This window comes from Lampetra planeri, chromosome 21, assembly GCF_965212315.1.
Source record: "Lampetra planeri chromosome 21, kcLamPlan1.2.h2, whole genome shotgun sequence".
NCBI lineage: Eukaryota > Metazoa > Chordata > Hyperoartia > Petromyzontiformes > Petromyzontidae > Lampetra > Lampetra planeri.
In genome coordinates, this window is record NC_136127.1 from 5464521 (window position 1) to 5566492 (window position 101972).

A 101972-nucleotide genomic window follows, 5' to 3' on the forward strand; every position below is an offset into this window, starting at 1 on the left:
AGAACAGGAACCTATGGAGGCTAATTTCAACATAAAGTTGATTTTTCAAAGCAAGTAAACATTACAGTTCATGCTAAGATCAATTCCCATATTGTACCAGGTGTTCAACTGGCTTCATTGTTTCCCGCACCTCCGATGAGCAGTTGGCTACATACGGTGCAAAAATTCAACCTATATGAGAAATTTAAATGTTGCAACAGGATTCCCACATGTCCTCTTCCTATGGTCGTTGTGAATACTAGTCACTAAAATACATATAAAATTACAATTAACCTCAAAGATAAAGAAAACATTAATTTATTATTAAAACATTTGTATTCATTGGAGGCAATTGTCAATTTCTGATTTTAAAAAATAGGGCACCACAACTTATACCACCATCAACTCCACATAAATAGCACCACAAATATGGAATTTACCTGAATTATTTACAAAGAACCTATTTATGCAACACAATTACTTCAGTTCACACAAATCAAAAAAATTTGGTGATATAAAATCATCTTAGCAATCGTGTAGATATACTGGATGTGTGACGGTGCAAATCAAATACATGACAAATTTACATCCATTTTCAGTCTTGCTACATGAATCTGGGCTGTGAACTATGCAAGGCAGCACCATACTTGATAGCCTTGATTGGCACACTTGCAGATTGATGGTAAAAATATTGAGACACGTGCCCATGAATAACCCTTTTTACAGGGAGATTTTGAAATATCACAGGATTGCAAAGAGTTATGACGGCAACAAAGTGATGTGGTCTACATAACTACTATTAACATTGCTCTGCATTATATTCGGTTATCAAACAAACCAGGTTGAAAATGCAGTCATTTAAACAAGTTAGGTGGCAAATTGGGTTCCCCGTATTTTACTTTTTTTTTACTGGCTTTGATCATTTTTGTGAAATTTTATGCAATTCTAGTTTTAATACCAATCGACTATCTCTTGTAGAACTAACACATATACCGCAAACATGTTATTTAGTCATGGTGACAACCGACAACATTAACTCTGCATATAGAGCATTGCAGTGAAAGATGTTTGGCCTTTGAGTGTAAGCATAGGGGTCATATTACTCCAACAGCCAGGTGGCCCCAGGACACAGTACCATTAATGCAATGCAGTATCAACAGCAGATAGAGTGCTCGATATTTCATGCTCCAGCTATAGGGAAGGAACTGCCTGCCAGATTGACCTCATCGTTTGAATTAACCCACACCACTACAGCCATTGCAAAGCGTTAGGCGTGGTGACAACCCAACCCAGGAGAGAGGCTAAAGAGGCTTAAAAGTAGAATGCAGTGCCCAGGGTAAAACAATGAACACCTTGCCTATTGGTATGTTTTAGCTCTCACCTTCACAATTATCCATGTATAATGCATTATGTTCTTATTCTTCCTAAAACCACACATTTTATGATGAGGAGCCAATGTTATTTGCCTGTCATTTGATAGGGTATCTGAATACACGACACATATGGGTATGTTTTTGTGTGCTTAGGAAAGGTAAATCTCATGTGCAGCTTTTGATAAGCTTTTTTGCAAAGCTGCCATGAATCCTTTGGTAAAACCCCATCCATTTAAACAATTTTCTCCACGTGGCATTCAATATGACCGTCTTCATTCGGCCTTGCTGTTTTTAGTCTCGGCTACCAGTCAAGGGATTGGAGGACAACTTTGTAAAAGTAGGTCAAGATGTGGCACGTGGTACAAACACCAAGGGATGGTAGGAGTAGAAGTGCACCATCCAGGGAGCTCATCTGCGCAGGACAGGCAGGCCATAGAGGATGGGAGCTGCCCCGATGAGGAACTTGAGGCGTGGCGCCTGGCGTGCATGGACCATGTGCTCGCTGATGGAAGCTCCAGGTGGTGCACTCAGCCACGTGCGCAGCAGTGCCTCCATGTAGCGGTCAATATCGCGGTCCGTGACATCCCACAGGTTCCCCAGAATGCAAGGACTGCACACAGACGAAGGGGTATGAGGTGGCATGCAAGGTATGTTTTTAAAACTGTTTACATTAACAGCATGGCTGCTTAAGCAGGTGATTGGTTATCACTCGTGCTAATGGTAACCTTCAACAAGTCATGGAAATTCCAGATTCCTATCGTGGAGGTGAGCCTCTCCATAATACAACTTGACTTCCCACGAACTGGCACTTAATATATCGACCTCTGATAAATAACACTATTTTATGTTGCTCCATAAAATGCAAGTGTGCACAGTGGCACAGTCATTAGTGCACTGAGCTACAATCTTGGCCATCTGGGCTTGATTCCCAGTTGTGAACATCAGTGGAAATTAGTGTGTGAACCTGTACTAGGCCTGCCATAGTTAAAGTCAGCCCTATATTGGCACCGAGTACAGTGTCAGCATCAGCACTGGGGACACAAATTTGTCTGGGCAAGTTGCTGGCCACTGCCACCGCCATCACGTGCTTGTTGCCCTTATTAGATGCGTATTATTATGAACACCTGCTCCAATAGTCTGTAAGGCTACAGGGAAGAGTATATTTTCCATGTCACGTGCCCTCACCAGCCAGCCATGATGTAGTTGAGGGCAATGCCCGAGGCCTCTAGGGTGCCCCGCATCGCCAGAGCTCCGCTGCTGCAACCGAAGAGTAGTGACACAGCACGGCAGTCGAGCCGCGGAATCGCGTGTGGCTTGAAGATCTGGGCTCCCGCCCCATGTCCTGCGTAACTGCACACGTGGAACGAGATGCACATTTGTAATGTGGTATTGTGATGTGGCCTGTCAATCTTACAGCTACACTCTGCTGTACTTCTGAACTTCGCACAAGGAAGGTGTGTTCCCAAAAAACATTCAATTGAAGTCAAATGGAAAGAAAAAAAACCTTCAACTTCATACTCATTACAAAGGCCTTATGCTCACTACCATAAATTCACTTCAACTAAATATTGCACTTACCATGCAATGCTGTTTCTAAAGAATCACCTCTTGACTGAATTTTACTAAAGTTTCAGGGCAAAGTTTCAATTTCAAATATAATCCAGCCCTACCTCATACTGAATGACCCCGACATGTTTGAGCATTTAAGCACTGCATTGTGGGCATATTTTGGGGGGAAATGATTTGGTTTGATCATAATCCGAGAAACAAAACAGTCTCGCAAAGTATCCTGCTGCTGAATGCACAAACACATGTACATTACACTGTCACGCATTTCATTACAAAGTGTCAGTGTATTGTGTGCAGTGTAGCATTGCAAGTTATTATACAAGGCTTTGGATACTTCTTACATGTACAGGTCCTTCTTGGTAAGAACTTCCTGGAACTTCTCTGCTGTTGGAACCTTTCCTATCACACCCTCCCAGTCCTTTTCACTGCAGACCCATGAAATCCAAGTTTCGAGGGAGACAACGGGACAAGCAACAAATCATCATCAATATCATGACTGGTTACAGACAATGGCAACACACAAGTTAAAAAGTTATAAAAGCCTAATACAATACAGAAAGCATACGTGTAATTTCTCATCACATTAAACACTATAATGAAAAAGTAAAGAAAGATTTTATTTTAAAAGTGACAGCTTAAAAATATGCACTAAACTAAACTCAAATTAACAACGAACCTTTCAAACCAGTCCCGGAAAGTGCTCTCTGTGCTGGACAAATTGGCTTGTGGATTGAGCAAGTAGAATGTGTTCCGCACGTCCACTTTGGCATTAAAAACATTACTCTTCACGTACTGGGATAAAGACACAAAAACAAAATATATGTTAACACATTGGAGTTTGTAAGCTGCTATATTGATTACGTTTATTAATGTACAAATAGTGATATCAGCGCTCGGGGGGGAGGGGGGGCATGTGACACCTTGGTGGTGAGCGCGGAAGCGAGGAGGAAGGCCAAAGAGGGCATGCGTGTGACGCTGCTCGCACGCAGTAGGGGAATGTTCTCCCAAGGCAGCTTCTGCAGGTTCTGTGGACATATGTGCGTGCGTACATATAAGCTTATGCACCACAAACACACAACACTCAGACATTTATGCATGCGTAAAACACACAAATATATTAAATTGTGCACCATAATGCACATGTTCTGTGCTCATTATTGCAGCTGTTATTAGAAAGCATAGTAGTTTTTCCTGCACTGAAATTGAAAAAACCTTCGCAATTTTTTTTAAATAAATACCATTTTGTTTTTTTCTGTATTCTATTTTTGTTAATATTGGACAGACAATTATTTTCCTAACTGTATCCAAATATCACTGCAAGAGACAAGCTGAGACACTGACTGTGCTACCTGGATCTCAAGATGACCCACCCACACCGAACACAGGGTGGGGGGTAAGGTTACTGGAGAACGTGAAGCACACCAATTATGCGTGGTTTCGTATGTACACCAACTCACACCAGTCAGGATCATTGGAGGCTGGTAGTACTGTACTACAGGATAGCAAGTGGTAATTTGATACATGCAATAACATTTTAATTGTTAATTTAACAAGATCTGGCTATTAGTGTCATGGGGTTAAAGCCGCATTATTGAATTTACAAAGGTTGCTGTGACACCACGGGGAGGAAACAAATTTAGTTGTTTCCTCAACCTCAAATGGGCACTGGAGTGCTCATCTCTGTTAAAGGTGCCCAAGATAGTGATGGACATTTTATATTCATTTGGTAAGTGCCAGTCACTCCAAAAGACAATAATGCTTAACATCGCTCATTTTGTCTGCCTCGAATTAATAAAGGTTGAAAGTTGTCCATGAATGTGAAATAAGCACTATTGTCACCTAGGTTATCTAGAATCCACAGGAATATACAACTTAAGGTTTTCTACCTTTCGGGAAATTATAAATCGGTCACCTATGTTATTGTGGAGGTGATTACTTGTGCTTTGTTAAGCGTAATAATACTATTAATTTTCATGTGTTCTTGATAAATTCAGTCGGCAGTACCGAGATGAGAATGTTCAACTCACGATTGGAAGGTTACAAATTCAAACCTGAGTTGGGGGTCAACTCGGATAAATATTTATGCGGACAAGAGTGGCTATATTCAGTGAGACCGGACTCCAACATGGGAATGTGACATTTCCAACACTGGCTGATAGCCAACTTTGGGGAGCATTGCATATTTTGCGCTCGAAGTACTATTATTTTCAAAAAAATAAAAGCACTACAGTCTACCTGCATCTCTCAAGCCCATATCCATTAGATGACCCAGAAACGTAGATGACAAACTACTGATGTTGAGATTCAACACCGATTAAAATGGTCTGCGATGTCCTGTATAAGGCAGTCAACTACGAGCAGCAGTTTAATCCCTGTCCGCTGCATCAGTGACAAAACCAGCATGAGTGCGATGCGCAAGGCTGAGTTTCAGTGGCCACACAGCCACCTTGTCCAGGATGAGGACGGTGGAGCCTGGATGCTGGGTGGTGCTAGTAGTGGCGGCGGCAGCAGCAATGCGGGTACTGCGGATGCGGGCAACAGCCTCCTGCAGCCTCGGCAGGAAGTCCTCATGGGGACACAGAGCATCGGCAAGTGAACGCAGCTTCTTCTTGCTCAAGCTGTCAGCCCCGGACAAGACCACCTGCACTCACGTGCGCAGTCACACGACCAAGCAATGCAGAAAAGTCATGTCACGATTTGTGCGTTGGCATTAAAAGGTCACTTTTTTTACTATTAATTGTTGGACAATGAGATGTCATTAACTATTTGTATTTTTAAATGCTTTGGAAATGCTACTTTAACATCAATATTATTGAATGCACTTATTTTGCTGGGCACCAAGATGTTGGAAATTTCAGGGTGCTATAAAAGAGATAAAACCAATCAAGTGTCCATTTCAGAAAATGCATGTACTTAAGAAAATATCTCTACTCGGACAAAAATTTACGAAGGATATATTTGAAAAAAAAAAGTTTTTTTTTGTAAACCATAACCTCTTTAAGAAAGTATCTGCAGTATCAACTGCTTGAAGAATACAAATCAAATATCTACAAAGTATTGTTGTCATTAAAGTTGAAGGTATTGCTGCCACAGAAAAAGCCAAATACCAAAATGGCATCAGGTAAGTGGGGCTTAACACGACCTTGGAAACACATTTCATAAATACTATGGGAACCTCATTTGCAAGTAAAAATATAATTGGTTTTTTACCCTTCTATCTGGCAACAAAACGGACACCTTTTTACAAGGAGTCATGTTAGCATAGACCGCAATACCTGCAGTCATAATACAAACAAAAGAACATAACTCTGATAATGTGCACTGTCCTTGAAGTTGATTGGTCCACACCCGAGACAGCTGGACCAATCAACTTCAAGGACAGTGCACATTATCAGAGTTATGTTCTTTTGTTTGTATTATGACTGCAGGTATTGCGGTCTATGCAAACATGACTCCTTGTAAAAAGGTGTCAGTTTTGTTGCCAGATAGAAGGGTAAAAAAACAATTATCACATTTCATCAATGACTCGTCTCAAATCGACCAACCTGCAGAAGCTCATAGCTGACGGGTGGGGGGCTTTTGTCTGACAGAAGCTGCTTCAGAGCTTCCGCCTCCTCGTGCAGCACCTCCGCCAGCTGGGAACTGCGCATCACTGGTGGCAGCAGCAGCCCTTTCCAGCAGCCGAGCACCTGCTCCTCCAGTGCCGTCAACAGCCGCTGTGCGCGCACACACAGCAATCCTCACTCATGGTGTCTACCAGATTTATTTTAAAGTTAAATTGTAAGATCTTAGGGTACCAACCCTGTTCGCATACTCTTCTGCTTCTAGACACCTTATGTTTGCCCTTTTTAACCTTGTTTTATAACTCGGGTCAGTTTGTTGTATTCAACCCGTACATTTTGTTTTCCTTTTATATCCAACTAGTTCATGAAGCCTGTTTTCACCAGGCAAAGTTTTCAATAAAGATAACTTATATTTATTGACGACTTGATTCAACTTATATTTCAAGAGGTACCCCATCGGAAACCGCTCACTGTAAATATTCCGTTCTTATTGTTCTTAGAAAGAACAATAATGAATGAACGTATCGTGAGTTCAACTGAGTCGCAGACGCACTTCTTGGAGGCAACACATTTATTAAACCAACACACGGGGCACTACCCCTTAACACATTAAGAACCTATGGTGCTGGACCACCAGGCTATCTACACTAATTACACGGAATTAGCTACGAAGGACCGGACCCTGGCGTGGGTCCGGGTCCACGTGTTTTTATCCTGTGCCGCGGCTGGCTCCGCCTTTAGCCACGACCACCTTCTGGAATCCTCTAGCAGGTTCCCGGCCCTGATACGTGACCACCCCGAGCCCCCACCTGGGGGCCTTGTGTCGACTTTACCGGTCACGTGTCCTTCGGGGTCAACCAGTGCCATGGCCCTGAGTAACCCTATTCCCATGGCCAACACTCTCACACCCTATCCTGTAGGGGTCGGCCCTGCACGCAGAGCGTGGTGCCATCCAGCACTGCCAGTCAGTGCTCAGAGCCCCTCTGGAGCTGGTACTGCACCCATATACACGTGGTGCCCGCGATGTCAATACATCGCACGCCGTGCCTCTCCCGGGCCGGCATTACACAGTGACATCCGCGATGTCACTACAAACGTAATACTCTATGAGGGGAAACTCCTATCTTTTACCATTTTCGAATGATTAAGATTTAAACATCGTAAAATTCGTATTTTTTTCACTCATAACCGCTTTAATCCGAAATCTCAAAACAATAAAAGATAAAACAATGGTTCTCGCTTGAATTGTATTAGCCGTTTAGCGCTCTATTAAACTATACAAAATGGAAAGAATATATTTTGAATGGTTTTTGAATGACACAAACATGTTCATGTGGCACTTAAAATTGAGATTTGGGGGTCTTAAAATGAAAAAAACCCCCTCAGATTTTCATATTTATCCTGTTGTTTATGTCCTAAAAGCTACCTATGGACAAAATTTCAGCTTTCTACCTTGTTGGGAAGTTTTTGAGACACAGATTAAGGTCTATATTATTGTTCAGCTGCTCTTGTCATACCAATTTATAAACGGTTCCATGTCTTTTTGCACAATCGTTATAACAAATCTCTCCTCTTTCATCTGCCCATTGCTCAACCCCAAGAAGTCCAATCCGATCTTAGTTTCACTTTGAAATCTCCCATCACTAACAAATGGTATTTTCTTGAGACTTTTTGTATGGCTCGCTGCATAGCACTGCAAAACTTATATCTCTTCATTGGAAGTTGCTGCCGATGGTACTATCGTACTATCGTTTTTGCACCATATTTGCTCCTGATCCTTGTCTTCAGCATACATGGAGATTTTTGGTTAAAGGCTACGAAGGCCTGACTTGCTTTGGGCTGCAACACTAATGCGACTATCTCGGTGCCTATATTCTTGGGTCTTTCAGTAAAATCGCGTAGATAGGATCGAAACGTCTTGGTTTTTTGTTACTTTTTGTTATTTTCCTTGAACCTATCTACGTGACTTTACAGAAAGACCCAAGAATATAAATTCCTGCAGTCACGAAAACTTTAAGTCAATATTTATCTCGGTGCGTACCAACTTCTCTGCCTGAGGCTAGTACCCTATGATCATCATAAAACACTCCCTTGGCTTCCCATCTAGTTTCACAGAAACCAATAATTTCCAAAATGATATCTTCTCAAGTACGTGCATCATTCCATGTTTATAATGCCATCTTATCCTTCGAACTCGCTAGATTCTCATTTGGTTTCACTAGTCTTTTTATTCCCTTCAACACAATCCCCTATACATGTGTAGTGCCGTAGATGGGCCACACTTACCGGCAGTGGTGGACAGGGCCCATCTGCAGGTACCTCAGACCCCCAGGGGAGGGGCCACTGTGTCAGCCCAAGAGGGGGGGGGGGGCTGCTGGGGGCTCTAGGATCCTAGGCAGCTAAGCCCCTCGGTGCCGGGCCTTAGAATCCCAGACAACCCAGACAGGTAAGCCCCTTGGCGCTACCAACGGGGGGCTGTGGGGTATCTGGAATCCCACACAACCCCACCCCTCGATGGGCAAGAGAGATAAAAGGGCCGTTCCCTAGCCGATCGGGGCCAGTCGCAGCTCAAGACCCAAGACCAGCCAGCTTAGGACCCTGGACCCCCTCGTTCTGCTTGTCCTTGTAAGGGCTGGGACGCTGTGCGGGCCAGTGGTGGGACTCTGGGACTCCCGGCTCTACGTCCTTGTAAGGGCGAGTTCCGAGGAAGCCAGAGTCTAGACCCGCACCTTGGCTGGGTCGGGTCAGGTAGCCTCCCCTAGGGTAATTGTAGCCGGAGGACCCCAGAGCGTAGCCAGAGTCAGGCACGCTAGGAGGAGGCTGTGTCCCTAGGCTGTAACAGAGTATCAGGACTGTTGGAGTGTTGTATCGTAATAAAGAAGTTACCTCCACAAGTGTCTCTGGAACCCATTACACATGCGATTTAATTTTACACCAGGTAAGTACCACTTCATTGCCCCCATTTCCCTCGATAGGACAAACCTGCATGCGTTCATCCAGCTCATTGCGGTGCTGCCACCACAGCTTTTTCTCCGTCATGTTGCTCACCACTGTCTGCTGCTTCAGAATAGAGTCAAACTCTGCCAGCACCCAGTCCAGCCCTACCTGAAAAGGAGACAGATTGAAGCACCGTAGCAGAAGTATGCCAAGTATGGGAGGGTGATGTATTGAGGGAAACGTTGTGATGTGAACACCAACATTAAAATTAACCAAAAAATAATTAGGCTTACTGAAGCACCACGAGTGTTGATAAACGAAGGATTGGGGCCAATGAGGGAGCAAGAACGAGCAACTGATTGACTAGTAGGTGAGGGTTGATGTGGAGGTGGTTCATGTGCCACGACCACAAACTGCTCTCCCTATCAACATTAGCACTTTTAAGCTTCTTTCGTCAATTTTCATTTCAGGGACAAGATTCCCATCTTGATAAAATGGCCAAACCAAATTCCCATAATTTGCCTCAATATTGGTAATGAAGACAGACATTGGCACATATTTCCAATGTGATCTCTGATTAAAGTGAGCCTTTATGAGGATGATTAATATGAACTCTCCTATTTACAGAACCACTTCACCCCTTACTTGGTCTTTTCCAGGGTGCAAGCGCACGGTGATGGGTCTGGCCCCACGCTCCAGCCGAGTGAGCAGCACCAACTCCCCAACATCACGAATCTTGCGTAGGTCCCAGGGGAAAAGGTTGACGATTGAAAGCGTGCAGACTGCCACTCCTGCACAGAACGAGCATCCACAGTGAGCATTAAGTAGGGCAGACCAGAGCCTACTCGATATTCAATACAGGAAATATCAATTGAGGGTGCTACGCTGCCCAGCTGCCTGTCTGTGCTGGTTGTCGACCAGATACAGTTAATCAGCACTGGCACTTGTAAGATATTTTCAATGTCCGCCCTCTAATGCTGTATGAGATGCATATTTCATGAGCTAAGCAGTGATGTAAGTTAATGTCAAAATAAAAAAATCCTACTTATAATGGAATCTTTCAAATGTATTACTTGAATATTAGATTTCAGAAGCTTTTAACAGCCATTACGCCTAATAAGCGAAATGCTCCCGAGTCAAAATAAAGTAATCCCAGACTCAATACGCATTGTGTCGATGTACTTTGAAGTATCTACATTTTGTAATTACTCAGATTTTTTTTTATATATATATTGAATTATAAATCATGGCAGCAAAACAAACACTTGTGTAAACTATGCGCATTTGAGTGGGACATTAAACACTGTGTACTGCCCACGGGACATTATATCAACAATTTCTACACCTCAGCCTGCTTATTTTTTATTCTATTGAAGTAGAAATTTAGACGATCAATAACGTTGGCATGAAGTTGGTATTTTAGGCACTTTCTGTGCAATTAACAGCACAATTATTTCGATATTTTTGCTGGGAAAGACAATGGCGGAGCCAGGATTTTCGGTAGAGGGGGGTAACCCCTCCAGCAATTAAAAATGATAGGAATTGTTACTAAGGACTTGTTTTTTATTCGACGCGTGTGCGGCGATGGCGCAGCCATCGATCGAGGGTCGAATTCGAACCATGTGTGATCGGCATCGCGCTCGCTGAAGGTGAATGCCTTCAGGGAAGTCGTGTACTGTATACGCAACTGCGCACAATTCTGTGAGTCACTTATAACTGCATTGCCGTTACTTATTGCCAATTATGGACACAGACTATTGTCCTATCACCTCAGAGTCCCTGGCACGTAATAATATGCTACACAGTGGCAGTGGGGGGGTCGCAAAATGCCAATTTATTACGAACTAGCGGGAAGTACCCGGCGTTGCCCGGGAGAAAAAGATATTTAAAAACTTCTCAACTTAAAAACATAACATATACAAATGAAAATAAAACTTTGATCATTACCTCATTAATTAAAATAAAACCCAACGCGCGGTGGAAAAAAAACTTACGCTCGCGCTAAGGAATCGAAGATTGTAGATTTCTTTAGAATCGACCTATTCCCGTTTAATCGATGCCACAAACGCTCATCTAAAAATATAGATTCTCACCAGTCCTGTATGCGGGTGGACGCCACATACTTCATGGTCATTCCCCCCCCACCCCCCCCAACATACAAGGTTCTTTTTATACGTTTTACATTGTGTACAGTATGGGAGCTAGCCACATGGCAAATTAAAAGTTTGTAACCTATTTCCCCCCCCCAGCCGCGCATTTGTGCGGGATACACGGACTACGCGGAGGGTTGGGGGGGGGGGGATGCGTGACGTCAGCAGGCATACTGCGTAACGCAACCGCATGTGGGTGACATGACAGATGTGACGTCACCGCTCACTTACCGTGCAAAATTTATGCATTATTGCGCCCCCCCCCCCCCCCACAAAAAATTACAAAGTCTATTTTTTATAATTTTTGCATTGTGTAGTCTGGAAACTACCCACATGGCTAATTTAAAGCTTGTTGCATGTCGGGAAGTACGCTAAACATTTTGAACAGACACATTCACAAATTTCCCTTTTATATATATAGACTAGCCTTACTACCCGGCTTCGCCCGGGACTTGGATTCACCACGCCCGGACGCGATGTTGACACACCACACAGTTACTCGTTTGAGGCTGAGTTGACCTAGGGGAGGCCCAGGACTGGTTCAAATAATCGTCACCGGTGCTGGCCGTGAGCGGGAATGGAATTGGGGGGGGGGGGGGAGGGGGCACGTGCCACCCCGCCCTCCCCACTGGCTCTGCAAGTGGGAATAGACAGTTTTACTTGATAGCGCAGGCACTTTCAATGGCTAAAAAATATATAATTTCAGTTAAATGTAACTAGTGAATGGGCACATTCCCGTGCTTGAGCAGTACAGAACTGCGTCTCTAGCATGGACAGATGCATCGTTACCATCAGGAATAAGGTCAAACGCTTCTGCAAACTCCTGCGCCCGCTGGTGCATCCCTGCCGCAAACTGCGGTTGGAAGTTGAAGAGGGGCAAGATCTGCTGCAGGTGGCCATCCCTGGAGCCCGGGGTGCACTGCACTGCCTCTCCTTCACCCTTTCTGCAGTCAAATCACACACACACACACCACCAGTTAATTCAGAGCAAGCTGGACTTTTCGATTTAAAGCTTTCGTGACTGCAGGGATTCATCTTCTTGGTTCTTTCGGTAAAGTCACGTAGAAAAGAAATAATAAAAATAAAACATAATAAAATAATTCTCACGACGTTTCGGCCACAACGCAAGCAGCCGTCCTCAGGTGAAGAACAGGTCTGTTCTTCACCTGAGGACGTCGTGAGAATTATTTTATTATGTTTTATTTTTTATTACTTGTTGTTCTTTCCTTTGCAGCGTGGCATGGGTCAATACACAAGCAGTGGAGTCTGTAATCAAAGCCACGAGGCAGTGAGGGAGGTAATGCAATGTGCGACTGGTATGGTCACAACCTGGTATACAACAGGAGCGGAGGGAATGTTTTCTTGGTATGACCGAGTAGCTATTTATTGTGTTTCTATCAAGAAGTGTTGCAGATTATTTAAATCAAAATTGCTCTATATCTATGCAAAACGTGTTTTAACTTTACATAACAAAAAATGTTATTGTTTCTTCTTAACCCAATGGTGACAATGTACTGTCATTAATGCATTATTTTGACAAGACTTTCGTATTAGAGCAGTGGATAGAGGAGTTATTACAAGCGGATTTTTTCATTCTCGGTGTCCAAAATGCTTTTATTAAAAATAAGGGGAAGCATTTTTACCCTATTTTGGAACCTCTTTTGCACCATACATAACCAACCATGCTAATCTGAGGTGCTCTTAAAGCAATAGTTATTTTAAAACACAGCATGTGCATGGACAAAATATTGAATTGGTCATAATCTGCTATGAAGTGTAATATTATTAGAAGGTAAGGCAGAATCGTATGTAGAACAGATATTATAAATGTCCTAATAATATGAATGTTTGTGCATAATTGGAAGATTGCACATTCAAATAAAAGACTGGTGTCAGCTGCAGACATTAACAGTGGGCCTCAATACTTTAAATTTACAATTGGTCTCTCGGGCCTTTAGGAGTGCACAGTATGTTATTAGTTACCTGTTGAATAGTGTGCCAATAATATTACTAAATCAAGCACATTTTTTTTTCTTCATTTAGGCAAATTTACCATGTGCCAATTGGCAAGTTATGTCCCTTTGTCAAATGAGACAGAATATAAAGTTGACGGAACCTATTTCTTCTTATACATCTTTAATATTTCAAGAGTTTTGTTGATGCCATGTCAATAAATAACACTAATGTACATGACATGTTAACTGTTCAACTACGTTATATTTGATCCAATCGTATCATTAAACGATATGACTGTATTATTAGTTATTTTAAAATAAATACAATTCATGATGGTCATGAAGCTAATAATAGGGTTTTTCCCTTTTTCTGGCGACAAAACTGAAACCTTTTGCAATGAATCATGTTAACATTAACCACAATACTTGCAGTCAGAATGCAAAAAAAACCTGAATTTTTATGCATTGTCCTTGAAACTGATTGGTCCACACCAGATGACGCCTTTTGGCGACATCTGGTCGAATACCGTATGAGACTAGGCTCTAAGGAAAGCTGTCTCTGGTGTGGACCAATCAGTTTCAAGGACAATGCATAAATTATCAGTGTTGATTTTTGTTTGCATTCTGACTGCAAGTAGAGGTTAATGTAAACATGATTCCTTGAATAAGGTTTCAGTTTTGTCGCCAGAAAAAAAGGGGAAAAACCCTATTATTATATTTTGGTACTGGCAAAGGAGGCCTCATGATGGTGATGAAGCTATTATTACATTTAAATTCGAAGAAATTGTGGTTAAGGAAGCTGAAGCACATGCCAGACATGAGCCAGCTACCTGATCTTGCGAGTGACATTGGCGATCATTTGGTGGCGCAGGGTGACAGAAAGGCCCTCATTGTGCAGCCATGCGGTATCGAGGCCAGCGCCCTTCTCGCTGTGCCCGTCTCCCAGCTGGAGGCCATCGCCGGCGTGGAGAGCCAGTAGCTGGGCGAGCACACGGTAGGACGCGCCCGACGGGTTGTGTGATATGCACTCGAGCGCGGCCAGCAGCACGTCCTGTGCCGCCTCCAGGGACAGGCTGCCATCTGCATGTGCCCGTCACACACATACGTGCCCGTCAGATACACACACGCGCCCGTCACACACGTGCATCCAAGGTATTCGGAAATTTAACTTTCATTCAATTGCGTACTTGACACGCTTTAAATAAACTGTAGTCACAGAAACAGTAAAATGTGATAAATGTAACAAACATTTTACGTGTATATTATTGCCGAGAATTTGGCAAAAGGTTGCTTAACAATGTTGTCTCATACCGGCAGCAAAGGAAATAGGCGAATTTGAAAATTATCCACTGCTGATCAGTCACCAAGTTTTAGGCTTGCAACAATTAAAGTGTCATAATTCAGGGTCATGGTTTTATAAAAACTAAGTATTTGGCTATTGTGGTGAATGTGAAGTCCATAATGGCAACAGTGTCTCCATGAACCTTCAATGTTTCCATCATCTAATCGTTTACAAAATATTAATAAGAAATAGTAAATTACATTCCTGCTTTGATGGATAGTAAGAATGATTCTTGATCAATGAATCGCAACATGCTAACTGTACACTGATATGTGACTGGACATCACATGTTTATTTTCAGGATTCTGCTTCGAAAATTTGGCCAAGTCCTCATCAAGTCGGAGGACACAAACGTTCCAATAGAAAACTCAAACATACGAAAGAAATAACAATAAAATAAGCACAGGGAGGTTAAAAATCTGCGTTATATTCTGATTTAATTAGGAACCTCATGGATGTCTCATGCACATATTTATTCTCACCCCAACCTATTCAACCAACGTTTTCTCCAAGCCTCTGAAACAAATGCATGCATCGCTGGCGCACTCTGTCACTCGAGTTCGGAGACTCACCGTTGATGTTCAGCCTCGTGACATGCAGTGGGGCCGGCGCTTGCACCAACCGCTCTGGGGCGGTGTATTCGTCTGGCTCGGTGGGGATCTGTCGCCGCACCACCTCCATCTCCCTGTCCTGTGTCTTCCGTGCTCTGGAAACCTTTGCCACCTTACATTCTGCGACTGGAAATCATCGTAAATTTGTAAGCGAGGTAGTCGCCTGAATAGCGATTTAAAAATTCAACAGAAAAAAAAATGCATTGTTCTTCCTTGTGGATATGTACTTTGGATTATGTAAGATTTTCCAATGTGCTTTTGTAAATATTTAATTATATCAGTATGGAACTCTCCAGGTTATTGGCATAGAAATATATATATATCTATTAGCATATTTCAGATGGATAACTGTCAGAAGAATGATGGTTAGCTGCCAAAGCAAAATTAGATTAGCATATTTACAAATATTGTTTTTGCTTTGGCTTGTCACTCCAAGTTTTGGGCAATCCATTGATTAATTTGAATAGAACTTACATAACTACAAGAGATAGTTTTGTATTTTTCATTGCATATTCCCTTTATAATTTCCCCTGAATTCGACGACTACTGTAATACTGGACCAGTTTCATATGAGCGTTTGATCAATGACTTGCCTTGGTCTAATTTCACACTGCTTAGACCTGATAAGAATGTTCATTAATAAATTAATTAATTTCATCGTAGTTTTGTTCCGATACTTACTTTTAGATTTGACCTTGCGCATAACTCTTTTGTCATCAAGTGGTGAATCCTCATCCAGTGCCCTAATGACTTCTATGCTTTGATCCAGGTCCAACCAAACTTCGTCCGTGTCCCCTTGGCGCAATTCTTCCCGCTCTACATCGTGGCCCCTTCCGATGGTGGCCCTGCCTGCCTGCTTGGTCTTGTGGAGCACCTTCCTTTCAGCGTCATCCATAGGCTTATCTTGTTGGACAGCCGATGCCATCCGCCTTGAGCCTTTTGCCTTTGCCGTTGTCTCCACAGATTTCAGCTGTTTTTTGGGCTGGCTCTGTGTCGTCTGTCCTCTGCCAACCTTTTCCAGCTTCACCAACGTTGCACTGACGCCATGCGCAGAAGAGGCTGCTTTTGTCGGTTGGGCTCTCGCTGTTGGTTTTTCATCCTTTGCTGGTTTGACTTTGCAAGGTGGGACTTTAGTTGAAACTTTGGGCTTTGGCACAATCATGCTGAAAGGCTCCTTTACTTTAGCACTGCTGCTTCCTCTATCAGATGCAGCCACCTGCTGGTGTCTGGGCAGCTCAGAGTCTTCGTCACTGTCGCTAAACGTCACAATCCTCAAACGTGTCTGTACCTTCTTTTGAGCCTTAACGCAGGGGGGAACAGGAGAATTCGACGAATTCGAATCCTCTAATATAAAGAAGCCCTGGCTGGGTTTTATTGCCGATCTGGATGCTGTGCTGCGTGCCGGAGTCTTGAAGCCAAAATTAGGCGTCTGAGGAAACTCCCGTTTCTTTTTCTGCGCTGATGGGGGTGGCTTCACAATGCCAGTGGAAGCCACGGTAGTAGAGGTAGAAGTTTCCGTGTTATTGACCGATGGTAAATCGGGTTCCTCTTCACAGGGTGTGATCATGGTGTTCAGAGCCCAAGAGCTTTGAAAGAGCTCTGCCACACTACAGTCCTGCTTGAGGGAGAGCTGCAACAGCATCATGATGGCCTTGACAATCATCAAGTTGGCCTTGATGTCGTGGGCATCCGCCAGCCCCAGGTCAGTCGACTGGAACACCTGCAGGCCCTTCTGCACGTTATCGGCCACACCGACAAACGAGCCGACCTTCAGAGCCCTCAACGCCAATTCCAGTCGCGCCGTTGCTTCCACGGCGTGTGTCATCTGGAAAGCAGCGTTTTTCAGTAGCAGTGGCCAACCACCTGGTCTCCTCGCAAGGATCTCGTGCAGCATGGCAGCACCGCGCTGCTTGAGGGCAGCAGCCTGCTGGAGTGCAGCGAGCAGGAAGCGCCGGCTCACGGTGTCGTTCTGAAGTGCATCCTCCATGCGGCTCTGTGTCAGGAACCACTCGGCAGTGATGAGCGACAGCACCACGTCACGGCAGTTGGTACAGGCGCACTGAGCCTTGTGGACCTGTGGCAGGCGGCTCTTCTGCTTGGCCAGCCCGGGAGAGCTGCTTATCCCATCTGCCCCGGTGATGCTTTGCTCACGCCCATGCACCAGCGACAGAGGAATAGACTTGAGAAAACTTTGGTTTTCAGACTCCTTCTCCTGTTCTTCCTCTGCGACTGGGCTGCGTTTGCTTGCAGACTTGGCTGTGCCACGGAGCTTCTTCAACTTGAAATCAGCACCTGCTTTCTTGGTAGCCTCAAACTCTTAAGAGCAGAAAAACAGACATTCTGTATTGTAATTTTTAAATACACCTGGAAAAAATAATCACACCATAATCCATTGTCACCATAATCACACATTATAGAATATTTTTACAATGTGTGTTATTAAAGATTGCAATTTTCATCTACAGCCAGTTTCACTGAACATTCAATGGTTTACACCCTGTGGAACCATTTTAACTTCCTGCTTATAATGCATACGATTGATCTTGTAATATGTGAAAGTTTTAGGAGTGCTCCGTTTTAAAAAGTTACATTATCAAGCTGTCCGGGTTCTCCACTCTGGTTTAATAAAGTATCATTCTAGATTTGAAGTTTTCGTGACTGCAAGAATATTAATAAAGGATATCTCTAAATACTACATCTCTACTGTAGTATTTGCATTCGTAAATGAGCTCTTGGTTAGAGAAAAAAAACAAAAAACATGAGAACAACGAGCAATGGAAAGACTATTGGTTGATAAACAGATTATACTGGTAGGAACGAAGTGGACCAGACCACCAATAGATTATATCGTCCGTCCGTGTATCAACATCGCCCCCTACTGCAAACACTTGGCATGACCCTGTCCGACAAGATGGCCGCCCGCTCTCCCTGCAATCTGTGAATTAAACAAGATGGCCGTCGCTTCCGGCGCGTCACGGCGAAACTTTTTGATCGACTGACTATGGGCGAACTCATTTATTCTGGTGGGTGAACAGTGGCGGGGAGGGGTGGAGGAGGAATTGATGATAAAAACAAACTTGCACCATCGTTACAGCTGCCGCGACGAGAGATGTGGGAGGAGAAGCGGCGACCGCTGCCTTGCAGGTGAGAGGTGCGTGTGTGTGTGTGCGCGTGCATGTGTGTGTACGTGTGTGTGTGTGTGCGTGCGGTGTGTGTGCGTGTGTGTGTGTGTGCGTGTGTACGTGTATGTGCGTGTGTGCGCGTATGTGCGTGTGTGTGTGCGCGTGTGTGTGCGGTCGATATCCCTGTACCGGTATTAGTATTATTCCTACCAGCCCACCCTGTGTATCCTACAGTGTTTGCATTGTTTGTAACATTGTGCAATTGTTTATCTTTAGTGGTCTAATTTTTCTTAGTAAAGGAGTAAGTGTGGCTCACCTTGGGAGGATTCAAGCAGAAAAGATAGCTGCTTCAATTCATGTTTGCTCTCTTCCAGTTCACCCCTCTGCACTTCCAGGCTCGCCTTTACAATCAGCAGCTCCGCACACCTGCAATTCGCACAAAGACAATGATCCACCTCATAGCCGACGCAGGCGGCTGGGGCAAGTGCTGCTAGCGAGCACAGTGCGAGGGGCTCATGTGACCAGCAATCAGCCGCTGCTGACGTTAACACACGATAACAGATACAGTACTCGTTTAAGTCCGAGTCACCCTCGGAAAGACCCAGGAATGGTTCAGATATCACTCGACGCTGATTTCAGCTATGGTAGGTAGGGAATTGAACCCAAGTGTCAGGTATGTAGCAGAATGTGATAAGCACAATATCACCGCTCCACGCACATGCACACACAACCACCCACCCACCGTCAATAAAAATAAAACAAGGTCCCCTTTAAAACCTTGTTGGATACAATAGTTGTTAGGTGTGGTCAACACCATTCACATAGTGAGGTTTTCCTCCGCATTGCACGTGTTGGCACCAGAGCAGTTTTACTTTCAGCAACGTAAACGTGCAAGAGCTCAATAGAGGTACTCTTAGGTTTTTTCGGTAAAGTCACGTAGGTAAAAAATAAAATTAATAAAAGTAATAATAGAAATAAAATAATAAGAAATCACGACGTTTCGGAGGCAACACAAGTCTCCGTCATCAGGTGGGACCGTCACAGCTAGATTTGCTATATCAAGTGAGGCAGAGATTCCGAGATACAAGTTCTTAAATACAAGTTAAGGGGGAGGAGGGGGGGGGGGAGCTTATCAGAATGTGGTAGCCAATGAATGGAACGTATTGGGAGGGGGGGGGGCGGGGCTAAGAGAACAAGAGGTGTACGTGTTTGTGTACAAGCACCTGTTGGTGCACATGATAGAAGAGAACGAAAATGCTCAATACAGGTGTCCTATTTCACAGGTATCCCTTACAGCTTTAGCTCACCTGTGGAACAGAAGATAGTGCCCCCTGCTGAACATCTTTGCTACTTTGCAGCAACAACCAGATGTTCTCTGGGTCACGTTTTTTTTTAATACCACATTTGCATTGGTGCATAAGCAAAAATAACAAAAACTCGACACATTCATGCATAACGCTGCCCTAAAAGGTAAAATATTTATATTCATGGGCGCCATTGAGAAATGGAATTTTTTCATAGGATGTCAAAAAAGAAGGGTCATTGCCTGCTATATATATGTTTTTCCCTTCATGACAATGTTATTGGAACATTTGTCTAGTTTATTTTTCCTTGGTTAATATACAATTGGCAGTCAGTTGTGGCCTACGATGGCTCTTAGCATGGACTGATGAGCTATGGCCCGAGAATTTACGATACATAAGGGATAAGAGATGCAGTGGGATGAGAAGAGATATGAGAAGAGAAAAGAAAGATAGAGATGTATGGTGAATATGCATGTATTTAGACGACACGTGAGTTGACAGGAATGGATATGGGGGCATAGATAAGAGAAACATTTATACCAGATAGGCACGAGGTCCCTTGACAAGACAGCATAGAAGAGATGCATCAATAATCTAAGAGATTAAGGAGAGATGTATTCCAATAAAAATATACATCGGACAGTTCAGAGAGAGATGTAAACATAAACCCATAGGCTGTACTGCCAGGAAACTGCAAAATAGGAAGTAGCCATCCCAGCCAGATAGGGAGTCTCACAACTTATGATTTATCAACCCATGCCTTCAAAGTACTAGATTATAGGTATGCACCAGCATGACCACATAATCCATAATAAAGATTTGACCAGCTGTGTGATTGTGGCCTTGCACAGAGGCTGTCATCTGGTCACCAATGTCCCATGTGGCATTAGACACACAAAACAACAGCGCACACAACCTGCGTGTGAGCTGTAGCTTGGTGGTCAGCTTGAGCGCTTCAATGCAGAAGCTCTTGGCTTCCAGCACAATACCGCGTTTGGCCTGCAGTGACACTAGATGACGCGACACGTCCAGTAGCTCCGTGAGCACCGTCCACTTGAGTAGCACGTTATCCCCTGGTGAGAGACCGTGGAACGTGCACGCAACAGGGGAAATCTTTGAGTGACCACGATTCAAAAGAACGACTTCATTCACCAACTGAATTTCTCTAAAACCAGGTTAGGGCCCAATGAGACAATAAGGCATGAGAATTGGGCTAAGGAAACTAAGTAACAAGCAATGGCTCTCCCCATTAATAGGTAGGCATGTGGCAATTCACCCTCCCACTCACATGCAATTCAATGAATTGTCATGATCCAGGGTCCCAAAAACAATATTGTTTAATGCCTAATTTGCGGCATTCTTTGTAAATTATGCCTATTGTTGTATTGCTTATTCTTAAATATAACAACAGCAAGTAACTTGCATATTTGCAAGGTTTGTAAACTAAAGACTACTCTTACAGCCTGGTTGAAAGCATGTATCATGATTATAACAAACAATTTAAATCAAGGAAGCAATTAATCATTATGTGTCTCATAATAAGAGCCTTGAATCATACTATGTTACATGGGAACAAAACAGCTAGGAATAGATTTCGATTTAAAGCTTTCGTGACTGCAGGGATTCATCTTCTTGGTTCTTTCAGTAAAGTCACGTAGAAGGGAAATAATAAAATACTAAAAATAAAACATAATAAAATAATTATTATGTTTTATTTTTTTTTATTATTTCCCAGCTAGGAATAGCCTTTTTTCCCAGTGGTCATATTTCAACCATTGTAATTTGTATCAAAATAGTGCATCAATCAAATGGGGTTGGGCAGTTAATTATGTGAGGAAGGTGCAAACGTGTCACGGTGTTCCATAAAGGTGCCACACAATTAGCACACCACTGCTATCGACCACTCACCCTGGTCGATGAAGATGCTGGTGGTAGCAGTGCCACTGGGCTTGTCGGAGCCCTGGGTATTGTTGAAGGAGGGCCCCAGAATGGCTTGCATGAGGCCAGTGAGCAAACGGTGGGCAACGCTCACTGCTACCAGTGGGCTCCTTAGATCTGCAATGTGCAAGACACATTCCCAAGTCAAATAATGTGCATTTCTCAGAAGCAGCTACCTGCCCAACAATACCATGTTGCGCAGAATTGTATACATGATAGTGCAGCCGATCCAGACAGATAAAAGGATCACCATCAAAGAAAACACAACACTGGTATTAAGACTAAACCTGGCTGGATTTTTGCCCAACAGGAGCAGAAGAGTTGACATGTTAAAATTAATTGATTATAATGTATTCTTACACACTTGATACGCATATGAAATCATTCATGTAACATGTTTTTTTATTAAATGGCTGACATTGAAAACGACAAGCTGCAAGTAAAAATCAATACTATTGTATGTATGATAGATAAGAGGTAGGATTTATTCACCTTTGAAACTAAAGTTACCTTTAGGTTAATTAAACATATTAATATTTAGATTGAATTGAGACCCAATATTAATATCATTACTTTATTCAAAGGGGGAATGTGGAATCGTTATGTGAATGACAAGTAATTTTGTTATTGGTTATCTGCTTTGTTCACACAAGTACGATGCATCTCTGCTCACTTTGGCTAAACAGAAATGTGTCCCTTTGCAAAATCTAACACTAACAAATAAGAGAGCACGACACTATGATTTCTAGAGCTGATATAGGGCAATTTGTTCAGCAGAGGGATGCAAGTCTAGTTATGATTGCATCATCCATGACTTCTAGGAATAACATGATGCAATTCATATCATGTTATGATGCAATTCCAGGTTCAGATTGCATCATTCATTGTTTTGCTCAAGTACTGTCCAAACCCAGTCATAGATTTATTTGTAGTCACTTATATGGAGTCCCTATGATATTTAGCGCCAGCCACTGTGACAAGAGTGGAAATGTACGTCTTGAGTCTCTCTCTGGCACCAGAGTGGATATGGCATGGAAGCAGGCCCGAGGGGGCATAGTTCTGGTGAGGGTCGGAGAGAGAGCAAGTGAGGACGTGATACTCTGTGTGAACCCGAGAGGGCACGTGGCCGGGGCAGAGTGGCAAGGGGGACCAAAAGGGGGCTCGAGGGACACGTGATATGGGCCAGAGCCTTCAAGTAGGATCTAGAAGGGGGCGTGGCCGAGGGCGGAGGCAGGCCACGCTCAGGAACATAAAGGGGCAGTCCCAAGAGGGTTCTGGGCTCTGTTGGAATGGAACCCGTCGGTGCTACGTCACTTCGATCCTCGGTTCTCGCGCTTCGATGTTACGCTCGGCATCGTGGGTCGGGCAGTGTGTTACTGACTGACCCGGTTATGTAGTTACCCCGTTGTGGTCTAGTTAACTGTGTAGTTATCACCTAGATGTAGAACCAGTGTACGTTAATATAGTTAAATAAACGTATTGTCCCCAACTCCAGTGTGTGCCTCCATATATAACACACTACATATTCATAGATCCAGTCAAAGATGTATTTTCGTCATTTCTGGATTAAATTGAAATCCCTTCCCTTTATAACTCACTTATCCTCCACCATTCCCAAGTCAAGGGTCGTACATACTGACCCAGTAGCATATCTTGAAAACTGGAGCCAATCAACAATTTTAAGCATCATTTTCATTCTCAGGGACCCAAAATAAGAAGTTGGACTACATTTATTTCAGAAAATTTTGGCTGCAGACCAGTGTAATCAGCCATCGATTAAATGTTGAGAGCCAGTTGTTGTGCAACTTAACTACAGCAAGACCAGACTTCACGCGGTGTTAGGGGGTGAAGTATTTACCAAGCTGTGGCAGACGCTCCCTCTCAGATTGAGCAAGCTGGTTGCCAGGAAGGTTTGTGTAGAGGGAGGCCAGGGCATAGGTTCGTGATCTCAGAAGGTACCAGGTACGAGATGGTCTCCAGATGTTAGGATCCTCCAGGATCTCCAACAGCAGTAAGAATCCCATCTCTACCTGCACATTGACACACATAGGTATATACTGTTCAGCCTGGCAGTCTGCTGGGCAAGTGTTTTTAGAGAGAAACTATTATAGTGCTGTGTAAATGTAATACACCAGATATTAATTTTAGGCCAAGTCAATCTATGGCAAGCGAAAGCCAGATCCAATTACAAATTGCCACTGGTATGCATGGACACGCATTTTACCTGCGTTGCAAATACTTACGTGCAGTGAGCTCACGACATCCATATCAATCCACAAAATGCACACAAGGTAAAAACGCATGCAAGCAAGCACACTAATAAGTATACTTGAACGCATTAATGCAATAGAAGATATGCACTATTAGTGGATTTGCAATTTACTCAAAGTATTGAATATATTTTAGCAAGATATTTCCTTGGATCTTTGTATCTCATTCACGAGAACCCCAATGGAAGGCTCAATTATAATGTGGTTTATTTTTTGGCACCAACAAATACAATAATCAAGTCAAGACATGCTCCTCTTCAACACTACTTGCAAAGTCTACGCATTCTCTGCTGGCTAGCCTGATCATATGCACCAAGGCTTCATGTGAGATATAGTTCGTGTTCATCTCAGGAAGAACTCATGAACCTCACCAGTGAGGGAATTTTTATTTATTGAAAACATGTTTAAACGATGTATCATCATCATCATCAGCCACGATCAATCCCCCAAGCTACTGCCGTCTCAAATGTTTCTGAAATGTTAAAATCCATCTAGCACTTACAAATAAACATATTTAATTGCTCCACCTCGAAGATGTGATGTCATATTGGGTGTATTTCATCCTTTGGCTGCCACTCCATTACTATTTAAAGCTTTCGTGACTGCAGGGATTCATCTTCTTGGTTCTTTCGGTAAAGTCACGTAGAAGGGAAGTAATAAAGTAATAAAAAAACATAACAAAATAATTCTGCCTTCTCGACAGACCTGTTCTCCACCTGAAGACGGCTGCTTGCGTTGTGGCCGAAACGTCGTGAGAATTATTTTATGTTTTCTTTTTATTACTTTATTACTTCCCTTCTACGTGACTTTACCGAAAGAACCAAGAAGATGGACTCCATTACTAGTCGAGTACAGCCATCATCCCATCTAGCGGCACACCCTGCCCATGTCCACTTACTTTTTTAAGTCATGGCTCTAATTTCGATAGATTTCCTTGTGCATGTTTTCTCCCGATCTCACAATGCAAGTCCAAGCATGCATTTCTCCATGTTTATTTTGCAGTTTGTTTAATTTTCTTTCTCAATATCTATGTTTCTGATCATGTGTCATAGCTGTTAATATGCACCAATTGAAAACGTTCTTCCTTAGGTGCATTCATATGTTGTTTTCATTATTAAACTCAACTTTTCTAAAAAATTCCAACCCACTTTCATCCACCTCGAATTTATATTAATTTTGGTCTGACTTCATTAACGGTCCTACGTATGGATAATATATTGTTATAGTTGTCGCTCTCTAGACTTTTCTGACTGTTTAGCTAAATTGTTGTATAGGACTCATTTGTATAATTTATCTTGAGCCCAACTTTGCAGACCTCTTAATTGAGTAACAACTAAAATAATTTCAATCACAATGGTATAATATAAACATCAAATCCCATTGTGTTTAGCCTCTTCAAAAACATGAAATGGCATTACTCAGCTGAAATTTATCAACTTTGTCTATTGCCAAATATAAATCATTAACAGCATCCAATGACCTATTACATTATAAGAAATGTGGAAGTTATTTGCCTATGCAAATTTCCATTCATTTAACCCTATTCATTTGCATGTACGTCTGTATCCAGTGCTATAAATACAAAAAGTTAAGTTCCAATAGAATGGTCTCTTAAAAAAAAGATGTTTTCATTATATTAAGATAACTTTGCTCATTCAAAAAAGTCAAACTCAAGAGTTTCTCATATGACATGGTTCCTATGATCAGGATAAAGAGATCACTCTGTGAGTGTCCGAGTCACACAACATACCTGTCCCATGGCATAGTGGAACTGGCTCTTGGTTAATTTGACATTCTTCTCCAGTACAGACAATTTATCATCTGGTTTGGAAATTGATTCCATTCTCGACTCAACTTCATCCACAAACACCTGCAAATAAAAAAATAACATGTTTTGCTTTATATTAAACAATTTCATATTTTTGTTCAACAATCATTGTGTGGAAGAAGATATATAAAGGAGTGTTAATTTATCATTTGGATGATATGAAAATAAGCTCAAGTTTAATGACCCTTTAAAAGAGCACGTATAAATAAAAACTGTATAATATTGTGTATGTATTGTTGAAGTTCTTTCGCACCGTACGTAGCCAACCGTGATAATCCAAGGTGTGAAATGTAATGAATCAATCATATTATATGTTGATATTTTATTAACATTTTATTTCTCAATTTTTGCTAAAATAATAAATGACAAAGATAAAAAAAAAACCCGATTACTTTTCATTATACTTAACCAAAGAATATTTCACCGACTGAAATGTGTGGTTGCTTCATAAAAAATATAATTGACTTTTATAAATGATTGGCAGTTTGGAATAAACATCCATAAAAGCATGGATCATCAACATGTTGGCAAGGCGCTATACAAAATATAAGCACCTGAGCATGCTGTGGGCAGTCCAAGTTAAGAAGGAGGCGTGCAGCCAGACAACCGGCCATTATGTTCCCAGGACAATCTTCCAACCAGCCACTCAGTTGCTGTTGCAGCAGGCAGCTCTTGAGTGCTTGTAGTGGCTGTTAAGATGAGAGATCGGCCCACATGTAAACAGCAGTCAAATGTATTTGTGATTACCTTTGTATGAAGAGAACATCATTATTTGGCCTGCCAAACATTTTCTAGCAACTGCATTGCCAAAAATCCGATATTTTTCTTTGATTAATCTTAATTTTTTAATACGAGTAAGCCAACTGAGATTCACAGCCCCTTTTCCAAGGAAAATCTGTTATCGTTCATAGATACTATATGAATTGTGTCAAGTGGTACATACTACGTTACTTTCAAACAAAGAATATAGGCTACTGCTTTGAGACACGATGATATACTTGTGCAGACAGTGATGCTAAATGGCTTTTAACAAACCACTTTACAGCAGATTGGTGCAACTTAGTAACTCCCAGAAGAAATTACCATTTGTTTACAAGAATCGAAACATTGACTAAGCAAGCTAGCCTATTAGGCAAGTGTGAGGATAGTCTTTTGCTGGTAACCATGTCTTGGGATGAATGTGCGAAGGGTGGCGTGCGATACCTTGTCAATGAGGCGGTACAGCTCGGTCATCATGCGGATGTTAAGCAGGGTCTGTTGGCTGTTGTTAAGGGCTGGGAGGGTGGAGCCCCCCAGTAAGTTCTGCCACAGCTCTAAGGCCCGATCCAGTGGGGTACAAGCCTCTGGAGTTCGCACACAATCACAGGCGCACCCTCTTGTGAATCCGGTTAAACTGTAGAGAAAAGTGTCTCCATGCCCTCTCTTGCGATAGACTGTGCTCTACTCCAATTGCAGTTCCGAGCCAGTGTGAATAATTAACATTCCTAGAGTAGGAAACAAGCCACTTCTAAACATATTTACTGTTGTTTCCACTAAGTGGTGGTCATAAAATAGCACACATTTATAGACAAACAGATGCTCAGCCAAGTCAACTCACTAAAATTAGAATACACAATTTTAGAATCCAAAGCCCTCCCCTCAACCAGACTGCTAATCCAGAAACAACTCAGCAGAGTGGGGCTACAGCATGACAGTACTCACGCTTGTCAGAGGCGATGTTGAAGAGCATGTGGCAGTGTAGGCGTGAGTCCTCGCCCTGATTGTCTTCCACATCCAAGTCATTGACGCTCACCTCGAGCACCGGGTCAGCAACACGCGCGAGACGCTCTTCTCTCTCCGTGGCCTACACGACATATGGCTCAGGGTGAAGGCTCAATGCCGCAGCGCTGAATTTTACAGTATTTGTGATGGACAGTTCGCCAAAGATGCACTCATTCACAGGGATGTCCATCCACCACAAGTCAAGTAAAAGTACATAGTCAGTGTTTCCTTCCGAAGCAAGTATTTGTATTACTTAAGCACGCTTGTGACCTAGTGCCAGCGTTGGAAATTCAACATGTCCATGAAGTTGTATCTATGAGACCCTTTTGCCAGTACTCACTTTATTCCCATAAATATTTTAAACAAAGGGTGACCATTGCTCATTTTCCATAAATTAGTACTCATTCTATTGACGCCAGACAGATGATGGTCCAAGTCATTCCTAACGAGTTTTCACCTTTACAACAGTTAAATGTTGTAATCAGTGACACTTTGCCAAATATGAAATTGAGACTTTATTTTCATGTTCACCACTTCAAAATATTTTATATTGGATATATGGATCCCAACTCCCGCCACACAATGGCCTTGCTTTTGAATATCACATCTAAAAGCAAATTCCAAGATTAAATTATAACTTAACAATATACAATAATTATGTACGTTAAACGTCTTTCGCTCCATACGTAGCCAACCGTACTAATCAAAGGCAACATTAAAACACCATCGCATATGAATGAAACTAAAGATACATAGCCAGTTGTGAGCAAGTGACAAATTACTCATTTCTTGAAGGGTCGACAAGGTCTATAAAGCTGATATTTGGTATAGTTGAGTATATTATTTTCACTGAAAATCCGAAGGTTTTTTAATTCTATTTTGGGTACATAAAAAGGGAAGGCAATTACTTCCTATTTTCTAATTTTTAAACATAGGTCGAGACAAATATGTATATTGAGGATTATGAAAGGTGCTGAACCCCAATTTGCATATTTTCAAATGTGTAGTGACATCGCGGATGTCACTGTGTAATACCGGCCCTAGAGAGGCACGACGTGCGATGTATTGACATCGTGGGAACCACGTATATGTGGGTGCAGTACCGGCCCCAGAGGGGCTCGGTGCGCACTGACTTGCAGTGCTGGATGGCACCACGCTCTGCAGTGCCGACCGCTACAAGATAGGGTGTGAAAGTGGCGGCCATGGGAATGGGGTGACTAAGGGCCATGGCACTCTGGTTGACCCCGAAGGAAACGTGACCGGTAAAGTCTACACAGGGCCCCCAGGTGGGGGCTAGGGGTGGTCACATGTCAGGGCCAAGATCATGCTCGAGGGTTCTCGAAGGTGGTCGTGGCTAAGGACGGAGCCAGCCACACCAAGGAGGATATAAGCCGGGTTCCCCGAGAGGGACCGGCTGCTGTGGTTATCCTGAAGAATCTATGTTCCACGTTCTATGTCCAAGAAGAGTCACCAACGCATGGACCTGGACCCAAGCTGGGGTCCTGTGTGTTGTAGCTACTCCCAGTGTAATTAGTGTAGTTACCCTGGTGGTCTACCACCATAGGTTGTTATCTGGTGAAGGGGCAGTTACCCCTTGGTGTTGGAATCAATAAATGTGTTGCCTCCAAAGAGTACGTCAGCGACTCAGTTGCACTCACTACATATGTAAAATAAAGTGTTTGAATGGCCTCCCAAATATAACACACCCTCCCCCCCCCAAAAAAAAATATCTAAATTTCCACAAAGTCTATATTTGGCACAAATATAGCAGATCCTGTGCCGAGATCTGCTAAGATCCAAAACACAAATTTCTCAATTTGGGCTTCCCATAATTTAGGAGCAAAAATTATTAACGTTTACGCTTTTCATGTCGGCCTATGAATGGTTGAATATGGAGGTCCTGCAGGGTGCTGAATCAAAATATAACATGCTATGTTCAAAATCTCAATTTCTTAGATACATTTTTGTAATGATATTAAAGTCAATGGAAAGGGAGCAATGTCTGTTACCAGTTGCTAGTAGAATACACATATATAAAAGACAAAGATCCCCCGTTATTGCCTTAAATATACTGTTGGAGCAAGTGCCGTTAACGAGCTCCTAACAAAGGCCAGTACGGCATACGAGGAGATGGGTGGCCAACACTGGGTATTCATTTGAGATCGAGTCAACCTCGGGGGCCCAAGACGGGTTCAGATATTCATTATTAGTGTTGGTCATGAGCTGGAATTGAACTTGGGAAATCAGGTTTGTAGCCCCGTGCGCGGACCACCACACTACCACTCACCACTTTACAAAAAGACAAACATGCACACACCCCACCAAATACCAGTCAACACATTCTCTCCATATGCAGTTGGTTTTGAGTATGCACCTTCTTGGCAGTGGCCTCCAGCGTGCAGATGAAGAGCCACAGGTTAGCGGTGGCCTTAATGTCCGTGCAGCGTTCCCTCTCTGATGACGGCCACCACTCCACATTGATGGAGTCCAGCAGCCGCACTGCCTCCTGGGCGCAGTCCAGTGCCGAGCTGAGACAGGCACCCGTATTAGAGGTGGCATTCAACACCGGCCTTAACAGGCTGCGTTCTGCAAAACTTTCACAGCATTGTCACCTCAAGTTCTCTCGACCGGACTGAGCACATTCCCACTGAATAGGTGCAAAGAAAATGCATAGGTGTCATAATCATAAATGCATGTTGGAATGTATATTTAAGGAATATGCATACTTGGGCTGTTTCTTTAGTCTCACACAAGTGAGAAGATCCATCAATGAGGATGTTTTTTTAAATAGCGTTCAGGTACTCTATCATAGGGCTCCAATTACATAACCTCATTGACATATTTGCATTGCTACTGATATTCAATGCGAGTAGTCAACATGAAATTGAATCTGCACTTATCATGGGAGATCCACCCACTATATTCAGAAGATATTCAAAGAAACTGCAGCATACGATTGCAGATGCACTGACTAGAGCAGGCCTTCCATGAAAACTCAATGGAGCCAATGAAAATATCCACAACACATCAATTGAGATAATGTCCTTGCAAACTGATCTGGACAAACTTAAGTTGATATTCATCCAGTATACATGAGATACTGACATTAAATATACATAGGAGTGGCATCACAGAAACATCACATGATATCACAAGAGTTCCATAAGGAGTGTAAACAAGTTCAAGTATGTTTGTCATTCATGACAATGTGAAACGAAGAGCCCAAGGATGTAGCTACAAGCCAAGAGCTATATGTACTTTGAGTTGAGTCTTCCCTTTAATCGCAATGCCCATTCCCGCAATTTCACAGGCGAGAGCACAAGCAAACAATGGTACCCAAGTGTTCGAATGAAAAGGCCGACATTCGGATAATTAAGATGTGCCCACTTTACATTAAGACACTGAATGCGGTTGCGGTGCTCACCACTCTGCCTGCCCGATGGTGTCATTATAGCATAAGAACTCTGCAAGCCGAATTAGGTGCAAGCTCCTGTCCAAGCAGCGGTCGATTTCCTCCTCGGGACACAGCTCAAGCAGGTCGCAGATGACATTGTAGCGCTCCTGGGTTGCGTCCACATGCTGAGCCTTGTATTGCCGCAGTTCCTCGTCCAGCACAACGAGCAGCTCGTCCGTTCCGACCTCGTAATCTGAGAGAGCCTCCCGTAGAGTCCTGCCAAAGTGACGCGGCATTAGACCGTAGCCAACGCATGTAAGATAGTGAAACGATAATGGACTAAAATTATTCATTGTTGTAATCTAATGACAGGACATTACTACTCATTATACGCATAAAGGAAAATTGTTGGAGAATGAATTTTTGACACACTAGTTAAATTATTTCCAGAATATTCTTTGGGTCTTTCGGTAAAGTCACGTAGATAGGTTCAAAGAAAATAACAAAAAGTGGATATTTAAAGAAATCGCAACATACAAGTGGTCGTCATCAGGTCGTCATCAGGATGACGACCGCTTGTGTGTTGCGATCGAAACATCATAGTTTTTAATTTTCTTTGAACTTATCTATGTGACTTTACCGAAAGACCCAAAGAATATGAACTCCTGCAGTCACAAAAATCAAGATATTTCCAGAATGTTGTGATTTCCAACCGATCATACATACCACTGCTCATGTGAATGGTGTTTAAGGATTTTAACACCTATTTTGCAGCAAAAAGCACACTTTGGTAATTACAAGGCTGCTGCAGGAATCAAACCATCGACCCTTTACAATGTGTCCCACTCATGTGTTCTCACCATCAGCTTATTAATAGACCTGAACCATAATACGAAGCTACTAACAAAATGAAAACGAAGATAATTTCAAGCACAACGCAATGCAAAACAGTTTGTTAAGTTGCTTTCAAACTTGAAAATGTTATTTTGAAACGCTGACATCACATAACCATACAAAGTGCATATATTTGGTCACAATGGAGTTAGAACTAGATCGCCAGGTTTAAGTACTCACTTCACAGTGCTCAAAAAACATGTTCCTTGCTTGGTCCAGAGCCAGTTTTAAAGTGCATTACATGATAAATCCTTTATCTTAGCTGTAACGCCTTAATTCATATTTTAAGCAACGCATCGCTACATGCCAAATTATTATTTCTGTACAATGTCGCATATCAGTTTTGATGGGGACCGAGGCATAAGCGGACATGCAAAAAGGTTGGATATTTGATCTATAAAAAATGGCACATCACAAACCAATACTGCACCAAACGGTTAATTGGTCAAGGTGGATATGTAAAAGTTGGCATGGGACGTTGAACTTTATTACGTACCCGTCACTGATGACCACTCACCTCAATTTGATAGTCGCCTGGCCAGCACCCACAGCATCGGCCTTCACTTGCACCCAGAGGCTGACGAGAGCCGGCAGGCAGGCGTGCAGGTCACCCATGAGGAGCCAGCAGCTGCGAGCCACTGCTGCCATGGCATCCCCGAAACGTCCCGCCCTGCGGTACACCTCCACCAGTAGAGTTGCAAATGCAACAAACTGGATTGGCACACGGCATTCATATAAGCATCATCATTAGGAAACAACAGGTACATCATGATCATTATTATTTACTATTCTCAGTGCATTGTTGATGGTGACCTTCCATAATGCAATTGTACTTCTAATTGACGATATACAGTGGTACCTCGGTATACGACCGCTTCGGAATACGTCGAATTTGGTATACGTCGTGTTTTGACGAGAAAAACATTTCTTGGGATACAATGTCTTGCTTGGGATACAACGCGCTTGCTAGAACTTATATGGGTCGAGATGAGTCACCACGTACCCGCGTACAGTATACCCCGTTCACGACTGAAACAAAGCGCCGCTCCTCAGTCAACAAGCCGTAACAGTATTGTGTGGAATGACCAGACAATGTCACACTTCAGGAACATTCTTAGAAGAAGGCAAAAACAAACTTCAATGGACAGGTTTTTAGTAAAACTCAAACCTGGTGAGCCTCAACCAGGTCCAAGTCAAGAAAAAAGACAGAAAATAGAAAGAGAAAAAACCCCAGAATTTCAGCTTCCTGAAGCTAACGGAAGGGGACTCTTCTTCCAAAAAATAACATCTCCTCCTCCTCCCCTTCCTCACCACCATCCTCGTAGGCTATCAACTCCTCTCAGCAAGGTAAAGTGATGTTAAAATAATTTTTTATTTCAATTTATTTTAATTTATTTATGCATTTATTTTAATTTATGTATGCATTTTGGTAATAAGTAGTGTCTAAATTATTTTATACAACCCCATTAATGTATAATATGCCATGTAAAATATAATTTCTTATACTCTGGAACGGATTATTTCCTTTCCCTTTATTTCTTATGGGAAAAATTTGTTTGGTATACGTCATTTTCGGTATAAGTCCTACCTTCTGGAATAAATTAACGACGTATACCGAGGTACCACTGTATGCTCGAGTATTGTTTCCTCACCCACTCAAATAAAAACTCCATTCAGAGAAATACAGAAACAAAAAGCGCTTTCACAGAAGCAGGCACCTACCTTTCCAGTGAGAGTATTGGGCTGTGTGGACAAGTTGAGGGCCCTTTCCATGAGACGGTAGGCGGCCGTGGCCAGGGCCACAGTCTCGGAGGACAGGTCTTGCTTTAAGAACGTGCGGGATAGTTGATAGGCTCCCACCGCCGCACCTATAATACCATACCAGTTCTTGCACAATTACATTACTCACAAAAAGGTACGTCGATCTTCAAGTAGTCCATTTATGTGTATTGTTGATACGACTGTATTCATATGCTAGTTTGGGTACACGCAAATGTTCTTGGACGGTTGAATATTGGTGGTAATTAAGGAATTATTTCATTCACTGGTGTCAATATACATTCTAACATGATGTCCAAAATAATTATCAAACTTGCAAGGAGTTGAGACGTGCCATGCATGTGACATGTTAAATACAAAAAAAAGTATTCTGTTCATATATTTACTGGTATAGGAAGTTACATCTGTATATTATCCATCTAATAATTGTGTACTTATACGGAATTCTGAAGTTTTCTTTTCTGATCAACAAAGCTTTAAACTTCAGCTGGAAATGGGACAGACTAGTTAGTATCGTATCAACAAAATAAGTTTAGTTTTTTGGGGTTGCATTTAGATTTCAAATAATATATGTGCAATATGCACCTCCAATTAGTAAGGTTGGCTACGCACGGTGCAAAAGAGGTTCAACATACATGCTGAAGCAAAGGCAATATTTAATTTAGATGCTAAAATATACAGATTGCTTTGCATAAAACACCTGGCATAAAACAAGGTCTCACCAGTGGTGCATGAGGTATCTTGTCCAAGTGCCTCCAGCACAGAGAGGTTCATCTCAATCTTTTCCAGCGTAGCTTCCAACAAATTCACCAGCCTCTCCACACCATCACCTGCTGCATCCACCTGTCAGGGGGATATGGCAAGGTATATGTCACCCACATGCCACTAATGAGAATGTTGCTCATTCCATCGTTCCTATCCACTTTCTTTCAACCTCTTGAACCATTAATCGCTTTTAATTACAGTAATTACAACTATCTTCATCATGTAATTACTGGCGAAACGTAACTAAGTTTCTAAATGTTGTGACTTGGCTCTCCAACAGACCGATGTGCTGTACTAGTGACGAATTGGTATGTTCTGTTTACGTGCCAAACATGCTAGATGGCTGTGTCGTGGCGGGTTTTAACAACACATATTTACAAAAACCTCTATTATGGATGAAATTGGTCGCGAACGCCTATGTGTTAAACAAACTATGGCCGGGGTAAGTATATCCATAGGACAGTACTAAAGTTTGTCAATCCAATGCTGGATGAAAACCTTCTCAAATTGTATAGGTCATGGGAGTTATTTGACCAGTGTTCATTATGCTGGTAAGTGTGGGCTGGTGAAGGTGGGGAGGGGTAGCCAAGACAGGTTAAGATATTACTAATGTGAACTGTGGCCATGAATCAAACTTTGGGTACAAGGTTCATAGCAGTGAGCTGCTCCCCATAAATAGGATTACCAGAGTTTATATTCTGCAGGAGTACTAGTTTTAGTCCCCAAATAGGAACGCAAGGCCGAGTAAACATTGAACCGAGATTTAAATTTGCAACCTTCTAAATGCTAGCTGTGCAATCTAACCTTACTGCCATTTGGCCAACCAGCACATTCAATATAAGTACCTCGATAAAGTTAACACTCCCTTGGGTTCATGGAAAAAGCTCTTAAGGTCATGTGTTAATTTCACTTTGAGCATGTCAAAGTGAGCATAAAACATACCTCAATGGAGACCAAGTGGGGAAGCTGCTTTTCCACAAGTGTGATGAACAGCATAAGGGTGCTGTGCACCTTCTGCTGTAGTTTCTCCTGCTGCACGCCATCCTGCTTTAAAAGCTGTGGAAATCATATTATTTTCCCATTTAGACATTTTGTAACATTTGATGCAAAAAATTGTAACTTAAAATGTAGTATCTGTACAGTATACATTTCATGAAGCACATTTAGTGGTAAGTTATTGATGTAAGCCAGAGATAATATTCACATTTAAATCCCCATATCCTCATTATAATCAAGCATTTTATTAGGCAGTTAACAGTTAAATCAGATTAACATGATCTAGATATTGCAGTGGCACCTAATATAATTATAGCCGGATAGTAACATTTGACTGCAAGGAGTCTAACCTTACTCTCAGGCACATAGTCAGATTATAGAAATTACATGGACAAGATAATTACATGTATGATGCCTTCATATTACACTGCAAATGTGTGTAGTACTCACCCTTTTGTTTTGTACTTCAATCACTTTGACGAATGCCTCCATTAAGTCATGAAAGTGGAAAATGCCACTCCAATCAAACAACTTCCCAAATTCATTCCCTTCCTTGGTACAAATCACACTTTCCAAGGTGGTCATCACAACACCACAGCTATCCACAACCTCAGAAAATGCCTCTGCCGTCGAGGCAACACCCTGCAGTTGCCTGGCCAACTGGCCAAATACATCTGAAGTAACAAACCGAAAGTCAGGCATCAGAAATGACTTCCACATGTCAAGGGCCAATGAACAAAGCTTTGCAGGCAGACACCAAGTGTCTTGGCCAGAGGGCCCACTCGATATGAAGTGCTGTTTCAACATGCTCATTACTTCAGACGCTACACTGACATCCTCAGACGCAGTGATGCTGGAGACACAGAGCAGCTTGCACTGCTGCAGCAACAAATCAAACAGCAAGCGTTTGTACTGCTCTGTGTCCTGTGCAAACACATCAGTCAACAGGGACATCAGGGGTGAGTAATATTTGTCGCTTAGGAAGCGCAGGTCAAGCGCTGTCAGCTTGGCTCTGTCCCTCTTGTAGCGCAGGGCTGCATTCATGCTCTGACTGCAGAAGGCCGAGGGAGGCTCGCCCGAGCCGGCATTCTTCCTACCCAGCCCCTCAATGAAAACAAGAAACTTCACGGCTCTGAGCCGCATGAGCAGGACTTCCTGGCACTGGGACGGCTCTGCTTTGCTGGGGTCCTGCAGTGCAATCTGTGTTGCAACCCTTGCCAAGAAGTCATAGCTGTATCTGGCGATGAGGTCATAGTCCTTCAAGAGTGCACTGTCTTGCACACAGACCTCCCGCCACCTCATCAGGGAGCTGAATATGTGATCAGAGAAAAGCACAAGGCTTGAGTGCAGGCCACAGTCACGCAATTTCTTAAGAAGGTTCAGGAGGATTTTCTCCAAATATAGCGGCATGTCCTTCTTTTTACTTAGGACCTTGAAACCTTTAAAGGCTTGCTCAGCCACACAGGAAATCAAGGCAAGGTTTTTTTCAGAGTGGCTGCCATCGGCCAGATGATGGAGACATTCTCGCAGAACGGAGTCGCACACATCTCCTGTCTTGATAGCTGCACTCGCCGACATAGTGGTGCTGCTCTTCAAGGACGGACGCAGGCTTCCCTGGAGAATGAAACGAAATCAGAATATTCATTTATCCTGGAGGAATCAGATGAGTTATACAACTATTTTGAACGGATATCAAATTGGGCAGGTAAGAAGGTTACAACAAACAATACAAAAGCATAATAGGAGTGCAAAGTAGGGGAACAAAAACTATTCTCAAAGGAGAAAAAGATAAACAAATTAAACACATACAAATACAACTAAACCATCTCCATCCTCCCAGACAAAGCCCACGGAGGTAAAAACTTACTTTTCAAAAGCGACCTGGCCACAAATGATAGCTCAACAAGTGACTTGTCATTTTGACATTTATAGCAGCAAAATAATCTAAAGTCTAAACGTATGCTTCTTAACTTGGAGGTAAAAACCGGAGGACCCGGAGAAAAACAATCCAGGCGACCACGGGAAGAATATGAAAACTCAAAATATACAGGCGCCCATGGTCGGGCTCGAACCCCCGAACTTGATGATACCAGGCGAGGGAGATAAACATCTCAACCACCGTGGCGCTCCTTAAATAAAATCAAGTACACAAGTTAAAATTGCATCAATTCTCAAGCTTCGGAAAGGCGGTAAACAACAGCAAAAACAGTCCCAGATCTCACCAAGACAACACATAATCTCGGAATAAAAAAAATTACTCTCAATACATTGCTGTATCCAACACTAATCTTCTGCTTCAGAATATTGGTGATGAACAAAACTTTCACTGCAATATGTCTGTATCTTGTGTACGTTGCCTTTAAAATATAAATGGGTGAACCATATGCATTTGTATGAGAAATTATCCAACCAAATTCCAATCAACAAAATGTAACCAAATGTATTTTTCATCATTACGGTGGAGTGTAGATAATAAGTCTGTTCGGCGACATGAAAATAAAATATTGGCCTATCAAGCCCATGGGCCTTCTGTATCAATGTTTTCAAACAGTATTTGCTTAAGCAGACAAACTCCTAAACTTTGATAGGTGTCTTGTAAAAAAAATGGCACACTCTGCCAATGAGACACCAGAGCACAATATTTTTTCTGGAAAATGTACGTCTCTAAAGGCCCGGACCCAAAATTTTACACCTAAATAGAATCGTCACCGTGATCATTGTTTTTTTAACCCTTTTATCTGGCAACAAAACTGACACTTTTTTACAAGGAGTCATGTTTGCATTGACCACAATACCTGCGGTCAGAATGCAAACAAAAACTCTGATAAATGTATGTATGCACTGTCCTTGAAATTGATTGGTCCACACCCGAGACAGCTTTTCCTAGAGCCTAGTCCTACATGGTGTTGGACCAGATGACGCCAAAAGACTCCTTGTAAAAAAGGTGTCAGTTTTGTTGCCAGATAAAAGGATAAAAAAAACAATTATCATATTTTGCTACTGGCAAAGGAGGTTCCAATGGAGAATCGTCACCGCTCATGAAATCTGGTGGAACGGGGGAGCAGGTCGAGGTAGATAGTAAAAAAAACATTAACAAGTACAACAATCTCGACACATTCGCCAATGCTACTCCTACCCTGTGAGGGAACACTTAATAAGAGATATACGGCACTGTAGACTTGAGGACATTGGAGTAAATGTGGGTGGGCCCCTTTCCTCGTCGCATGCATCTCGACTGCACAAAGACGCAACCGCGAACCCACGCGGCGCATTCCGTGGGCTCTTGGATTTAGATTTGAAGTTTTCGTGACTGCAGGGATCCATAATACTCTTTGGTTCTTTCGGTAAAGTCACGTAGGTATAAAATAGTTTATTTTGTTTTATCTCGGATTGTTTTTGTTTTTTTTGGAACCGCGCTCACCAACCTCGAAGTTCTTGAGGAAAGCCCTGAGCTCCGCCTCGCTCCGCGCGCGTTTTAACTCGTCCACGATGCTCATTTTGTCCGGTAAAAGAGACCGTGGCAGAGGCGACGAATGGCCCCGGGGGTGGGGAGACCAAGAGACGACGACGAGAAGGACGAGGAGGTGGAGGACACCGCCACCGCCGAGAAAATTTTTGAATTATTCCGCCCGGTGCCACGTGACCAACGGCCGAGCGGCAGCGCGGTGACGTCACGCCGTCGTGGCGGTTGCCGTGCGCGATGACGTCACCCGAGGCGAATCGTTGATCCGCGCGGTGGCGTCACGCCGTGCGCGATGACGTCGCCCGAGGCGAATCGTAGCTCCGCTCGGTGACGTCACGCCTTGCGCGATGACGTCGCCCGAAGCGGAATCGTTGCTCCGCGCGGTGACGTCACGCCGTTCGCGATGACGTCACGCCGTCGCGGCGTGGCTCCTGTTTGTTGAAAGGCGGCGGGCGATGTTGTCCTCCTCCACCCCTTGGTGCTTGGTTGAGACAACAACAACAACAAAAGTGTGCGGGTTCGTCCTCCAGCAACAACGGAGGGCAAAGAGAAGCGTCCGCTCACAACAAGCGGAGCGCCGGGTCCGGATACAATGCAGCAAGTTGGCAATGGTAGAGGGGGGGTGGGGTAGAGTTGGTGGTGCATCTCCCAGTCATCTCAGTGAGGCCAAGGGCCATCCATTTAGGGGTTAACCTAAATGCGTAGCTTGCGTATGGGGGGGAAGTCTACTGACTGTGCGTACGCATAGGAAACGGGAGGGGGGGGTGAAGCCTCTATAATTTGTCTACATTTGGCTTAGTCCGGCGGTGGACTATCTGCTTAAACACGTTAATATTTCGATTTAAAGCTTTCGTGATAATTGTATTGTTTTGTATTATTTCCCTTCTACGTGACTTTACCGAAAGAACCAAGAACACGTTAATATTAATCATTGATCGTTTCTGCGTGGATTAAATATCGGCCGTTCTATAGGATTCGGGGTAGGGGGGGGTTGTAAAAAGTCCATGTGCGTACAGGGAGGGGTCAAGTTTTGACAGATTTTTGCGTACCCGCTAAATGGATGGCCCCCAACAACCCATGTGGGCACCTGCTGGGTCTGTTCCTGAGACCTCCTGCCAGCAGCAGCGAACCCCTTCGCCACTCCACGTTGGCCGCAAAGTGCACCTAGCCTGGCACAGGCACCGTGGTGACGCCACCCTCACTTCGTGGCCAATGGCTAGTGTTTGTATTTGTTAAGTTGTGCGGTTACTATACTCTTGGTTCTTTCGGTAAAGTCACGTAGGTAAAGAAAATAATTAATAAAATTTAAGATAAAAACTAAATAATATTTAATCACGACGTTTCGATTACAGCACAAGCAATCATCATCAGGTGTGAGCACCACAGCAAGAAATGTTATTCTAAAGTGGGAGAGATGCCAGGAGGCTGTATAAGTCAAAGAGGAGGGGGGTGGAGGGCGCCTCGTGGACGCCAGGAACTGGGAACGCGAAAATTGGCGGGTGGGGGGGGCAGAAGCTGAGTGAGCTAGAGATGCGATTCTTGCTATTTTTTCCGCTGCTGATGTTATGTAAGCAATAGGATAGGCTACCGGTTGGTTCCTCCACGTAACAAAATATGCAGGTACAGGAACTCCTACTTTTTGTTTTTTTCGGTAAGGTCACGTAGGTAAAAAAATATAAAAACAACGAAATTAAATCACGACGTTTCGGAGGCAACACAAGCTTCCGTCTTCAGGTGGAAACCGTCAGCAAAATTGCCGTATCTCCTCTACTTACGAACGAGTTAGGTTCCAGATGTCTGTCGATTCCAAACGCGTTGTACGGCATGCAGTGGCGGCTCGTGACATTGCCACTAGGTGGGGCTGTTGTGAGTGACCTCTGAAACGATGGTGTTCTAATTTTTAAAAACCTCGTCATGTTATTGGCCTTCCCGTGAAAGTGATATAACTGTCTTATCTACCAACAGTAGGCATTTATAAACAATACGAAACATAACAAGAAACCACTCATGCTGTCTCCATTACCCTCTAGTCCACACCACATAACCCCTTTGACACTGCCAAAAGCCGTGACCTGCTATATTTGCACAGTGCAACCTAGTGTTATGACATCGTCATTGCAACCATGGGCGCCTTTTTCACTGCCCTGAATGGGTCTCAATCGGCGTGGCTAAAATACGAAGCTAATCGCAATGACTGAAAGGATATCTCTCACTCGGACATCTTCACAGCTGCCCCGAGACCTCCCCGAGGCACAAATCAGACTGTGGTGTTGCAGCGGTTTCTAATATGAAATATGTTACATTGATTAGGCAATTCACGTTGAAAGAATCATTACAAAACGTTTTTTTTTTATAGAAAAGTATTTTTATTACAAAAATAATTTCTCATCTCAGGCTGCTTGGTGGGGCTGCGCCCCAACGGCCCTAGTGGACGAACCACGCCTGACGGCATGTACACTAAATACAGGAAATGGCTTTAAAAGTTGCATAATGTCTTGGAGATGTAGATGCCACCACCGCCATCTATTGCGCGGCGGTTGAACTTACGACTCTTATCTCTTACAGGCAACTGGACTTCGACAGATTTGTTTCTCTGAAAGTTAGTAAGTCGAGTGTTCCTAAGTAGAGGAATCCCTGTATATGGTTACACATCCCGTCAGCCACACAGCCTTTCTGGGAGTGCATAAATTCAGCAGCAATACAAGAAAACTGGACCGGTTTCAACATTCAGTCTCATCAGCCGTTAGGCAGGCTTGAACCAATGCTGGTGAACTGCCAGACGTGTTATAGGCAAGGGCCCTCGCTATTTACGATAATGGTCCGAGTTTGACGCTAAACTATACAAAACATAACACAAAATACTATAGCTTCCCTCCCATTTCCATACGGATAATATATTGCCTGGATTATAAAACGCTCCAAAAAATAAGATGCACCCCACTACTTGTGCCCAGTGTCAATAAAGTTATACAAATCTGTTCACACACCGGATTATAAAACGCACCCACAATTGTTTTTATTTCAAATACAGGAAGAAAATGTCATCTGGAGAATATGATCACATTTTGACAATGTAAAAAATCATTTCTGCATCTCAGTCATACACCACCTTGTAAGAGAACGACCGTAGAAGATAACCACAGGACTACATTATGGGACCTCCCTTAATAACAGGTTTTAAGATTTCGATTTAAAGCTTTCGTGACTGCAGGGATTCATCTTCTTGGTTCTTTCGGTAAAGTCACGTAGAATGTAAATAATAAAATAATAAAACAATTAAATAATTCTCACGACGTTTCGGCCACAACGCAAGCAGCCGTCCTCAGGTGAAGACCAGGTCTGTCGGGGAGACAGCGTCTGTCTTTTATTATGTGTTATTTTTATTATTTTCCTTCTACGTGACTTTACCGAAAGAACCAAGACGATGAATCCCTGCAGTCACGAACGCTTTAAATCGAAATTTAAGTCATGTCTGCATTAACCACATATACTTGTGGTGAACCTGCAAACAAAAAACATGTTCTGGTAGTATATGCATTGTCTTTAAAACTGATTGGTCCACACCAGAGACAGCTTTCTTTAGAGCCTAGTCTCAAACAGTGTTAGACCAGAGGACGCCAGAGGATGCTTCTGGTCTAACACTGTTTGAGACTAGGCTGCCTCTGATCTGTTTGATTTGGAATTCGCCCAATTAATTTACAACCCAGTATCCACTCCTGAAAGAAGGCCTCAACCATGTCATTGCTTACCCACCCACGGGCCTGTTATCACAAATCTTCACGTGAGCTGATCCCATTGCTCCATCACTGTAGTTGTTAGCATCTTATATCTCCTTAACGAGCCTTGATGGTAACTGGCTTGTTTTGACCTATAATAAGACATGTCCTCACTTGATACAGTAAATTTGGCTGTGACGGTCCCACCTGAAGACAGAGACTTGTGTTGCCTCCGAAACGTCGTGATTTAATAGATTTATTTTCATTTATTATTTTTTAATTTTTTACCTACGTGACTTTACCGAAAAAACCTAAGAGTAAGATATGTCCTCTCTTTGGCAATGTATAAGTGCAACATGCACCAGCCTGTGATAACTTCTTGTTTTGGATTTGCTATGTACAAAGATAGTTTTGACATTCTGGGGGTTGTACATGAAATAAAGTCAATTTGATTTCTAATGTCTCTATTTGGGCTCCATTTTTTTTAAGTGTTCATTATCTTTGCACCCCTTATGGCTATTGTTAATTTTTTCTTTGATCAAGATGAAGATGTCACCATGGCCAAATTCATTGATGCCACCACACCTTGCCAACATGTTCCTCCCACAGCTGTTGCACAGTAAACACCCTATCTCCAAGGCCTGTCCTCACAGTATCCTACCATCTACTCTAAGGTGTTCCCCTTGGTCACTAGGTCCATGAAGACCACTCCAATATCTACCTTGGCAATCGGCCCTCTCAACCTGCACACTTTCCACGAAATGCAATCAGTACAATAATTACCTGCCATGTTCTCTTTTGAACTGATGAATTGCTTATACTGGTAGGAACCTCCTGGTTACACCAGCCACAGGGGATTATTGTGTCCGTCATGCAGGGATGGGCTGGGTGGGAAGGGAAGGGTGGGGAGGGGCTGGGTGGGGAGGGTGGGGCTGGGTGGGGAGGGTGGGGCTGGGTGGGGAATGGGAGGGGTGGGGAGGGGCTGGTCACCCCGTGGTGCCCTTATAAAACTCAACGTTGAACCTACTCACGCCGGCTTGTGCCCGCCCTCACAGGCATATTTGCGGAATACACCACGCCGCCGTTGACCCTGGCCATTGACCGAGCAACCCAACGTTCCTACCAGCTCCCTCCGCAGGAATGTGTTCCTGTTCTGGCACAACATTCCTAGCAATTATCTCAGACACCTGTGCTCAAATCCAAACAACTTATCTTTGTTTTGTTGGTTCTTTCGGTAAAGTCACGTAGAAGGGAAATAATAAAATGATAAAAATAAAACATAATAAAATACAATTCTCACGACGTTTCGACTTTACCGAAAGAACCAAGAAGATGAATCCCTGCAGTCACGAAAGCTTTAAATCGAAATTTAACTTATTTTTGATTTGTTTAGCGTCCAGCACAAGACATCTTGAGGTAGATGGACAACCCCCAAATATCGTTGGACCTGGAAACCACTGTGAATAAAGTTTTACAGATACAGGTCACAATATGCTGCACTATTATAGTTGAATAAAAGGCACTGAAAATCCGACATTAGTTGTGCATCGTTAATTTTAAGTGCAACTTCACTTATGAGTATTTGAAGTAAGAATATTGTCCAATAGGATTGTAATCAGGGTTACCAATTTGTGACTATTCTGTTTACAGTGTTAGCAGGTACATTTCAGTTAATTAAAACTGAGATGAAATTTCAGTAACCTGATTCCATCCCTTGGGCAAATACATCAGAATGCTGTAGTACCAGCTATGAGACAAACAATCTACTGCACACATGATCCATTGGCATTTTTATTAAATCGTGCAATTTCAGGAATTAGTCCTGAGGAAAAACCCAGTGAAGTACAACGCAGGACATGTCATTCAAACAAATGAACCCAAAGTGTTTACAGACTTGATTCTATGACATTTGACAAAGAAATTGCTGCAGTGCACGCCACGACAGTGATAATTCATCAATAGAGGCATTACCACTGTTCATGTGAATTTGGTTCTGCTTCCATAAAATCCATTCTAGAAATGTTTCATCAGGTTTGATGCATATTGTATTGTATGTGGCAGTGGCTCAAACCCTTTTCTGGACCCGCAGACCACAGTGCACCAATAAAAAAAAATTATTCTAAAAGCACTATAAAATGTTCATGAATAAGCCATAAAAAACTACAAACTGGCTTTTTTATTGATTCATCAAAATTTATGTGCTTTGGGCAGTGAAAAAATGGTGTTTTGTATAAAATAAATCGTTTCTGCAAAAGTTCTGAGGACCATTTGCTACGGCCTTGCAAACCGTGGCCCACAGCCCACAAATTGCAAGCTACTGGTACAGTACAGTATATGGAACACATAAGCCTCGATTTGTGTTACAGTATTTAAAGCGGTATTGTCATGCAGAGACGTGCACAATGGTCTGGGAATTTAGGCGTGCAGAAATAGACAATCAAAGCCATGAAAATCTTGGCTATGCTTTGTCCACTCAGAGCCATTGGGCAAAAAATTATCACGTAAAATAGTGACAGCATACAATGATGTGCACTTAAAAATGTATAGAGCAGGTAGAGGTGTAATGGCACCAGTACTCTGTGCCAGACATACCCTTGCTTTGTGTATATCTGTTTGCATTTGGCTTATGGTGGTAAAAAAAATCCCTGAGGATCAGAAATGGTAGGTACACACTAATTTGCACATGCAGCATTTACTTTACATGTTGATATAATAAACCCAAAATCAATGCAACACAGTTTATGTTGTCATGTGACTAGTGGAGACAAATGGGGATATCACAATTGTCATGTATATGTTTTCATAGCTTTTTCATTTCCTACGTTTAAAAAACTTAACATGTCAGCAAACTGACTTTACCCACTGTGCAAACACATAACATAAAATTAAGTTTTTTTTACTTATTACCATTTACAAAGTCCCACAACAGTTCACATTGCATGGTTAAAATAAAACTAAAATAAGGCAGTAAAATTAAACGAAACAGTTATAAAATGAAACCAAAACATTCCAATCCTCAAATGAAAGTGACAATGTTACACAATCATATTCTAACATTAACCAACCCTGCCTATATACGCCCACATGCCTTATGCATGTTGAAACCTGCACACTGAAATCGCTTCATATACTTTACGTATTTTAATATCTTGCTCGCCAAGTGATTTTTGTGTTCAAGTAGCTCCTTTTTGGTGGACTTTGGTTTGGGTGCGGTGGTTGTGGGGCCATTTTCAGTGAGTTTGAGGAGCATTCGATAAAGTGGCCCACCTGTTTATTTTGTATCCAGTTCAACTCCATTCCGCGTTTCACCGTTCCATCACAGGACTACTGTGTAATCTAAACTTAAAACTTTTGCCCTCACTCCTATTAACGCGCACGTATACAATTCCATCAATGTGGAATAAATAATAAATGAAATCACACAAAACATGACAATTTTGTTGACCAATGTGAAGCCTTGGGTTTGAAAATCTTTGGTGTCAATAAGATAACCTACTTTGTGATTTTGAAAGAAAGTAAAAAAAAGTATTTTTTAGACATACTTTTGAGTGACTGATTGCTTAGGTCACAAAGGTGAAGGAAATGCGTCTTTCACATCCCATAGTTGTCTCTTTACAGCATTTACTGTCAATGACATACAGAAATTAAATTCTGTACTTGCCCGATCAAAAATTACAATTGTTCACACATCAAAATGCAACTTTTGACAATTTTTATTCACTATTGATAAGAAGTAGTTACACAATGTTTCTAAGTACACATAACAGCAATACAACAGACATTTAGTTGTGATATAAAAGTGGAATATCAACAAAACAATATTTGCCATGTAAAAATCATATGTAAAGATGATCGTTGTTGAGGGTTCATGTCGTGTCCACGTGTACGATCGTGTTTCTCTATTACGAAAATAAAATGTTTGACCCGCTTTCGTGTGTTGTAATACACACAATGAATATATTGACAATTCTTACTTGGTTCATATGCTTAACATCTAATTTTGCCTAACATCTGTTCGCTTTAGACGCATAACGGTCATTAGAAACAATTTATTTGCATCAACGGTTGTGACAAACACGAAGTATCCGAACGTGGCGCTGTTTACAAAACATCTTGGCACGGGCTCCGATTGAGAAATCTCTTAGACGTGACTCGTGTTTCCAAGTCGAGGGATCCCCCCCCCCTCCACCACGAGAAGTGTTTAATTGGGGAGGGTACAGCATATATAAACCACGAGTCGTATCTGGGAAGTGCTCACATATATCAAGCAAGGTTCCACTGTTTGCTAAGCCAGGCAGAGCGACGCAAACGGTGTTGAGTAAAAATTCCCACCACCAAAGAAATGTTGGGTTTTGTAAAGCCGACATAAAAGGTGGTTGTTGGCAACGCGCGTGGGTGTGTTAGCGATTCATCGGGTCCAAAGAGCAAGGCTCGTAGCAGCAGAAGCAGCGAAGTTTGGACTTTTCTCGGAGCTGTTCAAGTCCGTGACCAAAGCCTGTGCTGTGTCACAGATGAGTTATTAAACATGAAGCACTTTAATCTGTGCTGGATTTTTCTATGTTTGATCGTTCTTCCTCCAGTATCAGCGCAGTGGTGGAGTGTATTCAAGGGTCCCACAAAAGCACCTGCATTGCCAAAGACGGGGAAGGTGGAATCAAAGGAGGGTAAACAAACCACTGTCGCGCCTACAGATCCGTCGTTCAATGAAGAAGACGAATATGATCTTGAAGAAGAGTTGACCGACGAAAACCAGGAAAATTTGGACGAGGACGAGACAGTAAAAATAGATGAGGGACAGAACGAAGATGAAGATTACCTTGAGGAAGATTACGAAGATGTCGATTTTTTAGGGGAGGCTAAAGAGGAAAAAGAAGGGGAAGAGGACAACAAAGAGGAGAAATTGGAAGAAGAAGTGGAGGAAGAAGAAAATGAAGATGAGAACGGAAACACGAAGATTGGTGATGAAGACATAGATCATCTGGACCCAATCGAAGATGACGATGATGAAGACTATTCAGATGAAACGACAGACAGCGAACCGGTTAAAGGTGACGACGGAATCATAGCTGGTAGAGACGACGAGAATGAGAATGAAGGTATGCATTCGTTTATTTATTGTTTGAATCAATGAGTATGGACTGTACGTTTATAATTTACACACATATATGATCTGCTCCTACTTATGCTAATATACGGTATACACACCGTGTTGTCTTACAAAATAATTTCCATTGTGATTGTGTCGTTAAAGAGAGCAATTTTTTTGCAATGTGTGTGATTACGTCATCACAAGACAGGACTTGAGCTGGTAAACCTCAATTAGATTTAGAATTAGTGCAGTAGATGTCAACATAACAACCTAAGCTTTACCTACACTAATTCTGCGTGCTGAAGCTCTACGCAAAAGGTGCGTGCAGTACAACCTTTATGAGTTGAGTGGATAAGATCTCTAACATTTATATGAACTTGTATCACAACCAGCGTGAGCTGTCAAATTAGCCTGTATGTAGTAGCATGCAAAAAAGCAAGATATATACGGCCTGATAGAGTTACCACGCATAAAAGCCTTCTGTAACACAAACGTGTGGTGGGTTACGTATCCGTAAAAAAGCTGTTCAGAGTGTCAGCAGGATTAACACGTGTTCAATTCATGAACGGTGGCCTTCACTTCATTTTCATAAAAGCAATTAATTTAAAACTTTATTTCACGCTTTCGTGACTGCAGGAATTACTCTTTGGTTCTTTCGGTAAAGTCACGTCGTGGATAAGGTATATTTAACAAGAGGAATAATTTACAGCCCTCTAAGTCGACTGCCGGATGAAGGCTTCCCCATGCAGTATAGGTCATGGGGGAGCAGAGATTAACCACATTTCACCGTTAGGGGAGGAATGGTAAAGTTATGGGGGAAGGGGGAGACAGGTACAGATATCATTCGCCAAATGATGTTAGCCGTGGCCGGTTATCAAATTAATTTGACTGGGTTCATAGCAGTCTGATAGCCGCCGCAACACCCCTCCACCCCAAGTACGTACAATACAACAATGTAAACATGCACGTTGTTATATCTGTCTGCATTGTCTGGAAGTTAAGATCTAGTAATCAATGTTTGTGTTTTTATATAATATAACAACACAACTTTTGATTTAAAGCTTTCGTCACTGCAGGGATTCATATCCTTGGTTCTTTCGGTAAAGTCACGTAGAACAGAAATAATAAAATAATACAAGTATAAAACAATACAAATTCTCACGACGTTTCGACTGCAACACAAGCAATCATCATCTGGTGTAAAATCCACAGATCCACAGTCGAAACGTCGTGAGAATTTCTATTGTTTTATACTTGTATTATTTTATTATTTCTCTTCTACGTGACTTTACCGAAAGAACCAATAATATAACAACACAACGTTACTGTGCTATGCACAACGGTAAAATTTTGTGATTGATAAACTTGGAATTGTGTATTCACGTGAAACCCCACCTATGTATAGTTGTTATGGAGATGCAAGAAATATTTCAAATGTCAAGGTATCACAGTTCAAGCATTCAGTATATGCCTCGACACTGTTACATCAGGTAATTTATACTGGAAGAAATAACTAGAAAACTTACCTTTCATTATATAGTAAATGATGAATGGCATATGTACGCGTGCCAACGGAATGACAAGCCATCTGCAAAATGGTACGATTGCCTTATAGGAACCATGGTGGCAATAACCGCATCCTGGTGCTCCAAACCACTATGGCTCAACCATACGGCCCGTCCCTGCGTTACTGCGGTTAGAGAAGGACTCGTTTCAATCCGCCCTTGCAATATGGAATGCTCCGGCATCAACGGCGCTCGCCTAAGCCGCCGCACCCAGGGGCATTTGGGCACGCGCGTTTTTTTTTCATTTTGCGTGGGAGACGAGGAACGGTGGTGTGCCGTGAGTTGTGTTATAAAGGAGCGTGTGCCCGCAGGGTATACGCCTCGGCAGGCACCCGCGTGGTGCTAACGCGGGCTTTCAAAGGCTACGCCCGTTGAAACAGAACCATTTTTAAACACTATTAGACCGATGATGATTTGAAGGGTTAAGCGTTTGCATTGCAGGTAAAATAAATGTTTACTGATTTCAAATGGATATGTACTCGTGTTAAGGCTGCGGTTGAACTTGCCACCATCACTGTTCCAAAAAAAATGATTATGTACAGGTATTTACTGTGTGGTAAAAAAAAAAACCTTTGTGTCTCTTAAAATGGCCCTGCAAAGAGACAAAAGGCTTCATATTATTTTCCCATGCCTAGGCAGCAAACCACCCCATGACCACACATCTTCTTTTCTCAACCATTGACCTTAACGCCTCCAAAGTTGCTCACACGTGACTATTTACAAAGGCACCTTGACAAGGTGATGAATGGATCAGTGCATGGTATGTTCCTTGCCAGGATGACTGCTTTTGGGTCATAGAGCAGTTAATATCAGCCTTTTGTGGCTGTAAAAGCCATGCAATTGGCAGGTAAGGGGACATTCAAATAGTTTTTGAAATGAGGCCATGGGCCAGAGAATAAATTTGTACCACTTAAGGTAGCAATACTTTAGCTTCACCAAGTTATTTATATCGTGAATAAGAGTCCATCATTTGATAACCCACTAATTTCAAATGCTCATCACGTAATTCACTCTTGTTTTCCACACAAAAAAAATATAACCACTGAAGAAGTTATATCACCTGAGGTGGCCTGGGACTCTTGAAATAAATGGTTGGACTGTGGGGACTGGGAGCACACACAAAATGACATCGCTGTCACTTTATACATTTGTTTGTTTGTTTTATGAAACACATACAGCGGTGTATTATGGTGCATTTTATGTATATGGTGGTAAATGCACGTGCATTGTTGTTCAGAATCAGCTTATGTAAATATTGTTTCATCTCTCTACTGTGGGAATTAGTATCAGCTAAGGGTAAGATGACTCATTTGTGAAGGGATATTTTTTAAAAATCCCAATGAAATGCAGAGTACCAGTGTACTCGTGTCATGACCACATTAAGAATTGTGTCCATAAAGATTAAAATGCCAGATTGGGCAATCACGATTGCTCACCAAGGCTCAATGCCTGTGTGCTTAGTAAAGTCGCATTGAGAACACTGCAATTGGTTTAAGGCAATGCCTCATACATTTTGTTATTATTGGGTGTAAACAGTTTGGTTCCACCAAATTTCAAGAGTCTTTGTTGGTAACAAAAACTATGTGTAAAACCCACCAATGCAACACACAGACACTTTGCACAGTCAGATATTGATTTGTAATAGGTTTATTTTTTTATTCCTCATTTTTATCTTGTGACAATTTTAATAACGGATGAAACTGCTCAGGTCAACAAAGTGGATTCCTATCACAGTAGGAATAAAAAGGAAGGGACCATTTACTGTTCTTGTAGTTTGGTGTTTATGATAATTTCTTGAATAATATATAGGTCATGAGCCAAGTACAGACTTCTCATCTCTAGCAAATTATTGCCAACGACGATGATGACATACAATTCAAACACCTTACAGATTTGGAATCGAATTAGCCAATAACTTGCAATTTGCCACCCCAGTAGCAAGCGGGCCGACACGCAGGGCTACCTGTCCACATTTTTTCTATTCCTTTTTTTCCCTTTTGAAAACTGTGGACTGTCAAACCCACACATCACCTGACTGGGTTTGTGGTTAAGCTGCGTGCGTGTAAGGACACAGCAGCCCTGGATCGCTGTCGCCAAGAAGCAGCTGCTAGCAGCACACGTGAATAGCATAGCCCCATCACGAATCCGAAGAACTCACAAAGCTATAACGCAGCGCGGAGCCCTGTCTGAAAGAGGCTTGGCTTATTCATAAATTTTTTGTTGTCTCCAAGTGAGCCAAGTTCACTTTTGAGAGAAGTGTGTAAGAAAAGAGAACCTAAAGAATTTGGATGCATTCACACCCGCATCGCACAAAAGAACTCTGCTTGAAAGTTCAATGAGTTATTTTGCATTCACGTTGCATTTACAAACACATGCACGCCTCGGCCAAAATGACCCACAATGCACCCAATATTGCCAGATCTCAGAAGCTAAGCAGAACTGAGCCTGAACAGCGCTTGTATGGGTAACCACCATGCACACCAGGCTGTCACAGACATCTGGCGGACTAAGCTGGGCACAGCAGCGGGAAGGGCAGGAAAATCCATTGTTGGACTGTACTTCCGATGCCCCCACGTCTATGCCTCCTGCAGATAACTCCCCATGACCCACATGCCATAGAGAGGCCCTCACCCAGCAGCGGAATAACATATTATACACGACTGTTTTAGCATGATAAATATCATAACTATAATTATGTACATGCACAGCAAAGACAAATACCCCCCATGCTAGGATGGGTGTATTGCAGTAAATCTGAAACTTGCAAGCGAAATGCAGACCGCGACGTGATAGTCATTGCATCAATTCGTGTGCAATTTGTAAGGGCGCGGTGACGCGGACTTATTTCATTTAAAGGTTATAATCCCTTGTTCATCATGACGTCCTTTTTACTTTGATGTCTCTAGCGTTACGGAGACCGCGTGACTTGAGGGTTCTGCCTTTGTAGTGAGGGCTGTGAGTTGACGCCGAGGAGGGGGGAGGAGGCGCCTCGGCCCCCCATGTGGAGTGACGTCAGCCGCTAATTATTATGAATGGAGGGGGTGTCCATTTGGAGGACGTCATCTGTTCATGATTATTAATGAGGGGGGCTGGACATATATTATTGGCTCATTATAGCATTGACAGACTGTAGGGGCAAGTGCTGTTAGCGAGCGCCTATCAAGGTTGGCATGGCACACGAGGGGGTGGGTGCCCAGCACCATGCCTGGCCGCCTTTATCTTCCTAGTGGAGATGTTTACACACCCACCTCACCAGGTACTTATTTTAGGTTCAGCCGACTTAGGGGAGGCTCGGGAATGGTTCACAATCATTACTGGTGTTGGCCATAAGCGGGAATTGAACTCGACTCGCCGGGGTTCATAGCACAGAGTGTCATGGCCTTTAGTAACCCCATTTTTACGTCCAGCACTATCCTGTAGGGCTGGCACTGCACGCCAAGCGTGATGCCATCCAGCGCTATCAATCAGCGCTCACCGTGCCTCTCTCGGGCCGGTACTACACAGTGACATCCCGCGATGTCACTACACTACTATTGGTGCTCAAATTATAAGTGTAAAGACAAACACATCGTTATTGAGGGTGTTTAGAATGCCACTTTATATACAACTGGAGGGTTTCATCGTCATTTAATATTGTTATATAGAAATCTAATGTTTTTGAAGTGATCCCCTAAGACGTATATGGTCATGAAGGCCGCCGGCAGTCACAGACTATCCATAAGGGTAATGCTTGCGTGAGTCCTGTATTAATCAAAAAACCCCTTCCATGTTTCTAAGGGCCTTCAGGGGGCAAGTCGGAGGAGGAAGAGCTTCCCCCCATTAAGGGAGACTTTGAACCATCAAGCACGCCTTCAGCAACACAGGTGAGCACATGTAGAGGTGAGGGTGGATATGATGTTACTTTCTCACCAGCTGTTAACATCTCGCCACCGTAGTACCCTATGGTGGCGAGATGTTAACTACCTCGCCTGATATACAGGAGGTCGTGGGTTCAATCTTGCCGCCTGTATATTTGGAGTTTGCGTGTCTTTCTCCCTGTCGTGGCAGGGATTTTTCTCCAGATCCTCTGGTTTTTCTCTCCACATTTACAAACATGCGTTTAGAGTATGTGGCTGCTATACATTTCAACATGATACACCACTTTGTTGACCTATCATTTGTGGCCAGGTTGCTTCTGAAAAAGCGTTACATCGATCAGTGGGCCATACCTGGTAAAATAAAAAATTTAGTTTATAGTTTTTATAGTGTCATAGAAGGAATTTGAGTTAGTGCTGGAACACAACCAGGGCTTCATTTCTCACTCCATCACTAGGCTGGCTTGGAGTAGGAATTATTGGCGTAAGGCACTAGCACTAGAGCACTACCCATAATAACAATAATTATGTTGTTGGCGAGAAGGATGTGGCATGCGAAAACAATTCCCGGAACAGCGTTTCAGAGTGCTCTGGCTGAAATTAAGCACTGGGCATAAGTCATTACAAAATACCCCATTGAATTTGGTCACATTTGCTGAACAAAACCAACCATCCATGAATGTGAATGATGACCCCTCATGGGATTACACTCACCTGTAGACTATGCAATTGTTATTTTGTGATTCTTTTCAAATTTTCAAATCGTTACGGACACCGTGTGATCTAGCAGATGTAGACAGAAATGATAAAATTTTGTGCAAATTGACCAATACACGAATGACCAATCATTCACAATATAGCATGCAGTGTTTCCTTTGGATGACGGTGGGATGTGTTTAACACGCACAGGAAAAGAAAATAACGGTACTTCCTACAGTGAAAGTAGGCGATTCTATACCCAGCAAGCTTCAACCCAAAGGACAAATAACCAAGGAATTTCCTCTGATCAAGGGTGAACAAGTAAGTTAACTTTTTGACTGGGTTCTCCAACAAGAGAGAGTGCCTTGCAAGGTTTTTTGTGTTGGCTGGTAATTTAGGGGGCACTACGATGGCGTGGTGTTAACTACCTCGCCGGGTATACAGAAGGTCATGTGTTCGATCCCGACCCTGACGCCTGTATATTTGCAGTTTTCATGATCTCCCTGTGGTTGCGCGGATTTTTCTCCGGGTCTTCCGGTTTTTCCCTCCACATTTAAAATCATGTTTTCAGAGTATTTGGCTGCTATAAATTTACACGTGATATACCACTTTGTTGAGCTATCATTTGTGGCCAGGTTCGTTCTGAAAAAGACCTATATAGCTCAGTGGGCCTTACCTGATAAAATTAAAGTAAATGTACTTTACAGTCTTTATAGTATCTTAGAAGGAACTTCAGTCAGTGCTGAAAAACAACCAGGGCTTCATTACTCACTAAATTTCTACGCTGGCTTGGAGTAGGGATTATTGGTATAAGCACTAGAGCACTACCCATAATAATGATTATGTTTTTGACGAGATGGATGTAGTATTCCAAAACAATTAATGTAACCGCATTTCACACTGCTCTGGCTGAAATTAAGCACTGGACATAACTCGTGAAACAATACCACATTGAATTCAGTGACATTAGCTGAACAAAACCCACCATCCATTAATTTGAGCAATGACCCGTAATGGGATTATGCTTACCTGCAGATAACGTCATTCATATTGTGATTTCTTTTAAAATTTTCAAATCGTTACGTACACCGTGTGATCTAGCAGAAGTAGACAGTAATGATTCAATTTTGTGCAAATTGACCAAGACACGAATGACTAATCATTCACAATATAGCATGCAGTGTTTCCCCCGGGTGACGGTGGGATGTGTTTAACACGCACAGGAAAAGAAAATAACGGTACTTCCTACAGTGAAAGTAGGTGATTCTATACCCAGCAAGCTTCAACCCAAAGGACAAATAACCAAGGAATTTCCTCTGATCAAGGGTGAACAAGTAAGTTCACTTATTGACTGGGTTCTCCAACAAGAGAGAGTGCCTTGCAAGGTTTTTTGTGCTGGCTGGTAATTTAGGGGGGACCACGATGGCGTGGTGTTAACTACCTCGCCAGGTATACAGAAGGTCATGTGTTCGATCCCGACTCTGACGCCTGTATATTTGCAGTTTTCATGATCTCCCTGTGGTTGCGCGGATTTTTCTCCGGGTCTTCCGGTTTTTCCCTCCACATTTAAAATCATGTTTTCAGAGTATTTGGCTGCTATAAATTTCCACATGATAAGCCACTTTGTTGAGCTATCATTTGTGGCCAGATCCGTTCTGAAAAAGATCTATATAGCTCAGTGGGCCTTACCTGATAAAATTAAAGTAAATGTACTTTACAGTCTTTATAGTATCTTAGAAGGAACTTTAGTCAGTGCTGGAAAACAATCAGGGCTTCATTTCTCACTCAATTTCTACGCTGCCTTGGAGTAGGGATTATTGGTATAAGCACTAGAGCACTACCCATAATAACAATTATATGTTTTTGGCGAGATGGATGCAGTATTCCGAAACAATTAATGTAACCGTATTTCACACTGCTCTGGCTGAAATTAAGCACTGGACATAACTCGTGAAAAAATACCACATTGAATTCAGTGACATTAGCTGAACAAAACCCACCATCCATTAATTTGAGCAATGACCCGTAATGGGATTATGCTTACCTGCAGATAACGTCATTCATATTGTGATTTCTTTAAAAAATTTCAAATCGTTACGTACACCGTATGATCTAGCAGAAGTAGACAGTAATGATTCAATTTTGTGCAAATTGACCAAGACACAAGTGACCAATCATTCACAATATAGCATGCAGTGTTTCCCTCGGGTGACGGTGGGATGTGTTTAACACGCACAGGAAAAGAAAATAACGGTACTTCCTACAGTGAAAGTAGGCGATTCTATACCCAGCAAGCTTCAACCCAAAGGACAAATAACCAAGGAATTTCCTCTGATCAAGGGTGAACAAGTAAGTTCACTTATTGGCTGGGTTCTCCAACAAGAGAGAGTGCCTTGCAAGGTTTTTTGTGCTTGCTGGTAATTTAGGGGGCACCACGATGGCGTGGTGTTAATTACCTCGCCAGGTATACAGAAGGTCATGTGTTCGATCCCGACCCTGACGCCTGTATATTTGCAGTTTTCATGATCTCCCTGTGGTTGCGCGGATTTTTCTCCGGGTCTTCCGGTTTTTCCCTCCACATTTAAAATCATGTTTTCAGAGTATTTGGCTGCTATAAATTTCCACATGCTAAGCCACTTTGTTGAGCTATCATTTGTGGCCAGATTCCGTTCTGAAAAAGATCTATATAGCTCAGTGGGCCTTACCTGATAAAATTAAAGTAAATGTACTTTACAGTCTTTATAGTATCTTAGAAGGAACTTCAGTCAGTGCTGAAAAACAACCAGGGCTTCATTACTCACTAAATTTCTATGCTGGCTTGGAGTAGGGATTATTGGTATAAGCACTAGAGCACTACCCATAATAATGATTATGTTTTTGACGAGATGGATGTAGTATTCCGAAACAATTAATGTAACCGCATTTCACACAGCTCTGGCTGAAATTAAGCACTGGACATAACTCGTGAAAAAATACCACGTTGAATTCAGTGACATTAGCTGAACAAAACCCACCATCCATTAATTTGAGCAATGACCCGTAATGGGATTATGCTTACCTGCAGATAACGTCATTCATATTGTGATTTCTTTTAAAATTTTCAAATCGTTACGTACACCGTGTGATCTAGCAGAAGTAGACAGTAATGATTCAATTTTGTGCAAATTGACCAAGACACGAATGACTAATCATTCACAATGTAGCATGCAGTGTTTCCCCCGGGTGACGGTGGGATGTGTTTAACACGCACAGGAAAAGAAAATAACGGTACTTCCTACAGTGAAAGTAGGTGATTCTATACCCAGCAAGCTTCAACCCAAAGGACAAATAACCAAGGAATTTCCTCTGATCAAGGGTGAACAAGTAAGTTCACTTATTGACTGGGTTCTCCAACAAGAGAGAGTGCCTTGCAAGGTTTTTTGTGCTGGCTGGTAATTTAGGGGGCACCACGATGGCGTGGTGTTAACTACCTCGCCAGGTATACAGAAGGTCATGTGTTCGATCCCGACTCTGACGCCTGTATATTTGCAGTTTTCATGATCTCCCTGTGGTTGCGCGGATTTTTCTCCGGGTCTTCCGGTTTTTCCCTCCACATTTAAAATCATGTTTTCAGAGTATTTGGCTGCTATAAATTTCCACATGATAAGCCACTTTGTTGAGCTATCATTTGTGGCCAGATCCGTTCTGAAAAAGATCTATATAGCTCAGTGGGCCTTACCTGATAAAATTAAAGTAAATGTACTTTACAGTCTTTATAGTATCTTAGAAGGAACTTTAGTCAGTGCTGGAAAACAATCAGGGCTTAATTTCTCACTCAATTTCTACGCTGCCTTGGAGTAGGGATTATTGGTATAAGCACTAGAGCACTCCCCATAATAACAATTATATGTTTTTGGCGAGGTGGATGTAGTATTCCGAAACAATTAATGTAACTGCATTTCACACTGCTCTGGCTGAAATTAAGCACTGGACATAACTCGTGAAAAAATACCACATTGAATTCAGTGACATTAGCTGAATAAAACCCACCATCCATTAATTTGAGCAATGACCCCTAATGGGATTACACTTACCTGCAGATAACGTCATTCATATTGTGATTTCTTTTCAAATTTTCAAATAGTTACGTACACCGTGTGATCTAGCAGAAGTAGACAGTAATGATTCAATTTTGTGCAAATTGACCAAGACACGAATGACCAATCATTCACAATATAGCATGCAGTGTTTCCCCCGGGTGACGGCGGGATGTGTTTAACACGCACAGGAAAAGAAAATAACGGTACTTCCTACAGTGAAAGTAGGCGATTCTATACCCAGCAAGCTTCAACCCAAATGACAAATAACCAAGGAATTTCTTCTGATCAAGGGTGAACAAGTAAGTTCACTTTTTGACTGGGTTCTCCAACAAGACAGAGTGCCTGGTAATGTTTGCGCTGGCTGGAAATGTATGGGGTGCCACGGTGGCGAGATGTTAACTACCTGGCCTGGTATGCAGAAGGCCGTGGGTTTGATCCCGACCCTGACCGCTGCATATTTGAAGTTTGTATGTTTTGCCCGTGGTCGCGTGGATTTTACTCCGGGTTCTCCGGTTTTTTTCCTCTACATTTAGAACCATACTTTTAGAGTATTTGGCTGCTTTAAATTTCCACGTGATAAGCCACTTCGTTGAGCTATTATTTGTGGCCAGATCCATTCTGACAAAATACCTATTTAGCTCAGTGGGTCTTACCTGGTAAAATAAAATAAAAAAAAATATATAGTAGTTTAGGCTGTACTACATAGCGATAGGGATACTGCCATGTGTAATCCTTCGCACACTGGACAGTTCAGAGGATTTTCGGATCAGTTCCTTCTCCCAGCCTGGTATGATGGATTATTTTTTTCAATCCCCCCCCCCCCACCAGAAGTTGATTATCAGGTCGCATATGGTGGAGTATAGTGTGTGTACGCCTATCTCTTCTTCAAACACATCTCGCCAGCGTGGAAAAGTAGGCCAATTCATTCTAGAGGGACTCTGTAGAACTTCCTCGAGTGGAGCCCTTCCACCAGCAGTGGCATGAGGCAGCCATTAAAAAATTTAATAAAAATCCTGAGCACACTTTCCACCACCATCTATCAACTCAAACCATCTGCAGAGTGGTTACAGAGTAGTTATAGCTTCAAAGTTCAAGCCTGAACCTTATTTTATTGTCAACTTGTGTTCACAAAAACTAGGAGACGCCTCCTGGGAAAACACAGCTTAATGGCAGCAAGCAGTCCCGCGGGAGTAGACTCACAAATTACGTGGAGAATTTCACGGCAGAGTCGATGCATGCCCACACATGCTTGAGCATTTTGACAGAGGCACAGGTTCATCCACCCGTGTGGTGCAGTGTCACACGGCTGTGCAGTCGATCGGTTATAAATGGTGAATGTACACTTAACTCGCTTTATTTTTCAGTTGTGTACGATTGCATTTTGGACTTTAACGACGATAACACGTACAGTACATATCTCATGTGAGCGAGAGCAGGTTGGAGTGCTTCTGGAAATCTGCACTTGATAATAAAAATCAACGTACCAAAGTACCTAAAGAGAGTTTTCAATCAGTGCATATTGCCTGTCATGACATTAGATCGGAAACATGAAGACAAAATCTGAAAAGTGTGCAAAGAAGCATGGGGAGGTGCATGCTTGGAACTACACTGAGAAACAGGAAGAGGAACTCATGAATCAGAGAACAAATGCAAAAAGTAATCTTATTGAATAGTTATAGCAAAGTACGTAGGCTTACACGGACCGGAGAGGATGACCACTGCAGAGATGGAGCAATGATATCAGCTTGTGCAGCAGCTAGATGGATTGATGCATTGTGAGACTATGAATGATGGTGACCTTACTAGGCCCTCTCTAACATAAATTTTCCCAACAATCTATATGGCTAAATGGAATATCATTCTATGGTATATATGTGAAAGATCCCACTCATAGCCTTAACATACTTTTTGGGGCAAGTGCTGTTAGCGAACACCTATGAAGGATGGCACAGTACACGAGGGGGTGGGTGTAAAGCACTACACCTGACCGCCTTTTTCTCCCCATTGGTGACATTTGCACACTGCACCAGGTACTCATTTCAGGCTGAATCGACCTAGGGGAGGCTCAGTACTGGTTCAGATAATCGTCACTGACGTTGGCCGTTAGCGGGAATCAAACTTGGATCGCCGGGTTCGTAGCGCAGCGCACTAACCACTACACTACCACTCCCCATGGTACAGTATATATAGTATAGCTTCAACATACACGTGTAGTGGCACCACTGTCAGCCCTGCACTGGGGCCGGCTGAGATGACCTGTCAGGGATGGATGGCACTGCACTCCACGTGCAGTGCCAGCCCCCAGAGGTTAGGGGGCGAGAGTGTCGTGCACGGTGCGGGGTTCACAAGGGGCCATGGCACTCTGAGTGTCCCCGCGGCACACGTGACTGGAGGTACCGACTGGGGGGGGGCCTCCAAATAGAGGGCTGGGGGACCACAGGTCCTATCGAGATCCTTCTGGGAGCTTCCAGAAGGTGGGCGTGGCTAGGGGCGGAACGAGCCCCCCACCGAGAATATAAGCCGAGCCCTGAACAGGGCTGGCTGCTGTTGTATGAATGAAGACATGAAGTCGTCACCTGGAAGAAAATCCTCGAAGACAAGACCCGGACCCGAGTCGGGATCCGGTCTAATATAGCCTCCCCAGTGTGTGTTCGGGTTTGGTTAGCCCAGAGAGACGACCTCCCTAGGTTATCTGTGGAATGGGAGATACCCCTTTGTGTTTAGGGCTGAATTGCTAAATCAACGTGTTGCCTCCAAAGAAACCTTCGTCTCCCTTTGTGTGAACCACTACACATGCATAAGCGGTTTAGCTGCTGTGAATCTGGCAACCCAAGTTCGATTCTTGGCCACGGCTAACATCAGTGACAAGTATTTTTCTGAAGTAGTCATGGGCACCCCTTCACTTCGCCAACCTTGCACTGGCATGGGGAGACCTTCATCGACCAGTTAATTGACAAAGCACTGTTCATTTAATTATTATTTAGAAGTATATATTTTACAGATGGGTGCATATTACCCTTAATCCAAAACTTGTCTTTCAGAATGAGAGAAATAATTGCGTACCAAGCTTCTCACTTAGTTTAAAATGCCTCTAGCAGTGAGATAGGAGCATGTACCGATTATAAATCAGGACTACCCATCTCTGCCATCCACACCGTGGCTTTGGTTTCTTACAGGCTCACACATGCACCACCATGCACAGCGGCTGGGTATGTCGTGCAAAGGTCACAAAAAGCAGCGTGATGAATGCATGAGTTGCAGTAGCTCAATCAGACATCTACAACTTCAATGGAGTTGATCTACACGAATAGGGAATATTCTAAGGCAGTGGTTCCCAATATGTGGATCACAGAAGAAAGGTGCGCCACAAGGCCTTGAGGAGTAGTCCCCGGTCTTGTTGCCATTAGAATTATCTTCACAAGACACCATATTTTTTTTTATTGTATGGTGAGGGTTGACAGCGATCCAAAAAGGCTGGAAGCCACTGCTCTAAAGTTTGTTTGCATAAATATTGAGATTCTGTATTGTTTCGTATTTCAAGAAATTTTCGTTAAAACGCGCTCTTGTGAAATGCAAATCAAAATACCTGACAGGGCTGTTGCACTGATAGCATGTGGTTGTAATATCTTTATGACAGTTATACGTTTCCTATCGCAGTTGGGCACTGATGTTACCACCTACCCAGACGTTACAAACAACTCATGATGTCATCATCACCTTTGGCCATCGACATGTGTAATGTTTAAAAACAACATGAGTCAGCTGTGAAACCGTGTGTTGGTGTTAAAATTGGAAAATGTCAGTGTTGTATTCTGTGGCATTGTTAAGTTTATACTGCAACCTGCAAAAATGTTGTGGTTTATTCACCACCATTTATAGCGAGTAACCCAACGCCCTCGGAACATCAGATAAAACCTTTTGGAAATAGCACCTAGAAATGAAGTTGCTAGAGACCAGTGGAATGGATCTTAGGCTGCTTTTTGTGAACCTAATATATTATTGTGACATCAACAGGAGAACTGAGGTTCAACCAAATATGGCTTGATGATCTAACAATGCAACTATCCTGCAACGTGTCTATAAATTGATTTGAACAAATAGACTTTTAAATTATTCTAAAAAATAAGCTCAATATGTTAACATGCAGGAAGCATAGTGTATTATGTTTTTATTTTAACAATAAGCTAAGAAGATTCCACACTGACACAGATAGTTTGTGCATTGTTGGCAAAAAAAGTTAGCCTACCTCTCTTTTGGGCAATAATTGTTTCACAAATTCAACTGCAAACAACAAACATCCCAGAACACATTTTACGAGCATTAGTCAAAGTGTGCTCTGCGTCTTATGCCTACTATCTGTCAGCTGTAAAAAGTCACATATTCTGTGAGAAATCGGCCTTCCATAAAAGTTATAACAGCTGCTATTGCAACAGTTTAAAGCTATCAAAAAAAGTAGACCTCTTAATAAAAAAAACGTAGCAGCTTAATTGAATGTATTGCGCAGTTATAGAAACAGCTATAGCAGAGTGCAAAGCTAGGCTTGTCTTGCAGATCCTTAAAACTAACTCCCACTGGCCATAGCTAATGTGTTTAATAACTCTAAGAGTTGGGGTTGGTAATTGTGTACTAAGACGAATCAATGTGCTAAGGAATTGTTTTGTGGCATGCCTGATGTTTGGGAAAGCAAACTCTTTGGAAAGGTCTTCTTGGTTATTTCGGTAAAGTCACGTAGAAGGACGGCTGCTTGCGTTGTGGCCGAAACGTCGTGAGAATTATTTTATTATGTTTTATTTGTATTATTTTATTACTTCCCTTCTACGTGACTTTACCGAAAGAACCAAGAAGATGAATCCCTGCAGTCACGAAAGCTTTAAATCGAAATCTTTGGAAACGGATAGATACTACATTTGCAAGGGGCAAAGGTCTTTATTTTTCAGTGTGGGCAATTGCCAAACTGATCCCATTTTATTATTATTGTCTTATATTCGTACCCTACTCAAGCCGTGTTTGTTTGCTTTCTATGTTTTTCAGGGGATCAGGGGGCCACCAGGGATACCAGGAAAGCAAGGATTAAAGGGTGCTGAGGTGAGCATCCCAACCCCTTTGGCATAGCCAACAAAACCTTCATAAAGTATCTTTAAAGAAGGTGTTTGCTCAGCTGCGCATGCTACCATCGCACCAGTGAGGAGCATGGACAGCCTGCGCTTGTCATACTTTCTTAATAGTGAGTTAAATAATACATTTCCATACTTGACCCTACTCATTTAAATGGTAGGCTGCTGGTTTTTTAAACCCTTCTACCACATATGTATTTCAAAAGCAATAATTGCTACAATTATATTTTTAAAATACATTTTAGAAATCAATCAGATTGCTGGGTGGCTAAGAGGTCAGGGTACTGATCTAGCACTGCTGTGGTCCTGGATTCATATCCAGACATCCGCCTGTAATTAAACGAGGTCCCCAAGTGTACCGAGTTGATTTTCTCAGATCAGTCATCAATGGCCGCACACAAAAAAATCCATCTTATTAATGTTAGTAATGCGCTTAATTTGGCTAAATTCCAGATCTGATCATTCAAATATTGGTTTGACTGTCATGCAATGAACCCTGCTCATCTTATCCTACATTAATATAGCGCCTTTATATAAGGCCCTTTACAAGGGTTATGAGTGGTACAATGAGGGTAGATAAAAGTGATATGGTCAATAGAGATGGGGTGTGGGGAGGGAGGTTAGTGGGTATGGGAATTACGGGGGTACCTCGGGATGGAGGGAAGGATGGACCATGGAGAAGAGGTGAGGCTTGCGGGATGAGTGAAAACTAGACAGGGAGGGGTGCTCTCTTAACGTGAAGGGGAAGTTTATTCCATTACAAACGGGCAAGTAAGAAAACAGGATTGTGCACAAGGAGAAGGGGGGAATGGTTAGGAGTAGGAGAGATTGAGACCAGAGCGGGTGGGGGGGAAAACAAACGAGACGAGAGAAGTGAGGTCAGGTGGGGCAAGGCCATGAAGAGATGTATATACTAGCGTAAGGAGCTTGAACAGACAGCAGTAGTAAATGGGGAGCCAGGTGCATTTCTATAAGAGGGGCGGAGGTGCCGGAGCAGTGTGGTAGGTTGTAAATGAAACGTGCAGACGCATTTTGGATCTGTTGTAGTAGAATGAATGCACATCCATGTGTAGTTACACAATGCAAAGGTCGACAGACAATATTTACAAAGTAATGGACATTTATTAATCAGCCAAGCAAGCAGTGCTATTATGCAAACCTTGCCACTGCATACCAAAAAAATAATACCTATTTGTTAATTTACTCCAAAGTGGCAGCCAGAGTGAAATGAAAAGATTAATGAATGTCAACCGACTTACAAATGCTTCCATGAAAGAGAGATCATAGAGCCATTCATATAATACTGTACAGACAATGTCAAGGAATTAATTGAACAGTTTTTGTTCTCATCAAGATCTATATGGCTGTTTATCCATGTAGGCACAGCATTCCTTACAAAATGTATTTGGCATTGTGCTTATGCATTTGACTGTGTCTCTTATATGATGGGGAAACGCACTTATATTTGATGTACCTAATGATCTCTTTCAGGGGCCAAAGGGAAGCAAAGGTTCACCCGGAGTTCAGGTGTGTACTAAATTAATGACACAACCTACATCACGTAATTTAATGAGTACAAGAGGCTCACAGCATTTGTTCTGGATCGTGATGCACCAATCTCCTTAAGCTAGCAATGTATGCATTTGGCACCACTTGAGCATCTTCCATTCCATGCAAGCTGTATTCTGTTAATACCCAACTGGATTGAAGGCGTATCGGGCCTCTGATTAATTTGTGTGTTGCAACCAACAAATGTTCTCTCCATTAGCTGGGTGCCAGGCATACTTGCCTATCAGTCAATTAATTCAGCAACAATGCATTATTCAGTCAAGTACATTGTGAACGATACAGGTGTCGCCCTGCAATTGCTTGCTCACATCACTGCTTGGCAAAATAACTTCCTCCACTTGCAGAAGCTCTGGAATTACCCTCTCGAGGGTATTTTGCCCTACTTTTTCACGCTGGCCAAACAGCTTGGAAAGAGGTGAAAGTACTCAGAGTTCAACGCACCATCGATTGTGGTGAAGAAATGCATCATGCTAGGTGGACAGAGGCAGAGGTGGAACACCTCCCTGGACAAGGGGGAAGAAGTCTTGCCATAGCTCGGGACATCAAAGGAACCTTTAACAAAGTGTGGCACAACGGCCTATATGCCAAACTCCGCTCCATGACATGGCTGCAGAGCTACCTCTCCAACAGATCCATCAGAGTTGTATTGTCCGGCCAGGCATCATAACCTTCTCCCACCAATGCCTCTGTACCACAAGGATACGTAATTCTCGATACACTTCTCTTCTACATCTTCATTGACGACCTGGTCGATGCCTGCGAGTACTCAGCTGTACCTCTACGCTGACGACTCAACCCTCTATGCTCCAATAGGAGCACCTGCAATGCAGTGCCAACTAGCCTGAACAGGGATCTTAATAAAATGAACATCGGGGCAGACAAATGGAAGATCACTTTCGAACCATCAATGTGCCAGACCAAGATACTATCTCGGAAGAGAATTCCATCCAAGCTGGATCCCTATTTTGGTGACTGTCAGCTAGCATCAACCAACAAGCTTTAGATCCTCGGTGTTACCATTGACAGCAAGGTCACATGGTCAACCCTGCCAAGCCATGCCCTTGCCCCCCAGTTGCCAGAACATTGCTCCCTGGACAGAAGCTCCCTTCACTCTGCTGTCCAGATAGGGAACTGCCTCCCTGAAAACATTGTCGGTGAAATCACCGATTCTGGTCTTCAGGCCTTCAAATTTCGAGTGCATGGACATCTCCTAACTTCACCACACACCTTGTAGAACTTATTATTTGAGCTGCAGTTAACCAATGATGATGCCGATTAGATGTACTAATACCTGATATGGTTATTGTTCATTATTGCACCGACTGAAAAAAAGAACATGACACTATTCTAGCGGTTGGCAACCAAAATAATAATAAAAGCCAATGTTTTCGAATTGGATTTAAAAAACTAAATATTTCAAGAGCTGCAAGGCATGTGAATACGAGATAGTGGTCCTTAATAAATAGCGTCACAAAGCAGTCCTTAAAGAGCCACATGCGGCTCCGGAGCCGGAGGTTGCCAAACCCTGCCATGTACCATTATTGTAAAGCTAACTAGTGGCATTTGTATTTCAGGGCCCACTTGGTTTGAAAGGCCTTCCCGGGCCTCCTGGACCTCCCGGAAGTGTCGTGGAGGTACCGGTAAGTTGTTTACCCTCTTCTGTATGACCTATATCTGTGACTTTAATCTCCATGTGGGTGGCTGGATTGCACAAATGCCTACATGGCACTTTAGGCCAAGGTGGAGTCTTATGTTTGAGAATTGTCAGGACATCAATCTGAGATCTTGTAATCTTGTACAATGTTTAGAGTGATTGTAACAAGTCGTCAACTTCATTTCAAAATACTCTTCGAGAAACTGTTTTATGTATATTTGATGCAATATTTTATTGGGCCATACCATGACTGTCTAATAATATTATAATGTACTGTAGTTAATGCAGTTATTAGCTAATGCCTGCCACTATTGTATGAATCCTGGGTTTCCACATGACTTGGAAAAAGGTCGTTTCACTTACTCCTTTATGCCGAGCAAGATCGTTGCCAAACCTACTCCTACGGTGCCATTGTGTGGCATTTTATAGAGGACTTTTGCAAACTTTTCTTGGTATAACCATGCCCAATACGGTTATAAACTGTTTAGTCATTCTCCCTTTATCTACAGGGGGCATAGAGTTGTTGTGAGCAATCTATGGGTTTTTGCAGGTTTTTGGTATTGACATTACAGTTGATTTATAATTCACTATTTAATTACTCTTTAGTTCTTTCGGTAAAGTCACCTAGAAAGAAAATAAATTAAATCATAGAATACGACGTTTTTCACTATTTAATTATTACGTTATAACCCATTTCAAAATACAACCATGAACAGACAAACATACATACCCTGTGTTATATATTAACTCTCATTCGTTATCTTTTTTTTAAAGAATGCTTCATCAAAATCAAGACCAAAATAAGCATTTTTTCTCCAGTATAAATATCTTAAATAGGAGTGTCGGTTTAGAAAATGCAACAAGGTACTACGACTGTATATATAATCATTCAGATGTATTTTTGTACGTATGTAATAACACGCATTTGCATCAGAACAAAGATTGTAAACATTTTCTTTAATTAAAATTTATTTCAGATCTCAAGTTCAGTTGGGGCTAAACCAAGCACATCGATTAAGGTTAGTGTCTTGGCCTCGCTGTGCGCTGCATTGCACCACTATCCGAGTAGTTAACCTCGCATTCAATAAACTTTCAGATCCAGGGTGAACATCCGACTCCGATGCATATAATGAATAGAACAAGGTAAAACTGATGAAAAAACACAGCACAAAATACAGCATCTATTAATACTTGCAATATCAATACAATGAATGAATACTGGAGCACCATAACATTGTCTTAGATAACATGATTCTCAACAATAGGTACAACAAGAGAATAAGCTACTGTGTTAAATAAGGTCACTTTGTGTAATCACCATACTGCAGCCTAAATGTATCATGCTGCATATAACACTGACCTGTGGATGAGATACTTCTTCATATATGCTCTCAAGATCGCATTAAAGTTACATGGGCACAAGTCTGGCTCGACTTATCCAACTACAAGTAACTTCACAATAATGCAAGTGTCAGGCTTCGTTGTTAACTAGGCCTCATATCTATCATAACAATTTAACAGAATTATAAAGGCATTTACAGCATTATGACTGCAATACTATCATTATAACAGCATTCCCAGTATTATAAGAAAATAATCGATCTTCCAGACAATGCTTCTTAAAGTCCCACAATTTGTGTCTCCATTTTGTACTCTGTGTAATGGCTGACACAACTGCCTCGTGGCTTAGAGCAGGGGTCCCCAACCCCCGGGCCGCGGACCGGTATCGGTCCGTGGCCTGTTAGGGACCGGGCCGCACAGCAGGAGGTGAGCGGTGAGTCCGCGCGTGGCCCGCCCATGATTTTATTTACCACTTCTGTCCGCACCTCTTTCCCGCACTGCGCACTTGTCTCAGTCACAGTTTTGGTAAGCCCACAAGCTGCTAACCCCTAGCCACAATGAGTAAAAAACAAACGTCGCTGGAGAGCTTCTTTAAAAAGGGGGAAAGACCCAATGATGAACCCCCCCCCCCCCCGGTCTGTGAAAAAAATTGTCTTCCACGAAACCGGTCCCTGGTGCCAAAAAGGTTGGGGACCAATGGCTTAGAGAATCTTAAATCGTAACTTCCTGGTCACGTGACCAAACTCAACACCATATCAGGAAGTTCCTGTGTAAACACACCCCCATATCTGCGGTGGGGCAGAACAGTTAGCAATAATTATATTTTTATTTAAAGCTTTCGTGACTGCAGGGATTCATATTCTTGGTTCTTTCGGTAAAGTCACGTAGAAGGGAAATAATAAAATAATAAAAATATAAAACAATACAAATTCTCACGACGTTTCGACTGCAACACAAGCAATCATCATCAGGTGTGAAATCCGCCACTTTTTTCAAATTTTCTTGCTGTGGATTTCACACCGGATGATGATTGCTTGTGTTGCAGTCAAAACGTCGTGAGAATTTTTATTGTTTTATGTTTGTATTATTTTATTATTTCCCTTCTACGTGACCTTACCGAAAGAACCAAGAATAATAATTATATTATTGTGTAAAGTTATAATTGTGTATTTATATACAGTAGTTGTGTCATAACACTCCCATAATGATCACTGAAATGCAGCACCTCTTGACAAGCATGATAATATATGTTCTACTTATTCTTGTCGTTTATTGTATATTTACTGTCTATAGAAATAATAGTTATATCACAATGTATATTGCTGTCATGCTTTTGATATAATGTGTCGAGGACATCTTTAATCATCCTCTGATAATAATTATTAAGGCTAGTTATAACGGTAAGAAATATTTGTTTTACCCTTTTCTTAATTGTAATAATAAAATAATCATATGCAGCCATTGGCAATTATTATCAGATGGTGAAAGACTGAAGACAATTTACTATAAGTTCGTGAAAGACCCAGGACTGGTTTTAATATCACTGACCACTCATGTTAGCCATGGCTTGGAATGAAATTCAGGATGACAGGTTCATAGTGGCATGCGTGTAGCCTAAATTTCCTTCAGAAATTTCCATCGTAAAATATAGATATCTTGCAACAATGGGCTGTCATGTGTTTACGAATAAATATGCATAAGGAATATTGTGCAGTGTTTCACCTCCTATAACATGCTTGCTGTAGGGATTGCCTGGGCCTGTTGGGCCTGTTGGGCCTGCTGGGCCTGTTGGGCCCAAGGGAGAGCGAGGACTGCCAGGTATCAGCGGGCCCTCTGTAAGTATCAACCAAACTGGGTGGATTGACACAAATACAGGAGTAATTATGGAGCGTTTACATGTGTAGGTGTGGCTCCTAAGGTCTCAAAATGACCCCAGAGAAATCGGCTGTCTCAAACGTATATGGTCCCTTTATTAGTCTAAAAAGGACCTATGATAGTATATATGTCCTAAATAAGTATATGTTTTGCCAATTGGCCCAGTGTTAAACGATGGACGCGATGTAAATCTCTGGGTCCTGTGTACTTCGATAACCCATGTTTTAGCCATACGTCCAATATACATACATTTTCCTGGATAAGTCTATGGGTCTAATCTAAGATCAGTTTATGGATTCAATGTTAGTCTTTGAGTCCTATATTGGTCTATAAGACCTATGTAAGTCAACGGTCCAACATTGGTCGTATGGAACCCCTCTAAGTTGATGTATCCAATGTAAGTCTATGATGAAATTGTTAGTCTAAGGGACAACATAACATTCTGAGTGGAGTGTAAGGCTATGGGTACAATGTATCTTAATCGACCATACACAAACCTTTGGCTCCAACGTTGGTCTTAGTGTCCATTGTAATTCTTGGAAAATACATAAACTTAATACATTTTCATCTCTGAAATATTACTGTGATAACAATACATTATAACTGTGATAATACATTATTATCACATTGATGTGATAAGAACTTCCACACAAGTCTGTTAATTACATACGGACAAAGGTAATCATTAAGCAGTCACAGATAAATTATGCTATTTCCTGATTAAGCAATGGCTTGAATGGTGAAAAAATACTGGTATAGAAAATAATACAAGGTGAGTACACTGTTTGAGCAGGATGCATATGCATTTAGCGTCACAGAAGTTACAAAACCAATTGACTGCAATAACAAGATGCTCTGGGTGGAGAGTTGGGCTGGGCAGTAGTAATTGTTCTGCAAGGGTCTCCAGCACAAGCTCCAGCTTTTCAGTCACCAGTGTGTGGTTGCTGGAGAATGTGATCGTTGCAAGAGCTTGGCGGCTCTGCGAGTGTGTGACCTCGTCAGTGCACCAATCAAGGAGCGCTTAAATAGAGGGGTACGAAACAAGAGGATTTCTCCACAAACCTGGCTGTCGCCTGATGAAGCTAGTTGTAATTCCCTTCGAAACGTCGTTCTCAGAATTTAAATATTGTGGCTTTGCTCTCCAATACACCGGTGTGCTGTACTAGTAACGAATCGGCATGTTCTGTTTACGTGACAAACCTTACTAATTGGCTGTGTCAGGTGGTGGCGGGTTTAATGACCCATTTATATATTTACGCAATCTAACCCAAAAAAACTTGTATTATGCATGATATTGTTCGCGAAAGCCTACGTGTGAAACTGTGTAGCCAACCATGCTAATTGGAGGTGTGAGGGAAGGACAAAAACCTAAACACAAACATTAGTTTTAAAGAAATGAGTTTTCAATATTGCTTTAAAAGTGCATAAAATAAGTAAATGGTTTTAGACACACATTAAACTAAATGCACGACTGCTTTCTCAGCATGGATGAATAGTCAGTTTGTCTGGGTACCTCCCCCTTATAAAGAAAGGTGGAGATTTTGATTTAAAGCTTTCGTGACTGCAGGGATTCATCTTCTTGGTTATTTCGGTTAAGTCACGTAGAAGGGAAATAATAAAATAAAAATTCTCACGACGTTTCGGCCACAACACAAGCAGCCGTCCTCAGGTGAAGAAACAGCTGTCGGAAAGACACATTGGGACGCTGTCTTTCTGACAGCTCTATTTCTTCACCTGAGGACGGCTGCTTGTGTTGTGGCCGAAACGTCGTGAGAATCTTTATTTTATTATGTTTTATTATTATTATTATTATTTTATTATTTCCCTTCTACGTGACTTAACCGAAAGAACCAAGAAGATGAAACGTGGAGATATTATATATCTCTATATTAGAGACTTCATTGATTGATACAATATGTCGAAGTAAAAAATCTATTTCATGATTACAGTAATGAGTATCCATCTATTAAAAGTAGCTAAAATGCACTTCTGAAGTCACGAAATTCCCGGTACTGCTTATTAAAATGTACACATTGCAAGACCACACAATACATATTCCAAAAGAATAATATACACAGTGTGGCACTGGGCTGCATTTCCTCCATGCGGAGCCATGAAGTGGCTTCGTGTTGCGCTGTGCATTAATGCAATATTGAACCCTTCACCTCTGCGACTTTTGAATGTGACTCGCGTCGAAGGCAATCGATCACGCACGTGACCTCCGGTCTGCGTCGGGGTGCACCGGTGACCCCACGAAGATGGAGGAATGAGCCTTTTGGCCTCACACACTCCACCTCCTGGCAGCACTTGTTAAAAATAGCTGCTTGTAATATTACACGTGAGAAGAAGCCACAGCATTAACTGAGCCACGGTATTAACTGATATATTTATCGCGTTAATGGATATGCTAATTTACCCTTAATTTGTTTGGAATGTCTTATTGCCTTGCTGTGCTGTAGTATAAACAAGGGGAACCCTTCCAAGCTCAGCACAAAACATCTGATTACGACACACACTAGAAGTGGCCATTGCTTTAAATTTGTTTTTGCGTATTAATATTGGGGTAACGCTTATATCTCAGCCATGAGAATGGAACATAAATACACCACCCTATCTTCAATACTCACTTAAGAGCAGAGCATAGTTTCATGAGGGCTAAACATGATTTAATAAATTAATTTTAGAATTATTGCCATTGGACTGTGGCAACTTTCTATCTCAGTTAATAAGAGACTCCATAATACTCTTGAATCCTACCCATAAATAACAGGATTGATTTTGGTAGTTATAAACGAACAGGAAAGGGCTTTGTACAACAATTTCAAATTTAGATATGTATCTTATCACCGTTGTGGGACAAAATTATGAGAAACAGAAAAAAAGGAACACATGGATTAGGAGGCACATGCAAGTTGATGGTATTTTTTTTTTTACTTTAGAAAAGTAAATGGGGACCCGGACTCTTGATATATACTACTCCATGGATAGGCATGGGGTCAATACCATGCTCCCGATCGTTGCCCCCTATGTGAGCAGGGCAGGCAGTCCAACCTCCTTCCCTTTCTCCTGTCCCGTGAACACCTGGCCTCGGGCTCGTCGTCCGCGGAACATCAGTACCCCCCCTCCCCTTTACACCTCGTGCTCTGTACCCGGCTCTTGCTCAATGAAAAAGAAAATAAAGTAAATGGGCTTGGGCAGGACACGCCACTAAATGGGATGATGGACAGTGGTCGAGAGTAGCAACGGAGTGGCAGCCAACGGATGGAACATCAAATCAGCCCATTAGCAGTTGATAGATGGGCTGTTGCATTGTGGCACCATGAGAAAAAATGATGGCTTATGGAGACCTTCATCCAGCAGTGGATTGATAATGGCTGAAACTGCTGCTGATGATTATGATGATTCTAATTTTCTCACCACAGTGCGACTGATTGTAACCAACCTTTGATCGCATGTGTGTGTGTGCATATAGAGTGCACGTGTGTCATTTACTGTTTGCTTCGGCTGTGTGTGCAGGGAATACCTGGGACGAAGGGACTCAAGGGTCAGAAAGGAGACCCTGGGCTGGGCTCAGGCTCAAAGGGCGTGAGTGATTTACAAGCCACTTTGTAACCGTCTGCTGTTCCATCATGAAATATTTCACCACTGATTTATTCACATCGTTATGAACATATCTTTTGTTATGATTTGTATCTACGGTTATGATTTGTATACCAGTTTGCCTGCGAATATAACACCAAATTCAACAAATGGAGTGGCATTTGAACGCTTGTGATATGCATTTTATGAGAACAAAGTACAAATTGTGAGATTTTATGTTTTATTTCTCATCCGAGAATGTGGTTCTTGTTCATCCGAGAATGTGGCCTAGCATTTACGATGCTTATTTCTCTCTAGCATTTACAATACTGGTGCATGATGAGGCCCATTCGAAATAACACAATAGATAGGTGCTAATTACTCAATTGGGATTACACATAGGAACATCGTGAAATCGAGTCTTGAGACTCAGAAGGGCTTTCCTGGATGAACAAGCATAAATAATAAATAATAATGCAATGTTGGAGGTTGGTAGTGTGGGCACAGGCAGATTTTCCGGGACGAGCAGCAGAGGGGCGGAGATGAAATGCCGTGAGCCTTCAAACTAAAACTATTTTTGTTATTTTACCAGGTAAGACCAACTGAGCTATAGCGCCCTTTTTCAGACGTGACCTGGCCACACATGACAGCTCAACGAAGTGGCGTTATCATGTGGAAATTCAGAGCAACCAGATACCCTAAACATGTAATGTTGATTCTAAATGTGGAGGGAAAAACCAGAGGACCCAGAGAAAACCCCACATGACAACAGGGAAAGAGACATGGATACCCCAAATATACAGCAGGCGTCGGGGTCAGAATCGAACCCACGACCTCCTACATACCAGGCGAGGAAATTAACATATCAATATTGCTAGATGTAAATTAGAATAATTTATTTTAAGGTTTGAACTATAGATTGACACCCACCGACATCATCATCATCAACCATGATCTCTCCACTGCTGGATGAAAGCCTCCCCAATTTTCAACGCAGGTTGAAGATACTTAGCATATCTATTGGTCTTTCTTCGATGCAGTATATCAAAACACACTGGCACAATAATAACGCCTCATGTCTTTGACTTATGCATTTCTCCCCATCCGGGTGGCATCATCCGCTCGATCTCCGCTCATTCACGTGCAGAGGCTGACCTGTGAGCGAGTGCAGGCCCGGTCACGTGTGCTTATTAGTGTGGCTGTGCGGCCCCCATTGTGTGTCCAGGGCCTGCCAGGACCTCCTGGTCGCACCGGACCAATAGGTCCTCCTGGACCTCCTGGACCTCCAGGTGCCCCCGTGTTATTCAGCTCAGTAAGAGGCTCCTACTTGATTCACACCTGACCACATTGTGCGACCACTTGTATGGCAATACCTGAGTAGGTCATTCATTCAAGACAACTACAGCGATACCTTGACTTTTGTCCACTTGGCTTTTTTCGCTTCGCTCTTTCGGCCGTTTTTAATTATAATCACATTTCAAATTTAGTCCACGCGCGTTCCTCTTTCGTCCGATTTCATCACACACCTTCCACGACGTTCACGCCACGCGCCATCTTTTTCATTCAGTCTTTGAATAAAAGTCGTTCAGTGAGCATCTCTTGTGTATTTGTGTTTATTCATATATTATTAATGCTGTACTTATTTCTGTGATTATATTGTAAACAATTCGTAGTTATTTTTGTGATAACAGTATAATACTACAGTATTTACTTACGCAAGACAAAATATTTAAAGGTGCAATTTTGTTTATTAATTTAGTTTAGCTTATTTATTTACTTTTGTTTATTTATTCTTATGTTTCTTTTATTTCTGTTTATTTAGGTTTCGCACGCATGTGTTACATAGTTACTGTAGTTATTTGCATGCACGTTTTTATATTTACTGTAATTATTTGCATGTACGTTTTTCGCCGGCCAACATAAATTTGCAAGCTAAATAACGGCTCCGCTTTGACATTCGTTCATTTTTGACATTCATCCACGCTCTGGTCCCTAACCAGACAAAAGTGCAAGGTATTCCTGTATTGCTCTTTGGTTATTTCGGTAAAGTCACGTATAAAGATAAAATAATAAATTAAATAATAGCATACTACGACGTTTCGATTGCAACACAAGCAATCATCATCAGGTTTAAAAGAAAGAAATAGCAACAAAAATCTAACCAGAAAACTATAGACAGACATATAAGCAGACAGATATCACAAAGATACACAGAGAGAGGACACGCATAGGCACAAAGAGAGAGAGATCGTCTCTGTGACGAATACGTAAATAACTATTTGCCATGATCACAGATGATTTTCGCACTATAATTTAATTGTGATCACCAGCGGGTTTGAATTCATTAGCCAGGAATGAGTAATATTCATCGATAACGCCTGCACTCAACAAAAGCTCATTCATCGAGCTATTACTACACAAAAGTGTACAATGCATACTGTATTACATCTCATTAGTGTGGAAGGTATTGTGCTGTGCAATCCACATTCCTACCTGTGTTTGTTCTTGCTAAGTTGTTCATATGTTTGCTTTATACTCTATTGTTTCAAAAGATGGAGCAGGAAACCTCAAAGGACTCTGACATGGGTAAGTTTCACTTAATTTAATGACTGCACGTTACATCTCAGTCATCTTCCTGTTATTGGCTACAAGAGCCCTCCATACACTGCATGCAACATTTATTGGAATTAAGCGCAAGTACACATGTGCGTAGCTTTGTACTGATAAGTACAATTTCTTTGTTTTTTTTTAGAATTGACAAGAAACACACGCAGCTGTCCATGTGATAAAGTAAGTCATTTATCATGAACCGCAGCGGCAGTCATTCTGTACCCGCTGCTGAATGTGTATTTTTAGACTGCGCTTAAGCAGCTTTGTTTTGAGTGGTGTAGAAAGTGCAGGCTGATAATATTTTACCAACATCATCTTGAATGTTGCCTTAACATTTTCAGGTAAAAATGAGGCCAATGTTTCAGGCATCGGTCCTACAGAGCAGAGTATTTTTTTGTAAAGTGTTTTTTCAAAAACTATCTTAAAACATTTGCGACTATGCAAAGTTGCTTTGCATTTGGTTTTCTGAAATGTATCCATTGATTTCTAAAATAAGAATGTAACAGTGATGTATCCGCTAAACTGCCACTGTAGGTGTGCAATCACACGCCCAATGCTTTTGTTGGCTGCGCAATCTCACTACCGTTCACTTCAACAACTACAAGGCAATGCAACTGCCCCTTACCAGCTCATATTATTGTGCCCAGAAATGTCTGAGAGTAAGAGGTAGCCTATTGTAAATAGGAGATCTAACCTCTATGTAAATATTAAACACTAGCCTTTTGCCCGTCCAAGGACGGGTGTATTGCAGTACATTTGAAACTTGCATGCAAAAAGCAGACCACGACGTGATATTCATTGCATTAATTCGTGTGCAATTTGTAAGGCGGCGGTGACACAGACCTAATTCATTTTAAGGTTATAATCCCTTGTTCATCATGACGTCCTTTTTACTTTAATGTCTCAATAGCGCTACGGAGATCGCTTGATGACGTGAGGGTTCTGCCTTTGTAGTGAGGGTTGTAAGTTAACGCCGAGGAGGAGGCGCCTCGGCCCCCCATGTGGAGTGACGTCACTTGCTAATTATTATGAATGGGAGGGGGGGTGTCCATTTGGAGGACGTCACCTTATAATGATTATCACTGAGGGGGGAGGGTGCTCCATGTGGAGTGACGTCACCTGCTCATGATTATTAATAAGGGGGGATCCATGTAGAGGACGTGACCTGTTCATGATTATTAATGAGGGGGGCTGATCGACGTGGAGTGACGTCACTTGCGCATGATTATTAGTGAGGAGGGGTGGGGGGGTGTCCATTTGGGAGACGTCACCTGCTCATGAATTGTAATTAGGGGGGCTGGTCTATGTGGAGTGACGTCACGAGTGTTAAGGACTGACCATTCTTGGGTGATTATAGTCGGTATTGTACGTAAAATATTGATTTTTAGGGGGAGATAGTCGGGTTACTCAGGGGTTAGAACGTTAGGCTGAGATGCTGCACACAAAAAAAATTCCATCATATAGAATTTGGTCTTGTCCTCAATTTGGCTGAATTCCAGCTCTGAGAATGGAAATATCACTTGACTGTCATGGCAACAAACATTACTATCACATGGCAAAGTGGGTACGAAAGTGCTGCCGCTACTGTGCGGACCAGAGGTCAATGAAGGGATCTCAGAGGTTGTTCTATAATATCCATTCTTGTGGGTCATTGTCTAACATGACATGATACCGATAGCGATAAAAATGGGTGATTTTTTTAACAAAAATATAACATTTTCAAATCAAATGTCTGATCGCACAAAACCACTCAAGTGAAAATATCCCTTACTTTACAACTAATCTAGATTGTAATCTAAGGGTTGATATCACTTAAGATGATTTATACAAAATACCACAGGAGGGGAGGCAGCCGCCCTCCCTGCTCCCTCTCGCCTACGCTGACCTTCGCCTGCTCATGCTGTGCCCGTTGTACGCAGGGGGAGAAAGGAGACCCCGGCAGGATGGGCTTGAAAGGGGAGCCAGGGGAGGAACACGGCTCCTATGTCGCGGGCCCCAGGGGTGAGCCGGGAATGCCAGGTCTTCAGGGAGCTACAGGCCGTATGGGGCCCGTGGTGAGCACACTTTTCACACATGACACGCATTGTTATCGCTCATATTTTATTATCTCTCTTTAACAAAAAAAGTGATTCATGTCCATTTTTTATATGATAGTCCCACAGTGGAATGGGTATGACGCTGGACTTGCAATTCAGAGATCGCCGGTTCAATCTCCCCGGCGCAGCAGTTGAACGAATTGTGCAAGTTTCTTAAAATCATCTCGGCCTCTGTCAAGCCAGTAGTAGAAATGGGACCACCACGGTTCGTCATCCCGCAGGTCACTTGTGTTCGTATAGATTGTGGCGAATTAAACCTATTCCAAGATATCTGGCCAGTGTGGGAAAGTAGACCGCAACACCCTCCAGAGGGGACCCTCTAACACTCCCTCGAGTGGACACCACTTGTGGTCAGTCGTGGTGACAAACAAGTAATTGCAGAAATTAATAAAAGTAAAAATAAAATAGAAATCACGACGTTTTGGAGGCAACACAAGCCTCCGTCTTCAGGTGGAATCGTCACAGCACGTTAGCTGTTGCCTCCGAAACGTCGTGATTTTTATTTTACTTTTATTGATTTTTATTTTTTACCTACGTGACTTTACCGAAAAAACCTAAGATTATGAATCATTGCAGTCACGTAAGCTTCAAATCTAGAAGTAATTGCAGGCCCGTGCCTTTGCCGAGAGCATCAAAAACAAAAGTCACAATAAACAAATCAATCCAAGAACCCGAGTTGAGGCCCTTGCAATAAATCAACTGAATGTGGAAACTGTGAAAATAAATTAAAGGAGAACTTTAAAGGGAAAGGGAAGAGGGATATACAAAACCAAACAATCTGCATATATCAGTCTACCTACATCAATGCAGTTATATATATCAACAGATGGAAACCAAATCTAGTTTATAATTATGGTTATAATCAATGGTTATAATTATGAAGCCTATCAGCATCATTATAGACATTGTGAAAAACAGTCCCCTCACAAATCAAGCTCATGACAGCACTACTCAATTATTCCAATTACAAAGTATATACAAATCTTAAATATTTGATTAAATCTTAACCTTTTAAGAGGTGGTCTGGTGGCTCAGGGGTCAGAGCACTGAGCCCATAACCCTGAAGTCATGGGTCTGAATCTGGGCAGCCACTCATAATAAAACAGCTTCTCAAGTGCATTGGATTGATGGTTTCAGCCCAGTCACCAATAGCTGCATTAAAATCATACGAAATATTTTAGGGGTTTTTTCACTTTATTTGGGAAATAATTCAGCTGAGAATCAAAATAAATGTTTGGTTGATTATTATTTATTCAACATTAATATCTACGGGGTGATACAAACAGGTGATGTAGGTTACAAACATCTTCTCAAGCAAAACTTGTTTTTTTTCTACTTCAGCTATTGCGTTTCTAAGATTTTAAAATTGCAATTAACACATTTTGCAGGACATATAAAAGGTGTGGATGAAAAAAGCTTATTCAAGTTTAAACACACTTGTAACATCATCTTCTAGGGATGTTGTGTGACACAAGGTGGTGAGCTGTAAGCTGCAAATGTTCCAAATGAAAGTATTTGAGTTCGAAATGTATAATTGTATTTCTGTATGATAATATTTTTTTATCATTGCCTGTTAATATTTATCGTCGTCATCGGCAAAAATAAACTCTTCCTCCAATTAAATATTTTTGTATCCTCTGCTTATGATTAATTGTTTTACTTTAATTGTGGATGTAATTATTTATTAAGTATGTGTAAATTTCCTTTCTTTGCATACATAAAACGTATCGTTTCTCTTAAAGTTAATTTCATCTCGAACTTTACAACTAAGTGTCCTGAGATTGTGGTGCATTTGAGCACTTTACATTAAAATTGGAAATGTATTTAGTCGATACTGTATCTGCAATGTCCTTTTGTCTTCTTTCCCGTACAGGAGCTGTTAATAATATATGATTTGTTTAGCCCTAATTATGAAATCAGAATATAACATTTTAAATTTAATTTTACAGAGAGGAAATAACATTTAAAGAGAGCTATTATTTTCATATTGCAAGGCAATTTGATAATTTTTCAGACATCTTAATGCATATGGAACTGTCTTAGATGTCGATGTCGCTGGCAGTGGTGTGAGCTTGCAGGCCCAAATCTGTTCAACATCAACGTGCTGCTTTCTTTATATCCCTGCCTCTTACCCTACTCATCCCCATTACAGTTTGCAACCATGACTTTTGTGAAAATTGTTATGCAACTATGGCATCCCATAGGGCCCCAAGGGAGATTCAGTGATGGGCCCCCCAGGGATACCAGGGACCCCAGGAGCTAATGGGCAGCCAGGCTATGGCCTGGAGGGCCCCACTGGGCAGCCTGGGCTCCCTGGTGCCCAAGGGCCTCCGGGAAATCCTGGAGTAGGTGTGCCTGGTAAGTAAAATCCAACCAAATCTATGGATTATTTTGCATTGTTCAATGAAGCTGTTGCTTTGCCACTGCGCCATTGAGAATTTGTTCTGAGACTTAAGGGGCATGCACTGAATGCGGAAGAATGACGACAATTGCTGCCTTTGTGCTTTGCTTTACGGACAGGAAAACCTGGACCACGAGGCCACGTTGGGGAGCACGGAATGCCAGGGTCCCCTGGCTTCCCCGGTTCTGCTGGCGAACCAGGGCCACCTGGCCCTCCTGGGCCGCATGGACCTCAAGGCCCTCAGGGACCTGATGGCTCTACCGCGTCCTGCGATCAGAGTTCACTTGGGAATGGGGTAGGCCAGGCCTAGGCTCCCTACTATCAGCAATTATTTATAACAACTGGCAGTTGCCTTATTCCAATATTGGCAAATGCCTGTCTTCTCCTGATTTGAGAAGAAATGCTTCGCTTTCTTTTGAGGAAAATGTTGTCAGTGAAAATAATTGAATAAATGTGCAAATAAATAAGTCATTGTAAGAATTTAGTAGTAATATGTAATTTAGCAGCATTGAATACTACTCAAGGCACTTTATTATAAGAAAATTCACTGCTGGATGAAGGCATCCCGAAGGCATGTTGCGGTCATGGGGAGATATTTCCCCATGGCTGGAAATTTAACTGTGATGGCCATTTTTTTTGTGAAATGCCCTAACCACTCTGCCATCACTGAACCCCATATAGCTTTCACAACACACAAATGTGTGCATTGCATGTACAAAAGCTCTCAACATTATCCAGATCACGAGCTCAAATAACTTAACGTGTGGTCATTGCGTCAATTAGACCACCAACTCAATGAGTCTAGAAAAACGTGGCCAACGGACACTTAAACCTCACAATTTAACGTCAAATATTGTTGTACGTCAATTCAAAATTGAAGCGTTTGACCCACTCATATAAGAATGGAGTGGTGGTCACCTCTGTTTGTCGCCCTGAGCCAAAATGCTATTGCCGGGCTATTTTCTCCAAAAGAAAACCACTCTTGACTTCATATATATCATTGTATCAATATCAAAGGAATGAAGGACTAAGTTCACCTCTGGGATTTCAAAATACAACCTCACAATTGTCAGCCAAGCACTGGCCTCTGACTAAGCAATTTCTAACGAAAACCAAATTCAAGTATTGTGACCTTTTTTGCGCAGCGGGCGGTACAGAAACTCCAACATTATCCTTCTTTTCGTGACATGGGTGCGCACGTTCACACGGAGCGGTCATGTGTGCGCAGGTGCTTGTGTTTGGGAACCACCATGAGCTGGTCTCCCACAGGGCTCGAGACGGCTCCCTGGCTTATGTGACCCAGTCTGGGAATCTCTACTTCTGTGTGCCTGGAGGATGGAGAAAGCTGGCAGTAAGTTTATTTTCGTACTGTGCCAATCAATAGTCAGTATTGGTTAGAAACATAATTGACAGCTTGTTGTCAATCTTTGAGTGGATGAAGGCCGCCCCAAGCTATGTCATGCACGGGGGTTGTTTTACCATACTTCACCATGCTAGTCAGTGCAGATTGGTGAAGGGGGTACGGGAGGGGGGAGTTCCAGGACAAGCTTAAATATCACTCGCCACGAATGGAGCCGGGTCCAGTGAGCAGTGCGCTAACCACGCACCACCCTGTTAGATATTATGGATCATTTAAATTCAAATTCCACTGACAAAAAGAGCTTGTGGATGTTTATACAGACTTAATGTTGTTTTATTGTCGAGTGTAATTTTACCATTCAATATAGATAAAGCAGGTCTTTGTTTTCAGTAGGTTATGTGCTAATCAAAGCAATTGTATTTAGCTGGTAATCATTTACTGTAATGTTTAGTAGATTACTATAAAGGCGTTATTTTATTAATGGGTTGATGCAATGAACATATTTGTTTTTAATCCCAAGAACCAAGAAGGAACATGCTGTACCAAGTGTTAATAGCCAAAATTTTTTATTATAAATCAATAATAGCCGACCTGCATCTTTTGAGATGTAATATAATTTCTCGATGGGTAAATGAATTACAGAAATATCCACTATTGTGAGTTACATCCATTTTTTTCAATGCTCTTTACCATCTAAAAAAAACACTTATAGATACAAAAAAATCAATTGCATTTGTATGTCTGGTGAAAAAGAACGTTGTCTAAATTTAGAATTTGGTCCTTGTGTTTCTAGACTGTCACCAGAGAAGTATTTAGTATTAAAAGTAAAACACGTATCTGTGATTTAACAATGTGTTTCCCTTTACCCTCAGATTGGTGAATTTGAGCCAAACACACTCAATGAGAAATTGGTAAGTGTGTTTGTTTTATATTCTTGGGTCTTTCGGTAAAGTCACCTCGATAGGTTCAAAGAAAAGAATAAAAAATAACAGAAAACTACGTTTCGATCGCAACACAAGCGGACTTCAGAAGGCAACCACTTGCGTTGCGATCGAAACGTCATAGTTTTCTGATATTTTTGATTATTTTCTTTGAACCTATCTACGTGACTTTACCGAAAGACCCAAGAATATGAATTCCTGCAGTCACGAAAGCTTTAAGTCATGTGTTTTTTTAACTTTAGCACGAAAACTTGAAGGAAATCACTTGAGTTTCAATGATGATAGTGATTATTGACAATTGATTTTAGCTAAATAATCAATTGCATTGTGTCCCTGTTTTACCTGTCGTGTATATGCGGCACGTCCTAACCTACTCTTTCATTTGCTCTGTCTCAGTTGTATCGACTTTCTCATTTGTATTGTTCATCTCATTCGTACTGTTGACTTAGTTCTGCCTGTTACGCTTCTACTCCTGTGTTTTCCTTGTTTGCCCTCTTGTTCTCATGTTCATTACCCGTCTCATTTGTGCAGTCTCATCGGTCGTATCTTGTTTGTATTGTGGATCTCATATACTTTGTCCGTTTTTATATTATATTCTTGGTTATTTCGGTAAAGTCACGTAAAAGGGTAATAATGAAATAATAAAAATAAAACATAATAAAATGAAATTCTCACGACGTTTCGGCCACAACGCAAGCAGCCGTCCTCAGGTGAAGAAACAGAGCTGTCGGAAAGAGCCTCTCTCCTCCCACCCAGCTTAAAATACGCTGCCAAGCTTAGCAATGTTCATTAAGACGTTGTCTTTCCGACAGCTCTGTTTCTTCACCTGAGGACGGCTGCTTGCGTTGTGGCCGAAACGTCGTGAGAATTTCATTTTATTATGTTTTATTTTTATTATTTTATTATTTCCCTTCTACATGACTTTATCGAAAGAACCAAGAATATGAATCCCTGCAGTCACGAAAACTTTTTATATTGCCTTGCTTGTACTATTTGTGTCATTTGTATGAAACTGTCTTGTTTGTACTGCCTTATTTGTCTTGCCTGTACTTTCAAAAAATGTGTATCGTCTTGTGCATACTATTTGTATTAACTATATCGCTTGTATTGTCTCATTTGTATCTTGTCTATTACATTTTTATTGTTTATGTTGCTTGAAATGTCCGTATCACTGGTATTGTCCAGTCAGCTCCGTTAACTTCGATGTAACATCGGTTTACAACAATCAGTTCTCACGCTCGCAATTCAATCTATGCATCATGAGCATAAAAATCTACTTTAATCAATGAACTGATGCATCATAACGTTCATATTAATTGCTTTCCCCACTCCATGTCCATGCAGTTCCTCCCCTACGTACATCACCAGTCAGAGGTGTCTGATCAGGGCTTGGCAGCGCAAAGCGGCGGAAAAACTCTGTGGACAAATGGACGTTCGCATGCTGTACGTGAGTCCAAGCTGCAGCCAGGGCCTTTGTTACGACGCCATGCTCTGCATGCTGCTACGGGGGTCATGGCAGTTGTTGTCTGTGCCTGGCAGTGATACCGAAACATCTGGTGGCTGGTAATGATCATGGTCAGCCACCTTCAGATTAACCTGAGCGTAATGAGTGGATGGTTACAGCCTAGATTTAATGAATCTGTTATACGTGGGTTTTTAATCAGTTTAGGCTAATTCATGTGATGTTTCTATCTATCAAACACATTTCTTTGGTGATACTGCTGCATTGGAAGTGTTGCGCAAACACAAATGATTAAACAAAGAAACTCAGCACATTAGTCAATAGCACTGCGGCCTTAAAAGGAAAACTATATCACAGGCGACGTTTCGGGCAATGGCTCTTTATCATGGCACATTGAGTTTATTTGTTATCTGTATATGTAGGACGATAGACACATGGGGAAGAAGTCATTCGAATAAAAGGGTGCTATTTTGCAGTTATGATGAAACTGTGAGTCTACAGATAACAAAAGTAGCTCTATGTTGTATTGTGCCATCTTGTTTACAAATACACATTTTGCTGTGTTGCCATATGCATTTAAACTCAAGTGTCTAATGCAAATGAGGTGTTTGATTTCCATGATATCTTATCAGGATGTAAATTAAGGCTATCCACCTCTTTCTGAAGTGCCCTTTTCTATGGCCGTTTTCGGAAATAACGCGTGAAGATTTCAGGGCTGGAAGAGTTCCCGAAGGATATTTCATGATCTCAGGCATCCACTACAAAATAACACTTTAAATGTGACTAGTGATTAAGCGTAAAAGACGGGCTTAAAATAGTTTGCAATTTAACACGATTCGCACACTCACTCCACACCTACACGTGTGACATGGCGATTGATGCATGCTCACCTTCCTTCCAATGGCTCAGTGGTCCAAAAAGGAAGACTGACTTCGAATTTTAGATGGGGGTTGATTGAACTCATCCCTCTGAGGTTGATGACATGATTACCACTTTTTGATAAAGTCCACAGTGGTTGCCCAATGGAGAGACTCATCCTGCCATCAGAATATGTAATGTACACCACTGGCTCAGCTCTGCCTCCGTTTTTTTAATTTCAGAAAAATAATCACTTTGACTTGTTTTGACATTTCATATTCCTTTGTGTGCTGTTTCACAATCTCACCCTCGCGCGCACACCCTGCTGGTCCGGCACTGCAGCTCTACATGGCAGCCCTAAACACGCCGATAATGGGCAGCATGGGCGGCCTGCGGGGCGCGGACACACAGTGCTTCCGCCAGGCGCGCAACGCCGGCCTTACCGGCACCTTCCGAGCCTTCCTGGCCTCTCCCAACCAGGACCTTAATGCCATCGTGGACCGTGATGAGGCTGCACAGGTGCCCATCCTCAACCTCAAGGTGAGCGGGGGGGGGGGGGGGGGGGAGCCCCCCCATTGGCTCATGGGTCAGAGCACTGAGCCAGTACTGCTGAGTTCAGCCACTAAACTGAGTTTTAAAGTACGGTGAGTTGATATCCTCAGACTGATCACCAATGGCCAGCTCTGAGAATAAAATAAATATTTCAATACCATGAAATCATCACTTCTTAGCATGTGGAGGGATAACATAGAAATTTGGTGCAATATGCATCCATAGGCCAATCACTAAAGGTGGGCAGGTGGCATCGTTGACCCTCTTACTTGGCCAAGTTTTGTCTTGCACATGTGCAGGCCATTCGGAAGAGAAGAGAATAACGATGAATTGTGCCGTCATCGCCGTTGTCTCTGTTGACAGAACGAGCTGCTCTTCTTCAACTGGAACAGTCTGTTCACTGGAGACGGGGCCTCTTTCAACCCAAATGCGCCCATCTACTCCTTCGACGGGGGCAACGTGCTCACAGACTCCAAGTGGTCAGTACTGATTTCATGACCTCGCAGGTCCGATACAAACAGATAGGAGGGGATAATGCTCGCACTTCACATGGATAGTTGATTTAAAGCTTTCGTGATTGCAGGGATTCATATTCTTGGTTCTTTCGGTAAAGTCACGTAGAAGGGAAGTAATAAAATAATAAAAATAAAACATAATAAAATTAAATACTCACGATGTTTCGGCCACAACGGACGGCTGCTTGCGTTGTGGCCGAAACGTGAGAATTTCATTTTATTATGTTTTATTATTTTATTATTTCCCTTATATGTGACTTTACCGAAAGAACCAAGAATATGGATAGTTGAATGTCTACTTGCTGTACTGCCGCCTATAGATACCACCTATTGCCTACAGGTGGCAGTACAACAAAATCGTCTCATGATCCATCAACCCTACCCCTGAGTTTCCCATTTTAATGGAGCGTTTTATTAACCGACTTACTTGGAAAAATAAATATTGTGAGTTGGCTAAAGCAGTGGGTCTTCCTCACGAGTCATGATTATAGTAGCCAGTGTTTATAACCATACATTTTGAACACAGCGTATTTTACAACTGTCTGGAGCAAGACCAAAAAAGTTAAGGCAGGTGCTGGCATGTGGAACCAGAATAGATCCTTCTTTGTCTTTATAGATCCCATGGCACTTTGCTAACTACTTTGATTTTGTGAATCCCCACTAATGATGCATCCAGTCTCCTAGGAGGTCTAGGACTTCCAAGCCCCAATATCATTTTAAATTTAATGATAAATGGCACTACAAGCGAAATCAATAACTGAGAGATGTTTCAAAGTTTAACTCTGTTGAACTTATTTAATCAATATCGGGTTCTGAATTGCCATTTTTTTGCAGGGCATAAACCCGACCCCTCAAAATGAAAAAATAAATGATTTGCTTGAGTCCCAAAAGCGCTTGGCCCGCTATCGGCGCATGATGCTGACATGCGCTTCCGATGTGCGCTGCAGGCCCTTCAAGCTGGTGTGGCACGGCGCGGACGGGCAAGGGCGCCACAAGCATGGCCACAGCTGCACTGGCTGGCGTAGCAGCAGCGACGACGTGGGCCAGGCCTCGGCCCTGCAGTCAGGGCGGCTGCTGGATCAGCACACGCACCACTGCGCCAGCCACTTCGTGGTGCTGTGCGTGGAGAACAGCTACCGGCACCACCTGCACCAGCACGGCAAGCGGAAGAAGTAGATGGTGCCCAGCGGTGGTGGAGTTGAGTGGAGTGCAAGCGGGGTTCTCATTGACAAGGTGTCCTCGGAAGCTCAGAAAAAATGGTACCATTGTGTCAGATGTTCACCCCACCCCCGGGAGAGATCTTAATCATATTGTCATCTTAACGATGGTCTTACTCAGGAACAACTATCTCCTTCAGATCTTTTGTAATCATGGATTTCAGATCTTAGTTTCATTGAGTCATCATGTTGCCTGTCTACTGCATGGATTTATTGAACATAATTTAATTCGGGTCTCTGAGAAACCATCTCATCACGTAACCACATCAGTTTCCTACTGCAGGAACATCAGAGTAACCATCTCACGTAGGTCTCGGGAAAATCAGGCGGTTAGAACCTCAGTATTCATCTCATTAAATGTGCCTAGTGCAAAGGGATCACAATAAATCACCCATTTGTTACTGTATGTCATCAGGAGGGAGATAGCTTTATCATATCACTGTGTCACCTGCCACATAGGGCTCAAATAGGCCTTTCACAGTTGCCATTTGGATCCAGCAGAGAGATCTGCACACGTGCAAGGAGCCTTATCTGTCCTTGTGTTGCATTTCCGTAAAGGGCATTGTAGGTTCCATGACAAAGTGTGGGCAGTTATATTAACGGGTACAGGACGAGTGGTGTAAGTCATATTTGCTGTATGTCACTGCACACTTGCAAAAGCGAACCTTTTGGGTTGCAATATTTTCTGTTTTTAGTTCATGTCATGTGTGGGAGGTCGTGATGTCTCTTTGCACTTTCAATCCAGTCAAACATATTATTGACCACGCTTGGTCACTGAACAGCATTATTTTTTTTGCATAGACCCTACCCTCATGAACGATCCAGAATATCCTGCAAACAATACACGCCGGGGGTGATAGATGTTCCAGCCTCACAACAAAATCACGAGAAATGCCCACAATGATGCGCAGACCTTACATATTAATACACACAGCAAGTAGCTGCACAAATCTGCCTGATTGTGCTTCACAGGTAGTATACATGCCCCACCACCCACCCACAGATGAGAGCCTGCCACGTATGTCATAGGGGCCGTTCATAAATGAGGTCACGCACCTAGGGGGGTGGGGGGGTCAGACATTTGTGACGATGTGTGACGAGGGGGGCGGGGGTGAGAAATGTGACGTCACAACATCAGAGTGCAGCGCCACATTAAATACGCACTACAATGACAATAGTTTAAAGTAATTTGAAGCATGTTTTATTTTCAAAATGGATTTTTTTTTTGGGGGCGGGGGCAAAGCTTTCTGACGTCATATTTGAGGGGGGTCTGACTTTTTGTGACGCCGTGTGACGAGGTTGGGGGTCAAAAATCGTCCAAAATCGCGTGACGTCATTTATGGACGGACCCATAGGTATTTTTTTTTAAACAGCGTGGGGGATTAATAATGAATGAAGTGTGAACAATTTACTCCGCTGGGTAGACGTGGGAGGCCACTGATGGTGCTGCGGTGTAAAAATAAATGCACTAAAAAACCACGGATGTATATTTACTCTGCATTTTGTTTGCCAGTATAATGTTGTGTTATCGACAGTGTGCTTTTAGTTATCTCCTATTGCCTTGTGACATATCAGTTTTATCTCACTGTGCCTTGGGTCACTCTTCTACTGAATACTAATTCATCATCTTTGCTTGAATAATAACAACGAATGCCAAAAGCAAAGGTAACGGTCACATTCATTAAACTAAAAAGGGGTTATAACAAACAAGTTCCTTCTGCGTTGTTTTGGTTGAGTTGGCATTCAGTGCTGCATTTACCAGGCTATGCCGAGCACAGTCGTTAGAATATGACATGAAAAGTCCTATGCAATGGTGAACACATTAGGTAAGTACATTGAAGTATGTTCGATGTTTTACCTATTTTAAATGCTGCCTAGGTTGTATTGCAAAAACGTGTGTTAATCGACCGTGCTTGCTATACTCGAGAAATGATACTTCATATTTTAATTGGCAACTTGATACCATTAAATATGAAAAATGTTGTCTTGCATTTACAACAGCCTCTCCCGGTTGAATGTTTTACAAAATACCATTGGCGTCCTGTCCATATCAAAAAAGATAAACGATTTGGATATCACCATTGGAACCTCATTTGCCAGTAAAAAATATGATAATTGTTTTCTTACCCTTCTATCTGGCAACAAAACTGACACCTTTTTTTACAAGGAGTCATGTTTGCATAGACCACAATACCTGCAGTCATAATGCAAACAAAAAACATAACTCTGATAATGTGCACTGTCCTTGAAGTTGATTGGTCCACACCCGAGACAGCTTTCCTTAGAGCCTAGTCTCACATGGGTTGGACCAGATGACGCCAAAAGGCGCACAACTCAAAGACAATGCACCATCAAAGTATGAGAGTTCGGGGTAAGCATTTACACTGTACTTTGATGGTGCATTGTCTTTGAGTTGTGCGCCTTTTGGCGTAAATGCTTACCCCGAGCTCTTACACTGTAAATGCTTACCCCGAGCTCTCATACTCTGATGGTGCATTGTCTTTGAGTTGTGCGCCTTTTGGCGTCATCTGGTCCAACCCATGTGAGACTAGGCTCTAAGGAAAGCTGTCTCGGGTGTGGACCAATCAACTTCAAGGACAGTACATATATTATCAGAGTTATGTTTTTTGTTTGCATTATGACTGCAGGTATTGTGGTCTATGCAAACATGACTCCTTGTAAAAAAGGTGTCAGTTTTGTTGCCAGATTTGGATATCATTACAGTCTAAGGGGCTCGTTTATACTGTATGGGCACCATAAAGTCCAACAACACATTAACTCAGTGTTAAAATAGTTTAATTTAAAGTGGTCTGTTAGTTTATGACAAACATCCTCAAGTTCCTTAAGTCCGGATGTCTCCAGCACAGCATGACAGATGGTTTTTTTTATCGCTTGCTTGCTTGCTTTTGTGATCATCAGCAACACTGTAGCCAGTTGTACCATTTCCACAAGGAAGTAACAGCTATCCATTAAAACCATTTGCCTCAAATTCACAGCAAAAAAAATTCGCTTTCATATTAAAAAAAAAACTTGTTTATGAACAAATTAAAATGACTTTGTTAATGAAAAAGTAGAGGAGAAATTATATAGACGGCGTTTCTGATTGGTGTTATATTACTCGTTTTGTTTTCACGGGACGTTAAAGGTCAGTGTTCACGAAGACCATTGTCACGTGTTACCGTCATTATGGCGCGTGCCCTACACATGTGGTGGAAATAGAGTTTGGCGTGGAAAACTTAAATTCCGCAGGACACAGGAGTGCTTCAGCCTTGCATCGTGTTAGTTGAGAGTCCATAATTGTGGCAGTGTTATGGAATCATTGGTTCCAAATGTGAATTGTCGCAGTTGTGAAAACGAGTGCTACAGTGGCCCAAATTGCTAAAACACACCTTTGGGAACGATTCGCTGCCATATTTCTCCATGACGATCAATAAATACAGCCAATTGTTGAACATGCGATTTATTTTTAAGATTGCATTAGTGCCAATTGAAGGAACATTTACAAATGGAAATATTTACTCACTCTCTGTGTGTAAAGGACAGGCAATGTAATGGCAGAACCTTGTTGTTTTATTGCTTATTGTTGGAAAATCTACCGGCTTAAAACAGACGCTCTGTTATATCATGTTGGTGTGCCAACAAAAACAATGTGATTTATGAAATTTGGAAGTCTTGTCAAGTTTGAATGAATCCCATGACAGCCCTGAAAACACGGACTTTGTATTTGGAAAGTAAAAAAGCAAAAACTTTCATAAGCCGAACTGCTGTCGCTCACAAAATTACATCCGCAAAAATCATGGCATTGCCACAATTCTGAAAATATACCAACGGCTGACGTAAGCTGGATGAAGCAATCTATTTATTTGTAAAACTGCTGTCAAAATGGTAATTTGTGCTATTAAATTGTTGGATTTTCAATGCCACCACGAATAACATTGTTTTGAGAAGATAAGTAAGATGTTCTCAATAAATGCTCATCTTGCGAAGGCACTGGCCCCTATGGGCTCTGGGTGTGAGTTTGTGGGTGGAAACCTTACAGATAGAAATCCTCGAACAATATCACCACAGCCCATTCTCCACAATTTTAAATCTCAAAACAATAACTTGTTGAATAGGTCAGTAGATATGTTTGTGTTTTTGTAATTTTCTAAGACATACATTTGCTGAAAATAAAACAAGGTGCTAACTTTATAACATAGTGCTGCAATTCCAAGAATTTTCATGAGGTTAATCAAAATTGTGTTTTAGAATTGTGTTCTCCATATACACGGTAATTGTATAATTTTACGTAGAATTGGGCGATATAATCCCTGTGAGTGATGTCCATTGAGTCCAGTTTTGGAATTCCGTGTAAGTCCAGTATATGTTTTCCTGAACACTAATAAATTGCAGTTGACAAAAACTGCTCGTCTTGTGTATTTAATGCTAGATATGAAGTTTTCGTGACTGCAAGGATCCATACTCTTTTTTTTCGGTAAAGTCACGTAGGTGAAAAAATAAAATAAAATAAAAAACAAGAATAAAATAAGAAATCTAATTTAAAATTTCAATAACCAAATTTTGTTATTTGTATTTCTATTTAGAAATAACTAAATTTAGTTATAAAATGTATTTATTTCAAATTTTTTTTATTGTATTCTCATTTTTTTATTTCTATTTTATTTTATTTTTATTTTTTCACCTACGTGACTTTACCGAAAGAACCAAAGAGTATTTCATGCTAATTTGTCACCACTATGCTAGCTTGCAAGGAGTTAAAACTGCTCAAATTCCACCCCCTAAAATGTGTCAGGGGCACAAACACTACAATAGCCGTATGTGGTGGTGTGTAATATTTGCAGGGGAGGCCCAACTCTGATTCGATACCAATTGACACCAGTGTGTGTGGAGCCAGGAATCAAACCGGGGAAACCAGGACCGCAGTGCAGTGTGTGTGTGAACCAACATCGCCACTGTCAAATGTGCATGGGTGTGTAAAAGAATACACAATACGTATTTCACGTGTATTTAAAAAAGCAAAATAAAATAGCATTCCGATGATTAATGCATCCTCTGTGGTAATGCAAACCACACTCTGACATTTTAGTCGGCATTCCTGCAAATTCTGAAAATAGCAGTGATATATTGTCACATGATTCATTCAACGCTAAAGGTGCAAATACAATTGAAGAGAAAAAAACCCTTGGTGCTAAACCAATTTGTAAACGTATTAACTGCCAGCGGAAGTTGAAACATCAAGCGGGGATTGGGAAGCGCAGAGTGGAGGGGAAGAATAATGTTCACACGTGTTTCTTTGACTCCATCAATCTGCCGAGTGGCCGCATTTTGGCTGAATACAAATCAGAGATTCGGGATTATTGTTCTTTACGTCACGTATCGACCTCCACATATCTGCCCTCACCAATGTATCTCCCACACCCAGTGCTGTATGTGTGCACGGTGTAACTGTCATATTTTGTAGATGTTTACAAATCCGACCTTTGCAAATGACACACGGTGACATCCCGTGTACATTCGTTCGCTTCCTGAGCGCAGCAAAGCGTGTAGCTACATTTAAAGCAGTTTGCACTTTATTTTTGTTAAGTAACTTATTTTTATTCTTGGTTCTTTCGGTAAAGTCACGTAGAAGGGAAGTAATAAAATAATAAATAATAAAACATAATCAAATAATTCTCACGACGTTAATTTTATTATGTTTTATTATTTATTATTTAATTACTTTCCCTTCTACGTGACTTTACCGAAAGAACCAAGAAGATGAATCCCTGCAGTCACGAAAGCTTTAAATCGAAATTTAACTTATTTTTGTCTGGTGGTTGTAACTGTCATATTTTTTTAGACGTTCGTGTATCCGGCCTTTTCACATATCCGCCTATGCCTCAGTCCCCAGGGGGTCGGATATGCGACGTTATACTGGACTGTTCAGTCAAATCAATGCAGATGGTAAATTAGACTACATAACAGCATAGCATTTATTTGAATAAATAGGAAGGCATGATGGAGTACAATATTTCGTTTAGCAGTGCCATTTCCATTTTATCCATAAACAGCACTGCTTATGCAAAGGATATACATTTTGTGTGCGTTTAACGAGGTAAAAGTAAAGAACAGTTTAAACAGCACACAGATACGCACTCTGTATACACATTTTGTTTCTGCCGTTTTCTCATCGTTTACAGATTTGAATTAGGGGCACCTTTACGAGTTGTAATCTGGGTCAGCTGCAATAAAAAAAAAACCTATGACCCCCAAGAGAGTGGAGCACAACTGTGGGCATCTTTAACCTTTATCCTATTCACCTCCATTATCTTAGCATTTGCACACAATGGAACGAGGCAATCAAGCCAAAGCACAGTTGGTGTTACCCCACAACAGCCACATGCACTAAACAGTGATAATAATAATACTCCGGCGTGTATTAAATACAGTGTATAGATACTGTGTATACACGTGTAGTGTCCTCCTTCATCCCGGCGTGTGTGTGCGTGTGCGTGTGGTGTGCGGCGCACACAGTCGGAGACGAGGTAGTTGCAGGAGGCACAGTCTCTCTCTCTTTATTCCTCTATCTTGTTCACACCACCAACTCCAGCCTCCTCTCTCACGACCACGCTGCTGTACAGCCCAGGCACGACCCTGTCCACGTTGCACCGACGGCGTCGATCGGGCGAAGGTAGTGGTAGCGACGAGAGGGACGATGAGACGAATCCACTCCCAGAACCGGCAGTCCGGAGTTCTCTCACTCTTCGCTGCTTTTATTCCCCTCGGCGTGGCTTGGCTCCGCCCTAGCCGCGCCTCCCTCCTCGAACCCACCAGGGGCTTCCACACGAGGTCTACCATGACCCTTGCCCCAGTTCCTCCGCCCTGCCGGCACACGCACGGGTGTATATTATCAACGGCGTGTGCGCTAACTGTCCATCGCAATCTAGATTTGAAGTTTTCGTGACTGCAGGGATCCATACTCTTTGGATCTTTCGGTAAAGTCCCGTAGGTATAAAATAAAATAAATGAAATCACGACGCTTCGAGCGCAACACAAGCGTCTGTCATCAGGTGGGACAACCACAGCAAGAAACAATTGCTGAAGTGGGCAAAAGCGCTGCTGTAACAAGAGGCTATAACAAGAAGGCTGCCTCTTGTTACAGCAGCCCTTTTGCCCACTTCTTGCTGTGGTTGTCCCACCTGATGATGGACGCTTGTGTCCACCGCAGTTGCTGCTGCTGGACAGCTGTCGGCGCTGTGTCACTACACACGCATACACGTTGTGAAGATGCTGGCTGCTCAAAATTGTTGCGAGAATTAATGACAAGACTTAAAATCATCGAGTAAAGAATTAAGTATGAGGCTGCAGGTACATTTAAAACGTATTTTAAAAACTACACAGAGCACATTGCAATCGCATATTATTTTTGTATAACATAGGCGATACTGTTTTAGAAAACACTTTAAGACAGCGGAGAAAACAGGATATTGTAATCATACGGTATATTACTTATACTGTATACCAATTGGATAATGAGCCGAGTGACGAACTCAGTCCATTTTACCTTTTAATGACTGAGATTTACATCCCTTTATTCATACACTCATGCCACATGTGACATGGGGATTGTTTAACCATACTTTCACCACACTGGTCAATGCAGGTTGGTGGAGAGGGGGGAGGGGCATGAAGAGTTCAGATATCACTCACCACTGGTGCTAGCCATGGCTGAGAATTAAATTCAGGTGGACAGGTCTGTAGTGGTAGTGCGCAAGCCACTGCACCACTGCTCCACCCCATAGTAACTTTGAGGTCCGTAAAGATGGGGACCACGTGTGGGAAGTCAACTATGGTCAATCCTGCTCAGAGACTGGCTCCACCATGGAAATGTGGAGTTTTCACTGCTGACTCTGGATTGGCAATGCAGTCGAGTGCCGTGGTCATGGAGAATTTGCTAGACACGCTGCCTTGTGACTGGAATTGCAGCAAGGATTTTTTGTATAGGCATTGAGAAAGAAAAATGAAACAAACATGCATGACAATTATATGAAATGGATTTAGAAAGCTGTTGAACTGACAATAATTATAGGTAAGCTCAGTCAAAAGGTAGATGGGGGGGGCACAATGAATGGAATTAGGTAAGCCCGACCTTGAAGTGGCAGCATGGCTCATCGGTCAAAGCAGTGAGTCAGCACTACTCCGATCCTGGATTCCCATCTGGGCAGCCACCTGTAATTAAGCCATATTCTCAAGTGCATTGAATTGATGGTCTCAGCCCATTCACCAATGGCTGCACAAAAATAGTGTTGAGTTATTATTAGTCTCAATTAATTTGAGCCAAAATTCCAGATCTGAGAATTAAAGATATTGGCTTGACTGCCATTTGATAAACATTTCTCCATGCAGGGCGTAAGGATAATGTCACACCCTCTACTGTAGATAAAAGTTGTCACTCGAGGTAATTTGAAGGGATCTCAGAAGTAATTCTACAATATGTCCTTCCGTGACACCAGATACCTAGCGTGGGGTGATGTACAGGTCTGCAAGAGTTTATCATGGCATGATGCCTTTACTCGACTGATCCGATAACACAGTTGGAACAAACTAAAGTTTTGCCTCTGTTTCCACATGTGCTGCTGGAAAGAAGATTGTAGGTGGGGCTTGGTGACGTCACTGGGTGTGGCTTGTCGGGGTTTTCCCACCTTGAGTAGGTAGGATGTGAGGTCAATCGCCAAAGGGAACCCGAGCAATTTATCACAAAAATGTGTCGATTCCAATTTTTAGTCAACTCACCCTCCGAGCTCTATACAAGAAACACGAGTGGCACCTACTCTGATCCTAATGCTCCTGACTACACATGACCACTAGAGGTCATGGGAGGCTGCTTCACAGCCCTGTTTTATGGCATCATGAGTCACAGGACTTTTAAAGCTAGAGTGCCCCGATGAAATATGAAAAAATCCTACAGCGATGGCAAGGGACGTGGATCACCTTCACCACCGGAAATCACGGCGATGCACTGATATACTTACTGGCAATGCTCATCATTGACAACTGGTGATTGCGATGGCTATACAGAGGATAACTAGAGAGACATAGAGATGAAAACAGACACAGGCAAATAGACAGATAGATAGCTGCACGTGGAAGAAGCAGACAGACCAGGGGACAGACAGAAAGACACAACAGAGGATGTGTGGATTTACAGCCCATTCTGGAGAACAATAAAAGATGCCTCCAGACACAGCCTAGCATTCTACATTTAATTATTTTCAAAATTCGCTCATGTGTTCCACAAACAAGCCCTGCATATGCTTATTAAGCAGATGAGGATACATAATGATCTGTTGTCTGGATTTGCCAAGATCTGTGTTAGGGACGATAGGAGCTAATTTATAATAAAAATACTGTACGATACATTTTGGCTCCAGGTTACAAAACAACACGTTCAAGATCGCCCAACGACACAATGCATCTACCTGCAACGCATGCAAGGTGAAATGTGATTACATTAGGATCTGTCGGGTGCCCTGCTGTTGTGATGAATTGGACATTCAATATTATATTATGTTATTGCGTGTGCAGCTAATATGGAAGTGTGCTATGTGATATATTGCAATATCTACTTACATTCTGCATGAAGCAAAGTCGCAGGGCTTAACTCATCTGAATTCTACTACTTAAAAACGTTGGGGCTGATATTGATGATCACTCGTTCATTTGAAAGGTCTTCATCTCATTATACGTGTCCTTTCAATGGATGAACTTCCCTGGATTCCAAAACATTATTTCTAAAGATGAACACATTGAGCTGGGAAATGTTCACGGTTGAAACATGTAATTTGATGCAAACGATCTCTCCTGCTATTGTATTGGATGAGTTAGTACATAGGTTTTCACAGCAAATGTTAAGATTCATAATTGATTTTTAGGTTAGGCCACATATTGATCTGACCAAATGTGTGACGTTAAGACCTTTGGATTTTTATTATGACTTCTTGGATATTGTCCTGATGACGTTTAATGTAGTTTTAAATTTAACTTGATATCTAATTGCTAAACGTTTAATTGAAAATCGTTCTTCAAATACCGTTCAGCTGAAATCTTTTTGATTATCCCATTAAACACATTTACACAAATTGATTTGTTTGGCTGTTGGGTGGTTGAGGGTCTTAACGAAACATTTGGCCAAATCATTGTGGCCTCGCCCAAAAATCAATTTCGAATGTATTTGGATGTTGTTTCATTTCTACATTCAATAAAACACTTCAATGTAGTGCTATTAATTGTATATTCTTGCCATAATTTAAACTGAACAAAACATTAATTAATTTCCAAACACCGTTCGTAGGATATACATGCATGCACTTCATAAAAAATATCTATCTTATTTATAAACTGACTCCTGCCATAGGAATATATAATTTCTTCCACTATTTTAAGACCATAATTGGAGATGAGTGCTAAACTTTGTTTGGCCATGGACACACGCGCACACACAAACCGAATAATTAACGCTACACAGTGAATATGTAGATTCGCACATTTTACATATGCACGGGTAAGTTACTGTTGGTAATGCGAATGGTACCTATGCCTGCTTAAACGAAGATCTCTGCCCAAATGTAATTTAATACTCATGTACTTAAGAAACTTAACCAATTTGTGTGAATATATGAAACTTGTGAGAGGACAATAATTGAGATTATTTATAAAAACATATTTTTCATAATTCCAATACCATATATAATTCATGTTTTAAGAGATGTTTTGAGAATAAGCCCTACCTGAGAAATGTATTTAATATCTCTGATTGATAAGGCAGCAGGATTGCTTTATCAAACAGTCACTGCCAGTGTGAACGCGGTTTAAATATATTACGCATATTCAAGACGTGTAATATGTGCAACCTCAGACAGACACCCACAAAAAAGCCAACTCAATGAAACAACCTTCTGTTCTTACCACTGTTACAATAACAGTCAGAAGATACATTTAAAAATCCATTGATTTCTCAACCACCGCCGTTTATAATTGTACGATGTATATTTAGTTGTCGTTGTCATCGTTGTTCCATCTCCCAAATTGTTTTCTCTTTATGTGTGTGTGTGCAAACGTTGAAACCGCGCGCCACCCAATTAAAACGGTGCAGTCGATGCAAATGTTCCGTTCAAAATCTCCCACATCACAAATTGACGTTGCAGCAGCAGCGGGGTGGGGGTGCGTGGAGAGGGGGGGTGTGGTGCCTGGCCGCCTTGGGGGCCCTTTGGGGAAAACGGCCCCCGGGGCTCGGCGGAGCGAGGCCACTACGAGCTCCTCCCATTGGCCGCACGCACAGAATGCAAGGGGCAGGGAGGGGATGGGAGGGCGGACTTCACATCTGCTCGACGGTGTCACCGCCGCGATTATTTTTTTTGTTGTTCTGTGATCGGGCTGCTGGCTCGCGAAGGGGCGGGCGGTGGCAGTAGCAGCAGCAGCGGCGTTCAGCCAGCGGACGGTGCCTCCACCCCCCTAACCCATCCACCAAACCGGACGGGCAATTTAAAATCTTCGACGGCGATCGCTGAAAAACATTTGCACGGCCAGAGATGCGCCTGTCGCAGCGTATGCGCGCCCTTCTCTCCATCGTGCGGCGGCGATATTGAAGTGCGAATAATGCCAAACAAGCCGTTCATTTCAATGGACTGACAGACAGACGGAGAGATTGATTTGCGCAACTGGGGGTGCGAAGGATTAAACGCGGAACGGCATTTTTTTGTTGTTGTTGTATCGCTCTCTCAGTCTCTCGTGGAGGCTCCGGGGTGATGAAGCAAGCCTCTTCATTGAGAGGATGATTTCCCACCAAGGAAACGAGTAAGTGAGTTCCCTTTATGCCCAAGGGCGCTCTTGACATCACGGCGACGTGCAGAAGGACAAGGCGACACTAGTCCACCACGAACAGATGCCAATTTGCGCGTCACTGGAGGAGCGGTCGGAGTCTTCAGACGCCACGGGCCGGTCAGTGTCTCGTTGGGTTGGAGAGCCTGCGCAAGGGACGCGCTGAGAAGCCCAGGGAGGGGCGATTTGCTGCTGCCTCGACACTCCAAGGTCAACGGCAGCGATGTTCTGCACCTCGGATCGCATCGCCACAGTCAGAGATCTCCTCCGTCGCTCCAACATCTACCGGGGCAAAGGCACGCGTGTTTAAGAGACGCCCGAGTGAACAAGAGGTCATTTGGGTGGCTTTGCTCATCGTAACCCACCCTTGCCGCTGCATTGACGGCAACGACCACTGCTGCTGGAGGATACCGATTTTGTGGTGGTGACATTGACGCCGTGGGAAATCGGAGGGGCGAAGAGAGAGAGAAGAGATTGAGAGGTCGGTATACAAGTGCGGGGCTTTCGGGCACTGGGCGGGCAGCGTGAGCCACTAAAACAAGGTGAGGCAAAAGCCCCTTTTCGTTGTTATTGTGTTGACAGATTTGTGCGTTTCCACTCGAGCTGTGATGGAAAATAAACACGTTGCAGCGTCACAGGGGTTTGTTTTCGCGATTGACGCAGCCGCTAATTGCTAAGTGTGGTATTATTTGTTTGGCAGCATTCATTCATGCCAGCGTTATCAGTCAGAATCACGGAGGCTGTTGAGCAGCAGTTATGCTGGTTAGTGTGGATGCAATAGAGGATGTTGGGTCGTTGTATAGAGAATGTTCTGTTTGGGGGGGGGCTGATAACCCAGATTTGTGTGAATATGTTTACAATTTTTAAGATTTCTAATTGTTGCCAGACATACGTGATAAAGCCTTAAATGTCACATTAAAATTGTAATTAAATTCATATTCTTGGGTATTTCGGTAAAGCCACGTAGATCAAATAATTAAAATAATAACAATATCACGACGTTTCGATCGCAACACAAGTAATCGTCATCAGGTGAGAAATATCGCGGGAGTGCTGCTGAGAATATATATTGAATGAAATTGTATTTTGCAAATATTCCACATTGGGTCACCCAACTGACATTACTTTAATTATTTGGATAGTGGCGAGGGGGGGCTAACTTCAGCATGAAAGAAATAATTAGGGATAATGTGAAACTCCTGAGGTTCTTCTGCCTGTAAATTCCCTTGTAATTCCAGAGCCTGGGAGAAAAGTACAGTAGTAATGGTTTGATAACATGAGACATACAATCTGGTGCACAGCGGGTTTTATATTAGGTGAAGTTTAATCCAGCCTAAAAACCACTCGACTAGAATTATATGCAAGATCGTGACAGTGCCGAAACAATGCGCTACACACAGTACTTACAATATTGCGTGCCCTTGCACACATACACAAATGTTGTACACATGTTGGGTGCTCAAAAATGTTTTGAGAATAATGAGAAAGAATCAAATACGTATATATAAATATATAAATCAGAGGCTGCGGGTGCATTTGAAAATTCACGTTCGAAAATACTTTCACCACCTCACAATTGCATACTCTGTATACTACATGGCAACGTACGGTGCGAAAGAAGTTCAACACACATACGTACGGTATACGTATATCATTTACCCAGGAAAGCCTTACTTAATCTCAATACTTTTTAGGATTCATCAGCATTTAGCTTCACATGGGATGACACAGGAGAACCATGAGAAAACTCAGCACGCATCCAAGAAGCCAACCCTCAACACTGCCATCTCCTGGCCACTTCACGTCTATAACACCTGGCAAGCCCCTGGTGGTCATCCATCCTCGTACTAACCAGACTTAAGTTTGTCTGGCCTGCAAATATGCAATGACATTGGATGCATTAAGGATGATTAAGTCGTAGATATGCACAGACTGTATAAATTACTATTAACCTGCAGTAGGCTTTTACATCACATTCCACCATGGGAGGCAAACTATTTGGTTCACTGATGATGGGCAACATATATTTTTCAATGTTTAGTATGACATTTAAAAGCAATTTAAAACTCATGCTGAGCCGGAGCTATGAGTGAAACCAGTCAACCTCCGGGCTGTAATTTTTGGACATCCAAATTGTCGTTGGTCAGCATATACTCGACTAGAGTTCTGCCAATTTTAAACTTTGTAGAGTGACCGGATCATCATAATTTACATTGGTCACTCACCTTGCACCAATTGTGTATATGCCCAGTAAATATGATGTGCATGTAGCGATTATATACATAATTACAAAAGTGAATGTGCCATCCCGATTATGAATACGCACTATTTTGAGTAACATCTGGCTAGATAGGCTGAAATACATTGAGATGTCCACACTTTTCCCCACAAACAAGCCTCATGTGAACATCACCTCTACTGGGACTGGAATCTGATACCAGCCCAATCACATCAAGGAATCATCACATCCCTGTGTTTATAAATAAAATGTGACCCTGCAATGTGTTTTTAGTTCGTAAATTAGTTACAAAATAAATGTGTGCTCAACAAAGCCAATGTAGATTGATGTACGTGTTTCACAATGGGCTCTCTCACTTCGTTTTAAATAATGGGCTCCATTCATTATTTAATTTGCAATTTCCTAAGCAGTCTTCAAACAGCGTGCATCAGCAGAATGCAGACATGAGATTGATTAGAAGTGAGCCAAAGGCAGGAGGAGCGCTGATAAGAATATGGCACACGCATTTTTTTAAGCACGCTGCGTTATTTCTAAATATGTGGTTAAGGCAGCGCATACATTCTGCATGTTTGAAGGACATCCTTGCCGATCAAAACGATTGTTATTTAACAGTCCTTATCGAGGTTACTTATGTGGTGCTGCTGGTTTGCGCTGTCAATCAAGGATACCTTGTTTGTGTTATCGAATGACCACACGTACAGTTTCTCTACCAAGAAGCATGCAGCCAGCGTGTGAACC

At 42.2% G+C, this 101972-nt stretch overlaps 2 protein-coding genes across 5 annotated transcripts; one reads left to right on the plus strand and one right to left on the minus strand.

Annotated features, from left to right (window-relative positions):
- Positions 1 to 281: 281 nt before the first annotated feature.
- Positions 282 to 39179, minus strand: ESPL1 (extra spindle pole bodies like 1, separase). The gene is made up of 29 exons (XM_078603808.1): positions 38956 to 39179; positions 35981 to 37144; positions 35477 to 35590; positions 34492 to 34612; positions 33713 to 33858; positions 32508 to 32701; positions 31127 to 31372; positions 30077 to 30230; positions 27643 to 27784; positions 27145 to 27284; positions 26496 to 26630; positions 25864 to 25983; positions 23702 to 23873; positions 21814 to 21960; positions 20822 to 20978; positions 18918 to 19027; positions 16161 to 17795; positions 15441 to 15605; positions 14357 to 14606; positions 12361 to 12515; positions 10067 to 10212; positions 9467 to 9589; positions 6467 to 6637; positions 5368 to 5562; positions 3842 to 3946; positions 3598 to 3713; positions 3263 to 3346; positions 2538 to 2702; positions 282 to 1962 (listed from the first exon to the last, which is right to left on the minus strand). Exons 1-29 carry the CDS (start codon positions 39025 to 39027, stop codon positions 1761 to 1763), a joined length of 6846 nt encoding a protein of 2281 aa, XP_078459934.1. The 5' UTR covers positions 39028 to 39179; the 3' UTR covers positions 282 to 1760.
- A 7646-nt stretch (positions 39180 to 46825) lies between these two features.
- LOC144724553 (uncharacterized) lies at positions 46826 to 91541 on the plus strand. Of its 4 annotated transcripts, none has more exons than XM_078603809.1 (24): positions 46826 to 47805; positions 53141 to 53226; positions 54127 to 54237; positions 55140 to 55250; positions 56155 to 56265; positions 57169 to 57279; positions 63027 to 63080; positions 64601 to 64636; positions 66253 to 66318; positions 67310 to 67351; positions 69419 to 69508; positions 73065 to 73133; positions 74353 to 74439; positions 75680 to 75713; positions 75880 to 75917; positions 77657 to 77791; positions 80038 to 80191; positions 80354 to 80529; positions 81463 to 81585; positions 82467 to 82505; positions 83880 to 83978; positions 85198 to 85395; positions 85771 to 85886; positions 86870 to 91541. In XM_078603809.1, the coding sequence occupies exons 1-24, from the start codon at positions 47235 to 47237 to the stop codon at positions 87096 to 87098; spliced, it is 2886 nt and encodes a 961-aa protein (XP_078459935.1). In that variant the 5' UTR covers positions 46826 to 47234; the 3' UTR covers positions 87099 to 91541. The 4 variants fall into 4 exon arrangements, with proteins under 4 accessions (XP_078459935.1, XP_078459936.1, XP_078459937.1 ...); XM_078603810.1 differs by having other exon boundaries at positions 53150 to 53226; XM_078603811.1 differs by lacking the exons at positions 54127 to 54237; positions 55140 to 55250; positions 56155 to 56265; positions 57169 to 57279.
- The last annotated feature ends 10431 nt before the right edge of the window (positions 91542 to 101972 follow it).

Bases quoted from the DNA above. Each gene is read 5' to 3' on its own strand.
- ESPL1 (XM_078603808.1), bottom strand. From the start codon at position 39,027: ATGAGCATCGTGGACGAGTTAAAACGCGCGCGGAGCGAGGCGGAGCTC. The intron at 26,631-27,144 runs GTATCGCACGCC...TCATCTTAACAG, and splicing joins TGTACCGCCTCATTGACAAG to CCACTACAAGCACTCAAGAG. The intron at 2,703-3,262 runs GTAAGAAGTATC...CCACGTGTGCAG, and splicing joins ACCAAGAAGGACCTGTACAT to TTACGCAGGACATGGGGCGG.
- LOC144724553 (XM_078603809.1), top strand. From the start codon at position 47,235: ATGAAGCACTTTAATCTGTGCTGGATTTTTCTATGTTTGATCGTTCTT. The intron at 47,806-53,140 runs GTATGCATTCGT...CATGTTTCTAAG, and splicing joins CGACGAGAATGAGAATGAAG to GGCCTTCAGGGGGCAAGTCG. The intron at 80,192-80,353 runs GTAAGTAAAATC...CTTTACGGACAG, and splicing joins TCCTGGAGTAGGTGTGCCTG to GAAAACCTGGACCACGAGGC.